Genomic DNA, 141,113 nt, shown 5'->3' with positions numbered 1-141,113 from the left:
AATTAAAATCATTATCCTAATGACAGTTATTACCAGTTCCCGATGCTCTGGGCTCCAAAGTCTGTCATCTCCTTCAGCTCACAAAGGAAGGGCTAAAAGCAACAGCACGCGGCCAGGGGCTCACAGCCCAAAGTCTAGGCCCCAGGGTGCCCAAGTGGTGGCATCAATTTCTATTTTACTATGTTGTTTTCAAAGCCCAGGAGGCTGCAGGTTCCTGTCGCTCGGGCTGGGAGCGGTAATGAGGCCTCTCTAGGGAGGATGAAAAGCTAGAAACAGGCTCTAGAAGCTGGTGGTGGCCGAGGAGGGGACAGCCGGGATCAAGGCTGGGAGGTGGGAGGCCCCCAACCTGGCCTCCCCCAGCTGCCAGTTTGCAAGTTCTGTCTGGGAGGGGCTGTGTCCCAGGGCCAGTGTGCATTTATTGAGCACCCACTGTGTGCCAGACTCTGGGAACTCAGAGGCATCTGTGACAGATATCAATGAAAGAAGTTCCCCAGTATAGATGCAGCCATAGCCAAGAGAGTTTGAAGGCGGCAGGGAACTGCAGGGGAGTGAGGGGATGGAAGGGCTAGCGTGAGAAAGTGACACTTGAGCTGAGAACAGAAGGATGGGGGGGGGTTGCCTGGCAGTGGAACAGCAGGGACAAAGGCCCTGGGGCCACATGAAACATTGACTATTTCAGAAACTGGGTGGCCCCAAACAAACCCATTTTCCTTTTGCTTCAGAGCCTCATTTACTCCATCTGTGAAATGGGAATAATCACAGAAACTCAGAGAATGTACCTCTCCAGGGGTGTCTGAGTGTGTGTGTCCACCTGTGTCCTCCCAGCTCACCCCAACATTTACTCTTTTATTAGGCTTACTCTCCCCCTCCCCTTTCAGATGTCAGCTTCCCAGAACAGGAATTTGTGCATATCTTGTTCACTGCCATAACTGCTAGGCCTGCCATGCATTAAGTACTCAATCAATACCTGTCAAATGCATACATAATAAGCATTATAGAACACTGAGAATGCACCAGGCCCTGTGTTAAGTATTTTCTAACTATTAATTTATTTAATTCTCCTGGAAGCCCCGTGGATGTGTGTGGGGAAGAGACTATTATAATCCCATTTTGCAGATGGGAAGATTGAGGCACAGAGGGATTATATGCCCACGTGTCTCACCACCATGCTACACTGCCTCTGTCTGGATCTGTGGGTTGTGGGCTTGTGTGTGCTTGAGTGTCTGTGTGAATCTTGGTGTGTTCTTTGTTCTTGGTGTCACCAAGTATATGAAGATCAAACATAGCAGAGGCTTGCATGAGCCTGGGAAGGGACTCTGAGCCTGCAGGTCGGTGGGTGCCCTAGTCCTGGAGGGAGGGCAGGCCCTCTCTGGTGAGGCAGAAGGTCCAGCCTTCAGGCCTTGTTCCCAATCCTGGAGCAGGGCTCCCTCCCACCTGCCGTGGCCTGGCCCTGGCCCAGCTGCCGACCTCAGGAACTCGAGTTCCCCCCGGGGAAGCAGGCAATCAATTAGAACTGGCAGCGTCGGCCTAAGTAAAAGGCCTGCTTTAATGAGGAGGCCAGAAGGGCTGCTTGGAGCAGCAGGCACTGGGTTGGGCCAGGCCTAGTCAGGGCTACGGGGTCCCATGGCCACCAGTGCCCACCTGCCTGCCAAGTCTGTGAGTCCCTGTGTATGCTCTTATTATGTTTATCATCACCAGGCCGGAGCTATTTATAGACCTGAGTGGAGCAGCATCCAACTCATGCAAGCTGCAAACATTTACTGGGCGCCAACTGTGTGTTAGGCTCTGTGCTAGGTGCGAGGACCCAGAAGGGGCAAGACACACCTCCTAGTGGATCTAGTGGGAGTGACAGACATCACCAGGTAACCCACATAGGGTGGTAAGGGCTGTGATGATGACACACAGGTGGCAGTGAGGACCAAAGGAGGCATCAGGGAGGGCTTCCTGGAGGAGGTGATCCATAAGCTAAGATCTGAAGGATGAATAGAAGCAAGTCCCAAAGGAGGGCAGGGAGGAGGAATATTGTGGCATGGTTAGGAATGATTCCACATGTTCTGGGTGTCTAAAGCTGTATAACCAACTGTGGTAGACAAAATAATACTCCCCAAAGGTGTCCCCGTCTAAATCCCTAGAATCTGTGAATATTTAACCTGACAGGGCAAAGGGGAATTAAGCTTGCAGATGGAATTAAGGTTGCTAATCAGTGGACAGTTGAGTTAAAGAGATTATTTTAGATTATCCGAGTGAGCTCAGTGTAATCACAGGGAACCTTATAAAAGGGAAGCCAAAGAATGAGGGTGATGTAAAGGCAGAAAGACTCCACCAGCCATTGCTGGCTGTGAAGGTGGAGGAAGGGTTCCCCCCCACCGCCACCGATGCCCCTGTTCCTTGAGTTGAGGCATGTGGGAGGCCTCGAGAAGTTGGAAAAGGCAAGGAAACAATTCTCCCCTGGAGCCTCCAGAAGGATCAGCCCTGCCCACACCAGGATTTTAGCTACAGAACTTTAAAATAATAAATTTCTGTTGTTTCAAGCCAGTAAGTTTGAGGCAACCTTGGTGTTCCTTGACTGGTAGCTGCATCACCCCAATCTCTGGGTCCATCATCACATGGCCGTCTTCCCTGTGTGTCCTAACCAGCCTGTCCTTTCTCATAAACACACTGGTCATTGGATTTAGGGCCCACCCTAAGTCCAGGATGATTTCATCTCAAGATCCTTAATTACATCTGCAAAGACCCCAGTTGCTGGTAAGGTCCCATTCCAAGGTTCCAGGTGGGCATGAGTTTGTTTGGGGGCAGCGGGGGTGGGGTGTGGGGGAGTGTTTGACTTTGGTGTGTCTCCTACTCTTGAAGGTCACCTCTTGGAGGGCAGGAATTCTGTCCATATTGGACCCCCACAGCATTCCCTATGCCTAGAATACGGCCTGGCACACAGTAGGTGCTCAATAAGTATCTATCCAGCGAATGATTATGAAGCAGCCGCTGTGTACCAGGCCTGCCCTCAAGGACCAGGTTACAGGGCCTTGGTCTCTCCACATGGAGAGGGAGTTTTTCATGCCTTGTCTGGAAAAGAGAGAAAACATTTGATTCTCCATTGTTCCAAGGGCCTGGGGCAAAGTGAGGGATGGGAGAGACCAGGCGGGAGGGAAAGTGCTGGTGGAGATGGTGCTTCTGCAGGAGGGAACCCCCCTGGGAATCAAGATGGGGAAGCAGTGAGGGAGGAAGGGGTTGGTCAGAGAGCTGGTCGGTCCAGCAGGACACTGGACCAGAGGGCAGCGTGTTCACCTGCCCCTCTCTGAAGTGAAGGCAGGGCCAAGGCGGGGAGGGGTCTCTGTGTGAACCAGAATGGGGGTGGGTAGAGAGAAGCAGAACCAGGGGTAGGGGTGACGGAGGAGGTGAGGCGAGACAGAGGGAAAGAACATTGAGAGACACACAGATAGTGACAGAGACAGAGAGACAAAGATAGAGATAAAGGGAGGCACAGAGAGACAGAGAGACTGAGATTGAGCCCCAGAGAGAGACAGGCGCAGAGAGAGGGACCCAGAGGGAGACTGAGAGAGACAGAGAGGGACAGAGACAGAGACAGAAGGAGACAGAGGGACAGAGAGAAGTGTGTAAGAGGCTCCCAGCCCGTCCTCTCACTTGTCCCCTCTGGGCCGAGGGCTCTGGTCGTGGCCTGCTTACCTGCCCCCCATTCCCCTAGCTGCTACCTGAGACCCCTCCTTGAGGGACCACAGTCCCTAACATCAGGTCTCCCCACTGCAGAGGCCATGGGCTCAGCCGTGAGACCCTCCTGATCAGAATCAGAACCCTGATCCCCACTCAGCCAGAGCTGGGTCCCAGAGACAGGGACACATTTGCTCCTAAAATGGGGGCGGTCTCCACCACCCAGGCCTGAACTGAGCTGGGGAGGCCACACTCATGATGCTCCCCCCGGGTGTGACCCCCTGGGTGTTTTCCTTCCCTTCTCTGGCACACCCCACCCTAAGCCTGCGTGGGAAGTTTTCCCTCCATTTTACAGGAGAGGAAACTCAGGCCTAAAGATGGGGAGGGGTTGTTGAGGGGTACAGGTTCATTCACCTAGAAAAGAGGTACCAAACACCTACTGTGTGCCAGGCCCCATGCTGGGGGTCCTGGGTTCACTGTGGTGGCAAAGACTGATTGGGGCCCTGTCTTCATGGGGCTTACAGTGCCATGGGAGCGACAGACTTGAAACCAAGCAATTACAACTTAGGGTGGTGAGGGTCCTGATGCAGGACATCCAGGCATTTGGGGGGGTGCAGATGAGGCACCTGGCACAATCTGGGGATCAGGGAAGGCTTCTTAGAGCAGGGGCTATTGAAGTTGAAACCTGAAGGCTGAGTAAGAGTGGGAATAGGAGAGAACGTGGTCTAGGCAGGGGGTATAGCATGTGCAAAGGGCCTGGGGTCAGAACAAGAGAAAGGATTCTTTTTAAGAACTGATGTAATAAAGGCCATATATGACAAACCCACAGCCAGCATCATCCTCAATGGTGAAAAACTGAAACCATTTCCACTAAGATCAGGAACAAGACAAGGTTGCCCACTCTCACCACTCTTATTCAACATAGTTTTGGAAGTTTTAGCCACAGCAATCAGAGAAGAAAATGAAATAAAGGAATCCAAATCGGAAAAGAAGAAGTAAAGCTGTCACTGTTTGCAGATGACATGATACTATACATAGAGAATCCTAAAGATGCTACCAGAAAACTACTAGAGCTAATCAATGAATTTGGTAAAGTTGCAGGATACAAAATTAATGCACAGAAATCTCTGGCATTCCTATATACTAATGATGAAAAATCTGAAAGTGAAATCAAGGAAACACTCCCATTTACCATTGCAACAAAAAGAATAAAATATCTAGGAATAAACCTACCCAAGGAGACAAAAGACCTGTATGCAGAAAATTATAAGACACTGATGAAAGAAATTAAAGATGATACAAATAGATGGAGAGATGTACCATGTTCTTGGATTGGAAGAATCAACATTGTGAAAATGACTCTACTACCCAAAGCAATCTACAGATTCAATGCAATCCCTATCAAACTACCACTGGCATTTTTCACAGAACTAGAGCAAAAAATTTCACAATTTGTATGGAAACACAAAAGACCCCGAATAGCCAAAGCAATCTTGAGAACGAAAAATGGAGCTGGAGGAATAAGGCTCCCTGACTTCAGACTATACTACAAAGCTACAGTAATCAAGGCAGTATGGTACTGGCACAAAAACAGAAAGATAGATCAATGGAACAGGATAGAAAGCCCAGAGATAAACCCACGGACATATGGTCACCTTATCTTTGATAAAGGAGGCAGGAATGTACAGTGGAGAAAGGACAGTCTCTTCAATAAGTGGTGTTGGGAAAACTGGACAGGGACATGTAAAAGTATGAGATTAGATCACTCCCTAACACCATACACAAAAATAAGCTCAAAATGGATTAAAGACCTAAATGTAAGGCCAGACACTATCAAACTCTTAGAGGAAAACATAGGCAGAACACTCTATGACATAAATCACAGCAAGATCCTTTTTGACCCACCTCCTAGAGAAATGGAAATAAAGACAAAAATAAACACATGGGACCTAATGAAACTTAAAAGCTTTTGCACAGCAAAGGAAACCATAAACAAGACCAAAAGACAACCCTCAGAATGGGAGAAAATATTTGCAAATGAAGCAACTGACAAAGGATTAATCTCCAAAATTTATAAGCAGCTCATGCAGCTCAATAACAAAAAAACAAACAACCCAATCCAAAAATGGGCAGAAGACCTAAATAGACATTTCTCCACAGAAGGTATACAGACTGCCAACAAACACATGAAAGGATGCTCAACATCTTTACTCATTAGAGAAATGCAAATCAAAACTACAATGAGATATCATCTCACACCACTCAGAATGGCCATCATCAAAAAATCTAGAAACAATAAATGCTGGAGAGGGTGTGGAAAAAAGGGAACACTCTTGCACTGCTGGTGGGAATGTGAATTGGTACAGCCACTATGGAGAACGGTATGGAGGTTCCTTAAAAAACTACAAATAGAACTACCATATGACCCAGCAATCCCACTACTGGGCATATACCCTGAGAAAACCATAATTAAAAAAGAGACATGTACCAAAATGTTCATAGCAGCCCTATTTACAATAGCCCAGAGATGGAAACAACCTAAGTGTCCATCATCGGATGAATGGGTAAAGAAGATGTGGCACATATATACAATGGAATACTACTCAGCCATAAAAAGAAATGAAATTGAGCTATTTGTAATGAGGTGGATGGACCTAGAGTCTGTCATACAGAGTGAAGTAAGTCAGAAAGAGAAAGACAAATACTGTATGCTGACACATATATATGGAATTTAAGAAAAAAAAATGTCATGAAGAACATAGGGGTAAGACAGGAATAAAGACACAGACCTACTAGAGAATGGACTTGAGGATATGGGGAGGGGGAAGGGGAAGGGTAAGCTGTGACAAAGTGAAAGAGCGGCATGGACATATATACCCTACCAAACGTAAGGTAGATAGCTAGTGGGAAGCAGCCGCATAGCACAGGGAGATCATCTCGGTGCTTTGTGACTGCCTGGAGGGGTGGGATATGGAGGGTGGGAGGGAGACGCAAAAGGGAGGGGATATGGGAACATATGTATATGTATAACTGATTAAATTTGTTATAAAGCAAAAAAAAAAGAACTGATAAAGGGGGGGCTTCCCTTGTGGCGCAGTGGTTAAGAATCCGCCTGCCAAAGCAGGGGACATGGGTTCAAGCCCTGGTCCAGGAAGATCCCACATGCCGCGGAACAACTACGCCCGTGTGTGCCACAACTACTGAGCCTGCGCTCCAGAGCCCGCAAGCCACAACTACTTTAGCCTGTAGGCCTAGGGCCCGTGCTCTGCAACAAGAGAAGCCACCACAATGAGAAGCCTGTGCACTGCAACGAAGAGTAGCCTGGCTCGCTGCAACTAGAGAAAGCCCGTGCACAGCAACGAAGATCCAATGCAGCCATAAATAAATAAATAAATAAATTTTTTAAAGAAAGAACTGATGAAGGGAATATGATATTACTAAGGGTCCACCCATGCAGAGGTGGAACTGGTTTATTGTTCTGAGGTCTCTTTTGAGGGGGGTTCATATTTTCCTGGTAAGTCTTTTTCTGTTCTTTGACATTTAAGCTTATCTGCATCATCCTTTTTTTTTTCTTTTAACACTTTATTATGGGACATTTGAAACATGTATAAAAGTGGAGAAAATAATACAATGAAACCCCATGTAGCCATCATCAATGTCAAAAATTTATCAATTAATTATTGATCTTGTTTCATCTCTCTTGGTATTATTTTGAAGAAAATTCCAGAATCATATAATGTATACAGACATAGATCAGTTTGTGTCTCTAAAAGATAAGAACTCATTATCTTAATGAAAGATAATTTAATTATCTTAGTTAAAAAATTAATACTTCCATAATATCATCAAATATTCCACCGGTCTTTAAATTTCCAATTATATAAAAAGTGTCATAATTCTTTCCCTACAGTTTGAAGCAGGATCCAAATAAGATCTACACACATAATTGGTTGACTTCTCTTTACGTCTTTTTCTTTTTTCCTTGCAATTTATTTGTCGATGATATATCATTCTGTTTTAGGTGTGTCCTTCAAAGAACATAGAGATGGATTTTGTTTGTTTCTGTTTATATGCATCTAACTTGAGAGTCTATGTCTTTCAAGTAGTGGGCTTAATCCATTTATATTTATTGCATTTACAGACGTATTTGGATATATTCCCATCACCTTCTTTTATTGTGTTTTCTGTTCAACATGATTTTTTCCATTGCTTCCTTTTTACCTTCTCTTTAACATTCTGCTGAATTTGTGGATTTCCTTTATTTCCTTTTTTATTCCCTCTAGTGATTTGGAAATTATTCATTCTATTTCTATCCTCTCAGTAGTCATTCTTATAATACTTTTCTTAAAAAAACATGCATACTTAGCTTATCATAGCAGAAAGTTAATTCGTGCCTCTTTGCCTCTCTCAACAAGACAAATCTTAGGGTTCATGCACACCACAGCCTTCCCCACCCTCTCCCCAACACACACACACACACACACACACACACACACACACACACACACAGCATGCACACAGCATGTCACTCTTTCTGGTATTTGAGCCCTGCCTTGGCACACCCAAGGAAGGAAGTGAGGGGGGTTTGCCCACGTGGGTCATCAATGCTTGCAGGAATGGCCAAAGAGGTGGCGATGGATTCCAGAGGCCCTAACTCTCTGTGTGACAGGTCCTGCTTTGGGCCTCAGTTTCCCCATCTGTAGGAAAGTGTTGAGTCCCTCCTGCGCTAACATCTAAGGATTTTGAGCCCCACCCCCCATCTTTGTTCCCACCACTCAGGCAAAAGACCATGCTGGGAACTAGAATGCAGGACTGAAGGGGGGCAGTGGGGGCTCCAGGAGCTCACAGGAGATGCTAATGTCATTATTTACTTCACTGAGCTAAATAATCTCGAGAATTGCTCATCAGGGCCTGATAATTCGATTGGATTTCACGCACAATTAGGCTTTCAGAGCTGAGGAATTCCGTAGTTGAGTTCAGGGAAGAAGCTAGGCTCCCTGCCAGAAAGGCTCAAGGTGAGGGGGCAGCAATGTGGGTGCCCAGCCCCAGGAAAGGGCCAAATGTGCAGGTCAGAGGGAGGCCTGGATGTCCCAGTCAGTGGGTCCAGCTGGGGCTGGAGTTGAAGACCACCAATCAAATTCAACTTGTCATTGTTCATTTATTAGTTGATGTATATTTGGAGACTTTTTTTCTCTTTTTAAACATAAAGTCCGGAGAATACCATCACATAAGACCCAACCTCAGTTGATGAACACAGTTAATGTTTTGTCGCTTTGGCCTGAGATTTTTGTTTTTCTTCTGTGGAAGAGTTCAGAATGATCGATTTAAAATCTGAGCCAGATCCATCCTACTTCTACCCACAGCCCTCCAGAGCTCCCACCTCCTTTGAGATAAAAAGCCCAAGTCTTCCCTGTGGCCTACAGGGTCCTGAACGACCTGCCTCGTCCCCTCCCTGCCCTCCCCTCCTCCCTCTCTCCCCCTCGCTCACTCTCCTTCAAACACAGGCCTCCTCACTGTTCCTCCAACACACCAGGCAGGGTCCTGCCTCAGGGCCTTTGCACATGCTGTTCTGCCATAAATACCTTTCCCCAAAGTATTTTCTTCTTAGTGATTGGTCACCTATTCACCCTTTAATGCCCCTGCTCCAAGCCCTTTTCAGTGCAGCCTTAATTCTCCCACCCAAACCAGAGCCTCCTCTCCCTGTTCCCCTCTGGCCAACATCCACCCCCAGCTCCAGCTCCCCTCCACCCCAGCCTGACCATAAGGCCTAGGGGTTGATCTGTGGGAGACCACCTGGGCTCCAGTACCTGTGCAGGTACCCAAAGATAGCTGTTAAAAAAGACAAAACAGCTGTTGAAACATTTATGATCTGAATATCCCTCTGAGTCTGAAGCTGGCCAGGTCTCTCTCCCTGATCTCTCTCCATCTCTCCTTATCCGTGTCTCTCTGATCCCTAGTGTGTCTCTGTGTGTCTGTGTCTCTCTCCCTCTATCTGTGTGGGTCTCCTTTTGTCTCTGTCCGTCCCATGAGGCACCTGCTGCATTCACTGCCTCTCTCCCTCCATCCCACAACTTCCCTCCTTCTCAGCCCCCTCCCTGCCCTCTCACTCCCTCCTTCATCCCCTACTATTGTCCACCTTTCCAGTTTCCCCCCCCCACTGCACCTCCTTCACTCTCCTCTTCTCTTTTCTCCCCTCCCCACGCCACTGGGGACCCACACCCCTTTGTCACTGGTCACAGGTGGGGAGATGGTCTGTTCTCCCCCATCTCTTTGCCTCTCCTCTGACTTTTTTTTAAAGAAATTATTAACTGTTTTTTTAAACTATTTATTTATTTTTGGCAGCATTGGGTCTTCGTTGCTGCACGCGGGCTTTCTCTAGTTGCGGTGAGCAGGGACTACTCTCTGTTGCGGTGCGCGGGCTTCTCATCGTGGTGGCTTCTCTTGTTGCTGAGCACAGGCTCCAGGCGCGTGGGCTTCAGTAGTTGCAGCACGCAGGTTCACTAGTTGTGGCTCGCGGGCTCTAGAACACAGGCTCAGTAGTTGTGGCACACAGGCTTAGTTGCTCCGTGGCATGTGGGATCTTCCCGGACCAGGGCGCGAACCCATGTCCTTTGCATTGGCAGGTGGATTCTTAACTGCTGTGCCACCAGGGAAGTCCCTCCTCTGACATTCTATTTCAGTTTTTGTTAGCAGGGATCTCAGATGTGCTGGGCACCCTCCCCCAGTGCTGCGTGTCTTTGAGCTCCCCATTCCCCTTCTCTACCAGGCTGGGCCCCCCCTCTATTTCTGGGTCCCTCCATCTGCTCCCCACCTCCCCAGGTACTCAACTGAGAGCTGAGAGGCAAAATTGAAATGTATCCTGTGACCTCACCTTCTCCCTGCCTGGCTGGGAGTGGGGGTGGGGGGACCAGAGAGGGAAAGGGGCCTCCCCAAGGTCACACAGCGCCTGGCCTGGGACCCCCTGTGGTTTCAGGTGCGAGTCCCAGCAGTCCTCACTTGCTGTGCCCCCCTTGACAGTTCAGCTTCCTCATCTGTATGGGGACCCAGTGGCACCTCGCTGGGTGATAATTAAGCAAACTGGCACAGAGAAAGTGCTTAGAACATGTGAAAGATAGAGTCGGGGGACTGCTGTGGACTTGGATGATACTAAGAGGTGGAGGGGGATGAGGGAGGGGGCCGGCTTGCTTTGGGACCCTCATCCAGAGGCCAATTTGGTTCAGAAAATGTGGCCGGGGGTTCAGGGGTTGGGTGTGGGGAGGAGGCGGGCTGGTGGGACAAGCTAGTCTACTCTACCCCAAGAAACAAGTGTGGATTGGTGGGCTGGAGGAGAGAGTGCAGAGCATTGGGTTGCTTAGCAATAAAGATGAAGCTGAGAGGGACTTCCCTGGTGGTCCAGTGGGTAAGATTCTGTGCTCCCAATGCAGGGGGCCCAGGTTCGATCCCTGATCAGGGAACTAGATCCTGCACTCATGCCACAACTGAGTCTGCATGCTGCAACTAAGGAGTCTGCATGCTGCAACTAAAGAGCCCGTGTGCCACAACTAAGACCCGGAGCAGCCAAAATAAATTAATTAATTAAATATTTTTTTAAAAAGATGAAGCTGAGAGACAGGGTCAAGACCACTGATGTTCCAGGGTCCGGGGTGGGGGATGGGGGTGGCATTTAAGAAAAAAGAGTTGATATTCAGGAGTTTTAGCAGGGTGCTGACATTAATCAAAGCATCTGTGGGGAGGGGGCACAAATTCGTTTGTTCAGTCTGTCTTTATTGAGCACCTACTGTGTGCCAGGTGATGGGAACACAGCAATGAAAAAACCAGACAGAGGTCCATGCCTTTGTGGAACTGCTATTCCAGTGGGAAATGGAGGACTAACAAGATAAATATACAAGGTCCAGTGGTGAGCTGAGCTATGGATGGAACAAAGTAGGGTTGGGGGTTTCAGGGAGGGGAACGGGGCTATTTTAGACAGAGGGTGGTCAGGGAGGTTCTCTCTCAGGAGGTGACTTTGTTTATTTATTTATTTACTTATTTATTTTTGGCTGCGTTGGGTCTTTGTTGCTGTGTACGGGCTTTCTCTAGATGTGGCGAGCGGGGGCTACTCTTCGTTGCGGTGCACGGGCTTCTCATTGCAGTGGCTTCTCTTGTTGCAGAGCACGGGCTCTAGAAGCACAAGCTTCAGTAGTTGTGGCACGTGGGCTCAGTAGTTGTGGCACATGAGCTTAGTTGCTCCACGGCATGTGGGATCTTCCCAGACCAGGGCTCGAACCTATGTCCTCTGTATTAGCAGGCGGATTCTTTATTATTATTATTATTATTTTTTATTTTTTTGCGGTACGCGGGCCTCTCGCTGTTGTGGCCTCTCCCGTTGTGGAGCACAGACTCCGGATGCGCAGGCTCAGTGGCCATGGCTCATGGGCCCAGCCACTCCGCGGCATGTGGGATCTTCCCGGACCAGGGCACGAACCCATGTCCCCTGCATCGGCAGGCGGACTCTCAACCACTGCGCCACCAGGGAAGCCCTAGCAGGCGGATTCTTAACCACTGCACCACCAGGGAAGTCCCTCAGGAGGTGATTTTGAACACAGACCTGAAGGAGGTGAGGGAAGAAGCTACGCAGGAATATGAAGGAAGAGCATTCCAGGAAGAGGGCACAGCACATGCAAAGGTCCTGAGGGATGTTTATATATATATGTATATTATATATATATATATACAAAATATAGTTTTTCAACATATATATATATATAGACATTTTTCAACAGTAACAGGATAATAGTCTAAATTAAAACTCCATAACACTTTTAACAGCTGTGTAGTATTCCACAGTGTGAGCCTAAAGTGATATCCTTAATGAAGCCCCAGCTCTAGGATGGCCCTCCAAGGATCCCCACCTCCTGCTCTATCACACCCTGTGTAATCCCCTCCAACTGGGTGTGATGGGGCCTCTGACTCACTTCTAAACAATAGAATATAGCAAGAGTGATGGGATGTTACTTCTGAGGTTAATTAATTTACATGAGATTGTAAATTCCTTTTTACTGTTCCTCTCTCTCTCTCTCTCTCTCTCTCTCTCTCTCTCTCTCCCTCTCCACAAGCTCACCCTGATGGAGAAGGCCACCTGGCAAGACACTGAACACCACCAACAGCACCTGACCAGACTGGACAGCCCAGCCTGAACTAGTTGAACCTGCAGATGAGACCGCGACCCCAGATGTCTCCCTGAACGTGGTCTCGTGAGATTCCAAAGCAAGGCACCCAGCTAAGCAGCGCTGGGTTCCTGACCCACAGAATCTATGGGTAGTGACATGTGCTGCTGGCAGTTTTTATGTTTGGGGTCATTTCTTGTGCCGCCAGAGATGACTAAGCCAGCACATGTGACTTCTTCGGGCTGGAAGGCGGTTTTTCTGGGAGGGAGCATAGTGTGGGGCGGGGAGAGAGGAGTTTGCGTTTCGCTGACAGGGCGGTGGGGAACCATGGGCGTTTGGGGGCAGCGTGGGATGGGATGAATCTGGGTTTTAGCTTGGTCGTTCTGGTTATGGCTGTGCGGGGACAGCGCTGTCAGGGGGCAGGACTGGAGGAGGTGGGGGGCCCGGGATGGGACCCCAGAAGTCTCCTATCACAGCAGCTCAGGCTCTGTAGCTGCCCTGGGAGTTTTACATCTTCCTCACCCTCCAAATCCCACCTCTCCATCTCTCCCTGCCCCACTCCCTCTGCCGCTGCCCGTGATGAAAAATGGAATTATATTTTTATAACTTCTTGTTTTTCCCGAACTGAGTTCCATGTGCACTGGGCTAAATTTAAAATCAGATGGATGTAGGGTGTTCGTGTTCACTCTCTCTCCCCTTAGAAAAAAAAAAAAAAGATGCATCTATTCAGGTGCTGTTTCTCTCAGGGATGGGGGGGGAGGGGAGGGGGAGCGGAGGGAGAGGGGCATTTTTGCTGAGGAGTGACAGGGCTGAATTGCCACCTCTGGAGTCCCCCATCACAGTCCTGGTCACCCTGTGCTGCAACCACCTGTTTATATGTTTGTCACCTCCTCAGGGCCTCCACCCTTGCTGTTCCCTCTGCCTGGCACACCTTTCCCACACATCTCTAGGGTCAGCTCACCCTTCAGGTGTCAACTTAAATGTCACCTCCTCCAAGAAGCTCTCCCTGACCAACTGGCTCCAAAAGCTGCTCAATTGTTTCCTGTCCCATCATCTTCTTGCATTTTCTTGATAGCACTTATCATCACCTGGAATTTTCTTAGGCTAATGATGGCAATTCTTTAGGTACAATTAAGGGAACTGGATCTTGGGTGCCCAACTACTCCCAAGTCCAAATGACAGGCTGGCCAAGGCCTGCCCATCCCCCTCACCTTCTCTACGACTCTCCCCAAATAATTCATTTACCACTCAGCAAACATGTATTAAGTGGCTACTGCACTGGACTGTGTATCTAATGGTTCCTGACACTGTGTGCCTATTTGAATCACCTGGGGAGCTATTAAATCCTGCCACCAACTTCCACCCTGTCCCTGCCTGCCCTGAGATTCTGAGTTAATTGGTCTGAAGTGGGGGCTGGGTACATAATTCAAATGTGCCACCAGGGTGTAGTATGGTCGTTCTAGGTTTCTTCATTTCCTGAAAAGACCAAGCTCACCCATGTTTCCAGGTCTTTGTGAAGCTGGTGCCTCTGCTGGAACGCCCTCCCACTTCCTCTGCACCTATGTAAGTCCTCCATGACTGACTTTCCCTCGTCCTTATAATCATTTATTTTTAATTTTGAGAAAAGCGAAGAAGAGAGAGGGCTTCCCTAGTGAACCGGTGGTTAAGAATCTGCCTGCCAGGGCTTCCCTGGTGGCACAGTGCTTGAGAATCTGCCTGCCAATGCAGGGGACACGGGTTCGAGCCCTGGTCTGGGAGGATCCCACATGCCGCGGAGCAACTAGGCCCGTGAGCCACAACTACTGAGCCTGCGCGTCTGAAGCCTGTGCTCCGCAACAAGAGAGGCCGCGATAGTGAGAGGCCCACGCACTGCGATGAAGAGTGGCCCCTGCTTGCTGCAACTAGAGAAAGCCCTCGCACAGAAACGAAGACCCAACACAGCCAAAATTAAATTAATTAATTAATTAATTAATTAATAATAAAAAAAAGAATCCGCCTGCCAATGCAGGGGACACAGGTTCGAGCCCCGGTCCGGGAAGATCCCACATGCCGCGGAGCAACTAAGCCCGTGCGCCACAACTACTGAGCCTGCGCTTCTAGAGCCCGCGAGCCACAACTACTGAAGCCCTCGTGCCACAACTACTGAAGCCTGTGCACCTAGAGCCCATGCTCCACAAGAGAAGCCACTGCAATGAGAAGCCCACGCACCGCAACGAAGAGTGGCCCCCACTCACTGTAACTACAGAAAGCCCGCAAGCAGCAACAAAGACCCAAAGCAGCCAAAAATAAATAGATAAATAAATAAACAAATAAAATTATTTTAAAAAGTGAAAAAGAGAGAAAAGTGCAAAGACGAATATAGCAAACACCTGTGTATCTTCCACCCAGGGTGACAATAAATGGTTAACACTTGTCATATTTGCTTCAGGTCTTTTTCATCTTTTTAAGAAACAAACAAAATGTTAGAAAGTTTATATATGTACATTCTCTCAAGCACATATATCCATGAACAGTGAATAGGATTATTTTGTGCATTAAAAAAAATACATGGAATTCCCTGGAGGTCCAGTGGTTAGGACTCCGCACTTTCACTGCTTTCATGGCCGGGGTTCAATCCCTGGTCGGGTAACTAAGATCCCACAAGTCTCGTGGTGCAGAAAAAAAAAAAAAAAAAAGACATTAGTGTATTCGTGGTATATATAATTCTGTAACTTATTTTTTTCACTCAGTGTTGTAGTTTTGACTGCCTGGGTTCGAATTCAAGCTCTGCCATGTGAAGGCTCTGTGACTTTGAGAAGTTACTTAGCTTCTCTGTGCCTCAGTTTCCTCACTATTTCAGAATAACAAAATACTCAAACTTCACAGTTTGAAAAAACAAACACTTATTATCGGGACTTCTCTGGTGGTCCACTGGTTAAGACTCCATGCTCCCAATGCAGGGGGCCCGGATTCGATCCCTGGTCAGGGAACTAGATCCTACATGCCGCAACTAAAGATCCTGCATACTGCAACTAAAAAGATCTCACATGCCGTAAGGAAGATGTTGCATGCAGCAACAAAGATCCTGCGTGCCACAACTAAGACCCGGCACAGCCAAATAAATAAATAAATAAATAAATAAATAAATTCAACAACAGCAGCAAAAACAGTTATTATCTCATTTCTAAGGGTCAGAAATCTGAGAGTGGTTTAGCCGGATGGTTCTGGCTTGGGGTCTCTCATGAAGTTGCAGTCAAGACATTGGTTGGGGGACTTCCCTTGTGGCGCAGTGGTTAAGAATCTGCCTGCCAATGCAGGGAACACGGGTTCGAGCCCTGGTCTGGGAAGATCCCACGTGCCACGGAGCAACTGGGCCTGTGAGCCACAACTACTGAGCCTGCGTGTCTGGAGCCTGTGCTCCGCAACAAGAGAGGCTGTGATAGTGAGGGGCCCGTGCACCGCGATGAAGAGTGGCCCCCGCCTGCCACAACTAGAGAAAGCCCTCGCACAGAAACGAAGACCCAACACAGCCATAAATAAATAAATTAATTAAATTTAAAAAAAATGGAATTGCTGGGTCACTGGATGGATGCACTCAGTAGCATCAATTCTTCTCCCATCGTCTCCCATCTGTCCCCCAAACAACAGCTCACCAGAGTTAATGCCTCAGGGCCTTTGCACATGCTGTTGCCTCTGCCTGTACCACTCTTTCCGCAGATATCCACACAGCTCCCTCCTCACTTCCTTTAGGTCTCTGCTCAAATGTCACCTCCTCAGAGAATCCTTCCATGAACACCCTGTCCCTCTAGCAACCTGCTTCACGTTTGGTGAGAGAACTTACCACTTGCAATTATATTATGCATTTTATTGGATTGTTTATTGTACATCTTCCCCACTAGAATGTCAGCTCCATGAGGGCAGGGATTTATGTGTTTCCTCCACTGCTGCATCCCCAGCATCCAGACCAGTGCCTGGCACGCAGTAGGCATCCAGTAAATACCAGGTGAGTGCTGATCCGATCTGGGTGGAGTTCTTAGGGGTCCTGACTTAGCCTCTCTCCCCCTTGGGTTCCATCCTGAACGCTCCTGAGCTGAAATTGAGGATCTCACTCCTTCTGGAGGCTCTAGGGAAGAACCCCTTTCCTGCCTTTTCCAGCTTCTAGAGGCTGCCGGCATTCCTTGGTCCGTGGCCTCTTTCTCCATCTTCGAAGCCAGCCAAGGCTGGTCAACTCCTTCTCAAACTGTTACTATCTTTCTCACTTTGTCTTTTTGCTTCTGTTGTCACATCTTGTTCTCAGACTCTGGCGTTTCTGCTTCCCTCTTATAATTACCCTTGGGATGACATTGAGCCCACCCGGGTAATCCTGGATCACCTCCCTTTCTCAAGATTCTTAACTTAATTGCATCTGCAAAGTCGCTTTTGTCAGGTAAGGTGACACACGCAGAGGTTCTGGGGATTAGGACATGGACATCATTTTGAGGGGGAATTATAATTCTGCCAACCACAAAGAGATGCCAACATGGATAACTTCGTTCATTCCACAAACACTTATTGAGTGCCTACTGTATGCCAAGCGGTCCTAGGTGTGGCAGGCAACAAGGCAGACAATCATTCTGGCCTTCATGAAACATAAGTTCTAGTGAGAGAGACAGAGAGGAAACACATTCAATGAAGCAGACAGAATACCTGGTGTTGGCTACCGGGGAGGGTCTGCCTGAGGGGGTGACATCTCAACACCTGGCCCTAGAATCTTGTGGCCAGTGTTGCCCAAAGCTGCATGCCCCTTGTTCACAAATAACATGACTTCGGAGGGTGCTCGGCAGGGTGTGAAATAACCTTGAACTCCAGTTGCAAAGAGACTCTTCTTAAATGTCATTTCCATCTTCCCCAAGTCTCAGCTGGGTCCTGGGGGAGGGGGTGTCTGTAACGCCTTTTCTACCCGCTAATCCCATCACAGGATCAGTGCCTCTGCAGGCAGCAGTAACCAGTGAGATTCAAATTGTTTTTTCACTTACCTTCTATCTACGATGAGAAATGCCGATTTTTCTTTCACGTTTGTGATTAAGACAAAAGGACTTCCCTGGTGGCGCAGTGGTTAAGAATCCGCCTGCCAGCGCAGGGGACACGGGTTCGAGCCCTGGTCCAGGAAGATCCCACATGCCGCAGAGCAACTAAGCCCGTGGACCACAACTCCTGAGCCTGCGCTCTAGAGCCCGCGCTCTAGATAGAGCCCGCGAGACACAACTACTAGCCCACATGCCTAGAGCCCGTGCTCCGCAACGAGAAGCCACCGCAACGAGAAGCCCGCTCACCGCAACGAAGAGTAGCCCCCCTTCACCGCAATTAGAGAAAAGCCCATGCACAGCAACAAAGACCCAATGCAGCCAAAAATAAAATAAATAAATTCATTAAAAAAAAAAACAAGAGAAAAGGACTTTCAAAAACCCCTATGGGTATTGATGCTCCAGATGTGAGCAGGTTTAAAGGAAAATATTAATTAATTACAGGTGTGGGGAAAACGGAAAATGTAAAAAATCATTGGCACAAGTTGGTGAAATGTCACCTGTCCACTTTACAGACTGAGAAACAGAGCCCCGGGAAAAAGGAAGGACTTCCCATGACCACAACCCACTGGTGGGCTGAAGGTCTTTCCCCAGGAGGGAAGCGGTGAAGGCAGCAGAAGGTGTTTCATCATTTCCATACCTTCACCCATTTGTGAGCAGGAGTCTCCCCGACCCTCCTTGCTGGCAGCTGATGAGAAGAAGCTCTATGAAGATATTCAGGAAACAGCATCCCAGGCAGAGGGAAAGGCCTGTGCAAAGACCCTGGGGCACAGGACTGTGCCTGGCATGTTGGAGGAACAGCGAGGAGGCCCCTGTGTCTGAAGCAGAGTGATCAAGGGGGAGAGAGGGAGGAGGGGAGGGCAGGGGGAAGACATGGGCTTTTATCCCTAGGGAGGTGGGAACCCTGGAGGGCTGTGGGCAGGGGAGAGGCCAGACCTGACTCAGGTGCTCACTGACGCCCTCTAGCCGCCACAGGGAGAATGCATTGAAGAGGGAGTGCAATGGCCGAGGGGAGACCAGTCCCAGCTCTGTCTCTCACTCGCTGTGTGTCCCTGGGCAAGTGAATTCCCTCTCTGAGATCAGTTTCCTTACCTGCTAAAGATGGACCTTAACAACTCCTTCTTCCTGGGGCTGCAGCAGGGACTCTGCGATAACACGCGGATGGTGCCTGTTGCCCCATATTCTGGCTGGGTGTACTGTTACTGAGTTATTATTTTAGGGTGTCAGGGCTCTGCTAACACACTGTCCCCAAGGTGGGAGGATGAGGTCAGCAGCACCCCCTGCTCAGGCCCCGATGAAGTCAGCAAGACAGACAGGTGGGTGTGAGGACAGCCGTGGAAATAGATTTCCCACCTGCGCTTTGTGCCTCTGGGAGAGGTGAGGATGAGCAAACCAACGGGAACATCACACTTCACAGGCTGTGAGACGCAACACACCTCGCTGCCTGGGAGCTCCCTCCTGCAGGAAGCCCTCCCAGATTGCCTTGACTCTCTGGGGTCCTGCAGGAAGCTGTTGGGGGGAGGGGGAAGATCTCAGGGAAACTGTAGGGACCCCAGAGAGGCTGGTCAGATGGAGGGAAGGATAGTCAGAGAGGACCACGGAAGTGCCCAAAATGTGTGAGAAAGTGCTGAGCAGGATGGGAAGTCAGGCAGGTGTGGGTTAGAATCCTGGCTCAAACTCACTTGCTCTGTGACTCTCTCTAGATGACTCCTTTCTGCTTTCTCAGCCACCAAGTGGAGAGAAAAGTCTACTTTTTTTTTTTTTTTTTTTTTTTTACCAGGGATCCAAGCCGTGCCCCCTGCAGTGGAAGTGTGGAGTCCTAACCACTGGACCGCCAGGGAAGTCCCAAGAAAGATCTCCTTAAGTTGCTTAGCAAATATTTAGTAAGCACCTACAGTGTGCCAAGCCCTGTTTTGGGCACCAGGGACACAGCAGTGAACAAGGAAGACCCAGCTCTGCCCTCCCAGGGCTCTCAGACCTGTGGGGAAGGCAGATGTTTAGCTGGGCTGCTAAAATACAGGGGGACCATAGGTGTGATGGGGGGCACCTAGGGCTTTGTGAACCCCAGAGGGGGACCAGATTCAGCCTGGGGAGGGGGGTCAGGGAAAAGCTCCTTCTGAGATGACCCCTGGGGAGTGAATAGTTCTCCAGGCAAAGGGGTGAGGAAGAACGGTGCCTGGAAGCAGGCTCAGTATGGGCAAAGGTCTGGAGATGAGAGAAGTTCTGGGTGATGTGGTGATGTGAATGCAGGGCCTGCCTGGAGGAGAACGTTGGATGTGATTGTGCCTGGTCATGGGGCAGATTAAACAAGAAAATCATCATAAAGTGCCCGGCTCACAGCAGCAGCCCGTTTCTAGGCTGTGACCTTGTCAAGGGCAGAAACTGTCCCCAGCTCTGTCCCCAGAGACTGTACCTCCAGCCAATACTGGACCTAACACACAATAGTTGCTCACTGTACAGATGACACAGTTGAGGCTCAGAGAGTGCAAATCATTTGTCTGGAGTCACACAGCAGGTAGCTGGCAGAGCAGGGATTTGAACCCATCTGGTGAAGGTTTGTTCAATGAATAAATGATCATGGGTTCACGGTAGGGCCCTACTTCCACTGGAACTCCTTTGTGGCTCCCTTTTGTGTTAGGATTAAGTCTCAGGTCCTGATTTTCATGATCCCTGTGGATCCTTCAACTCAAATCCCATCCTCCCCTGCCTACCCAGCTCCAACTGACTCAATCATTGTGAGTTAATTGCTGGTTTCATACCTCTAAGCCTTTGCCTGGGATGTTCCCTCTTCCTTAAACACTTTCCTCTGCTTCTGTTTTCTCCTGGAAAACCCCTATTCAGCCATCAAAACCCCAGTGCCAATGCCCCATATTCCATGCAGCCCACTAGGACCTTCACAGGCAAACTCTTTCTCCCTTCTGCTGCCTGAGCTCTGAGACCTCCCTTTGCTAGGAGGGTCTAGGTAGAGCTCTGTTTTCCCCAAGACTGGGAGCTCTTTGAGGCCCAGGTCTGGTGAATGAGGTCACTCTGGATCTCTGATCTCCCAGCACAAGGCTGGACACACAAAGGGATGGGAGGTTTATGGTGTGAACATGAAATGAATAAATACAATTTTAAGGTTTTTATTCTGGAGGTCTATGGCAATATGAAACTTTCTTCCTGACTCACAGCTCCTGCCCTCCACATACACAACCCCTGCATACATCCTATGAAGTGCTAGGAAGGAGATGTCCTTGGCTGGATCCACAGGCTCTATAAATTTATTTTATATTTATTTGTTTATTATTTTTGACTGTGTTGGGTCTTCGTTGCTGCACGCAGGCTTTCTCTAGTAGCTCCCTCACTCTTGGGGAGGAACAACTGTGTGGTATAGTCTACACTGTTGTCTCCCAGAAGTCCTCAGCATGACTGAACCTCAACTGGCTTGTGACACACCCTATGTCGGCTGCCTTCCCTTACTTATCTAATTTTCTGCTCTCTTACTGATGCTAAGCAGACCCCAAGACAAGATTCTGGCTGCAGATAGTTTATCTGGGAGGTTGTGGTGATTTTTAAATATGCCCATAAATTCTTTGACATGCTTACCTTCAAAAAGTGAAGCCTGGGCTTCCCTGGTGGCACAGTGGTTGAGAGTCTGCCTGCCGATGCAGGGGACACGGGTTCGTGCCCCAGTCCGGGAAGATTCCACATGCCGCAGTGCGGCTGGGCCCGTGAGCCATGGCCGCTGAGCCTGTATGTCCGGAGTCTGTGCTCCGCAACGGGAGAGGCCGCGGCAGTGAGAGGCCCGCTTACTGCAAAAAAAAAAAAAAGAAAAAAAAAGTGAAGCCTAATTCCCCTCCTCTTGAGTGTAGGCTGTACTGAGTGATTCACTTCTAAAAAATAGAATACGGCAGAAGTCACAGTGTGACTTCTGAAATGAAGTCATACACACGAGGCATGTGGCTTTCTCTTTGCTCATTCTCTCTCTCTCTCTGATCATCCATTCTGGGGAAAGCCAGCTGCCATGTTGAGAGGACACTCAAGCAGCCCCTGGTGATGCCGAAGTGGCAAAGAACCGAGGCCTCCCGCCAACAGCCATGTGTTGGAGCCAGCTTGGAAGCACAGCACAGACATGGGTACATACACACCAGCCATGTGGCACGCCCTCGTGTGTGCACACAGGCCACTTGCTGCCTCACATACACCCCACACCAGAGATGTGTCAGATACTTAACAACCAAAGTGGCCCCGGCATTGACTACTCAGATCAGAGGGTATGGGAAGGTCTGGAGGTCCCAGGGGAGCAGCTGGCATTGAAACTGAGGGTGTGCCAGGGACAGGACTGGGGACAGAATAGTATCCTCTCCCTGAGCTTCAAGAGAGACTTTTCTATCCCACTCTGGTGCCACTTCTCTGGCCTTCCTCACACAGGCCACTGTCCCTCTGCAGGCACCCCCCTCTGCCGTGCCACGGGCTCCTGACACTTCCTCCTTACTTCCACTGGACCCTGGCACAAGCCGTGGTTCTTTCTGCTTCCCCTCACCTCACCCTAGCCTGCACATTTGATGAATCTCAGAGTCACACCTACCTCCCCACCCCAGCTGTACCAGTGTTCCCTGCTAAAAGCACTCACAATCCCCTGCTCTTTGCCTTTCTTTTCCTCTTTTGGCAGTATTTTATTTTATTTATTTATTTTAAAATATTTATTATTTATGTATTTATTGTGGCTACTCTGGGTCTTCGTTGGGGCACGCGGGCTCAGTAGTTGCGGTATGTGGGATCTTAGTTCCCTGACCAGGGATCGAACCCAGGCCCCCTGCACTGGGAGCTCGGAATCTTAACCACTGGACCACCAGGGAAGTCCCCATAAGTTTAGATGTACTGAAAAGTCGCAAAGAGAGTACAAAGAGTTTCTACTCTTCACCCTACTTCCCTTAATGTTAAAAAATAGAACTACCATATGACCCAGCAATCCCACTACTGGGCATATATCCTGAGAAAACCATAATACAAAAAGAGACATGTACCACAATGTTCATTGTAGCACTATTTACAATAGCCAGGACACGGAAGCAACCTAAATGTCAATCGACTGATGAATGGATAAAGAAGATGTGGCACACATATACAATGGAATATTACTCAGCCATAAAAAGAAACGAAATTGAGTTATTTGTAGTGAGGTGGATGAACCTAGAGTCTGTCATAGAGTGAAGTAAGTCAGAAAGAGAAAAACAAATACTGTATGCTAATGCATATATATGGAATCTAAAAAAAAATGGTACTGATGAACCTAGTTGCAGGGCAGGAATAAAGAGGTAGACATAGAGAGTGGACTTGAGGACACAGGGTGGGAGGGGGAAGCTGGGGCGAAATGAGAGAAGCATCGACGTATATACACTACTGAATGTAAATAGTTAGCTAGTGGGAAGCATCTGCATAGCACAGGGAGATCAGCTCTGTGCTTTGTGACCACCTAGAGGGTGGGAGGTAGGGAGACACAAGAGGGAAGAGATATGGGGATATTTGTATATGTATAGCTGATTTACCTTGTTGTACAACAGAAACTAACATAGCACTGTGAAGCAATTATACTCCAATAAAGATTAAAAAAAAAAAACACCTTACATAACCTCAGCACATCTGTCCAAATGAACAAACCAGCGTGGGCACGTTAAGATGATCAGACACAGGACTTCCCTGGTGGCGCAGTGGTTAAGAATCTGCCTGCCAATGCAGGGAACACGGGTTCGAGCCCTGGTCCAGGAAGATCCCATAACTAGTGAGCCCGAATGCCACAACTACTGAAGCCCCTGCGCCTAGAGCCCGAGCTCCGCAGCAAGAGAAGTCATCGCAATGAGAAACCTGCGCACCGCAAGGAAAGGTAGCCCTCGCTGGCTGCAAGTGGACCCAACGCAGCCAAAAATAAATAAATAAAATTAATAAATTTATTTTAAAAAAAAGATGATGGGACACTCCAGACTTCCTCTGGATGCCTCCCATTTTTCCACGAATGCGCCTTTTTTCTGTTCCACGGTCCAATCCAGGATCCCACATTGCACTGAGTGTCCACTGCCTTTTAGAACTGCATGACTGCAATTTTAAAATTATTTGCATCATTCCTGTTTCACGCTTTTCTGGAAGTTAGCTCCGTGAAGGCGGCAGATAAAAGAAACTGAGGCTGGGGACTTCCCTGGAGGTCCAGTGGTTAAGACTCTGCACTTCCACTGCAGGGGAGCACGGGTTTGATCCCTGGTGGGGGAACTAAGATCCCACATGCCACATGCTGCAGTCAAAAAAAGAAAAAAAAAAAGAAGGAAGCTGAGGCTGATCCACCGATAGGAAGTTACTTGGGTCTGAGCCGGAAACAGCCGGGTCTGTGTGATAAAGGGGCTAGACCTACTCCCTTGTAGAGCTGTCTCACCGACTGAGTAGAGGGGTGCTAGGAGGGTTCTAAGGGTGGAGGGATGGCACGAGCACTGGTGTGGCAGTGCGTCCTCGAGAAACTAGGTGAATGCTGTCAGGAGGGAGGGTGATGGGGGTGGTAGGTGGGGGGAGGGGGAGGTGATGCGCGGGGAGCTCCAGGATAAGGTCTGGCAGAGCCTGTTAGAGCCGCTGCAGGTTTTGGAGCAGGTGATGATGTGAGCAAGCGCGGGGGACCTTGGGAGTTTCTTAGCCTCTCACTGAGCAGGACCAGTCTCTCTGGGCCCTGGGGAAAAGAAGGCAGCTTCTTCTTTTTTTTTTTTTTGGGCGCGCCGCAGGCATGCAGGATCTTAGTTCCCCGACCAGGGATGGAACCTGCGTCCATTGCATCCCTGCACTGGAAGCACAGAGTCCCAACCAGGGAAGTCCCAGAAGGCAGCTTGTTTGGATGTGGGGTTGACACAGCCCCAGAGGGAAGCAGATGGCCCGCGGGGATCCGGAAGAGATGCATCCCCCAGGAGAGACTGGAGGCTGTGGGCTCTGGGATCCCTGGAGCCTGGGGCCAGGAGGGGGTGCGGATGTCACAGAGGAAACAGGCTCAGCACGAAACTCTGCCCTTGACTCTCCCTTTGCCTTTACCTTGTCCTCAACTCCAGCCACGTCCCCAAGCACCTGGATTCCGAATCTTGCCAACGAACCCCCCCAACTGCCCTCACCCCCACTACCTCCCCCAGGAAAGACAGCTCAGCCAGGTCCTCTGCACTCTGGCTCTGCCTGACCCTCTACCCTCCTCAAGATCTCCAACAGCTTCTCTTCTGCCCCTTGGGGGTGCAACTGGGGCAGGGCAGGGCATGGCAGGGCACCTCCTCTCCTTTCCCACAGCCTCCTCCTCCCTGGCCTCCCAACTCCAGCCTTGCTCACTACTGTCCACCCCACACTGGCCACTAGAGAGATATTCCAGTACATACTCTAATCTCGTCCAGGCTCTAACACCCTGACGCTCCCCATTGCCCTCAGGATAAATTCTGGATTTTTATATACAACGTTTGATGTCCTGAGGGTCCCTGTGGTCTGATCGGGGCACACAGTCCCCTGTCGGCCCCCAGAACTTCCCAACCTCTGCACCCTTGCTCACACCTGGGGTGCCTTTCCTTCATCAGCACTTCAACCCTTTCTAATGTCCTTATTTCTCCATAGCCTGGGAGCTCCTGGGGGCAGGGAACACAACTCCACAAATAATAATAATGCATCCTCGTACTGGGTTAAGCACTTCCTGTATCCTCTCAGTCAGTCTTTGCAACTGCCCTGCAAGGCGAGTGTCATGAGTCTGATTAACAGATGAGGAAACAGAGGCTCAGAGTGGACCTATGATTTGCCCAAGGTCAGTCAGTAAGCCAAGAATAATAGGGACCCTCCTTCCTGCTTCTTCCCATGGCCGACTCCTGCTCTTTCTTTAAGTCTCAGCTCAGCTGTCATCTCACCCTGGGCTCCCAGGTGGGGTCAGGTGCCTAGTCTGGGCCCCCAAAGCTGGAGGTGATTACTACATGACTTATGTGCCAGGCCTCTGCTGAGCATCAGCACTGTGCCCCTGAAGTCTTAACAAATCTCTGAATCTGGTGCTGTGACTGCCTGCACCCATCTTCCAGATGAAGCAACTGAGACTCCAAGAAGTGAAGTTTCCTACTGCTGGGAATGTGTGTGTGTGTGTGTGTGTGTGTGTGTGTGTGTGCTCACTACCCTCAGAAGCAGCAGCAGATCCAGCCATCCCCTCCCCAGCCACACGCGCCCGCACATACACCCGAGCACACACAGGCCCACACCTGGCCGTTTATCCCCGCAGACTCCCGCCTCCCACACGCAGGCGGCCGGCTGGCGTCTGCGCGGCTGGCGCTTGTAAATACATCCTCCCGCTGGGGCCGACTTGCTTCTCCGCTCTTTCGCTGGCCACCGGGAGGGAGATGGTGGGCGACGGAGGCACAGGACTGAAATTGTTCTTAGGACCTTCCGGCCCCACTTTCCTTCTGCCTCCCTGATGATGGGCGAGAGGGGGGTCGCCCGGGCCCTGGGTCCCCACTCCAGGCTGAGCCCGTGATCCCGGGATGAAGACAGCCCCTCACGCTCAGTGCCTTTGGAAAAGTTCCACGGGACCTCGTGGCCTGGCCCGCGGTAGAGGCTCAAGCAAGTTTCGCCCCCCTCTCCCGTCCCCCGTCTGGGCCCGAACACCCACTCCCTTTCTTAAGTGGCCTTGGCAAGTGTCTTGCGGGGATAGACAGATGGGCTGGGGACAGACGGATCGCGGCACGTGGGAGTTACGCCTGGGCCTGGGGCGTGGGAGGATGGTGCTCTGGCCACCGCCACCATCGGTCCCCAAAGAGCTCCGGCTGCGGGGAAGCCGCCAGGCGGGGGAGAAGGGGGTCCCGGAGGTTCCCGGAGAACAGGCTTTCCTACCATCTCCCCCGCCGCCTCCACCACTGTGGTCCCATTGCGCAGGCGCGAGGAAGACGCGCAGAGAAGGGGGTCGCTCGCTCCGAGTCACACAGCCCCGCCGGTGCAAGGTCTGATCTCGGGGTGCAGGTGACGCTGGATGGGTCTAGGGCCTGGGGTGACTTGGACTTGGGGGCCCTGTCCCGCACTGCATCTCCCGCCCACCCGGGCGACCCATTCCCGGGAAAGCTAGGGCGCCGCGGGCCCCGGCTGTGGGCAGAGCACGCCCCCTGCCGGCCATGGCAGGAATCGACGGAGCTACGAACCCCGGGACCTTAGATGGAGCCCCCAACTCCGAATAGAGCACCCACCCAGCTCCCCGCTCCCCGGCCGAAACCGACCCCTGATAGAGCTCCCGACGCTGCGCTCAGCCCCAGCTCTGAGCTAAGCTCCAGACCCCGAGCCCCTGGTCTCAGGCTAAGCACCCAATTCCAAGTTGAGCCTCCGACCCTGGATAGAGCCCCTGGTCTGTTTTTCAGACCCCTGCTCCCTAGCGAGACCCCCAAGGATGTCCGACCACCTAGAGGAGCTGTACACATTGCTTCCGACTCAGAATGTTACAGGTTCTAATCCCATCTCTTCCACGACCTGGCTGAGTGGCCTCAGACAGGTCAGTTGCTTCCTCTGAGCCTCACTTTCGTCATCTGTGAAATGGGACGCTTGTACCCCATCGCAGGGTTGCTGTGAGAATTTGGTGAGTTAATGTACGTAAAGTGCTAACAGCCACTGGCACGCAGTAGACGATCAGTAAATCTTAACTACAGTATTGTTATTATTATTACCAGATGTGCTGCTAGGCACTTTAAAAGAAAAACAGCTTTGGAACTTCCCTGGTGGTCCAGTGGTTAAGAATCCGCCTTCCAATGCAGGGGACTCGGACTTAATCCCTGATCGGGGAACTAAGATCCCACATGCCACGGGGCAACTAAGCCCACTCGCCACAACTACTGAGCCTGTGCGCTCTAGAGCCCACGCGCCACAACTAGAGAGAAGCCCGCAAGCCACAGCGAAAGATCCTGCATGCCGCAACTAAGACTCGACGCAGCCAAATAAATGAATATATATTAGTTAAAAAATAAAAGAAGGGCTTCCCTGGTGGCGCAGTGGTTAAGAATCTGCCTGCCAGTGCAGGGGACACGGGCTTAAGCCCTGGTCTGGGAAGATCCCACATGCCGCGGAGCAACTAAGCCTGTGCGCCACAACTACTGAGCCTGCGCTCTAGAGCCCGTGAGCCACAACTACTGAAGCCCGCAGCCTAGAGCCTGTGGAACAAGAGAAGCCACCGCAATGAGAAGCCCGCGCACAGCAACAAAGAGTAGCCCCCACTCGCTGCAAGGGGAGAAAGCCCGCGGGCAGCAACAAAGACCCAACGCAGCCAAAAATAAATTAAGAAAATAAATTTATTTTTTAAAAAAGTTCTAAAAAAAAAAAAAGAAAAACAGCTCTTCATCAAGACATAATTTATATACCATACAATTCACCCACTTAAAGCATACAATCCAGTGGTTTGGTATGTTACATTATTCATTTTCAAAATTATGGTAAATATATAATAAAATTTACCATTGTAACCATTTTTAAGTGTACAGTTCAGCGGCATTAAGTGCATTCACAATGTTGTGCAACCATCACCACCATCCATCTCCAGAACTTTTCCATCAACCCCAACACAAACTCTGTCCCCATTAAACACTAACTCTCCATTCCTGTCCCCCCCCTCCACCAGCCTCTGGTCATCTCTATTGTACTTTCTGTCTGTGGATTCGTGCATTCGAGGTCCCTTATATAAGTAGATTATACAATATTTATCATCTTATGATTGGCATCTTAAACCTATATTTTCAAGGTTCATCTATGTTATAGCATGAATAACTTCCTTCCTTTTATGGCTGAATTATCTTCCACTGTATGGATGGATCACATTTTGTTTACCCATTCCTCTGTTGATGGACATTTGGATTGTTTCCCTCTTTTGGCTATTGTGAATCATGCTGCTATCAACACTGTTGTACAAATATCTCTCTGAGTCCCTGCTTTCAACTCTTTTGGGTATACATCTAGGAATGGAATTGCTGGATCATATGGTAATTCTATGTTTAGTTTTTTTGAGGAACAACCAAGCTATTTTTCCACAGAAGCGGCACCATTTTGCATTCCCACCAACAAAGTACGAAGGTTCTAATTTCTTCACATCCTCCTGGACACTTCTTATTAGTTCTTTTATTTTTCTCATTTTTATTTTTACTTTTTTTGGCTTGTGGGATCTTAGTTCCCCAACCAGGGATTGAACCTGCACCCTCGGCAGTGAAAGTGTGGAGTTCTAACCACTGGACCACCAGGGAACTCCCCTTATCCATTCTTATTTGTGGACCTGTAGGTTTTATTATTCCCATGTCACAGTGCATAGGAATTATCGACCCCAAATGCCAATACATAGTGCCCGGGATGAGAAACCCTGAACTCAGGAGAGGGTAGTACCTGGCTGTGGATGGGAGGAGGTGGGACAAACATTCCTGGGTTTGAATCCTGGCCCTGCCACTTGCGCCTGCATGTCTTCAGGCAAGTCACTTCCACTCTCTGGGCTTCAGTACCCTGTCCAAAAAGAAAAGGGGGGGGGGATGAGATAAAGAGACATTTCATTCATTTTTGCCTCATGAGGTCTGTGCCAGGGTTGTGTATCCCCCACGTGCAGGGCAGGACTCGACATACATTGGTTGTCCAGACTGCTCCGGCCCCCCTGGTCCTATCGCCGCAACTGGGACCCAGGGTTGGGATGCAGGGAGGAAATGGAGCAGCAGGGGAGCTGGGAGCTGCTACTGGGCCCGGTTCCCAGGACTCACAGCTGCATCCTCCGGGGGCCCCAGCTGTCCCCACTGCCCCACCCGCTGGCGGCCTGGAGGCTCTTGAGTATCTCGCTGGCTTATTCCCACGGACACCGAGGCTGGATCTGGGAAGTCCCCTGGTGGGGTCTCCAGGGTCCGTCCACGTAGCAACTGCCACAAACCTCACCCGCAACCCAGAAAGATTTATCTTCAACCTTGGGTCAGATTCAGCCCGTCTGGGAGGTATAGCAATCTACATGTTTAAGGGGCTCCCAAGTCCTTCTGCTGTAAAGTGTTCCCCAGGGCCGTACTTTAAACGGAGTCCCAGGGGTAGAAAGGGGCCTTCCCAGAGCCACGCGTTTGTTCTGTTTTTCTTTTTGGCTCTCTTTCTCTCCCCGGTCCCCATCTCTCTCTGTTTTTGACTCTAAGTCTCCTTCCTCTCATTTCTTGGACGGGGCCCGGGGTTGGCCTCTCCCCCTGCATCCGGCCCCTTTCGTGATTCCGGAGGAATCTCCCGGAGCTGCCTGGCCCCGCCCCAGGTCCCACCCCCCCCACGGGGCGACCTGCTCCCATTGGACTCTTCGTACACCGCCCGCGCTGCCATTGGCTGAGCCTACGTCCTCCCCCGCCTCTACCCTCCCCACCCACAGGTCCCTGAAGGCCCTTTGCCCGCGGGCGGGGGAGGGGGCGGGGCCGAACAGAGGGGCGGGGCAGTTAGAGGGCGGGGTCGAACTTCCTGCCCCGCCCCGCCGGGTCCCAGTCCTCAGGCACGAGTCTCGCGGCCACAGCAAAGCCCCCTCGGAGGCGGCCGGACAGAGCCCTGACCATCGGACCGACGACGGAGTCCCAGAGAGCAGGTGAGCGAGCGGTGCCGGGGCGCCCCCCCAGTCTCGGCTCAATCTCGGGGGCCACCTGGCCTCTCTGTTTCTCTCGCCCCCTATGTCCCTGACTCCCCTTCTGTCTGTTTCCCTCTCCCTCTCCGTTTCTCCCTTTCACTCTGTCTTCCTGTCACTCTCTTGATGTGTGGGTTATGGGGAGGCATCCTGGGTCTGAACTGCCCACCCTGGCTTGGGGTGGTGCTCTGGGACCAGCACCCCCCTCCCCCCAACAAGAGGACTCTGATGGACTCTGCCCCCTTTCACAGTGCAGGGCACTAGGTGCCAGGGTCAGATTCCAGAGCTAGGAGGGCATTCCAGGTGGTGGGCAGCCAGGCCAAAGGCATGGAGGTGGGAATGAGTGAGACTTCTGGCTGGTCCAGGCAGCCGAGACAGTCAGAGCCAGGCCCACCCAGACTGGCCACCTGGGAGCTCCCCAGTGGCCTCAGTTTTGCCAGCTATGAATTGGGACTTTCGTCGCTGAGGTAACTGGCAGTTGACCTGACCCAGATCTGCATGCATCACTACCTCCTCTGTCCTGGGGGGCTCTCCTGGAGGAGGAGCAGCCCCAGCTGTAAACAGGCCACTGAGGTTACTTCCTGAGCAGGTCTGAGCCCAGCTGGGGGAGGTGAACGCCCTGGGTGGGGGGGGTGCCATAGCAGGGTGAGGGCAGTTCAGCCCAGTGGTTGGGTTGGTTCAGCCCAAGCTCAGACCTTGGAACAGACAAACCTGGGCTCCCGCTCTGCCACTCATCACTGGTACCTTGAACTAGTGATTCAATTCTCCAAGCCTCAGTTTCCTGTCTGAGGGACATAACTCCCTGGGGGTGAGGGCAGCTTCCAGAATTAAATGCAGGAATGTGGGCCCAGCAAGTCTCTACCTGGCCTCCACCTCATCCCTCTCTCCCCCTCACTCACTCTGCTCCAGCCACACAGCCTCCACATTCCACCAACGTGCCAGGCACCATCCTGCCTCAGGGCCTTTGCACGGGCTGTTCCCTGTACCTCCATGACAGGTGCAGAGGCGCCAACTTTAAAACATAACAAGTTGCCTAGATGGGCTGGGCCAAGGGACTGCCAGGCCAGGGCTGGGCGGCTGGGTGGCTGGGAGGGGCAGAGGAGGAGCCGGCCCAGGGACGCTGTACCTATGGAAACCGGAACAAAGAACTGTCGTTCCAGCCACACGAACACCTGGGCTGAGCTTCTCCCACTTGGCAGGCTTGGTGGCCTGGGACGCAGGTGGTGGGTGAGTGCCCAGACCTCTTGGAGGGGGGCGAGTCAGGGACTCACACCCCACTCTGATGGGGGGCAGGGGTCCCTAAGTGAAGAAACCAGTCAGGCAGGTGCAGATTGGAGGCTCTGTAGTATCCCCTTCTGCTGTGTGGCCTTGGGCAGGTCAGGTGCCCCCTGAGCCTCAGTTTCCTCATCTGAGGCCTGGATAGGGGAGGGGCCTTTTGGTTGCTTGGTGATCTGATGTGATGGGTTCAGGAGGCCTCAGTGTCCCTGTCTGTCAAATGGGGCCACCAGAGGGTGCCTAGGACAAAACTCCATCTGTTGTCATGGAAACAGCCCCAGAGGCAGATGCTGAAGAAACGACACATGCTTGTGCAGGTTCAGCCCCAGGTGTTACAGACTGAGATGAGGACCTAGAGACAGGCAGGACTTGGCCCACTTACAGAGAACTTGGGCTTTTACCCCAGAATCCCCCACATACACCCCTCCATGAGACAACTTCCCCTGGAATCCCACCACCTGAGGGATTCACAGAGGCACCTCTGGCCCAAGAGTCCTTGGGATCTTCTAAGGCCCCGTCTTCCAGGCCTCACTTTTCCCTTTTGTCCAATGGGGCAGTGGAGGTTGGGGAGTGTCCACGGGGGGGGAGCCCCTTCCAGAAGGGTTCGTGCTGTGCTGCTGTGTGACCTTGGGATATCTGTTTTTCTCGGGGCCTCAGTTTCCCTGGCTGGACAATGGGGCCCTTGGACGAGATATCTGACTCTGTGCCCCTCTGGTGCTGGGAGGTCATCTATTCATTCAACGACTGGTTCTGAGTCCCTGCTGTAAGCCAAGCCTGGTGCAGGGCGCCAAGGACCTGGCAATGACCAAGGCCCATCTGGTGTCCCCCACCCCCCACTCAGTTCACAGACTGGGGTTGGGAGAGATGGACATTCATCCAGAAAAGTCATTAGGGTTAGCTGTAATTGCATGAAGGAGTGGAGAGACAGATTGATGGGGAAATTAGTTTAGATGGGGGATCTGGGAGGGCCTCCTAAGGAGGTGACATTTGAGCTGAAGCTCAATGGCAAGAAAGAACTAGCCATGTGGAGACCTGGGGGGAAGAGCAATCCAGGCAGACGGCACAGCTTGTGCAAAGGCCCTGGGGCAGCACCATGCCTGGTGTGTTAGAGGAACAGCCAGGAGACCCGTGTGGATGGAGCAGAGTGAGCGAGGGGGAGAAAGGGAGGAGGGGAGGGCAGGGAGGGAACGGGGCAGGTCGTGCAGGGTCTTGTGAGCCATGGGGAGGACTTGGGCTTTTACCCCAAGGGAGGAGGGATCCCTGAAGGGCTGTGGGCAGAAGAGGGGGAGGACCTGACTCGGGTGCTCACTGGCGCCCTCTGGTGGCTGCTACGGAGAGGACAGACTGTAGGGTGCAAAGGCAGGAGCCAGGGGACCAAGATGGAGGCTGTGGGGCGGTGTGAAGTGGATGGAGCCCGGACTCATGTGGGGGCTGCATCCACATTCCTGCCAGGTGACCCTCCAGCCTCCTCCACTTGCTGTTAAAAATCTTCTACTTGGGAATTCCCTGGCGGTCCAGTGGTTAGGATTCCATGCTTTCACTGCTGTGGGCCTGGGTTTGATCCCTGGTTGGGGAACTAAGATCCTGCAAGGCGTGCAGCGCGGCCAAAAAAAAAAAAAACTTTTACTCAGCTTGAGCCTCAGCCTGTCCTGTCTTTCTCTGTAGAGGGGTGGGATATGGTCTCCCAACATTCATTTTTGCCCACTGGTGTCCCCCACCCCCATCCCAGCTCTTCCTTCAGTGGAGATCTGACCACAGTTGAAAGTGTCCCAACTCCCACCGCAGCCTGGCAGGCAGCCAGACCCTGCCCATCCTTGGGGTGGCCCCTGAGGGCTCTGGGGAAACCGGTTTGAAAACCACTGGTATCTGCCCCCCCACCTCAGAAAAGCAGGTCCCCCCTTTTGCCATATCAAAATGGGCACTGACTGTGAGGTCTGAGTGATGGTTGATAAAGGGCTGGAAGCAGTGGGTGCCCTCATGCTGGCAGAGGGTAATAGTGTAGGAACCAGGACCGTGGGGGCATTTGCCACGGTGGGCGGAGATCTGGAGCCCCTGAGGCCACCCTGGGCTGCTGCAGCAGGGGCTGAGGGAGGAGGCCCCGCTGAGGGGGCCCATCAATTATTGACGCCCTTTGTTGTGACATAAAGAATTCATGTGGAGAGAGGGCTGCTCCATGGACCAGTGGAATGCTGAAGCCAGCATCCACCCTCCCCACCCCCGCTCATGAGGGCCACTTGCTGTATTGTCAGGAATTTCGCGACGCCTTAACATCACCATTGTTAAAAAGGACAGACCATCAATAAAACTGGAAGAAAAAATAAATTAAAAAAAAAATGACATACTATGAACTTACAGTCAAATACATTATATGTAAAACAAAGGTATGAATGGGAATTCCCTGGCGGTCCAGTGGTTAGGACTCGGCGCTTTCACTGCCGAGGGGTGCAGGTTGAATCCCTGGTCTGGGAACTAAGATCCCACAAGCCGCTTGGCAGGGCCAAAAAAAAAAAAAAAGAAAACCCCCCCCAAAGATATGGAATATTATTCAGCCATAAAAAGGAGTGAAGCCCTGGGACTTCCCTGGTGGTGCAGTGGTTAAGAATCCGCCTGCTGATCCAGGGGACACGGGTTCAACCCCTGGTCGGGGAAGATCCCACATGCCACGGGGCAACCAAGCCCCGTGAGCCACTACTACTGAGGCCTGCGCGCCTAGAGCCTGTGCTCCACAACAAAAAGAAGCCACCGCAATGAGAAGCCCGCGCACCGCAACAAAGAGTAGCCCCCGCTTGCCGCAACTAGAGAAAGCCCGCATGCAGCAACGAAGACCCAACACAGCCAAAAATAAATTAATAAAAAAAAGAAAACCCCTTTAAAAAAAAAAAGGATTTAAGCCCTGAGCCTTGAAAACATGACACTCAGTGACAGAAGCCAGACACATAAGACCACATAGTGGGTGATTCTTTTTATAAGAAAAATAGGCAAGTCCGTAGAGGCAGAAAGTAAATTAGTGGCTGCCAAAGGGCTGGGGGAGGGGGATGGGGAGTGACTGCTAATGGGGAGGGGGTTTCTTTTTCCAGTGGTGAGAATGTTCCAGAATTAAATAGCTGTGATGGTTACCCAGCTCTGTGAATATATAAAAACACTGAATTGTACACTTTAAAGGGTGAATTTTATGGTACGTGACATATACTTCAGCGCCACTTATAAAAAAAAGCAAAGGTCAAAAATCCTAATTTCTAATTATTTTACTGCACTTTGCAGGGATCTGTGCTCTTGAGGTTATTTTCGTCTAGTGTATCTGCCTGGTGGAGATGGTGAGCAGTTCTGCCCAACTCCATGTTCAAGTTGGAAGCTTGAAATTGGCCGTGGTGAGAGAATTTACACCATGGAAATTGGCAAATGCTACAAATCAGGGTTTGATATATTGTTCTGTCATCGTCTAACCCAGAGGTTGGCCAACCTTTTAAAAAATTCTATTTATTTATTTATTTATTTTTGGCTGGGGTGGGTCTTCGTTGCTGTGTGCGGGCTTTCTCTAGTTGCGGTGAGGGGGGGTTACTCTTCCTTGTGGTGCGTGGGCTTCTCATTGTGGAGCATGGGCTCTAGGCGCGTGGGCTTCAGTAATTGTGGCACGCAGGCATCAGTAGTTGTGGCTCGCGGGCTCTAGAGCACAGGCTCTGTAGTTGTGGTGCACAGGCTTAGTTGCTCCGTGGCATGTGGGTTCTTCCCGGACCAGGGCTTGAACCTGTGTCCCCTGCATTGGCAGGTGGATTCTTAACCACTGCGCCACCAGGGAAGTACCCAAGCTTTTTCTATAAAGGGTCAGATAGTAAATATTATTGGCTTTGCCAGCTGTTCTGCCTCTGTTGCCTCTTTTCAAGGCTGCGTTCCAATAGGACATGAATGGGTGTGGCATGTGCCAATAAAACTTTATTTATTTATTTACAAAAACAGGCAGCAGGCCAGAATTTGCCACCCCTGATCTAACTTCAGGAAATGTCAATAATGAAAATTAAATTTTAAAGGGTGGCATGTCTCTAGCTGCTTCCTTGCGAATAGCACAAAAGCACCGAGGGAATATTCTCTCACTATTCAAAAACTGCCATCGGATTCGGCAAAGAAGTCGCTCACTTGGCTGATAAGTGAGTAAAATCCAAATTCTCCTTGTTCGTGTGAAAGAGACCCTCCAGCGACATCAGTGTCAGACTGTTCTCCTTTCTCCATAGCAACTATAGATTGGCTACTGGTACCAGTTTGGCAAAACTCACCAAGAACACATAGTGAGCCTCGGCTGGGTGTGAAATTCACCCGTGCAAAATCCTTTCTTATGTCTGTAAGTTGCATGGGGCACATCCTTTATGTCAGGAACATTTATGGTAAACATATGTATGTACCTACATGCCTACATTTATTTTTCCTGGAAAGCTGGTGGCTAAGAATTTTCCAGTGCTTAGTGAATGGAGTGGGACGCAGCATTCACGGTGCACCCGGGGGGTGCACCTGGGAAGCAGGATCTTCTGCCCTGTGGAATCCCCATCACCCCCACACCTAGCATCCAGGACTGGGAATGTGTGGGTTGAGGGGCCACCCCAGCACACCTGTGACCTGGGTTGGATGGGGGGCCATGGGAGGAGTCTCCCCACCTGGGCCTCCCAGCTGGCAGGGCCTGGCAGAGGCCCTGAGACTGGACCATGCCTAGCCGTCCACCATCTGTGGCCAGTTTGGGAGCTGGAGTGTCCAAAATGGGGACGGGAACAAAGGTCAGAGTCAAAAAGACAAAGTGCGGTTGGCAGAGGGTGAAAGTCTGAGTGTGGACAGAGGGCTGAGGTTCCGGGAAGAATGTGGGGTGCAGGGCAGCAATCAGCAGAGCCAGGGACTCAGTGGCTAGACACCCATTTCACAGATGGGAAAGTGCCTCCAGGGGCTGGGGCTTGTCTGAGGTCATGGAGGGGAGACATCAGAGCTGTGGGAGGGCCTGGACAGTGGCCTCCTCGGGGGCTGTGGACCAGCCTCCGGTCTCCTCCCTGGCACTGTCCTGCCCCAGGGCCTGTGCACCAGCCATTCCCTCTGCCTGGCTCACCCTCCCCCAGACCCTGTCCTTCCAGTCCCAGCTCCAGGGGCTCCACCTCAGAGGGGCCCTCCTGACCACCCAGCCTAGGTCACCTGCCGTCCCTGGCTGTCACTGCCCTCCCACCCCCGGGCCTTATCTGTCCCTGAAATTATCCTGTTTATTTCCACATTCACTGCTTCCTGGTGCCTCCCCCTTCCAGCAGGGGCAACACCTCTTAGGGGGCTGTTTTGGAAATTCAGAGGGCTTTTTTTTCCCTCCCACTTATGATAATAACAGGATATGCTACCATTTGGGGGGCAGGGACCAAGGCACTAGGCGTCTGGCCATGCTCAGGGCAGCCCCTGGCCCTTACAACGTCCTAATGTCCTGCCAGAAACAGAAACCGATGACTAGGGGTTTCAGTATTCAGTGAATTTTCCTGAAATGCAACTCCTGGGTAAATCAAGGGAAGATGGAGCTCTTTTTTGATAGAAATTTGTAGCTACGTGTTCCCTGCCATGCCCTGTATGGGGCAAACCTCTGACAGATGCACTCCATCATTGAGTGCAGTGGGCCTGACCTTTTAAGGAGGAAAAAAAAATTTTAATACTTCTTTGTGTATTTATTTGGCTGCACCAGGTCTTAGTTGAGGCCCAAGGGATCTTCATTGCTGCATGTGGGATCTTTAGTTGTGGTATGTGGGATCTAGTTCCCTGGCCAGGGATTGAACCTGGGCCCCCTGCATTGGTAGTACGGAGTCCCAACCACTGGACCACTGGGGAAGTCCCAGGAAAATTCTTTTTTAATCAAACATGTATTGAGCATGTACCATGTGCCTGGCCAGGTGGAAGTGACTTGCAAATCTCCACTTGTGTAATACTTTTCTTTTTTTAAAATTAATTAATTAATTAATTTATTTATTTATTTTTGGCTGCATTGTGTCTTCATTGCTGCGTGAGGGCTTTCTCTAGTTTCAGCGAGTGGGGGCTTCTCTTGTTGCGGAGCACGGGCTCTAGGTCCATGGGCTTCAGTAGTTGTGGCTCACGGGCTCAGCAGTTGTGGCACATGGGCTTAGTTGCTCCATGGCATGTGGGATCTTCCCGGACCAGGGCTTGAACCCGTATCCCCTGCATTGGCAGGCCGCTGCGCCACCAGGGAAGTCCCTGTAATCCTTTTATTTCTGTTTGTATTACTGCTTGGGCCAAATCCTGATTTTTACATTTTTAAATTTATTTAACTTTTTTTTTTTTTTGGCCGTGCTGCGCGGCATGTGGGATCTTAGTTCCCCGACCAGGGATCCAACCCGCACCCCCTGTGGTGGAAGCGGGGAGTCTTAACCAGTGGACTGTCAGGGAAGTCCCAATTTATTTAACGTTTTTAAAATGAGGCATATGGGGCTTCCCTGGTGGCACAGTGGTTGAGAGTCCGCCTGCCGATGCAGGGGATGCGGGTTCGTGCCCCGGTCCGGGAAGATCCCACATGCCGCGGAGCGGCTGGGCCCGTGAGTCATGGCCTCTGAGCCTGCGCGTCTGGAGTCTATGCTCCGCAACGGGGGAGGCCACAACAGTGAGAGGCCCGCGTACAGGGAAAAAAAAAAAAAAAAAAGAGGCATAAAATAGAGAGAGAGTAAGGGGCACAAAGGTATAAACTATATACACTTGATATATATACAGTAAGTGTTCAGCTTGATGACACAGAATTCACATATTATAAAATTCACTAAAGTGCTCACATTCCAGAACATTCTGCCACCCCCAAAAGAAATCCCATCCCCATTAGCAGTCACTGTCCATTCTCTGCTCCCCAGCCCCTGGAAACCACTAATTCACTTTCTGTCTGTGTGAATTTGCCTGTTCTGGACGGTTCCCATCAATGGAATCACACACAGTGGGTCCTTCTGTGTCTGGCTTCTCTCACTGAGCATTGTGTTCTCAAGATCCATCCACATTGTAGTTAGTGTCGGTGCTTCACTCATTTTTATGATTGAATAACATCGCAGTGTGTGGATGGACGACAATTCGTTTGTCCATTTATCTGTTGGTGGGCATTTGGGTTTTTTCCACTTTTTGGCTATTATGAACCATGCTGCTATGCCCATGTGTGTATACGTTTTTATGTGTACATATGTTTTCATCTCTTTGGGGTAGGTACTTAGGAGTATAACTGCTGGGTCATGTGGTAACTCTGTGTTTGTTTGAGGAACTGCCAAAAAGCTGTTTTCCACGGCGGCTGCACCACTTTCTATTCCTACCAGCCATGGATGAGGGGCTCCAGTTTCTCCCATCCTTGCCAGCCCTTTTGTCTGTCTTTTTGAAACGGCCATCCTAGTGGGGGTGAGGTGATATATCATGATGATTTTGACTTCTGTTTTCCTAGTAGCCAGTGATGTTGAGCATCTTTTCACTTGCTTATTGGCCATTTATATATCTTCCTTGGAGAAATGTTAGATTTTTAAAAAATCAAGATATAACTCACATACCATAAAATTTACCCTTTGAAAGTTTACAGTTTTCTGGGTTTTTGTGTATTCACCTTCCTTTGTAACCATCCAGCTCGATGACTTTTTACATTGTGTAGACCCAGATGGAGACACAGAACATGAAACATTCCAGGGACTTCCCTGGTGGTCCAGTGGTTAAGACTCTGTGCTTCCACTGACAGGGGGCATGGGTTTGAAAAAAAAATTTTTTTTAATTAAAAAATTAGGGGGCTTCCCTGGTGGCGCAGTGGTTAAGAGTCCGCCTGCCGATGCAGGGGATACGGGTTCGTGCCCCGGTCCGGGAAGATCCCACATACCGCAGAGCAGCTGGGCCCGTAAGCCATGGCCGCTGAGCCTGCGCGTCCGGAGCCTGTGCTCCGCAACGGGAGAGGCCACAACAGTGAGAGGCCCGCGTACGGCAAAAAAAAAAAAAAAAAAATTAGGGACTTCCTTGGAGGTCCGGTGGTTAAGACTTCACCTTCCAATGCAGGAGGTGCGGGTTCGATCCCTGGTCGGGGAGCTAAGATCCCACATGCCTTGTGGCTAAAAAACCAAAACAGAAGCAATATTGTAACAAATTCAATAAAGACTTTAAAAATGGTCCACATCAAAACAAAAAAATCTTTAAAAAAATTTTTTTTAATTAAAAAAAAAAAATTCCAGAGCTCTTCCCTGTACAATCCCCCTCACCTTTATCACCACATATTAATTTAATTTAATTAAATTAATTTATTTATTTATCTATTTTGCAGTACGCGGGCCTCTCACTGTTGTGGCCTCTCCCGTTGCGGAGCACAGGCTCCGGACGCGCAGGCTCAGCGGCCATGGCTCACGGGCCCAGCCGCTCTGCGGAATGTGGGATCTTCCCGGACCGGGGCACGAACCCGTGTCCCCTGCATCAGCAGGCGGACTCTCAACCACTGCGCCACCAGGGAAGCCCTTAATTTTATTTTTATACCAGCGGGTGGAGACAAACGGTACTGCCTGTGGATTCCATTTCAGGGAAATGGGGGCACCCAAATTCTTTTGTAATAAGGAGGTGGCATGGTGTCTAGAAGGCTGGGATCCCTTGGAAGGCAGGGACGGGATCTCTTTTGGTCACTGCTATGTCCCCAGTGCCTGGGACACAACTGGTGCTCCATAAATGCTCACTGAGCAACTGAATGAGTGTTCCAGCCAAGCCCTTGAAGCTTTATTGGGCTTTTCTGGCTTGTGATGATAGTGGGGTGATCTGGCATTTGGTGGGCAGGGGCCAGGGACACTGGCCGCTGAGCCCCTCTGCTGTCCCTGGGAAGGGCCTGCCCCAGAAAGGCTGCCGTGGTGCAGCCGGGACCCTGCTGGCTTGTCTGCCCTTGGACTTGGATGAGCGCAGCTGGCAGGAAGGAAGGCTGGGGTTTATTTTGGTCCCCAGCATGCTCCCCGGGGAGAGCAGTCACCTCCCTGTCTGGCTGCTTGGATGGAGGCGTTTCTGTTAGAACAATGGGTCAGCGGTGGGGGCGGGCGGGGGGGACTGCTGACCCATTGCAGCTGGGCTGGTCCAGGTGTCACAGGTCTGGGGACTGCCCCAAGGGGAGTAGGGGCAAGGAGTGTGGAGGCCAAGCGGGAAGGCTGCAGCTGCCCCCGCCCCCCGCCCCTTTTCCTCTGTGCTTGGCAGGGTGGGTGTGGGGCAGTACTGCTGCTGAGGGCCCAGGCTCTTCCTGAAGCTGGTAAACAGGACAGGCTTCCCCTCTGAACCAACACGCCTGACCTCAGGACTTGCAGAGGGGAAGGTCAAGGCCCAGAAAGAGGCAGAACCCTGCCCGGGGTCACACAGCAACCAAAGAGGCAGAAAGACCTGGGCACCAGAGTCCTTGGGATTCAGGGAAAGGCCTTCTCCTCTCTGAGTCTCAATTTGTCCATCTGTAAACTGGGGAGCTGGACCCAGGGAGTTGGGAGTTCCCCTCCGGGTTCCAATGTTTGCAGACATCCTTTCCCTCATACATTCAACAAACACTTACTGGGTGTCTGCTGGGTACCAGGCCCTGGGTTCGGGTTAGGAGACATGGCGTGAACAAGAAAGATGCAGGGGAATTCCCTGGCAGTCCAGTGGTTAGCACTCTGTGCTTCCACTGCAGGGGCCAGAGGTTTGATCCCTGGGTGGGGAACTAAGATCCCGCATGACCTGAGACGCGGCCAAAAAAAAGATGCAGCCCCTACCCACACTTTCAGGCCCGGGAGATGGATACTGAAACCAAGGTACTCGGGGCCGTGACGGAGGATGCCCCGGGCACCAAGGGAGCCAAGGGGGCACCTGGCCCAGCCTGGGGCATCCAGAAGTCTTCCAGGAGGAGGTGACAGTAACTCTGAGACGTGAATGAGTTTACGGGATGAGTGATGGGTGGGGGAGGGGTCTAGGTAGAGGGAATGGAATAGAACGTTCTAGAGAAACAGAGGTGAGAGGGCATCCTGGAGGCATAGTTATTCCTTGCTGCTGCTCTTTTCTTTCCAGAGAACATCACAGAGAAATAGGTCTCTACATTCAGGGAGCTGAATGGCATAGAGCTTGAAGGTCAGAAGTCCAGGCAGTGGCGTCCAGCCTCTTGCCTGGGGAAACCTCACAGCCCGGGGGACACTCAGGTTGGCCACAAGCTTCTGCCCTAGGATGGAGGTAGTTCTCCCTCCTTACAGCCACCATCCTCCATTTTACAGATGGGGAAATTGAGGCACGGGGCAGTTATGTTGCTTGACCAAGAGGTTAGAGCCAGGAGCAGGCCCTAAATTTCAGGGCTGGTTTTGTCATGGGGGACAGCCCCCCAAGACTCAGGGCAACTCGCAGGAGTCAGCTGGGGAAGGCAGAGAGCGTAGGGGTGCAGAGGTGGTGGGGGCAGGCAGTCCCTGTGTTGCTGTGTGGCCTTGGGGAAATGGCTCAGCCTCTCTGAGCCTGTGTAATTTCTTCTGCAACCGGGCAACCAGCTGAATACAACACCAGGCTTAAGTGATGAAATGGGCACACACCGCTGCTCAGGGCCTGCCATGCGGTGCTGAGTCACCCGCACCCCAGCTCTGCCCCAGCCTGTGTACAGGGTCTGGGGCTGGTGTGGGAGCAGGGAAGACTGGGTCATTCATCTCCAGGCCCGTCCTGACCTCTGACCTCTGTGGGCAGGGAGAGGGCGGCCGAGGCTTGGGACTTCTCCTGGGGTCTGAGCTCACACACAGATGGGCTTTGTCGGGGTTCCTGTGGCTGAGTGGGCACCCACGTGGCATTCCTGGTCTGGCTGGCCTGAGGCTGGGGTCGGGGTGGATTCCCACCAGAGCCTGGGGCAGCAGCGGGTCAGGGCTGGGGGTGGGTCTCAGGCTCCCTCATTCATTTGGCAGATGTTTCCGGAGCCTCCAAAAACACAACAGTTAAAGAATCAGGCCCATTACCTCCTCCGTGGCCTGCGGTGAGGCAGACCACGGAAGAAGCAAAGCCAGCAGGGCAGAGCAGTGATGAGGGATGCCTGGGGTGCTCTGTGGCTCAGAGAAGGTGCCTCACTGTCAGTTTGGCTGTTTGGGGGTGGCTTCCTAGAGGAGGGGGTGTCCAGGCTGAGCTGAGGGATGAACCTGCGAGGGCGAGAGGCAGGGGCTTAGGGGCCAGGGCTTTTTGGGGGATGTATATGCGTCCACCAGAGAAGAGGCAGGGGTTTGGGGGCCAAGGTGTTGGGGGATGTATAGGAGCTCACCAGGGAAGATGCAGGGGCCGGAATGAGGTGTGGGCTTTGGTCCTGAGAGCCATGAGGAGCTGCCAGCTGGTTCTTACAAGGAAAGGGCTAAGCCCAGATGTGCAATGTAGGAAGAATTCTGGCACTGCAGGAAGGAGGTGGTGGGAAGGGGAGCCTCCAGAGCCTGGGGGATCTGGAAGACTGCCATGCAGGAAGGACAAAAGGAGACAGACATAAGGGACAGACAGAGGTCCAGGCTTCTGCGGCTGGAGGCCTGGTCAGTGTTCTCCCAGAGAGCCAGCCTGCCATTCACCTTGGCCACCTCCCTGGCCCTTTCCTGGGCGGAAGCTGATGCAAGTCAATATTTCTGTATCAGAGCAATCAGCAGAGTGATACGTTTCTAGAAACCCCACAAATGGCCCTGGGGAACCCCCACCCAGGTCACTGCCCCCCTGACTCATTCAGGGCCTGACTAAGGTCTCAGGATGTCCGTTGTAAACTCAAGGGGGTGAGGAGGCCAGGAGGATTGGTACCTAGGCTTCTCCACCCTGAACAGCCCAGGGGCTGGGCTGGGACCCTGTCTCATGGAGCTGCAGGATGAAGGGAATGATAAGCTGGACCCTCCCTGTGATAACTCACCTTGAGCCCCTTCTCAACTCAGAGCAAGGATACAGTGGGTTTGCAGGGCTGGTACCAGGGACCACAAGTAGTGGGATTCAGAAGGCCCTGCCCATTAATTTCCAAAATATACAAACAGTACATACAACTCAATAACCGAAAAACAACCCAATCAAAAACTGGGTAGAAGACTACATAGACATTTCTCCAAAGAAAACACAGAGATGGCCAGCAGGTAACATGAAAAGATGCTCATCATTGCTAATTATTAGAGAAACGCAAATCAAAACTACAATGGTAGAATGGGCATTATTAAAAAGTCTACAAATAACAAATGCTGGAGAGGGTGTGGAGAAAAGAGAACCCTCCTACACTATTAGTGGGAATGTAAATTGTTGCAGCCACTATGGAGAACAGTATAGAGGTTCCTCAAAAACTAAAAATAGTGTTGCCATATGATCCAGCAATCCCACTCCTGGGCATATATCCAGACAAAACTCTAATTCGAAAAGATACATACACCCCAATGTTCACAGCAGCACTATTTACAATAGCCAAGATATAGAAACAACCTAAATGTCCATCGACGGATGAATGGATAAATAAGATGTGGTACACATACACAATGGAATATTACTCAGCCATGAAAAAGAATGAAATAATGCCATTTGCAGCAACATGGATGGACCTAGAGATTCTCATACTAAGAGGAGTAAGTCAAAAAGAAAGACAAATACCATATGATAAAACCTGTATGTGGAATCTAAAACAGGACACCAATGAAGTTATCTACCAAACAGAAGCAGATTCACAGACATAGAGAACAGACTTGTGTTTGCCAAGGGGGAGGGTGGGTAGGGGAAGGAAGGATTGGGAGTTTGGGATTAGCAGATGCAAATGAGTATATACAGAATGGATAAACAACAAGGTCCTATGGTATAGCACAGGGAACTAGATTCAGTATCCTGTAATAAACCATAACAGAAGGCCCTGTCCAGATTTCAACATTACACATTAATTCCTTTGACTTTTTTTTAGAAACAAATTCCCTTAGGGTCCCTTGGGTCATCATCTCTTCAGTGTGAATGCTATATTTTAAACGAGCTTTTCCTAAAAATAGCTTTTGCTATTTTTTTCACAAGTTTCTGCCGTTCTGTGCTCTTTCTACTTGGAATTTCCCTCCTCTAGGCCTTGGAGCATGGGGATCTTTCCCGCCTGGGATGCCCTCCCCATTTTCTCACCTGTCCCTTCCTCCAGGAGGTCAGCCTCGGCCCTCTTGATCTGCTGGGGTTCCCGTGCTATGTGGGCTCTTGCAGCTTCCCGGATGGCAGCACTTGCTGTGTTCCCGGGGGCTCGCTGGCCGGCTCTGTACACCCAGTCCTGGCACACACAGTAGGTCTGTGGAATGGGCACGCAGGCTCCCCTGGAGATAGGCTGGTGGCGTGTGCCCATTTCCCGGATTGGGAAGACGGTGGTCGTCAACGTTAGCGGCCCGCCCAGGCAAGCCCCTGGCAGCCAGGCCGTGCGGGCTGACGGCGGGTCTGTGTCCCCACCCCCACGCAGGGCGGATGGACACCTTCAGCACCAAAAGCCTGGCCCTCCAGGCCCAGAAGAAGCTCCTGAGCAAGATGGCATCCAGGGCGGTGGCGGCCGCGTTCATCGACGACACCAGCAGCGAGGTGCTGGACGAGCTGTACCGCGCCACCAAGGAGTTCACCCGCAGCCGCAAGGAGGCCCAGAAGGTGGTCAAGAACCTGGTCAAGGTGGCCGTGAAGCTGGGCGTCCTGCTCCGCAGCGGGCAGCTGGGCGGCGAGGAGCTGGCGCGGCTGCAGCGCTTCCGGCAGCAGGCGCGCCGCCTGGCCATGACCGCCGTCAGCTTCCACCAGGTGGACTTCACCTTTGACCGGCGCGTCCTGGCCGCCGCCCTGCTCGAGTGCCGGGACCTGCTGCACCAGGCGGCGGGCGCGCACCTGACCGCCAAGTCCCACGGCCGCATCAACCACGTGTTCGGCCACTTGGCTGACTGCGACTTCCTCGCCGCGCTCTACGGCCCGGCTGAGCCCTACCGCTCCCACCTGCGCAGGATCTGCGAGGGTCTCACCCGGCTGCTGGACGAGGAGAGCATATGACCTCCGACCTGACCTCCGACCTCCTCGTTCCGGCTTCCCGCTGGGGGCGGGGCTTGCGAGGGGGTTTTTAACCTCTTTTCTCCCAGTCTGACTCTGGCCAAAACCAGCGCCCCCAACGCACACACAGACACACAGACACACACACGCGCGCGCACCCGTCTCTGCAGCTCTAAGGACCCAGGGCACCTCTCCTCCGGCCCAGTCTCCGTGGGGAGAGGAACTCAGCGTGGAGCCCAGCACGGCCTGCGCCAGCGGCCTCCCGGGGCACCTGGAGACCACTGCCTGCTCCGGCGCACCGTCTGCACAATAACCCTTGAGCCACCGGTCTGAACCCCTCAAATCACTTGGTGTCTCTGACAGCTGGCGGCTTCCCACTTCATCATGTTGCCTGGGCTTTTGCATTCCCGCAGAGAGGGTCGTGGGGAACCAGGAGAAAGGGAGTGTTACACAGTGAGCTCTTCCCCCGCCCCAAGTTCCTCGAAGTCCTAAGCCCCAGGGCCTCTGAATATGACCTTATTTAGAAATAGGGTGATTGCAGATGTAATTAGTTGAGTTCATACTGGAGCGAGGGTGGCTAATCCACTCTGAGTGGCGTGCTTATGAGAAGGGGACATTTGGACACAGACTCAGAGGACAATGCTATATGAAGGTGGCGGTAGAGACTGGGGGGAGGTGTCTGCACGACAAGGAACACCAAAGACTGCCAGCCACCCCCAGAAGCTGGGAGAGAGCCTGGAGCAGCCCTCAGAGGGAACGCCCCGCCGACCCCTTGATCTCAGGCCTCCAGAGGTGAGAGCGAACAAGCTTCTGTTGTTTCAGCCTCCCAGGCTGGGGTACTTTGTTCCGCAGACCAGGAAATGGGCCCTGGGAGCCACGCGAGGGCCGCGGTGGGTGCAGGTGTGTCAGTGAGGACGCCTCCTCCCTCTGGTTGGCATCGTGGCCCAGACTCCCACGTGGGAGAGGAACGGAGTGTGCCCCCCATGCAGGGCGTCAGGGGAAAGCTGTCTGAGATGCGTGCATGTTTTTAAATGATGATTTCATATTTGGAAAACAAACACACAATTGTTTTTATAAGACAGGCCTCAGAAACAAAGCTCAACAACTCTTGGCTTTGGCGACGCTGGTGCGGCGATTCTTAACTTGGGGCGTGGATGGACACGTTGGGGTGTGGGAGTGTATTTGTGATTTGTCAGAAGTGGGCATGGGTTTTAAAAGACTGCGAAACCCGGCTGCAGGCCTGGCCATGTCAGGGCTGGGAAGGTTATTTTGGGCACTCGGGGGAGGGGGGGAACGATGTCTATTTTTGCAGAACCTGGTCTGTTTAGGGAAAAGACTGCCAACAGGAGGCCTGCAGGCCTTATTAGGCAAGAAGATGGGTTTGCTTAGCCCCCTCCAGTGTTTGAGACATTTGGAATTAGTTGCCAACACTTAAAACCAAGGAAATTGCACGTCCCGATCTTGATCTTGGCGTTTCTCTAGAAAACGCGCCTGCACTGCCCAGTGGTGAAGGTGCATAGAGGTTGCCCGTCTTTGCTTTGCCACAGTCCCCACCACTCCCTTTTGCCTCTCCATGGCATGCGGGGCTGGCTGATAGATTAGGACCCCAGATTCAGGGCAGCGTTTCTCTGTTTGGTTTCTGCTGCTCTGAAAAAGTCAAAGGCTTTCACTCAGGAGCCAGCTGTTCCTACCTCTGCCCTCCACTTCCAAGGCAAACTTTCCCTCTTATCTTGGGTCAAAAGACATCTTCAAATGAACACTCGTGCATTTTGATTACGCTGAGAAGCCCCACATGAAATCCTTTGCCCTCTGCTCTGCAGGCATATATCCATGTGATAAGGCTTTGTACCTGTCTGGACTCTTTTCATACACTTGAGATTTAATTTTAAAAAACCAAAGAGCGCTACAAAACTATGTAAATAAAAGCATCTGACAGTTTGCTCTCACCCACCTAGGGTTTTTGCTTTTTGAATCAAGGTTGCACATAAACGTCACACACCCACAGCCTGCTGGCAGGTTTGATTCCCGCTGCGTTGGATGACAGACTAGCAGACTAGCAGGGGTGGCAGAGCTTGGCTTCTGCAGCCCAAGCAGGGCTCAGTCCAGCTCCTCATCATGACCAAAGGTCCTGGGGCCGGGTGGCTTCGCTCACCAGAAAGCTCCATAAAGGCACACGCACACATCACATGGAGTAAAGGGGAAGCTTCTCTGTGTCCAGAGGTGCCCTACTGTGTCCCAGCACATTGCACCTACCGCTCTGCATCCCTGCTGGTGCCCAGTACTTGGAAGTGGTAAGTGACTCCAGGCTGACCACAGGAGAATCACTATCCCTCTCAGCCAGGGTCTGGCCCTCACACACCTCAGGGCCCAGGGTGCACCATCGTCTCCGCCTGTGTCCAGCTGCCTGGTTTTTGCAGGAGGCCCTGGGCAATCATCTCCTGGGCCCTGTTGAGAACTGCAGGTCGCCGTGCTCGGTGGAGCGAGCCTCCCCGAGGACGTGTGTGCCTCCAGAGCTGCTCACGAGGTGTGGTGCAGATCGTGTGTGCTTGACCAGTGAGGCTGCTGGTGCCCCGCCCCTGCCCCGAGTACCGTGGGCCCAAGGTCCCCCTCAGTGATTCTGAGAACAGCTGTTCATCTTGCTTGCGCCTCTCTCTGGAGCCATTCCTACACCAGCACCACTGAGGCCCCAGGGCAGGTGGGGTCACAGCAGCACCGGGCTCCTGGGTGGCAATGAGGGAGGGCCAGGTGAGTGACAGGGACAGAGAGGCCTCAGTCGACCCGACTTGGTGATTCTGATCAAGGACCCGCTTCATGGCCACATGGTTTCTTTCCTCAGTCAGAGGTCAGGGTGACAATCCAGTGGGGGTCAGACTCCCAGGCCCTGCTGTTGGGAGACCAGGCTCCCCTGAGTGGCTGAGGCCTTTGGGGATATCGTTTATTTATTTTGGTTTGCTTGCGGGTTTTTGTTTCTTTTTTAAAGTCACCGAGCTGCAATCCGACCTCAAAAAAAAAAATAAGCAGAGCCAACCACAGGATGCAGAAGAGCAGGTCTGCCCTGGAGCGCTCACCCTCTGCTGGGCGTGGCCCCATGGGCTCGGCGAGGTCCAGCTGCCTCAGGACCCGCACGTCTGTGCCTGCAGAAAAGTCCCTGTGCCCAGGGTGATGCAGCTAACCCGTCTCCAGCAGCGAAGGGAAGTAGGGGCCCCCAGCCCCACGTGCCCAGCCAGGTGGGCACCAGCGCCAGATGCCAAGACTGTGTGGTTACTTTTTAATTGTCTTATTTATTTAAATATGAAAGAACATTTCACTTCTGCCCAGTTAGTCTGAAAGTTGGTCCCCTAGGGGATGACAAGAAAACAGTTGGCTTAGGGTCAGAGAGCAGCAGGATGGCTCTCCCCAGGAGCATCCCGGAGCCTGGCCTGATCCAGGGGAGACGTTGCTGGCTTCAGAAAAGCTGTGACCCCCGTGAGCCCCACCTTGTGCCCTGACGCCTCTTCTGATAAGAAGAGCAGTGGGTCTCAGAGCCACACTCCTCATGGGGAGGGGAAGGTGGGAGCCAGGAGAGTCCTGGCCCTCCGGACTCTGCCTTGGGGCCTCAGCTGCCCTGCGAAGCCCTCTGAACGGGGCAACATCAGCCTGGGCAGAAAATTAACAGCCCCCACCCCCCGAGAAAACAAGTACTGGGCCCTCATGGGGCCCAGCTCCTTCAGCGGAGATGAGGAAAAGCCGCCCTCAAAGGGGCTCCTGGTCACAGCTCACTGCGTATCGCCTTGGCCACGATCACCAGCTTGGACAGCTCAGCCTTGAAGGCCCCGGGCCTGTGGGACACTGCAAAAGAAGAAACCCTTGGTCAGCCCTTGCCTCCGCAAATCCTCCGGGTCCTGAGCCGGGTGTGGGCAACGATGGGAGCAGGGCAAGGCAGGGGAGCAGTCTCCAAGTGGACTCCACAGGGAAAGGCCCCTGGCCCTGGATGTCTTACGGGTGAGGGGTAGGAGAAAGGCAGGGAGGCTGTGGGCCTGTCCTGAGAGCAGTGGGAGGCCGTGGGAGATGTCGACGTGGGAAGAGCCGTGGTCATTTTTGCCATACTGAGAATGGCTGGGGTTTGGAGGTTTGCACTGGCAAACTTGTCTGACGCTCTTCAGGCAGGGTCAGGGAACCTGGCTGCCCCCCGCTCTGCACACCCAGCCTGCCCCCCACTCCCTGTCCATCCTCACCATCTATGGTCCCTGGGGCTCAGGGTCTGCAGCAACCCCATCCCCTCTGTCCTTGATCTCCACTCTAAATGGGCCCCTGCCCCCACCTGGAGGACCTGCGGGCAGGTCGGGCCTCCTTCCAGGCCCTCCTAAAAGCCCCGCTCGTGCCACCCACTCCCCTCCCTTCCCCTCCCCTCCCCTCTGGTGCCTGGTGACGTCCACGGCCACATGGGTTCCTCACCTCATCTCTCTCCCGTCCTTCAGGACCCTCGGGGCCCCCCGACTCGGCTCAGCCCCGCGTTCACTGTCTCACTCACTCGTCCCCCCACTTGCTCTCACACCCTGAGCCCCAACTCGGGTGCCTACCGCCCCTCTTTCTGCTCGGCATCTGGCCTGCATGGCTACAGCTGAATGGGGTCAGAGGCCATGGGGGTCTCGGGGCCCCAGGAGGTGACCCCCGCCTCCTGTGTCATGCATGCACAAGGTCCCGACCGTGCTGCCTGAAGCTGTCACGGAGCCCAGGACGGCCAGGCTGTGTCGGCGTCAGACCCCGCGGCCCCCTGCTCCCTGGCCTCCTATGGAGCTGAGTGTCCCAGGACGCAGCTCTCCGAGGACCGACTCTCATGCTCTCCGTTCTCTGCTAGGGATTGGGCAAGTGTGCCTGCCACCTGTGAGCGAAGGGTGGTTTCTACATTTTCAAATAGCTTTAAGAAAAATCAAAGGAAAAATGGCATCCTGTGAGATGGGAAAGTGCTATGACATTCACAGTTCAGTGTTCACGAAATAAAGTTTTATTAGAAGGCAGCCACTCCCATTCACCGACTAGTGGCTTATGGCTGACTTTGCCTTATGGGGACTGGGTCGAGTTGTTTCAAAGGGGACCCCAAAGCTGAAAATATTTACTAGGTGGCCCTTTGCGGAAGCTGTTTAGGGATGGCAGCCTCCCCTCACCACAGGGCCCCTGGATCGCCCTCTAGCGGGGGTCTTGTCCCCTCTCTCACCCCCTCCCTGCTTGAGAACCTAGATTCCAGCTCCACAAACCCCTCTACGTACCTGCTGTTTTGGTCACTTCAAATTCCTCGTCTTTCAGGGGCACATCACTCTCTCTTTCAAAAGCAGCTTTCGACTGAAAGGGAACAAGTGGAAACTTTTCTAATCGGGAAGGAACACGGCTCGCTTTGCTTTGCAGAGCAGCAGAGACTAAAGCTGCATGCTTCTGCTGGAGCCGCGAGATGCTTTTTTAAGCACATAAAAGAGAATCCAGCGGAAGCAGTGGGTTAATCCACTTAAGAGATTGTCAACTAGCCTAAAACTTCATGCCTTCCCTGCAAATCGAAGGGAATTTTTTTTAGTTAATTTATGGAAATAACACTAGCATGGCAGTCTCTTGCATGTAATTTTTAAACAGCAGAATTGTGTCTTTTTCAAATCAGTAAAAATTTAGAGTTTCAAAGTAAGAAGGGACCCCAGAGAGCGATTAGTTAACAGTCTGATGGACAGTCTGATGTGTCACTGGAGCGGCCACAGTCCCCGTTATACAATCAGACCCTTGCTGGGGTTGCTGGGAGGGAACTTTGTAGATGTGACAGAGGCTCACCCTGAGGCGACTCTAAGTAAAAGAGATTATCCTCGGGGATCTGGGTGGGCCTGAGTCAATCAGGGGGAGGGCCTTCAGGGTAGAGCTGAGGCTTCCCTGGAGGAAACCCCCAAAGCCAGGCTCCCACAGTGGAAGCCAACTCCTGGCAGTGAATCTCTTAAGGCCTGTCTCCTACTGGTTCTGCTTCTTGGACTGAAAAGGTGATTTTCAAACTGTTTCTAACCCAGATGGAGAAGCAGGGGTGGGCTCTGCAGAGTGGCTGGGCTCTGGAGGGGCCGTGGGGGTCAGGAGCACAGCAGAAGGTGCTGGCTGGGCTGTGAACCACAGGTCACTGGAGCAAGGGGCGTGGGGCCCTCCCGACACCAATGAGCCGCCCACCTGCCCCCTGGGCCAACTTCCGCCCTTGCTGCCCCTGTCCCAGGGCTGAGCCCCCTTGCCCCCGACTTCCTGTTGGCTTTGCCAGCAGGGGGCACTGGTGGGAGGCCGGCGGGCCTTACAGGAGGGAGGCCAGGTGTCTCTGGGGGTCAGCCGGGTTTCCCTCTGGGCACCGTAACCCCGGCCCCCCGCGCCTCCAGGCCTCCCTCTAAGGGCTTGGTGTCCACCTCCTCATTCCCCACCCCCGCTCCCCCGGGGTCTCCAAGTTGCAGTCCATGGTGGCCCAGCCAGGCGGCCACCCCATGTGCAGGTGACACTCACGTAGGCCATGCCGTACTCGATCTCAGCACCCCGCACCTCCACCTTGAACTGCGTAAAGTACAGGTAGGACTTGCCTTGGGGCCTGCGAAGAAAGGTCGGGCGACGGGGTCAGCCCAGGGCTGCGTGCCCCCCCGCTCTCCAAGGTGGGATCTGCTGCCAGGCATTTCTGGGAAGGACGGATGGGGCGCCCTCAATATGATCCACTCTTTCCTCTTTGCCAGGATGCTCTTCCGGCTCGTTGATGGACAAGCCTCTTTCCCCTTCTGGGTAGGAGCTGTTCTAGAACAGGGCCTCTCACATCCACTCACAGAACACTTCTCATCCAGTGGACAACATCCCAGGTGTGCACTAGGGGTGAGGCCGGGCCACACCCCGGGGGTGGGAAGTATGGGGGTCAACTAGGAACAGCAGGGTGTCTGGGGCTGAGCGTGTCCTTGGGGGGCCGCTGGGTGGTCAGCTAAGAGGCTGCGCGGGCTGAGGACCCCGCTTTGAGCCAGTGAGGCCTGGGTCTGTCTGTGCCCAGGTGGAGGGCTGGTGCTCACGAGTCTGTGTGAGACAGTGGTCTACGGCGGGGGGATGCAGCCCTGATTACTAACCTGTAATTAGGGAGCCCCCTACCCCGGCTCCTTGCCTCTGGGATGCTTCTCTCTGAGGCTGGGAAGGGGCACAGACAGGGTCTCCCCTCTCAGCGGGGCTGGCAGTAGCATGTTGAGGACGCAGGGCTTCTGCCCCCACGAGAAGCTCCCCAACAATACTTGGTACTAAAGTGCCTGCGGTTTGTACCGCATCGAGCAGGAGACGGGGATTCTGCGCCAACGCCTGCAAGCGTGTTCTTTAACTAAATGCTGCTGTCGCTGCTCTCTAACGTGTCCCGCTTCTTGATCCGTCGTCCCCTATGATCTGTCCCCATCTGACCCCGGTCCCATAAGGGTGAGGACGCGGCTGGGACTTCTATGTTAGGCGCGTGGCAAATGCTTGAGAAATCTGTTCTGCTCGGGCGACACATTCCAGGCCGTGAGGCCCAGGGGAGAAGGGCCAGGAATTGGTGAAGCTCCATCACCCTCCTCCCCGTCAGAGGGCCCAGCACCCCGTTCTCGGGCTCATGGAGCTGGGCTCCAGGAAGTGGGATTACGAGAAGGGTGGGCACGGCGGGAGATGAAGCCCTTGAGCAAGGAATGTGACTGAGGTGACCATGAAGGGGGTGGCGTCTGGGGAGCCCGGCCCCGCTCCCGGGGCTGTGGCCACTGCCTACACGCCACCTCCCAGTTCCCCACCCCGCCCCCTCTCAGCCTCAGTGTCAACGTGCTTCCCTGGGAAGCCCTCTTTGCCCTCAAGTCCCACACAGGACGGCACCCCCTCTCCCGCCTGCGACCCTCCAGGGGCGCAGGACGCTGTCAGTATGGGTACCGCCCAGAGCGAAGGTGTCTCGTCCGGGAGGAGATCCCACCACCGCACTCTCGCTCACCTCCAGATGGTGCAGGTGAAGTGCTGGTGGTCTTCGCTGGTCCCCAGACTCATCTGCCACTTCTGGGGAGAGAGGACAGGCAGGTCAGTCCAGGACACACAGCCTCGCCATCATTATATGTCTGTCCAAGCCCACGGCACACACCACACCAGGAGTGAACCCTGATGGCAACTCTGGACTTGGGGTGATGACGTGTCCGTGTAGGTTCATCAATGACTGTCACAAAAGTCCCACTCTGGTGGGCGATGGTTGGGGGGCAGGGGTATACAGGGAATCTCTGTGCCTTCCGCTCCATTTTGCTGTAAAAATAAAGTCTATTGGGAAAGATAAAAACAAAAATAAAAGAAGGAAAGACAATACACCCATGCTTGCTTGCATAAGCATAGAGCAGTCCTCAGAGAAGATGCAAGATTTTAATAACCCCGGTTACATGTAGGACGTGGGTGGGAACTGGGCCGACAGAAGGCGCTGGAGAGCTTTTTATGTTTTTTTCTTTTTGAATGACGTGTGTTAACTTTTTTATTTTTATTTTTTTTAGCCACACAGCATGCAGGATGTTAGTTCCCCAACCAGGGATCGAATCCATGCCCCTGCAGTGGAAGCGTGGAGTCCTAACCACTGGACCGCCAGGGAAATCCCTGTGTTAGCTTTTTAAAAACATTATATTAAAAAAAAAATTGTTTTTTGGGGCTTCCCTGGTGGCGCAGTGGTTGAGAGTCCGCCTGCCGATGCAAGGGACACGGGTTCGTGCCCCAGTCCGGGAAGATCCCACATGCCGCGGAGCAGCTGGGCCCGTGAGCCATGGCCGCTGAGCCTGCGCTCCGCAGCGGGAGGGGCCCCAACAGTGAGAGGCCCACGTTACCGCTAAAAAAAAAAAAAAAAAAAAATTTTTTTTTAATGGTTCCAAAACACACCACTACCAGTTTATTCTCATTTTCAGGGCCTCTGAAAACCCGGCCAAACGCAAGGTCTGGTGACCTACGGCGTTTTTGCATTTTGCTAGGAAAATGAGTGTCCCGTCCTCTCCTGAGAGTAAAGGTGGACTCCGATTGCTGATCATCTGGTTAAATGCCAGAGCTTTTCCATTAATAGAAATAAGGCCATTTGTATGTTAATTATAATGGGAGTAAACGGTGACTTGGAAGTCTTTTGCCTGCAGCATGAAGGTAGAAGCCAATTACTCAGGGCAGGCATGGCAAGGGGACCTGCCCAACACATTTATTTTCTATTTAAAAACTCCTGCCCAAGGCTCCAGGCCTCTGAGCACCTGGAAACAGTTTTACGCTGTGAAATATATCTGGGATGGTTTTCCATAGCTCTTAAAAGATTCATGAAAATGAGGCTTCTTTTTAAAAAAAATATATTATTTATTTATTTGTTTGTTGTTTGTTTGGCTGTGCTGGGTCTTAGTTGGCATGCATGCGGGATCTAGTTCCTCGACCAGGGATCGGACCTGGACCCCCCGGCATTGGGAGCTTGAAGTCTTAACCACTGGACCGCCAGGCAAACATTTAAACATTTTTTTTTATTATGAAAGCAAACAAAATTAAAACCAAGAGCTTCTAAGCAATAGGGTCAATATCCCTCTGAGTGGTCTTGTTATATGAACTTGACCTTGGTCTCGAGGCCGCAGGCTGGGGTGGCGCCCTTGGTAAGGCTCAGGTTTTGGCATTAGACACTCACACGAGGGTGTGTTCTGGGGCAGCCTGTTCAGCCCGAGCCTCTGTGACCTTCTCTGGGAGGCTAGGGAGCTCAGGATCTAAGTGGCCGGGTGTAATCGAGGACAGGTAATTGGTAACCACTATTATTTATTATTAGGAGACAAGTAACAGATGGTGAAATGGACCCATTTCAGTGTCTGTTCTATGAGTTTTGACAAATGCACACACTGTGTATCCACCGCCCAATCAAGATACAGATCAGTTCCATCTTCCCAGTTACCTCTCCTCCATCCCCCCAGAGTCAACCCCTTCCTGCAAATTCCCGGTAACCACTGATCTGCTCTGTCCCCATAGTTGTGCCTTTGCAAAATGCCACCTGAGTGGAATCACACAGGACATGGTCTCCTGTGGCCGGTCAGTCTCACTCAGCCTAATGCATATCAGATTCACCCATGTGGCTACATGTATATCAATAATTCACTTACCTTTAACAGCTTTATTGAGAAAGAGTTTACATAACATACAATATGGGGCTTCCCTGGTGGCACAGTGGTTAAGAATCCTCCTGCCAATGCAGGGGACGTGGGTGGGTTCAAGCCCTGGTCTGGGAAGATCCCACGTGCCACGGAGCAACTAAGCCCGCGTGCCACAACTACTGAGCCCGCACGCCTAGAGCCTGTGCTCCACAACAATGAGAAGCCTGCGCACCACAATGAAGAGTAGGCCCCGCCTGCCACAACTAGAGAAAGCCCGCGCGCAGCAACGAAGACCCAACGCAGCCAAAAATAAATAAATAAATTTATATTAAAAAATAAAACATGTATAGATGATATGCTCTTTTAAAGTGCATGCTTTAATGCTTCCTAGTGTATTCAGAGCTGTGCAACCATCACCTGTATCTAGTTCTCATCACCCCCCAAAGAAGTCCCGTCCCCATGAGCAGGCACACCCCCATCTCCCCCAGCCCAACAACCATGAACCCACTCTCTGTGTCTGTGGATTTGCCTGTTCTGGACGTTTCCCATCAATGGAATCACACACTCTGGGTCCTTCTGTGTCTGGCTTCTCTCACTGAGCATCGTGTTCTCAGGGTCTATCCACGTTGTAGCGAGTCTCAGTGCTTCTCTCCTTTTTATGGCTGAGTGATGCGCCCGTGTGTGAAGGGACCACATTGTGTTTATCCATCATCAGCTGGGGGACACTTGGGTTGTTTCCACTTTTTGGCTATTATGAATCAGGCTGCTATGAACATTCACATACAAGCTTAGTGTGGACATAGTTTTCATTTCTAACAGGGAGATACTGAGGATCGCAAGCATGGGGTCGTATGTTTAACTTGATGAGAAAGGGCCAGTCTTCCCAAGGGGCCGCATTCCCACCAACCTTGGACGAGCTCTCTGGCTGCTCAGGATCCTGGCCGGCGCTGAGATGATGAATAACCCTGTGCCTGCTGTCACCCGGCACCAGCCAGCCTCTCAGGTGACCCTCTGGAGAAACGAACCACTGTCAAAGCAGCCTGGCCTCCGGCTCTCCCCAAGCCCAGCCTGCATCCCGGGCCCCCTGGGAGCCCAGACCACAGACCCATTTCCCCTCTGTTGACGATGGCTCTAGAGAAGCGCCACTTGGGCCTCTGGGGCTTCCGTTCCAGCTGCTCCGATGGGCATCTTGGCAGGGCCCCCAAGTATGGCCAAGCACATCCCGGAGAACATCTTGGACGGCCCCTGCACGTTTGCTGAGAATCCGGCCGGCTGTTTGCTCCTAAGCGGGCGGCAGGCCAGCAGCCAGAGAGCCCATGGGTCACACCGTTGGGTTCATGCAGCTCTGCAGTCGGCCCGTGGTGTCTGATGATCACAGTTCTAGGCTGGCGCTGCCGGAACAAGTCAGTGCTGGACATGTCTGCTGTGCTCTTAGGTGTTTCTTGAGGATGAATCAATCCCCTCATCCGAAACGGGAGAATCAAGCCCCATACTGGTTTTAGAATCTGTGACCCAGCCACCTTTCCAAGAGTGAGCCTAGCTCTCTCCCCCCACGCTGCAGTGGACTGTCCATCCCAAGGGTCCCGTTAGGGAGGCGCGGGCGTTCTTTTCCGAGCTGCTGGTGATGCGGGGCGTGTCCTGGTTCAGGGCGGCGGTCAGGGGCCTGCGCCTTGGGGACCTTGGTCACGTCCCAGCTGGGGGAGCCAGGGCAGTCTTCAGCCTCTGGGCCACCGTGTCCTCGTGTGTGAGGCGGGGGTAAGGACAGCCTCCTGGAGTTCTGAAGAGGAAACGAGACGTGTATCTGTCTCAGCACATTGCGGGCCGCCCGACAAACACCAAGGCGATGGTGCTATCACAATTTTATTGTCTAATGAATTGACCATCTACACAACAAAGGAGGCATGGAAAGGGCTGACTGGGGGAGGAAGGCGCTTTGGGATGGATCTGGAGCTCGTGGCAGGGCACGGCTGGACCAAGGGGCCTGGACCAAGGGAGAATGTTCCACCACTTGTCACCATCCCACAGTGGAGTGGACCACCTGGAGAAGCAGCAAGGCCTGGAGGTGGCCAAGGAAGGGGCGGATGATCGCAGGACGCCTGCTGTCCTGGAGGCAGGGGGAAGGGCGGCGATGCTTCCCAGCAGAGCTGCCACCCCCTGGTGACACTGCTGGGAAGGGTGTCACCAGGCGTTTGCTACATTTTGTTAAAATACTGTTGCTGGGGGACTTCCCTGGCGGTCCAGTGGTTAGGACTCCGCACTTCCAATGCAGGGGGTGCCGGTTCAATCCCTGGTCGGGGAACTAAGGTCCCACATGCTACGTGGTGTGGCCAAAAAAATAAATAAATGAAATAAAATACTGTTGCTCAGAATCATTTACTTTTACTTACAAACTGGAAATATCCAAAATAAGGAGTGCATTTCATGTCACTCTTGCCCAGTGGTTTTCACTTGGGGACCCTTTTGTCCCCCAGCGCACACTGGGTGGGGTGGCTGCTGGCATCGAGTGGGTGGGGGCCAGGGAGGCTGCCCAGGACGGCCCCCCACAGAGAGCGACCCCGCCTCTAAAGTCAGCAGTGCCCAGTGGAGCGGGCGGACTCACTCTCACCCTTTTTTGTTTTTTTTTTGTTTTCAGCCGCACTGCCCAGCTTGCAGGATCTTAGTTCCCTGACCAGGGATCGAACCTGGGGCCACGGCAGTGACAGCGCCGAGTCCTAACCACTGGACCCAGGGAACTCCCACTCTTGCCCATTTTAATGTGCTGCCCTGAGTCGGGGAGTGGAGGGGGGAAGAGATGGACTCAGAACCAGGATGCTGGGAGGGGCAGGCACGTGGCAGGCAAACAGGGAGCGGTCCCCAGGCAGCCTCCATCTCTGGGACTCTCTGTTGTTAGGGGACACAGTGCCATAGACTCTTCTGGAAGGACAGCAGTGTTCCCTACAGTCTGAGGGTTGGGGAGGAAAGCACAATTTAGGGGTACAAAAGATGCTTTACACTGACTTTCGCAGTGACAATTAATTCTTCCTTTTCAATTATCTTTCATTCTTTTTAACAGTCACGAGGAGAAAGTCTGTTTTGTGTCTCTTCTCAAACACGTGTGCTGCCCTCCCTTCAGACAGAACCAAGCGGCGGTGTCTAGCCAAAATTTAACAACAGTATTTTATCCTCAGAGTATTTATCTGTAATGGTGCATTACTGGCCGTAACAGTAATCTATTGCTGTGTGTATTCGTTTCCTGGGGCTGCTGGAACAAATCACCACAAATTTGGTAGCTTACAGCTGAAATCTGTTCTCTCACAGTCTGGAGGCCAGCAGTCCAAAATCAAGGTGTGGGCAAGGGCCGTGTTCCCTCTGGAGACCCCAGGGGAGAATCCTTCCTACATCTTCCAGTTTCTGGTGGCTCCAGGTGTCCCGTGGCTTGTGGCCACATCACTCCACCTCTGCCTCCATCTTCACATGGCCTTTTCCTCTGTGTGTCTTCTTTTTATCAAATCTCCCATGTGTGTCTCTTATAAGGATGTGTGCCACTGGATTTAGGGCTCACCCGGGTAATCCAGGATAATCTATTCATCTCAAGATCTTTAACTTAATTTTATCTACAAAGACTTTTTCTAAAAAGTCACAGGTTCAAGGCATTAGGATGTGGACATATATTTATGGGGAGGCCTCATTCAACTCACTACACTGTGTGGAAAATTACCACAAATTTAGTAGCATTAAAAGCTGTGCCGGACTTCCCTGGTGGCGCAGTGGTTAAGAACCCACCTGCCAATGCAGGGGACAAGGGTTCAAGCCCTGGTCCGGGAAGATCCAACGTGCCACAGAGCAACTCAGCTCATGTGTCACAACTGCTGAGCCTGCGCTCTAGAGCCCACAAGCCACAACTACTGAGCCCACGTGCCACAAATCCTGAAGTCCGCGCCTAGAGCCCGTGCTCCTCAAGAGAAGCCACCGCAATGAGAAGTCTGCGTACGCAATGAAGAGTAGCCCCTGCCCGCCGCAACTAGAGAAAGCCCGTGCGTGGCAACAAAGACCCGACGCAGCCAAATATATATATATATATAAATCAATCAATCAATCAATCAATCCCATTCATTAGCTCACAATTCTGTAGGTTAGAAGTCCAGGTGTGGTGGGGCTGGGTCCTTTGCTCAGTCTCATAAGCTGACATCAAAGTGTCAGCCAGATTGCGTTCCCACCTGGAGCTCTGGGTCCTCTTCCAACTCATGTGGTTGCAGCAGAATTCATTCCTTGCAGTTGGAGGACTGAAGCCCTCGTTTCCTTGCTGCCAGCTGGGGGCCGCTCTCAGCTCCTGGAGGCCACATCCTCCCTCCCACGTGGTCCCTCAAAGCCAGCTGTGGTGCACTAAGTCCTTCTCATGCTTCGAATCTCTCTTACCTCCTCTTCTGCCTCCAGCTAGAGAAAGCAGCCAGCAAGGAACTAGGGACCTCAGTTTCACACCGAAAGGGACTGAATTCTGCTAACAACTGGAATGTGTCTGGACGAGGGTTCTCCCCAGAGCCTGCAGGTGAACACCCAGCCCAGCTGACACCTTGATTGTCACTTTGTGAAGCATCCAGCTGAGCTGACCGGGACTTCTGACCTCCAGAACCGTGGGATAATAAATGGGTGTTGTTTTAAGCTGCTCAGTCTGTGATAATTTGTTACTCAGCACAGAAAATGAACACAAGACCCTTAATAGAGACTAATGGGAATGGCAGAGTCACATCTCATGTCCCTCCTTCTGTCCAGACATTTGTTCACTCCGTGGAATTATGAATGGAATCTGCCGTCATTATGTAACTTAAGCACTGTCTTTTATGGGTTAAGAATAGTCTGATGTCCAGTGTCCCCTAGAGAGCACCTCTGTATGACAATGGATATTGTCATACTAAACCACGTAGAATTTTTTTTTTTTTGCGGTACGCGGGTCTCTCACTGTTGTGGCCTCCCCCGTTGCGGAGCACAGGCTCTGGACACGCAGGCTCAGCGGCCATGGCCCACGGGCCCAGCCGCTCCGCGGCATGTGGGATCCTCCCGGACCGGGGCACGAACCCGTGTCCCCTGCATCGGCAGGCGGACTCTCAACCACTGCGCCACCAGGGAAGCCCAACCACGTAGAATTTTGAACAACTCACCTCATTGGTCCCTCCTTGAGATGCGTAGGTGAACACACAGGTATATTTGTCCTAGAGAATGGAAGGAAAAAAAGTCTCGGTAGGAGATAATCGTTAGTCCTTGAAGTACAGGGTCTCAGGATGTCCTTCTGAGATCCAGAATCAAGAAAATCCTGCTTTTGAGTATCTGCACTCAGAGAAAGGAGGTGGAGCCAGATCCCTCTGGCCGATGGCCCTGGAGGCCAGCCCTGCAAGGCCTTCCAGTGTCTGCAGATCTGGAACTCCCGCACCTGTCTCCCTACTTGGGAGATCCTGGGTAAGGACAAACAACCCAGATGGCTTCAGGGGGATGAAGAACAGGAAGGGGGAGGTCACACCCCCCTCCAGCACCCACCCGTCTAGGAACATGAACTTTGGAAGCAGGGGCACCTAGAGGCCCATCTCTGCTCCGCTGTGGACCTTGGACAAGTGCAAAGCTTTCTGAGCTTCTGTTTCTTCATCTGTAAAATGGGCCTCACATAAAGAATTTGGCACAATATCCTTTGGTTATAAGGAAGTACTCAACAAATACTGATGATTGATATCGTTGTTACAGGCAGGGAAAAGGAAACTGGGAGAGGAAGCAACTTCTCCAATAAGCTAGGGACGGGCTAGAGTAGACCCAGGCCTGCTACCTCCAGGTAAGGAGGGCCTGGCCCCACATTTCAATGAAAAAGACGGGGGTACTTTGTGCAATGGAAGGAAAGAGCAACGCCTGTCCACTTCCTCCCTGGTCAGAGCTACAGCGGGACGACCTTCTGCAGGCCCTGGAGGCATATGCCCATCAGCCTCCAGCTCCCCTCTCCCCATCTCTGGGCCCGTCCTGCCCTCCAAAAGCGAGGGAGTCACCTGGGTCTGGGGGATAGGGCTGCTTGGGCACGCTGGGCATGAGACAGGAATTAGGGACGAGGCTAGTGACCCAGCCTTCCCAAAGCCACCAGTCCCCAGGAGCCCCGCCCCCGTTCTTAGTTCTGTCAGGCCTCGCTACCAAGTCCCGCCCTCCATCCTCAGGCCCTACCCACGCCGGTCCGCGCCCCCTCAGGCCCCGCCCCCTCCGGTTCGTTTTCCCCCCCTCCCCCAAGACCCCGCCCCGCCGGTCCGCGCCCCCTCCCCAGGCCCTGCCCCCGCCTGCACCATTGCTCAAGTCCCCGGGGTGGCTGAGGCACATACCCCAGGGCCCACGTTCTGGGAGAAGGAGTGCACCACGCCGCCGGGCCGCACGTCAAAGGCCACCGTCGTGGGCTCAGACACCGTCCGTGCCGGCCTCAGCGCCACGGCCACCAGGAGCAGCGCGGCCCAGAAGCTCACGGCGCCGCCGCCGCCATTCCTTCTTCTGCTGGGCGCCGCCATCTTGGGATCAGGTTCGCTGGGAAGGGACGACAGACGGAATGCAGCGAGGGACAAGTGGGGCCTCCGCCGGAGGCGCCGTCGGCGTCGACACGACCACGTGATCCGGAGCGCCCCGCCCCTCCGGCCCGGGCCGCCATCTTGGGGCGGGGCTTGGAAGTACAGCGAGGGTCTTGCGGTGCGTGAAATTGGAACAGGTTCCTTGGTTTAGGGTCTATTCGTCCCTCACTAGGCAAGTGATTGACCCTTCAGCTCCCCCAGTTCGTACATGTAGAAGGAGTGAAGGAAATAAAAGATCACCACTAATATTCAGATTAATACATGTAGGCAGAATGAGGGAAATCACAGATCACCGCTGAGCAAACACCTCATGAGTGTTACAGCCAAGATCCGTGGATCGCTGCTAAAAACTGGTGGGGGAAACGTATGGTGAGAAACAGGATATTTGCGTTGTCTCAAAGTATTTCCCCCCACCAAGATACATATTAGTTACAAAGGGAAAGTAGTAATTTTACAGTGGTGACACCATCTTTAGCCTAGTGATCAAGTCAACGTCGCGAAAAATGAGACAGTGACACCATGGAGCCGCCAACGGGATGCAGAGAAGGACATTCTCAGTGGCACCTCCGTGGAATTCCTGTCCAAAATGGACCTCAGTTTAATCAAAGCAAATACCAAATGAACCCAAGTTGAGAGACATTCTACCAGGATAACTGGCAGTACTCTTTAAAAGTGTCAGGAAAGACAAAGACTGAGGAACCATCACAGAGTGAGGAGACCAAAACATGGAAAGGAAATGTGGGATCCTGGATTGGATCCTTGCCTTAGTCTGGGCTGTTATAACAAAGCCCCACAGACTGGCTGGCTTAAACAACACACATTTACTTCTCACAGATCTGGAGGCTGGAAATTCAAGATCAAGGATCTGGCAGAATTGGTGTCTGGTGAGAGCCCATTTCCTGGTTCACAGACTCCATCTTGCTATGTCCTTACATTATGGAGGGAGAGAGGGAGCTCTCTGGGGTCCCTTTATGAGGACACTAATCCCATTCATGAGGGCTCCACCCTCATGACTTAATCATTTCCCAAAGACCCCCACCTCCTCATACCATCACACTGGGTGTTAGGGTTCAACATGAATTTGGGGGCAGAGGACACAAACAATCCAGGACCAGAAAAATGACATTAGAGGGAGAAATGGTGAAATCCAAATAAGGACTGTATATTAGATAATAGGATTGTATTGATGTTAATTTCCTGGCTTCAGTAACCTGGCTTGTACCATAGTGATGTAAGATGTTCACATTAGGGGAAGCTGGGTGAAGGGCATTAGGGAACTCCACTATTTCTGCAGAAATAGCTCCCTCTTTGCAGCTGGCTGCTGTGGACCCGTTAGGAGTTGGCTCCATAAGTTGGAGGCCGGCAGAGCTATTCTGTGTTAAACAAGCAGGATTCCATTATATCTCCATATCCTCAGCGCTGTGTTTGACCAGCCTGTCGCTATGAAGGATTCAATTAGTGGCCAAGCGCTTTCGCTAACAAGGTATTTCAGTTGTGAGTGGTCTTGAGTTTCCTTCTCAAAGAGGGGTAGGTGTGTGTGTGTGTGTGTGTGTGTGTTTTCAGAAAGACTAAGCCCCAAGCCTCTTGTTTCTCCATTTTCCTTTTTGCCTCCAAAAAACAAACAAAAAACTGAAGGGATTAAAAGAAAAAAACCCATCATTCCCAAGATCCTGCTTTTTGATCATGATATGAAATCTAGCAGTTATAAAGGAAGAAAAGATTTGATAACACAGGTATCACGACTTTTCTCTCCATGGTCAGGACACCATAAACACGGTGGGTGAGGACATAATAAAGAGGATGCATGAAGGAGCTCCCTCTTGGCCAATAAACAGCTCTGTATTTTTTTTTTTTTTTTTTTTTGAACGCAGGGCATGTGAGATCCTAGTTCCCTGACCAGGGATCAAACCTGGGTGCCCTGAAGTGGAAGCACAAGTCTTAACCACCTGACCCACCGGGGAAGTCCCCAACAGCTCTGTATTTTGACTGTGGTGGTGGTTCTAGGAATCTGTACAGGTGACAGCGTGGACTAGAACTACACACACATAAATGAGTGCATGTGAAAGCTGATAAAATCTGAATAAGGTCTAGAGTCTAGTTAATTGCGTCGTATTCACATGTTTCCTGGTGTGACAGAGTGCTAGGGTTAGGTAAGATGTAAGCTGGGTGAATGAAGGGTACACGGGACTCTGCACTGTTTTTGCAACTTCTCATGTGTCTATAGTTGATTAAAAAACAAAACAAAACAGAGGCTTCCCTGGTGGTCCAGTGGTTGGGACTCCATGCTTCTGCTGAGGGGGGCATGGGTTCGGTCCCTGGTTGCGGACCTAGGATCCAGCATGCCTCGAGGTGAGGCCAACAAAACAAAACAAAACACCATACAGCATTATAAATCAACTATACTTCAATTAAAAAAAATAGAGAATTTAAAAAATACCATAAACATGTTTGAAAGGCAAATGACAAACTGGGAAAGTATCTGCAAACGATATGAAACGGGTTTTTATGTCCATCGCTTATGGGTTCTTGTCAGTTAGGGAAGAGCTGAACACTTCCACCAAGAGGGCTCGAGCATGTACACGGGTGACCTGAAACAGAGTGGGAACCCTCCCTCAGATGGAAATCCCACCAGTGGTGGAGAAAACAAGTGGCCCTGTATCAACCATGAAGAAAACAAAGGTCTCTTAACCTGCCACCTCCAAGACCAAGACCTTCTGCCAACAGACACTTGTCTTTTTGTAGCTGCCCGTCACCCATCCCCCCATGTCCCTCCCCAGGCCTTGTTGTCCGGGCAGGAATACAACTGACTGAAGTTTGGCCGATGGATGCTGAGTACTGACTGAGGGAGGTAGGGGTAGTAAGTTCCGATGAAGAGCTCCTGCTTGAGGGGCTTCCCTGGCAGTCCAATGGTTAAGACGCCACGCTTCCCCTGCAGGGAGGAGTGTGGGTTCGATCCCTGGTTGGGGAACCAAGATCCCAAATGCTGTGAGGCACGCCCCGCCCCACCCCACCCCCAAAAAGTTCCTGCTTGAGACGATTGCAGGGCGCGGGCTGCCAAGCCTCGGGGGGGGCAACCCCAGTGCCCCCTTTCTCACCAGCTTCTGTCATTCTGTGACTTGTGACTAGTTGCTTCTCCACTTTCTTTCACAGCGGATTAAGGGCAAGACATCTTCTTGTTCCTGAGATGATTTTAAACATTCACTGGCTGAGATTCCTACCCATAAAACTGTTTGAGATCAGCAACACAGTTCAATTTGCAACATGTATGACCATGGACTGATTTCCTTCATATATAGAGTGTCTACAAATCAGTGAGGTCAATAGATCAAAAGAAAGGTGGGCAAATGATTACTCCTAAACAAGTGTCTTAAAGCATGAAAATATTCATACACAAAAGAAGTGTGCATTTGAATTACAGTGAGATGCCATGTGTCACTCCTAAGACTGGCAAAAATAACACGTAGTAATGAAGGAATGGAGAAGCAAGCACACTTCACCAAGAAGTGTGTACACTGAGACATTCTTTAGAAGGTAATTTGCAATATTCTTCAAAATTAAAAATGAATATGCCTTTTTATAATTCTAGGAATTTACCCTATACACTCATATGCCCCAACCATGTACAAGGCTGTTTGTTGTAGGATCCTTTACACCCAGGGGTTGATCAGTTACAGCCCGTGGGCCAAATCTGGCCGGCTGTGTGGCTTTGTAAATAAAGTTTTATTGGCACACAGCCACGCCCACTCATTCACACATCACCGTGGCTGCTTTTGAACTGCAAGGGCCAGAGTTGTGCGGTTGCAACAGAGACTGCCTGGCCTACAAAGCCTGAAATATTTACTATCTGGCCTTTGACAAAGTCTGTTGATTTATACGAAAAGCCCAGAATAATCTATGTTATCCCTTGATAGGTGCCTGGCAAAATAAATTATGGCACATTCACAGGGCAGAATAGAAGGCAGGTATTAAAAAGAGATACTGGGGAGGGGTTACCTCTCGGGAAGGAGGGCGTATTTTTCCTCTCTATATCCTTTTGTACTGGTTTGTTTTATTCTTTAAGCCATTAAAAAAAACCTGGACTTTCCGAAAGGATGGAGCGGCTGATGGCACAGGGCGAGGCCACCGTACTGTTAGAAACTCAAGTACCAAGAGTGCCCTCTGCGCAGGCATGGTCTCCGGTCTCCTAGCCTCTCAGCTGTTAGGACAGACATGAAGAGGGGCACGGCCTGCCCTCCCTTGTCGGTGTGTCCTGACCTCCAACCGCTGAGTCAAGTCTCTGGACAAGGAGAGGTGCAAAAGGAAGTAAGGGCCAGGCCACCCGTGACACCCTGGGCTGGGCACCTCCGAGGCACCCACGGACTGCCTCAGGACCTCTGGGACTGTCCTTACTGGGCCAGTTGGCTGAGGGGTGGCACCCCACCCCCCCACTTCGTGCCAGGGCAGCACCGCTGAGCAAGCAGCGCCCCCATCCTTCGACTGCAAGGACTGCCGTGCCCTTGGCTCAGCCACCTCCCAGGGCCCCCGCCCACTCAAGGAGCCCCTGTCACCAGCCCCAGGGGTTCAGAAGGAACCTCAGGCAGGTGGCGACACTTCCATCTGGAATCGTTTAATCAGTCTACTTCTTACACTCATAATTATAAAAGAATAAGAATCGACAAAAATATTTTCTTTTCATAATGTGTAGAGGTGGTTCGTCTCTGGTGGGGTTTTTTTTTGTTTTGTTTTTTTTCCTACCCGCCCCTGGCAGAACTCTTGGCGGGAGGGAAAGGAAGGAGCAAGGATAACCCTGAGGCGGGGAGGGTTCCACTCCCAGCCCTGGAACCCCGATCTGGGTGGGCGGGCGGGCCAGGCAGAAACGTGTGGCCGGAGGGCTGGGCTGGGGAGGGGCGGCAGCCGCTGAGCAGCAAAGAACGGGGCTGGGCGTGCTTCAGAGCCGGCCTGAAAGCCGGGCTGGACGACTGCCCTGCTTCCGGCTGCCCCGCTTCCCTGTGCACCACTCACGGCCTGCCGGCACGACTCCCGCTGTGGGCTTCGGGTGCTGGCTGGGGTGAACCCTGTGGCCCGGCGGCAGACCCGGAATCTAGATTTAGGCACCCCTTGCTTTCTTTTAAATAATTAAGAAAAATGCCCACCCCCGAAAAGAAAAACAAAACGAAACACAAATATGAAGTGGGTGGGTGGGGAGGAAAGGCAACCGCATGCTTCTGCGCCGGTGGCCAGGCTGGGCCTGGGGGTCCTCGGGGCAAAGGCCGGCTCCTCCGAGTCTCTTCTGGCCTCCAGTGCCCAGCGGAGTTGAGGCTCCCGCTCCTGGACGACAGGGAGAGGAGGGATGGCTTGAGGAAGTGCCTTGTGGACGTTGGCCTCATCTCTCCATCCTGGCCACGAAAGAAGCAGCAGGCAGAAACCCCAGGAGCATTAACGAAAACAGTAAAAGGCGTTGGGGCGAAGGCGGCAGCTCCCGGGGCAGGCGGTCTGGGGGGGGCCGGTGGGAGGAGGCGCTGCACAGGGCCTGCGGGGCCGCTCGGTCCCTCCTGCCTCGTCCCCCACCCCACTCCTGCAACGGAGGCGGGGAAGCCACTTGTGCTGACTGTGCAGGCCCCGCATGTGGCGGCCCGTGGGCTCAGAGGTATTCCTGTAGAAAGTGCAGCAGTGTGACTTCATAGTGCTCGCCGGACTCGGGGCAGCGGATACTGTGTCTCTCGTTGGGGTAGATCTGGGTGGACAGAGAAAGCAAGGCTGGTGTCACCGAGGCACCCCTGCACCCTGTGCCCCGCTACCCCCGAACCCCTCCATCCCCGGGCTCAGAGCGTCTCTCCTCAGGGCCTCGGTCCCGCCCCCGCCCCCCCACGCCCCCCGGGGAGGGTGCAGAAAGGGAAGAGGTCTTGCTCCGGCACTGAGGGACCCAGGTTCGAATCCCCCCTCCACGGCCAGCTTGCTGTGTTAATTCTGGGCAAGTGACAGCCTGCCTGACAGCAGCCCCCCATGAAAGCTGAGCGAAGAATTCAGACCCTGTAGGGTCTTTGTGGCCTGGGCAAGCTAAGGTCTCAAACACAGAGAACTTGCGCATACGAAAGCCTTAAGAAACTGTGCTGCTGCTCTATCCCCCAAACCCAGAGAGCTGCAAGGAACCCAGCTCCGTGGAGTGGCTGGGGCTTCATGTCTCACAGACGTTTGGTGCCTCCACCTGAGCCACGTTCATTTCACCAACAGGCCCCATTGGGGGTTATACATGCTAAGGCCCCAGGACAGCCTCTCCACCCCAGGCTGTGCCAGGTGTTTTCCTGGGTCTGCTCACCACCTGCTCATCCCCAGAGAGAAACGGCAGCACGCTGGTGCCAAGGGCCATGCCGAAAGAATCACCCAGTCCCTGAGACCTGGCTGAGCGCATGTCCAGGCCCTTGGGTAGATGGTGACAGGGATGCAAGTCTTGCTTCTGGCTGTGAAATGAGGGCTTCTGCACCCCAACAGTTCTCGAAGGAGCCCTAAGGGCTCATGGGGTAGGCATGAAACCTGCTCCAGACTCTAGGAATGCATTACCCTAGGAATGCATCAAACTGCCCAGAGATCTCCCCTCCTCCACCCTTGCCTTGAGGAATCCATCCTGGATGAATCACAAGTCTGATCATACGGTCCCCAGCTCAGAGGTCCGCAAGGACCTGCCAGCTTGAGATCAAGACCTGGACTCCTGGGTCCTGCTGCCCCTAAGGCCTCACGGGCCCCACTCCCTCCGGGCCTGGGGCAGCGGCACTGACTGGGACAGACCCCGCTGCACCCACCCCTTCATGCCACCCTGGGTCCCGGGTGTCTGGTCACTTCTTCCTCCTTCTGGGCTGTGAGGGCAGGGAGAGGGTCCATCTGGCTCCCCACTGTGCTCCCAGCCCCCAGTCCCAGGCCTGACATCCGACAACAAACGTGATGCACCAACAAGCTGGGGCTGTCAGCCTCCAGGCCAACTGGTGCCCGGTGTCTGAAGAGGAAGGTGGGTGTGCTCCATCTCCCCCACTCACAGCCCCCAAGGGAGCGTCTTGTCGCACCTTCAATTTCCCCTGGGGAGGCAGGGGCACAAGCCTCTGGGCCCCCCTTGTGTGCCAAACGCTTCTCCCGAGAGAACTCATTTGACGCTCACAACCTCTGGGAGGCAGGGGTTATCACGCCCATTTCACAGATGAGGAGACAAGGCCCAAGGTTAAAGGACCTGCCACCAATGGCCACACGGGAAGGGAGAGGATATCCCAGCCGCGAGGCTCAGGGCTTCAGGCTCAGAAGGGACAGGTGAGGATCCATCCTGGCCCTGCCTGACTCCTTTGCTCTGATGTGCAGCTGCCTCTGGCCTGTGTTTGGAGAGCATGTGCAGCTGGGGCGGGGGGGACTGCCAAGCGGCGCCCAACCCAGCTCTTCACCCACAGGGAGCCCCGCCTCCCTCCTGCCCTGTCTGGCAAGCGCATGCCCAGCCACAGGTCCCTGCGGCCTGTCCCTCCTGCCCGGTGACCGTCAGTTTCCCCATTTGTTGAATGGCAACATGTCTTCCCCTGACAGCTTGGAGCGCATGGAGGCGTCCAGGAAGCGGAAAGCCTGCGTGGCAGCAGCAGGTAATAAAATCTGTCCATCTCGCCTCCAGCACACCACCCCCCTCCTCCGAATCCACCAGGCCTCTCGCTCCCCACTCCCGCCCCCTTTCCTGCCGGGACAGCTGACTGTGGCTCATGTCCCACTGGCCCCCATGGGCCTCTGTCTACAGGGCTGCCAGAGGGGAGGCCTGACACCTCGCCTCGCCCTTCGGAACAAAACACAGCCCTCCCCTGAGGCCCACCCCTTACCACGGAAGCCCCGCCCTCTCACGAGGTCCCGCCCCTTACTGCTGAAGCCCCGCCCACCAGAGGCGGTGTCAGGCGGCTTGCCATGCCGGTCACCACACCCCGCTCCCCAGCTGTCCTCCTGCTGGCTCCAGCCACCCTGGTCTCCGGTCCTGAAGCTGCTCCCTCCTACTAATTTCCTGTCTGGTGTCTTCCACAGCCGCCCCCCAGGCCTAGATGAGTCCCCACTTACTCTTTAGCACCCTTAAATGTCACCTCTTCGGGGAATTATTTTCTGACCCCCGTCAAGGGACACCCCCCGCCCCGGCCCCAGATGCTTTCAGCGTTCTGTACAGTTCCTTCAAAGCAAGGTGCCTGGCGCGCATGCGCAATCATTTCGGTACCATCAGCCTCCCTCCACCGGGCTCAGTTCCCAGGTGCCGCCAGCAGAGGGCGGCGCGGACCCGGAGCGATCAGCGCACGACTGCTGAATGGTGGTTGGGACCCAGGGAGCCGGCTAAGTGTGGAGCCAGACAGTCAGGTGTGAGGATGGGGGCGGGGCCACGGGTGCCCCGACCCACTGCTAACCACCCTGCGGGCTCCTGGGAGGAGCCACCCACCTGGAGCTGGTAAGGCTTTCCTGCTCGGATCAGCTGGGAGACGAGGAAGTTCGTGTGGAAAAAGTGCACGTTCTCATCCAGGAAGCCGTGCAGGATGAGCAGGCGGTTGGGCCTGGAAGACAAGGAGGGCGTGAGGGTCTGGGGCGAGACCCCCTTCTCCTGCCCATAGGCAGTCGCACCACAGTCCACGCTCAGCCAGGGCTGGGGGCCCAGGGTCCCGCCCCAGCCCCAGGACAGTGAGGGCGGCAGTGGCAGCTCAGCAGCAGAACGTGGAGGAACTCAAAGCCCGTGCACAGTGCACAGCTGGCGGCTCTGGGAGACCCCTCACTTCCTTCCAGGCGAGGAGGGGAGGGGTGTGCACAGAGGCTGTGCTTGGAATGCCCTGAGCTCGGGGAAGCTTCTGGAGCAGTGTTGCCCACGGGCACTCCGAGACGATGGAACGTTCTAGACCTGTGCCACCCATCACCTCCAGGTGGCTACTGAGTGCCTGACATGTGGTAAGGGTGGTGGAGGAACCTTACTTTTTAAAATTTTGATTTATAAATAAAAATAACTTATTGAAGTGACACTCACACAACCTAAAATTTACTAATTTTAAAGGGATTTAGGGGCATTTGGTGCATTCACAGTGTCGTGCAGCCATCACATCTATCCTGAGTTCCACACCACTTCCATCACTCTGGAGCAAACCCCCGTGCCCATGAGCAGGCACTCCCCACCCCGGGCAACGACTGGTCATCTGTCTCCATGGGTTTACTGTTCTAGTGAATTGGGATGAATGTGAACGTAAATCGGAGTGGCCGTGGACCAGTGGGTTCTGAGCTTGGCTGCACAATAGCACACCACCGTGGAGCCCAGGCCACCCTCCAGACTAGAGAGCAGCCTTGCGGGGAGAGGGGCCCTGGCGGGGTCAGCCTGTGACGAGAACCCTGGCACTAAAGATGGGGCCCAGGTTCACCAGACAGAGCCACACCAGACCTGGCCACACCAGTTTCTTTTTGATCGGCGAATCAGAAGCCAATGCCCAAAGCGTGACATGGGACATCAGAGCTGGTCCAACACACCTACACGTTAGAACCACTGTGGACCTGTGTTCTGAACCACGGTGTCAAAACCCACAAGACAGAGGCCGTTCAGGTTCAAAACTGACTCAGGGGGTCCATGGTGGGCTGCGTGTTTGGGCGGTGAGGGGAGCCAGCACGTGCAAGGTGCGACTCTAGACCTTCCCTTCTATCTTTCTGGGGGCAGGGCTGGGGGGCTTCCCTCCCTCCTTGCTCCAAGAGAACCCAGGCACCTGCTTGCGGTGAGGAGCGGTGAGGAGGGAGGGCTGCGGGAGCAGAGGGGACCAAGGGGCAGGCACAGTGGGAGGTGCGGAAGCCACGCCCAGCCAGCCACAGGCGGGCCAGCTTCATGGACGGCCAGCCCTGGCAACCCTGAAGTCAGGGCGGGTGGGGGCCTTACTCATTGGGCAGCTTCTCCACGTGCAGGGCCACGGAACCCGCCTCGTAGCCAAGCTGGTTGTTTTCTGGGACATCCATGTAGCGTTCTGTGTACCCTGTGTCGTAGGCCATCCAGACTGTGACCGGAGCACCTGCGATGGCCACCTGAGGGCCACAGTGGATGGAGCGGGGGGGGAGAGAGAGAGAGAAAGAGAGAGACACATACACACAAAGGTCAGGTCCTGGGAGCCTGCACTTGGCCGGCTGTCCCGGGGCCTCCCCCGGAGGACGTGAGGAGCGGGCATGCAGACGGGGGTTGGCAGGGGAGGGGCCCTCAGACGTGTCTCCCCCGTGGACCGTGCATTGTCTCAGGAGGGTGGGTGAGCTGAACGAGCGCGCCGGGGCCGGGATCGGCCCCTCCCTGGGCCCACTGCCTTCCTGCCGCCTCCGCCTCCTCATCGCCGCCCCGCGGTGCCCTGACAGTGCCGCCGGCCTGGGGGCCCCTCCCCCGACGCTCTTCACACCATGCCCCACCTCTGCCCATCCGAGGCCGGGGTCCCGGGCTCAGCCTCCCACAGAGAGCTGCTGGCGGGGTTTTGTGCAGCCGGACGCCATCCTGGGGTCAGCAGTGGCGGGCAATGAGGAGGGGGGCTCGGCCCCATGGGGCTGCTGCGGGGAGAAACAGCCACGTGGCAAGGCCCCTGCCAAGATGCCTCCCCCGGGGGGGTGGGCTCCAAGGGGCATGGGTGGGCGCTGGCAGACAGGAGGGAGGAGGCGGGGGCAGGACCCACCTTGAACACCTGGGGCTTGTGGATCAGCCCCATGAGCGAGAGGAAGCCTCCGTAGGACCAGCCGTGGATGGCAACCCGGCTCAGGTCAATGAAGCCGTACTTCTCGGCCACGAAGTGCAAGCCCTCCACCTGGTCCTCGATCTCCACCTGGCCCTGGGGGATGAGGCCAGGCACCTCTCAGTGGCCTCCTCCCAGGCACGCACCCTGCTGTCCCACCTCTTCCCTTGCAGGGAGCCCTCTTCCTCTTGGATCAAAAGCAGCTCTCTGGAAGCTAGCCCTCCCTCCAGGCCCCATGCAAATCTGCTGTCTGGGGTGGCGGTCAGACAGGCCTGGCACCAACCCTGCCCTGCCATCCCCTGGCTGACTCTGAGAAAGTCATGTCCCTTCTCTGGGCCTTAGTTTCCTCATCCCCCAAACGAGGACGTTAACATGAATAGGACCGAGTCTACAGCAGGTGTGAGGATGAAACGAGATGCTGAGTGTCCTGTACTCTGTCTGAGGCCTGGCGCATGCTGAGACTTGATGAACAGCTGGTGTCATCACCGTCATCACCACCACCAGCATCACCACCGCCATCATCATCCTCATCACAGTCATCATCCTTATCACCACCATCTCCATCTTCATCACCATTATCATCAGCATCACCACCACCATCACTATCATTATCAGCCTCATCACCATCGTCACCATCAACATCCGCATCACGATCACTATCGTTATTATCACCATCACCATCACCACCATCAGCACCACTTCCACAGCCACCAGTGCCTGTCTTGCCCAACCCTCGGGACTTCCTGCTGATCAGGCCTATACTGACGTGTCGGGCTGCATCTGGGTTTTAGGCACCAGGCGTGGTGTGTGTCTACCTGTCTCCCCACAGGCCCAGCTCAGAGCTGAGCAACAGAGTGGATGTTCCCTCTGGTTCCAAAGGCCGCCCCACTTATGACTGACATCCTGGCCAGGACCGTCCTTGATGAAGGTGCCCCAGGGCCGCCCCCAAGCCCCAGGTCCCCCTTCACCACACAGGAAGGGACTGGGAAGAGATGTTACCATTTGGTTTTTCAGGGCCCCTTCAAATCGGAGCCCTCGCTGACAGGAGCCCCTGCCGTCAATCACGACCACGGCGTAGCCCAGAGATGCCAGAGTGTTAAGCCGCAAATACTTGATTCCTTTGAAGGAGTTATTGACCAGCTGCACCTGTGGGGAAGGTGAGACGAGGCGAGTGTGAGAAATACAAGTACAACACCGGCAGGATGGGCTAGACGGGCAAGATGCCAGAGGGACGGGACGGGGGCTTACAGCCTGAAGATGGGGCCTGTGCTCTATCGTGAAGGCTATGGATGGCCCTGGGCAGGTTGCGGATGTGGGGGGGAGGGGAAGGTCAGACGGGGGCCCACTGTGCACCAGGCCTTGTGCTTGGGATGTGCTACAGAGAGGAAGGCCCCGGCCAGGCTCCCTTCTCGGCCAGGGCCTCTGCCCCAGGCCCTCCATGGAATTACTCCCTTATTTCTTCAGCCTCTTTCTTTTCTACCCTTCAGTTATCACTAAAAACAGACACAAAAACTGCTGGGGGTGGCGGGCACTGTGTTCCCCAAGTGACGTCACTTACGCTAGTCCCTTGTTTAGCACGATGAATGTTCGGGGCCTTACTGTCCTCTGGGGGTAGGGGCATCCCGCTGACTGTAGGGTGTTGACAGCATCCGAGGCCTCTACCCACTAGATGCCAGGAGCATCCCCCACCCCAGCTGCGACAACTACAAATGTCCCCAGACATCGCCAAGTACCACCTGGGGGACAGACCACCTCCAGCAGAGAACCGCTCTCTTAGATGGACCTGCTTGCCAACCTGCCTGCCTGGCCTGTCCCCTTCTCAGAGCGCTGGGCCCAGGGCCCTTGGCCACCTCTGTCCCCAAGCTGTCCCACTGCTGGGCAGGTGGCCCAGACACACACACCGGGTTTAGGGGGGCTTCCCAGAGGGACACGGGAGTATCAGCAGGTGAAAGGGTGGCTGTGCCGGAGGGTGCTGTGTGTGGAGAGCCAGGGGCCCCAAGGACCCTGCGTGGTCAGTGGGGATGGGGAGGGGCACTGGTGGAGGGAGGAGGGTGTGGGGAGCAGGGCAGCGCCCACCTGCGGGCCTCCGTACACGAAGAGGACGGTGGGGTGCTTCTTCCCTGGCTGCACAGCGTGTGGCTTGTAGATCATGCCGTAGAGCTGCACGTCCGAGCGCGTGTGGAAATGGAAGATTTCCGGGGGCACGTAATCCGGGGGGCAGCCTGCGGAGACAGAGCGGCTGTGGCTCCGAGGGCCGGGCTGGGCCAGGGCGGGCCTGGGAAGCCCACCTCGAAGCGGGGCCCACGTCTGGCCGACGCCCACACTCCCCCAGCCCCGGAGGGTGGACCGGAGGCACCCCATCTCCTGCGCTGCCAGACAGGTAAAATCAGAGGCTGAGGGCAGAAGTGACCTTGCACCCTGTGAGCCAGCTCGGGCCAGGCCACAGTCTGGCCGGGACCAACTCCAGAGCCCCGACACTGGCTAGTCTAGTACGGAGGTGATGACAGTGCCGGGATCTGATTAACGGCCAGTTTTACGGCGGGGAGGGGGCTCTCTCTGATTTTCATGGTTACCTGTATCTTTGCAAAGCAACACTGGTTTTCCAATCCAGTGGTGAGGACAACTCTTCCTTTAAGTTCATTTAGGTTAAACAGTGTGTCGATTTAAGAGGAAAATAAGTAAATAGTCATGTAGGTCAGGGGTCTGCAAATATTTACTGTAAAAGGCTAAGTAGTTAAGTATTTTTGGTTTTACACACAGAAGAGCCATCGTGTGTCTCTGGGTTGTAACCACACTCGTCCCTCTGTGTCCTCGGGGGATTGGTTCTAGGGCGCTCCTCAGATACCCAAACCTGCCGATGCTCAAGCCCCTCATGTGAAATAGCATAGTATTTGCATATAACCTAGGCACACCCTCCCGCGTGCTTTAGCTTTAAGTCACCTCTAGGTTACTTATAATACCTGATACGAAATGTTATGTAAATAGTTGTAAATACGATGCAAGTGCTACGTAAATAGTTGGCACGCACAACTCAAGCTTTTCTTTTTGGAATGCTCTGCGGTTGGCTGCATCCATGGATGCGGAACCTATGGCTAGGGAGGGGCTGACTGCACTTGACTCTGCTGCTGCTGCAGCTCCGAAGCCACCACGGGTGATGCCAAAATGACTGGATGTGGCCGGAGCTGGCCCACGGGCCAGCTTGCCAGCTTCTCACAGATGTGGCCCACAAATACGGCGAGACGGGCCTTTTGGGGCAGCGGTGTCCCCGCCTGCCTGCCTGCCTGCATGCCCGGGGCTGGGGATCGGGACACCCGCGCCCCCATTGCTGCCCCACTGGCGCCTTGGCAGGCCCCTCCCTTCCCGCAGTTTCCTCTTCTGTGAACCAGGGCCAGAGTTCCCACGCTGTCACACCCACGGTGACACGGGGAGAGTCAGGGACTGAGCTGTCAGATGGAGGGGGCTGCTTACTTACTCAGCTTTCGGGGGCGGTGATGTGACAAACAGTTTTCCAGCCCATAAAACCCCCCCCAAACTCCAGGGATTCCTATTTCCTACAATGTTCTAGAAATCTGCAAGTGGCAGGGCTGGGTTCAGGGAAGGGCGTCCTCTTTAGTGAGCGCTTCCTATGAGCTGGGCGCTACGTGAGCGCTTGGTTTACATCCCACGGGCTGCCACTGGACCGTTCCGTAGATAAGGAAACCTTTCAGCGAGATGAGCTGACTTGCCTCTGCTTCCGCAGCCAGAATTGGAACACGGGGTCAGCCGGGCAGAGTCCTGGCACCCTGGAGGCTCCTGGGCAAACTGACAAGCTGCCTTGTGCTCCCCGAGACCCCTCGTGACCTACCCCCGGCTCCTTCCACAAACGAAGGCTTTGGAGCGTCTGCTCTACACAGGCGCCCTTGGAGATGGCCGCCCCTGAGGACGAGGATGGCCCGTGTAGGGACCCCATCCGTCTGGCAGAGTCGGCCCCTGCACTGAGTATGTGCTCCATCCATAACAGCAGCACAGAAACCAGAGACTGTCTCGGGTGGCCCACAGGACAGTTTGGGGCCTGTGGTTACGCTCAACCCACTCCCGGGGCTGCGCCGCTCAATGCCTTGCGCTCGCCCAGATGGCCCCCTCTCACCTGCCTTATTTACCAGGCCTGCGACGAGCAAGCTGGGGCTCCCAAGGGAAAGGACTTGCTCAAGGGCCTGGGAGCCTGGGGCTACTCACTGGCCGCCTCCATCATGCTGGCCCAGAACCGGGGCTGCTTGTGCAGGGGGTCGTCATCGGGGCCGCTCAGCTTGTAGACGTGCACGCAGGGTGGTGTGCCCACGCTGCTGTAGTGGCTGATGAACATGTCGAAGTTCTGCAGGTGGGACGGGGTGCTGAGACCGTGGGGCGCCTCCCCCTCCCCCTCCCTGCTCGCCCGCCACCTGCATCAACCACATGCCATCTTCACCCCGTGTGGTGTGTTCCCCTATCTAACTCTGCTGCTGTTACCACCAGCCCGGCCTTGCAGATAAGCAGACTGAGGCGAGAGGAGCCTGTCCCCTGGCCAGGGGACCCCAGGCGGAGGCTGCTGGACCCAGCGGGGGTGGGAGTCAGAGCCAGACCTGCCCGATGCCAGAGCGTGCCCATCTTGCTTGTTCTGCAGCCAGCAAACGGCCACCGGCTGCTTGCCCGGGATGGGGGCAGCCCTGTGCTCATGTTCCAGAATGCTGCCTGATGTTCCAGAATGTTCCAAGGGAGGGAGCATCAGGGAGGTGCCCACCTGGCTCATGGAGCAGCTGTGGGAGAAGCCGGGCGTGGTGAGGCGCACGATCTCGCCGGCCGACTCGTAGCTGACCACGTAGAGGTGGTGCTCCAGGGGCGTGTCCTTCGTGCCTTGGAAGTACACCAGCTTCGTCTCCTCGTTGACCCAGATCTGCGGGGGCACGGGGGCTCTTGGTGACAGGGCCGCCCTCCCCACCCCCAGGGAGGGTCCAGCGTTCTGTGGACAGGGGACCCGTTCTCCCCGAGCTGGCTTGAGCCCGCCGGCTGGACAGCTGTCTGGGAGACTTCACAGACCCCACTAGGGCTGGGCTAACTGCGTGTTCTCCAGTCTGACTTGCAATCAGAACTCCAGGTCCAGACAGCTCCTTCCAGGCAGACCCAGAGCAGCCGCTGAGGGGGGCTGAGGCCCCGGTGCTGGGACAGAGGCTGAGGGAGGGCCTGTCCTGGGCCTGCCAGTCCCCGGCCCTGGTCCCCAGTGGGGACAGCCCACCTCTCTGACCCAGGTGCTCAGGGTTAAGAAGTGGTAACTCCCTGCCCCACCGGTTTCCTGGGGGAACGCCCATCAGACCCCTGGCATGGTTCTTAGGCACTGTCCTCAGGAGAAGCAGGAAGGAACCTTGCTCTGGGGCCGGGAACAGGCACTGCCTTGCTGGGGCTGACCGTGCAGCACAGACGCTTAAAGAGGCATTTCAAAAAGGCACATCCTCCGAACCGGCAATTACACCCCTGGGAATTGCTCCTGAGGACTCCACCAGAGAGGTGAGCTCAAAACGAAGGCACAAAGATGCTCCAAGTGTTCTTCAGACTAAAGACAGGTGACGCCCCGAATGCCCAAAAGACGGACTGGCTCCATAATTATGGCACAGGTCTCCGTGGCCACATAAAGCTGTACTGTCTAAAAAAACCCTATAAATCCTCTAAAATTATGATGCTCCTGTGGAGGTGTGTGAAAATAGGAAAGATTTGCAGTGATTTCCCCCCGTGGTCACCTCTGAGGCGGAGTCGGGAGGTCACAGGGGTCTGGGGTGAGAATGGAAGGGGATTATTTAGAACGATTCAATTTTTACAACAAACACTGATGTGTTTGCTGCCACTGTACTTGAAAAATAAACGCAGGTTTTCTAGAAATGGAGGATGTCGTGGGAAAACCCCATACCACAGGTAGTTAAGTCGTGTGCTGCTGTTGTCACAAGGACCACGTGAGAAGATATGCAGGCGGGAAGGAGGATCTCCAGGCGGGGGACCCACCGAGGCCCGGGGCCATGGCACAGGCCACATGGAGCACACGGCCGTGGTGGCCGTGGCGGCGGCAGAGGGCTCTCTTTCCCTTTTTAATTCTTAAAATGTTTTTTTTTTTAAAGAAAATTTCTGGGTAAAAAGATAAGGCATGCAGAAGGTAAAACTTTCACGTTAAAGAAAGGTTTTGGGTTTTTTTTTTTTGGCCGCACTACAAGGCTTGTGGGATCTTAGTTCCCTGAGCAGGGACAGAACCCAGGCCCTCAGCAGTGAAAGCGCCGAGTCCTAACTACTGGACCACCAGGGAAGTCCTTAGAGAAAGGTTATAATACTGTCTTATGTGTCTGCCAGATGCTACGCTGAGGGCGTCGAAGTATTTTAAAGCAGGGTCCTCACCCAGGGATGTTCTGCCCCCCAGGGACGTTTGGCAGCCTCTGGACACATCTGTGCTTGTCACCCCCAGGGTGGGGGCCAGGGAGGCTGTTCCACACCCACAGTGCCCATCTCTGGCCCCGAGTGTCCACGGCGCCGAGGGATTAACTGCTGTGGAGAGGACCAGCGCTATCTGATGGTCCCATCTCACAGGTGAGGAAACTGAGTCTAAGCACCCAGCTAGCGAGGGGCCGAGCGAGGCTATGAGCACAGGGGCCCCCACTGAGGTTCAACTACAGCAGAGCGACTGAGTAGGGCCAGGTGTGGTCATACGGGAACGGACACGGTTACCTACAGAACCGGAACTCAGCAATGATAACTTTCTCTTGCTCGAATGTTTTCTAACCACTATTTCCCACTATGAAGAGCACAGCAATGTACACTTGCATGTTAACCTCTCGAGTATGCCCTGGGGTGGCCTCGTAAGGTCCACGCCTAGACCTGGGGCTGCCGGGTCAGATGAGACGTGGGTTGACGCTGCAATAGATGCCGCCTCTGCACCCCAGAAAGGCCGAGCCACGTCCCCTGGCCGCGCTACCCAGGGGTGCCTGGCCCCCTTCTCTTGGCTTGGCAGCCCTGAACAGCACACGGGCGGCCCACCTCTCAACTTTAAAAGGGTTGGCCACATCTCCTCCTGGTTATTTGTATGGTTTAGTTTTTTCTGTCTAAGTCTTTGGTCCAGGAAGCCTTTATGCTGGTGTGAGGTAGGGATCCAGGAGGTCTGATTAAGGGGTCTCTTTGTAAAATCTGGAATTCTGTAGATCTGGACCCCGGTGAAGATACTCTGGTCACGTTTTTATGATGGAGCATCTGGGTCGGGGAGTGGAAGGAACACCTCTCAGCCCTGCAGCTGCATCTTTTGTTCCCGAACCTCCCAGGGCAGGCATGGGGGTGGGCCCCTGTTGGAAGCTGCAGGACAGTTCTACGGTGGGCACCACCAGTGTCCCACAGACTCACAGACTGCTGCCCTGGGGACAGGTGGCTTCATGGAGTGGATGGAGGCTAAGTGAATGCTCCAGGTGGCACTGAGAATGGGGCTGGGCCTCACCCACCAGGATCCAACAAAGGATGCTTAGGACAGCCTGCTTCCTGGACCCAGGGTCTCCAGCTGGTGGGAAGCACAGCCCCCGTGGCCCTCAGCGTGCAGAGCACGAGGGGGTGGCCGGGTGGGGGGGGTGGGGGGCAGAGAGAGAAGCCACAGGCCTGGGGGGTCTGGAGGGGGCGGGAGCGAGTGTGCATTGTGTCTGTGCACATATGCGTGTACAAGCATTCATGGAGGCTCGGGTACCTTGGAGCCGTGCCTTGCCAAAACCTCCCATTCGCCGCTGGTCAGTGTGATCTCCTCCTTGATGGGGCATTTAAATTCATCTGGAAGAAAGGAAAAGAGGTGAAGGGGGCCCGGGAAGCTATGATGGGGACTCAAAGCACACAACGAATTCTCCACGGAGCCCAGGCAGCCAGGTGACGGGTGGGTACACCGGCTGGGCCCCAGGGATGGTACAGGGACCCGCCACACCACGGCCCAAGGAGCGAGGTGCGGGGTTCCCACCATGTGGATGGGGCGCCAGCATTTCCCCAGAAAAACCAGGGATCTGCATTTTTATCAAAAGCACCCAATTTTCAGGACTTCCCTGGTGGTCCAGTGGTAAAGACTCCGCCCTTCCTCTGCAGGGGGCGCGGGTTCAATGGCTGGTTGGGGAACTAAAATCCCGTATGCCATGCAGCCAAAAAAAAAAAAAAAAAAAAGCACCCAATTTTAGAATCTTGCAGGTCAAACCGCCACCTTCCATGCCCTGGACCTGTGACCGCTTAGGCCACGTAACCAGATCTTGATTAAACTCTGGGGCTGAGCAAAGGCTCAGTGGAGTTACAGGAGGTTTTTTGGTGGGTAGGTCTTGCTTTTGAATTTTTACCAGGTAAATAACAATACGGAATGTGTCTTGCCACATATTAGAAATTATTAAGACAGTTTATGAGCACTGGCTAAAATTGTTTTCTTTCCTTATCTTTTTTTAAAAAAAATATTTATTTATTTATTTATTGGCTACGTTGGGTCTTCGTTGCTGCACATGGGCTTTCTCTAGTTGCGGTGAGCAGGGGCTACTCTTCGTTGCGGTGTGCGGGCTTCTCATTGCGGTGGCTTCTCTTTGTCGCGGAGCATGCGCTGTAGGTGCGCGGGCTCAGTAGTTGTGGTGCATGGACTTAGCTGCTCTGCGGCACGTGGGACCTTCCCAGACCAGGGCTCGAACCTGTGTCCCCTGCATTGGCAGGCAGATTCTTAACCACTGCGCCACGAGGGAAGTCCCTAAAATTGTTTTCTATCCTCTTGGATTTGAAGCAAACTACTGCCCACGTCACCTAGGGAGGGACAGATGTCCCCGCACAGATCCACAGGGCTGCATAGTTAGGAACTTCCAGTGCAGAGACCTGGGCCGAGTGACTTGTCACAAGAAGACCCGGGAGGGAGGGCTGTTCCTCCGCCCCTCACTCACCGGGGGCCAGACGCGCCACTTCCTGCCCACTCACACCTTTGCTGACACCCACTCTGCTGGGCCCAGGCAGGGAGCCCAGTCGCACAGGCCTCCTCTGGGGCCGGCCCTGCCGACACGCCTGCTCCCGGTCCACAGTCGCTGTGCCCTCAATTCTCCTACTGCTCCCAGGAGGCCCCCAGGAGGCCTGGGCAATGGCTCAAGCTGCTGGCTCCCCCGCCTTGCTCCCACTCGCTCTGACAGTCCTCAGTTGTCTTCTGGGCTCAAGCCCACACTGCTCACGGCCCAGAGGGTCCTGCCGACCATGCCAGGCCCCTCCCTCCTCCCTTCCTGGCCCCTCGCTGGGGAGCCACCTGTGTCACCTGGACACACTCCTCCTGACCGCCCTCCCACTCGGCTGGGACGCCCTTAAGGAACCCACTCCTTTGGCCTCGCCTTCTGGACCGTTCAGTCGCCTGCAGCAGGTGGAGGCCTTGAGGCAGGGCGGGGGAGAGGATGCCGTCGGGGCGCCACAGGGCGGAGGGGAAACCAGCAGGGCCCACCTCAAAGGCAGGGGTCCCCTGGGGGCACCTGCCGTGAGCTCCACTCAACAACCACCAGGCAGAACGAGAGCTCTTGGCTGCCCATTTCAAGAGGGAGGATGAGGATTTCTCCAGTGAAATCTCCAAGGCGAGGGGGTTTCCAAACAGAAAAGCAAACGCTGACGAGCATCTCTGAGATGGCTCAGCTGGCCTATGACAGCCGTGCTCAACCCTGAAGGACCACAACGCCCAGACAGTGGTCACTCCTTGGTCCCCATCTCACCTGACGCCCCGGCAGCTTGTGGCTTCATCTGTTCCTGACCCTCGAGCTCCTGCGGCGCCTGAGTCCCTCGGATAGCCCCTCCCTCGGGTGACCATCTCCACACTGTGGCGGCCTCAGGCTCCTTAGCGGGCATGGCCTCGAAGCCCTGTGGCTCATCCAGGACAGTCCCACCCCCAGGGGACACTGGGTGGTGTCTGGGGTCATCTGTGGTTGTCACGACGGGGGCGCTCCTGGCATCGAGTGGGTGGTGGCAGGGATGCTGTTCCACACCCCACAGGGCCCAGGACACCCCCCCGAGAGTGACCCGGCCCTGATGTCCGCAGTGACGGGGAGACCCTGCTCCAAGCTCTGAGAGCCCTGGCTTGGCACTCAGACCACAGCCTCCCTACCCAGGCTCCGCCCTTGGTGCCCCAGCCTGTCCCCAGGCTGAGATGCCATCCGTGTGTGAGGACGCCCACGTTCCCACCGCAGATTCACCCTGGTACCCGGAACCTGCACGGAGCTTCAACTTGAACACGTCCAAAACCCAACTCAATAGTTCTCTCCTAAACTGTCCCCTCAGAGTCTTTCCGTCTCAGACTGGAACTCCAAAACCCTTTCAGACATCCACGCCGTCCCTCTCTCTCTCTCTCAGACCCCAGTGCAATCCACCATGTCAGCTCAGCAGTCAAGTACTTTCAGAATAGGGCCCACCTGGATCTACAGCAGAGTCAGCTCAGCCCCACTGCCTGACCCCAACTTTGTCACCTCCCCCTTCCCTCAGGCTCTGCTCCATGAACAGCCACAAGAATCATTCTAAACCAGCCAAAGGTCAATGGTAAAAGCCCTAGTCCTCCCCGCGGCCCACGAGGGCCTGTGCCACCTGCCCCGTCCCCTCCCCTCCCTCCCCTCCTCCTTCCCTCCCCATCGCTCACTCTGCTCCAGCCACACGGACCTCCTGGCTGTCCCTCCAATAAGCCAGGCCCAGCCCTGCCCTGCTGCAGGGCCTTTGCACGGGCTGTCCCTTGGCCTGGAGCGCCGTGTTGTGGCTGCTTCTGCCTCCACCCAGTCTCTGCTCTGTGGCACGTTATCCACTGCTGTGCCCCTGGCCTCCTGGCCTCTTTCACTGTATTTGGATGATGCCTGCCTCCTCCACCAGAGCAGAGATCTTTTTCTCTTCCTACAGTGATACCCACCCCCCACACCTAGGGCGGGGCAGCTTTTCCTATAAAGAGCCAGACAGCACAGACTTGGTGTGCAAAGGGCCTGGCATGTAGTCGGTGCTCAAGAAATATTGCCGCCTGAATAAGCCGGGAGCTGGCTGTGATAACCCTGCCAGGCCAGGAATGGCACTGGGAAGGGCCAGCCTCTTAGTCATTGGCACCCACTCCCTCTGGGGCGGGACCAGGGAACAAACCACAGGCTTGAACCACAGGCGATGAGCAAGGTGTTAGTCAGGGTCGCTCACCTTCCCCGGGGCTGAAGGGCTGGGTCCAGTCGTAGCCTCGGGGCTTCAAAACAGCAGTGACTTTGTACAAGTGGCAGAAGCCGGTCTTGCACTCGTTGGCGCGGATGAAGCAGAGTTCGTCCTCTCCCTCTGGTTGGGGGAAGGGATAGAAGATGTCGTGAACCTGTCCAGGCAGAGAGAGAGAGAGAGAGAGAGAGAGAGAGAGAGAGAGAGAGAAAGAGAGAGAGAGAGGACGTGTCAGAGGCGGGGGCTGGGGTGGGGGGGGACACATCCCTTTGAGAAAGGGGAGGCTCTGACACATCCTGGCTAGAGGTCACACACCACCGACTCTCCCTCCGGAGCTGGCTTCTCCACATCGCCAGCCTCCGCCCAGCTGGGGACCTGGGGGCGGGGACGCGGACCCCGGGGCCCGGGCTGGGCACACACGCCCTTACATTGATCCACACGTCGGTGACCTCCTCGTACACCACGTGCGGCTGGGCGCTCCTGGGCACAGCTCTGGCGAAGGCTGCCCGCTGCTCCTCGTTCTCGGTGGTGGGGATGAACAGGGCCGGGGGCAGGAGGACGAGCTGAAGCCGCTGCTGCGGCCGGTCCAGGAACATGGCCCAGGCACTGGGGGGCAAGGCAAGAGAGGACCGCACCTCAGGGGCCAGCGGAGGCCAGCCAGGGCCCGACGGCCCCCTTTCCACACTTGTGTTTGATCAGAACGGCGCCTCCTCTTCCGACCTCACCGACACCTGAGCAGGTGACCCTGCAGCACGCAAAGGGTCCCCGGCCGGCACGCCCGCTCAGGGGGAGACGGGGGTGCTGGCAGAACTGTGCAATCCAGCTTGCTCTGAAAACACCTCACATCATTTGTAAACGTGGCCGACTTCTGCCAAATCCTCAGCCTTTATTTATCCTTTGTTTCATATTTTACTCAAAGTGGACAGTTTCTTTTTCTTTTTTTTTGTTTCCCCCAGTCGTGCTGCGTGGCCTGTGGGACCTTAGTTCCCCAACCAGAGATCGAACCCACACCCCCTGCAGTGGAAGCACAGAGCCCTCACCACTGCACCACCAGGGAAGTCCCCAAAATACTCTTCTTTGGATCTCTCCCCCTGCATCACTGAAAAACAGACAAGCCATCCTTGGTTTGTGGGCTGTATGGTAACGGGCAGCGGGCTGGATTCGGCCCCCGGGTGGTGGTTTGGGGCCCTGGTTTAGAGGTGTCTGCCCCAACTTGGGCAGAAGGGTTAGAAAATGACTGCGAAGGGACACCTTCTACCTTGTGAGGGAGACACTCACTATTTGCCGTCGCGCGTCCAGCCGGCCCTGGCGATGTACTCCACCTTCGGGAAGAGCGTGCTGAAGGGCTGCACCAGCTCCTTCTCTTGCGTCGACACAATCTAAAGGCAAAGCAGACTCGGGTCACAGTCCGGCCTGCCCATGTGCTGCCCAGGAGGAGAGAGCACATGTGCTGGGGGGCACTGTGTCCCCCCCGGCTCCACATGTTGGAGCCCTAACTCCTGGTACCTCAGAAGGGGGCCTTATTTGGAAATGGGGTGGTCGCAGGTGTGACCAGTACAGGTGAGGTCTTACTGGGGTGGGGGGGCCCCAACCTAACAGGACGGGTTTCCTTATAAAAAGAGACAGAGGCACCACACAGGCAGAGAACGTCTTGTGACGAGACACAGGGAGCAGGCGGCTGTCTCCAAGCCAAGGGAGGCTGCCTGGAACAGATCTTCCCTCAAGGCCTCAGAAGGAGGCAGCCCTGTCGACACCTTGATTTTGGACCTTCAGCCTCCAGAACTGGGAGATGATGAACTTCAGTGGCTTAAACCTCCCAGTGGTACTCTGCTATGACAGCCTGTTGCCTGGAAACCAAGGGCTCTGGCCTGGGCTGTCACTGAAGAGCCGGGTGGCCTTGGGTAAGGCACAGCCTCTGGCGGCTGCAGCTTCCTGGAGGTGACACGGGGCTGGCAGGGCATCTCCCCGGGAGGGGCGACAGGAGAGAGGCGGGCAGGGCCTCAGCCTGGCCCACACCCAGGCTCGCCACCAACCCCCGCCTGCCCCAGCTGCCTGTTCAGTGGGCAAAACCCACACCCGCCTCGGGACCTTGTCCATCCGACAAGGCCAGGAACCATTTACAACAGCTGGTGGGGGCTCGGCAAAGCCACTTAGGACAGATTCCTGCAGAATCTGCCGTAATGCTCTGGTCAAGAGTGCAGAAGGGGTTTGGTTAGGGCCTAATCATGCCCAAACCAAAAACCACCCCCCAAATCATGAAAATAGGTGTATTTAATCTCACGCCTTTTTTATGAAACATTACATGAGAAGCCATTTCGGCAAAAATACGCAGGGGCTTCCCGGCTCGTGTGCCTGCTCCAACCTCTGCCGCGAGGGGCGTCGCCCTCTGACATCCCCACGTGGGGTGGGCATCCCTACAGCCCTCCTACCCCTAGCCTCCTCTGCCCTCCTGGCTGTGGGGTCCTGAGGAACGACTCCCTGGGCGATGAGGACCCTTGTCTGTGACGATGACCAGCTGACAGAGGGAAGGATGCAGAACAGATGGGGCCAGTGAAGTGATATGTGAGGAGCTGCCCAGAGGCTGGGGTGGGGCACCCCTGGCCTGAGGTCGGGGTGCCCCAGGCAACTGCTCCCCACCCCTCTGAGCTCCCTGTTCTGGAAGCTCTGTGAGCCACCGCCCTCGCGCACACGGGCGTCCCCACCCCACGCCTCGGGGCCACCTGGAGGCAGGTGGGGCCAGGCTCACCACTCCCCGTCTCGGGGTCCAGGTTCAGAGTGACCCCGCCCGGAATCCGGGGCTCCGGGCAGAACCTCTTCGGGTTCAGTTGGCCAAGAGAAGCACCTGCCATGCAATGGGGGCGAGCGGCCTCCGGACCCGTCTCCCAGCGCACACCCTGGCCCTCCTCTCCTCATCCAGAAGCTTCTCCCGGGCGCCCAGGCCCCTCTTACCTTTCCCTGACTGTCTGTCTGAAACTCAGCCAGTTTCAAGGCGATCTTGGGATTCTTGCTGCCTGCAGAAACGAAAGCGAGGTGCATCTGGCAGGTGTCGCCAAGAGGGCTGAGAGTAGGTGTTGGGGGCAGCGGCTGGGGGGTGATCCTCACAGGCAGTGACACAGCCGGCGTGGGGGGGAGGGGAGGAGGCGCCAGGTGGCCAAAGGTCTCTCTGTAGGTGCGTCACCCTCTCTGGCCCAGGCACAAAGTCCCCCAGGCAGGACTGTCTGACTTTGGGCCTGGACCTTAGTCCCGACAGTGATGTGGCAACGTCTCTGCTGTTTAAGAACATAGGTCAGGCCTGGGCTGGTGCGAGGGCCCTGAGGGGGACACAAACCCGAGGAAGATGCCTCCCTGCCTCTGGAGAGCTTGAATGCTGGCTGCAAAGACAGCACACGCCCGTAACAAAAGCACCAATGATGCAGAAAGGTGGCCCATGTCCCAGTGACACAGTCAGTCTTCAGCTGTCGGGAGGCAGGTGGCCTATAGGCTGGGGTGACCAAGACATGCCCTCCAGGGTGGGATTTGGTTCAGGCCCCTGTTATTCCTACGACGGATCTCAACTCTGGCCCCCGTGGCTCTAGCACCCCAGCAGGTAATGTCTCGGTGCCTCTGTTTCCTCGTCTCTCCGACAGGGGAAGGGAAGGACCGACTCCCCCATTCACACCAGGGACTGGAAGTTTCCCTAGGAAGGCTCTGCCTAGCATGGCCCACAGTTAGCAAGAACGAGTCTGTCGTAGGCTTCCACGGAGGTCCCAAAGATGCTGAACTTGACCTGCACGTGTATTTTGTGTGGCTAAATCTTTTTTTTTTTTTTTAATTGGCCGTGCCACGTGCGGCATGCGGGATCTTAGTTCCCCGACCAGAGATCGAACCCGTGCTCCCTGCAGTGCAAGCGTGGAGTCTCAAGCACTGTGCCGCCGGGGAAGCCCTGCTAAGTATTTTTAAATGATTCGAGCCACGTTTAAGAATTGGTAGATTTCTGGGACTTCCCTGTATTTCTGGGCAAACCCTGTATTCTCATAAGGCAGTGAGTGTCTGATGTGCCCCCGGAGGGGGCCCACACCTCCCACTGGGATCCCCAGGGCTCCTACTGTCTCCTGGGCCCCGAGGCAGGACACCAGTCACCACTGACGGTGGTGCTGGCCTGGCTGTTGTTCCCGAGTGCAGCCTGCTTCTCCAGGCCCATCCCTGTCTGGGTCTTGTGGGCCCATCCTGGTTGGTGCCTCACCGTGTTCTATGAGGCTTCAGAGCACTGCCGAGCCGCCCTCATGTGTCCTGGGCGCTCACCTGTCCTGGGCCCTCACCTGTCCTGGGGTACCGGTAGGAGTCCGTCTTCCTCTCCTCTAGAGCGGGAGAGGGCACGTGAATGATCTCCACCTCGGACTCGTCCACTTCCTCGTACAGGATCCGCAGCGTCTTGCAGCCTTCTGAACCTGGGAGGGGGCAGGGCAGCTGCTCAGGGTGCTGGGTGTCTCCTCTGCCGCCCCGCACCCCCCTGCCCACACGGGGACTCTTCTCTACCATGGCAGGGCCCAGACAAGAATGGTCCCTGGGGCCGGAAACCCAGCTCTGCCGTGTACTAGGCCTGAAGCCAGTCACATGTCCTCCTGGGGCCTCGATTTCCTTCCCTGTAAAACCGGAGGAAGAACGGAGCTCTTCCCAGCACAGGAAGGCAAGGGAGATGGCCACGTGGGGACTTACGGGCTGAACCACACGCCCACCCAATTCCTACATTCATGTCTCAACCCTGGACCTCAAATCGGGACTGTATTTGGAGATGGAGGTCTTTAAAGAGGTGATTCGGTTAAAATGTGGCCCTGAGGGTGGCCCTGATACGGTATGACTGCTGTTCCTATAGAAAGAGGTTAGGACACAGACACGCAGAGGGGAGACCACGTGAGGACAGGGGGGAGACGCAGCCGTCTGTAAGCTGAGGAGAGAGGCCTCGGAAGAAGCCAAACCTGCCGACACCTCCATCTCAGATGTCCAGCCTCCAGGCTGTGACGTCTGAGCTGCCCCATCTGTGGGACGTGGTCACGGCCGCCCGAACAGACTAGCACTTGGGGCAGGGCTCAAGAAGGGGTACAGGGAAAGCTGTCATGAGAAGTAAGCGAATCACCGGGAGCTGACAGCCTAGCAAGGGGCGTGGGAACTGGCAATGCCAACATCAAGGGGACGGAGCCCACGGCTGCTCCTTTCTCGGCTGCCGAGAAGGGTCCCCACCTGCTTCCTGTACCCTCGCCTGACTCACTAGGACGGACCAATGAGATCCGCCGACCTCGGCCGAGCCCACCCTGCCTTCAGGTCTCCACATCTGCTCTATGGGGCGCTGGTGGCCACAGGGCTGAGGCCGCGGAAGTGCTGCAGCTCAGACTCAGTGCTAAGGGCTCCTATGTCTGTCCACAGGGCATGGGTCGTTCCGGGGCCCTGAGTTTCCTGGCCAGGAAAGACCCTCTTGGGTTGCTATGGTCACGTAGCTCCACGGGCGCATGCCATGAGTGGGGCTACGGCAAGCGGGGTAAACGTCCCTTGGCCTCAGCATTCAGGGGCTCTATCTGAGGGGTTCTGAGCTGTTAAGAATAGCAGAGTGAGTATCTTGATGTCACTGAGACCAGTGGATGGCAACCAGGGGCCATTCTGTGTCCCCAGGGGCCATGTGGCAATGTCTGGGGACATTTGTGGCTGTCACAACTCAGGTGACACACTGAGTCACCACGGCCCCCCACAGAGAATGACCCAGCCTCCGTGTCCACAGGGCCGAGGGGGAGAGACCTCATTTTACAGGCCGGAAGTTGAAGGGTGGATGGTCACCTGCTTCAGGCGCACGGAGTCACAAGCTGAGTGACCTGACCCAGGACCCTGACTCCTGACCTAGAGCCCTTTTCCCCAGAGACACGGACCACGGGCACACACAGCGCTGCGGTGGTGAAAGACCCCGGCCCAGACGAAGGGGGAGCGCGTGCGGCATCCTCCCCAGGAACGTGCCGATCCCGGCCCCATCTCGGCAGCACCAGCAGCCCTTAGGCGCCTGACGCTGGCAAGTCACCCTTTTCCTGAGCGCCGGCTAGAATGTTCGGCGCTGGTTCTCTCCATTGCACGGTTTTCATGCCTAGCTTCTATTCATGGTTGGACCATGACGTTTTCTTTTCAAATCGATTTAAGGAGAAGGCACGCTGACGTAAAGGCAGGGGTGACTAGCAGATGAGATGGCACTCGGCTGCAGCGGTGGATGGCCAGTGCCTGGTCCCCGGGATCCTGGCTTGCGTGGCCACTCGCCCACTGACGCACACAGAGGCGCTAAGGCCAGGGAGGACTCTATGCGCAGCGGAGGCCTGGCCCACTCCTGCTCGTGCAGCAGAGGGTGTGATGGTAGTCACGCACCCCAAGAAATGACTCTCCCCGCGCTCAGGAAACAGACTTTGGTCCACTGAACAGGGGAGATAAGACACCCTTGCCTCACGCACAGCACAGAAAAACAGATACAAAGTGGCCAGCTGATCTGGCTTCTTTCCAACTTGTTGGCAAAATCCGTCAAGATTTAAGATGCGTGTAGCTTCAATTCATCTCTCTTACAGCTGGGAATGTTCTCTAAGGCAGGATTTTCGATACTTGGCGCTGCGGACATTAGGGCCGGGTCATTCTCTGCGGGGGGCCACCCTGGGGTGGGGTGTGGAGCAGCACCACTGGCCCCCACCCCCTCGATGCCGGGAGCACCTCAAGTCGTGACAACCACAGACGTCCCCAGACACCGCCCAGTGTCCCCTGGGCGTGCGGGGTGGGGCAGAACCACCCCTGGCTGAGGACCACTAACACACTCCCAGGAGGTCACGAGGATCAATGTACGAAGATTTCGCTGCAGTATTGTTTACAACACCAAAGCAAAACCAAACCCGGAAACTGGCAACAGCCAAAGTGCCCGTCAGTGTGGGCTTCTTCAATAAACTGTGGTACATCCACGCCCCCAGGACATCCACAGTTAAAGGATTCTCTGAGTGCTGACTGCAGTGGACTGAGTGTCTGTGTCCCCACGGAATTCAAATGTTAGACCCTACCCCCCAGTGTGATGTATCGGGAGGCGATTAGGCCGCGAGGGTGGAGCCCTCATGAAGGGGATCAGTGCCCCTATGGAAAGGAACCCCAGCGAGCGCCCTGCCCCTTGACCCTGTGAGGACAGGGTGACAGGACAGCATCCATGAACCAGGAACCTCACCAGACGCCGAACCTGCCTGGGACTTGGACTCCCAGCCCTGACAACAGTGAGAAGTAACCGCCTGGCGTTTATAAGCCGCCCTGGCTGCGGTTCTCTGTCACAGCAGCCGCCCAGGAGTGAGACAGGGGTGTTGACGGGAAGGTTGCTGAGGTCTATCTTAAACGAAAAGAGCAAAGAGCAGACTAGCGCGTACACTTTGCTCCTGCTAACAGAAGAAGTGTTTCTAAACATGGAAAGGCGCTTACCCTCCCAGGAGGCCGTGGGACACCACCAGTAGCCAGTGAAGCGGTCAAATTCTTCCTGGATGACGAAGGTGGCTACACCCGCGGATCTGGGGTCGTCAAGGACACTGGACAAGCCTGGAGGGGGAGGGGGCCGGGCGAGAGATGAGGAGTCTGGTTTAGAGCAGGGCTTCTCCCCTGGCACGGCTGACATCAGGGGCAGACCGTTCTCTGTGGGGGCATCCTGGGCGTTGTGGGGTGTGCAGCAGTCTCCCTGGCCGCACCCACTCGATGCCAGGAGCATCCTCACCTCGCTGTGACAGCTGACAATGTCTCGGCACATGGCCAGTACCCTAGTCGCCCCTGGCTGAGAAGCTCAGGTTTAGTGAGAGGGCACCAGGGCCGTGGGGCAGGACAGGAGGCAGGGATCGGGGTCAGAGGCCACAACCCATGCCGTCCCGCAGATATATCTGCACAGGGGGGATGTCACTGTCGGCAAGCAGGGGCCTGAGGGGAAGGCTGGGTCTGGTGAGTTCTGGGCTGGAAGCGTGGCATGGGGACAGGAGAGCGGACGCAGGAGGGGCTGAGGGGTGCAGAGGCGCACAGGTGTCCGGCGTGGAGGTCAGGCCCCACTGGCCGGGGCGATTCACGCGGAGGGAGACCCTGAGCCAGGCAGCTGGACTCTCTGTGGGGCCAGGGGGGGAGCCACGGGAGGGGGGCCGTGGGATCACGGTCTGGGAAGGTGCCTGGCGGTCCGGCCGGGAGCACGGTGACGGGGGCGGGAGTCTTTCTAGAAGCTGGACGGGTGGCTGTGACGACAGACCACACCAGGGGTGCCGGTGGTTCCCGTCCGCCCCGCCCTCCTCCCCTCCGCCCCGCCCTCCGCCGGGCCTCACCCTTGTGGCAGAAGGTCAGCCGCTGCTCCTCGCCCGTCTCGATGTTGGCCACCCACAGGTCGCTGTTGTTGATGAAGGAGAAGAAGGCAGGGTCGGCGGGGCAGATCTTGGGGTCCATCCGGGGCCCGGAACACTGGGTCTTGATTTCCAGGGGCTTCATGGGGGACACCTGGGGACACACGGAGACCCAGCTCAGGGGGTCAGGAGGCCGCCACCTGCCCCGCCCCCCCCCCACCAGTGAGCGGGGCTCACCATGAAGCCGTTCTTGCCGCCGTCGCGGCAGTGAAAGAGACTGTTGCTGGCCTGGAAGAGGAAGAGGCCGCTCTCGCTGTGGAAGTCGTAGGAGGTGATGCCGAAGACGCCCAGGCGCTTCCGCTCCCGCAGGAGCTCCTCTTCCCGGGAGTAGACCCCGTGGTGGGGTGTGGCCTGGGGACACATTGGGTGGGGCCGGGGGGCGGGGCGGAACACCGGCATCAGCAGCTGGAGGCCCCAGCACCCTGGCCACAGAGCGGCCCAGACTGGCAGGGCTGCGGGGCTCACCTGTAGTTCCAACCTCCTCATCCCCCACCAAATCGCTCCAAGACAGACGAGGCCCTCCTCCGCCCCCAGGGCCACCCTACACCCTACAGACCCCGGCCCTCCCTCCCTGGTCACAGCCCCTTCCTGCGAGACCACTGGAGCTGAAGCCACCCACCACCAGCCAGTTCCTGCTCTTGGCATGGGTAGGGGTGGGGCAGATTCCAGGCCTGACCACCCTAACGCCTGACCTTGGGCAGGGCGGGCAGGTAAACTATGGTAGACACCATGCAGCTGCCCCAAAAAGAATTCTGAAGATGATGTGGAAATTCAGAGGAATGTTAAAGGGAAGAAATACATTTTTATATTTATTTTTTTTATTTATTAATTTTTTTTTTTTGGCTGTGCTGCGTGGCATGCATGATCTTAGTTCTCCGACCAGCGATCGAACCTGCGCCCCCTGCAGTAGAAGCGTGGAGTCCTAACCACTGGACCGCCAGGGAATTCCCAGAAATGCATTTTTAAAGAGCAGAATCCAAAGCAAAATGAGCCCCACGCTGCGAGGAAAGCCGTGGTAAATAGGAGTTGGTCAGCTTGGGACAGGGGACAGGCAAAAGAGAGAGGGGCTGCACGGGTCCCCTCCCCTGCGTACTGTCACATTTTATTTTTGATCAAAAATAAATCAACATATACCAGTGCACAAAGAACTCTCGCCGCTCACCGGCCATCTCCCCCCTCTGGAAGCGAGGTGACTTTGGGCGACATCCATTATTAGCTAAATTTCTATAAAAGGGTCTCGGCCCAAGTTACTTGCACGTGAGGCATTTAAGAGGAAGACGTGCTTCTGAAGGGAGGGGGAGGGCGTGGCACAGGTGTCCAGGGCCAGGTGCTCCTCTCCGAGGGGCTGCCGTTAAGCAGGGGATGGGCTGGGACCCCCTCAGGGGGCGGGTGGGGTGGGTGCAGGGCCCAAGGAAGCTGAGTGAGGCCGAAGAAGGGGCTGCCGTGCACCTGCCTGCCTTGCCCACCAGGAGGGCCCGACTCCCATGGCTCACCTGGAAGTGATCCAGCATCTGCTTCCAGGACAGGAGCAGCAGCGCTTCCTTCCGGACCTTCCTGGGGATCTCGGAGTAGAGGAGGGAGTTCTCTCGGCTGCCGTAGGGCATCCCTTGGGAGGAAGAGAGGAAAACCAGAATGGGTGCCCTTGCCAGGGTTGGGGCAAGGGACTCGGGCGGGACCGGCCTCGGGCCCTGACTCCCCGTGGCTGGGCCCGGCTGGTTCCTCCTGCTTCTACAGCACCCTGACGGCGCACCCCTCCCCAGAGAAGCCATGGACCCTGGGTTACACCCGCCAGCAGGGGCAGCAGGCAATTCCACCTGAGATGTTAGTGCTGAATACCTCAGCCTCAGTTACTGCAGAAATAGTGCACAATGGGACTTCCCTGGCGGTCCAGTGTGTGAGACTCCATGCTCCCAATGCAGGGGGCCCGGGTTGGATCCCTGCTTGGGGAACTAGATCCCATATGCATGCCACAACTAAGAAGTCCGCATGTCGCAACTAAAGATCCCGTGTGCCGCAACTAAGACCTGGCGCAGCCAAAATAAATAAATTAATTAATAAATTAATTAATTAATTTTTAAAAAATAGCACACAAGAGGATGAAAAACGGGGGCTTGGTCAGTGATTCCCAACTCTCCACAGATTGGGGCAGGAATTCTGGTACAGGAATTAATCGAGGGTCAGAGAACGGGCAAAGCTTCAGAAGGACTGGGAAACATGTATCCAATCCAGCCTCTCTCATTCGGTGCTGCTGACGCCGGGACCGGTCATCCTCTGGAGGGCCGTCCCAGGCACTGGGGGGTGTGAAGCAGCCTCCCTGGCCCCACCCACTGGATGCCAAGAGCAGCCCCAGTGTGACAGCCACAGATGTCCCCAGACACCGTGGAGCATCATCCCCTGGGGCAGGAGCACCCCGACTGAGAACCGCTGAGCTAATCTAACCTTATCTGTAAAATACAGTAGCTGCCTAGTGAGACCTACCTCTGTGTGGATTAAGTGAGGTAAGAGATAAAAAGCACTCAGCACAAACAGTGGCAAATAAAACAAGGACGTATCTTCTAACCAGGCTGCTTTTGGCCACGCCACACCGTGTGTGGGATCCTAGTTCCCTGACCAGGGATCAAACCCATGCCCCCTGCAGCGGAAGCCTGAAGTCCTAACCACTGGACCGCCAGGGAAGTCCCGACTGGAAGTGCCTTTGCCTCGATAGATGATGGTACCACGGCTGTTAAAGTCAACGGCGGGAGCAGAATGGTCCTCTTGGGAAGCTTCGGGTTCCCCCCTCTCCGGGCAATGAGGTGAGGGACCGGGGCAGAGCCCCCCGGCAGCAGACGGGATGCTCGGCGGTGGCCCAGGAATGCGCTGTGGGCAACAGCGGGTCACAGAAAGCAGGCACCCCGCTTTGGCCCTTCTCAATCCCAAATTTCTCCAGGAGGAAGGCTCAGTTTGGTGCTGGCCTCTCTTCCTCGTAGGCGCTCTCACTTCTAAGGGTGGGAGAACAGGCGGGCCACCCCCCAAGCTTGGCACCTCCAGAGCTACACAGAGCTTCATAAATAATACCTATTCCACCACAGTAACTCTTATGGGTAGCTTCTCAATATGGCAAGTGACTCGCGTCTTCCACTCATGACAAAGTTTCCTCGTGAAATATAGTTAGTAAAAAAAGAGTGAAAACGCAAAGCTACAAGTGGGAAGCATTCCAATTCGACTTCTAAGGACTCTCTAAGCTGCCATAGCTGGAATCATTCCCAGCTAGAAGCACAGATGTGACGCCACCCGTCCCAGCTGCTGTCGGGGCCATCTTCCTAAGTTCGTTCACAAGACAAGCTGGGACGAGAATCCTGCGGTGCAGGATTCCATTTCTTTTTTGGCCACACGGCTTGTGGGATCTTAGTTCCCAGACCAGGGATGGAACCCGCGCCCCCTGCAGTGGAGGCGTGGAGTTTTAACGACTGGACCACCAGGGAAGTCCCTGTGATTCCATTTCTGTGAAACGTCCAGAACAGGCAAATCCAGAGACAGGAAGCAAGTCAGTGGGTCGCTACGGGCTGGGGGAGGGGTATAGGGAGTGACTGCTAATGGGCACAGGGTTGCTTTCTGGGGTGATGGAATGTTCTGGAATTTGACTGTGGTGACGGTTGCACAATACTGTGACTGTACCCAAAACCACCGAGCTCTCCACCTTTAAGAGAGGGAATTTTACAGGATGTGAATTACATCTTAATTTTTAAAAAAGCAAACACCACGCAGCGTGGTGGCTGCGAGGGCCAGCGTGGAAAGCTGGGAGGGAGCAGGTGGCTGCTCTCGGCCGAGCGCCGTGGGCTCTGGACAGCCCCTGTCCGCAGGCTCTCTGGGAGCTGAGCCTTCCAAACAGGAAATCAACGGTGCGGCCTTGCCAAGGACATCAGAGCTGCCTCCTCCCACCAACAATTCGTAAGCAGTGACACGAAACAGCCCATTCCAGCACATTCCCTGGAGGAGCTGCCCTCGGCAGGCAGCTGTGACGGTGCGCACGGCGAGGGTTTGGGACGGCTGACCACGGCCGCTGACTCCTGCTGTCACGGTCCCTCCTGTGCCTCCTCTTACCAGCTCCACTCCATCTCTGGGGACAGCACCCCACCCCAAAGCCCACCAGCACGGCAGGTGGCCCAGGCCTGGGCAAACACCGCGTGGCCTGGATGAGGGGCCACGTGGGGCATATCACCCTGGACCTGGACACAGGACACGAGGGGCTCCCTAAGGGACCCCCAGTGCTGTCTGGGGCCCCGTGCCCTCCTCCACCGAACGCAGGACACCCGTTTGCAGCGGGGAGGAGCCGACCCACTAGAAGCAGCTGAGCCCTGGAACCATCTTCCGGGGATGTGCCCGAGCAGCAGGCATGTTCCCTTTTCTGCTCCATCCCACGTGCACTGGGCTCCCAATGAGCCTTCCCAGAGGACGGTGACTGGCAAGCCTGGGGTCCGCCCAGGAGGCAGGGGTACCAGGGGAGCAGGGGGCGGGCTGGGCATCGCCCCTAGAGGTCCTTTCTGTTCAATCCATAAATGCTTCTGGCTGCCAGATTCCCCCGGCGCCAGGCTAGTGCAGACTGGTTATAAATACATGGGGGTTCTGGGGAGACCTGCCCCAGGAACTTGGACACGGAGTGAGGTCAAGGATACCCCGAGGGTGTTGAGTGATGCAGGCTGGATCAGCTCAAGGGTGAGCAATGTCACCCCAAGAGAAGCAGGATGGCTTTGGGCTGTTCTAGGCACTTTTTGGAGCCGCAGTGGGTCCACAGTCCTTGTCTGGAGCTGCCCCCTACAAGAGTGGGCCCTCAGCACCTGCTACAGACGGCAGGGACTGCCCACCCCAGGCCAAGGATGACTGGATGTCTGAGCCAATCATACTCGCTGTCCCAGAAATTCAGAGAAAGCTGGCCCGTTTCTGCTGGTGGCTGGAACCAGACGTGCAATCCCGGGAGTGTTGCAGTGGAAGGTAGGTGGACAGTGAGGGTGGATCCACGGAGAGAAACATATGAGGGCAGATGCCTGGACTCCATATGGTTGGGCTTCTCAGTGCTGGTCATGAGGCTGGGGGGTTCCCTGACACACCCGTGTCCTTACTATGAGGGGCCCTTGGTGGCTCAAAGTAGCTCGGAGCATTTCTGTCCCTTTCGGCAGTTCTGTGGTTGGCTTAACGATGGCTATGCTCATGTCCTAATCCCTGGAAACCGTATGTTACCTTCCTGGCAAAATGGCCTTTGCAGATGGGATTACGTTAAAGACCTCTAGCTAGGGAGATTAGTCTGGATTATCTCAGTGGGCCCTAAATGTAATCTCATGCCTTATCAGAGGGAGAGAGAGAGATTACAGACACACAGGAGAGGAGGAGGCGATGAGACCATGGACTGGACGCAAAGACTGCAGCGACCCATGGACTGGACGCAAAGACTGCAGTGACACAGCCACAAGCCAAGGAATGCCGGTGGCTGCCAGAAGCCTCAAGAGGCAAAGAACGGATTCTCCCCTAGAGCCTCCGGAAGAAGACTGGCCCTGTGGACACCTTGACTGGCGCAGAGAAACTGATTTCAGACTTCTGCCTTCCAGAACTGAGAGAGAATATGTTTCTGTTGTTTTAAACCACTGAGTCGGTGGGCATTTGTTTCAGTAGCAGCCCCAGGAAACTCATATAAGTACCGTGACCAGGACGGCACCTTGAACTTGAGAGAGCGAGAGGCCCAAGAGAGACTGCGTTGGGAGAAAGGGATTGGGGGCCACAGAACCAGAGGAAAAAAAAAGAGAGAGGCAACAGCTCACCACTGTCCCAGAGCCTTGGCCACTTTCGGTCCTAACAGCCAACTCTCCCTTGGGTAAATGATACTTGAAGCATGCCCTAATCTCTCCTAGGCTAGAGATGGCAAACATTTTTCTGCAAGGGGCCAGACACAGTAAGTATTTTTGGCTTTGAGGACCATATGACCTCTGTGGCAATTATGCTCGAAAGCAGCCATAGACGGTCTGTAAACCAGTGGGCATGACTGTGCACCGGCCAAACTAGATTTCTAAAAACAAACAGCCGTCGCTTGCCGACCCTTCTAGACCATTCCCCTCTCTGCCTCTGCTTGCCAAACCGCCATCTGGTTTCCACATGGGCCTCTAGGAGGAGAGACGGCATGGACTGTGGGAAAGGGAGAGCCATCTGGCGTCCACCTCAGTCGCTCTCATGGTCCTCGGCGTGGGGTCAGCCTCAGGCAGGGCATGACCTTCCCTCATTCATTCACTCCGTCACTCGCTTCCAGTACTGACTGAGGGCTGACTGGAGGCAGGCTGAGGATACACAGGGAAAGCGCTGGCCTCAAATGTCCAGCGCTGAGGTTAAAAACCTGCCCTGGACCAACAATAACGTGTCAGGCTACTTACAAAGGGACATGCTTGGCACTGTTCCTTTCTGCCTGGAAGACCTTTAGGCAAAATTCATTTGCTCAACAGATATTTGCTGTCCCCCTACCAGGAGCCAGGCCCTGGCCCAGCTGCTGAGGCCACAGGTGTACACGAGGCCTCATCTGTGCCCCAAAGGCCGGCAGGGAACACAAACACATAAATAATTGCCAATGACGTAGAAAGTGCTGCTCTCAAGGCACATACCAGGAGGCAGACATGATTAGCCGTTAACGTGCTTAGCCGCCAGGGATCTCGGGCAGGGGGAGCAAACCCCAACTGTCAGCCCACGATGCACACGGTTATGCCACCGTGGCGCCTTTCCTTGAGCCTCAGGTTCCTTCTTAACGCGTTGCTATAGCCGGCAAGCATCTACTGGAGTTACTTTCAACTCCCACTGCGGGGAAGTCAAGTTATTCACTAGCCAGGCCCAGCCCAGCCTAGGTGGCGGGGAAGTGACTCAGGGGGCAGGCCCCGCTGACGAGGGCTGGAAACAATCTCAGGGCCTCAGACCCACAGGCCAGGCCCGAACCATGGTGCTGCTGTAACACAGATGGGGTAGGACCGCCCTCTGCTCTGGTCACATACACATCTGAGCCCCGTGGGGGACACTTGCCCCAGACTTTCACTGTAAACAGATGTCATCCACGGGTGGCATCACAACATGGGCAGCATTACGTCTTTCATGGGACAGTTTGCCCAGGGCCAGGCCCTCTATTGGGACCTTCTAACTAATTGGAGTGGCCAACATCTGGAGACTAGAGGACTTAGTAACAGCTGTCCCAGAAATGCTGCCCGGCTCGAGGGCAGCCTCGGGGATCCGAGGGGAGCCCGGGGGCTTACCCAGGTAGTAGAGGCGGTGGGAGTGGGGGCCCGACTCGTCCGTCTTCTGCACAAACTGGAAGTCGTGCGGAGCTTTGTTGACAATGAGGCCCGAGTTCTTGCGGCTGCCGTGGATGATGCTCCGGAGCCCGTCCCACGAGTGCTTCTGCACCTGGAAGCGGGAGGCTGGGTCCTCCATCTCGACTGTGTCGCCCCGGTCGGATGTCGGCGCCCCGGTGGCCATCCTCTCCGCCCCCTCGGAATTCAGCGAGAAGCTAAGAGGAGGGAGGGACGGGTGGGAAGACAATGAGAAGGTTGGGGGGGCAGTACCTAGGTTCCACTTACAAGCTGCCTCCCATTAGACTCTCCGACTCCCCTGGCAGGGCCCCAGCCCCGTGCAACCTTCCCCGCCCCCCTAAGTATTTCTCAAATCGTTCCTCTTCTCTCCATCCACGAATCCTGAGATCCAGGCCACCATCACCTCTCAGCTGAATGACCGCAACCGTCTCTCAGCTTGACTGCACATGCACTGCAAATCTGATCCCCTGACTTAAAGCCCTTCCTTGGTTTTCCACACCCTCCAGAGTTAAAAACCAGCGCTCACCACGGCCTTCGATGGTTTCTGCCCTCTGACCTCTGCCAGGCCCTCACACCTCACCCCCCTTCATTACTAGGCCTCAGGCAAACTGGCCTTCTCTCAGTTGCCCAAACAGGCCAGACTGCTTCCTGCCCCAGGGCCTTTGCATGTGCTATCCTTTCTGCCTGGAACACTTTTTTCCCTCTTTCTACTGGACTAACTTCTAATCAGATCTCAGCTTAAGTATCTGTCAGGTCCCCAGATGAACTTCTGTACCAAAACCTGTCTCTCCGTTCACCTTTCACCTGCCACCTGGTTGCCCTGCCCTCCTAGCATTCGTCACAGTGGCTGTTCACGGGTCCCCTTCCTGTCTCCCTGCGTCTGTCCCGTTCACAGCAGCGTCCCAGCACCTCACACGGCCCCGGCACACAGGAGGTATTCCTCGGAGAGCCACAGAATCACGGTCTCCCCTACAGCCCAGTGGGAGACACGCTCGCTCCCGCACCAAGAACTGAGCATAAGCAGTGGGTCTGCAAACCTCCTCACCGGTGCTGTCAGCTTGCTGGCCAGCGGGGGAACCTCTCGTGCCTCACCAGAGGTGCTCAGAGGCCCAGGCAGATATTCACTGGACATCGGGGGAGCTCCACGTGAGAGGATGGATGTGCAACCCTCCCCCAGAGGCCGTCCCACTCTCTCCTCCCCCTCCAGGGGCAGCAGCTGCCATGCAACGGCTCCCCCCTACCCCCACCCCTGCTGCTCAGTACACTTCTTGACTGAACAGGGCTGGCCAGACAAATATTTGTTTTAGGGAAATCTAAACATGGCCACGGTGACCCGGTTCTGGAAGAGCCAGGGTCGTCTAGCGAGGCCAGCCAATGTGAGCGGGCCAGGCCCAATTTCCTGCGAGGGCACCGACTGGCTGAAGGCCTCGCCAGACGCTGGGATTCCTCATCCTCTGGGATTAGCGGCTTTGTGGGCACAAGTCTGTGTTCCCTTGTAGGAAGGGACGGCTTTAGAGAAGTCATGGACAGAGCTGGTGCTCCCCCTTCCAGTGGGAGCCTTAAGACTCCCAGAAGGCTTTGCCCCTTGCCAATACGAGACCCTGAAGTGACCACCACAGGACAAAGGACCCCTGCCCGCTCTGAGAGGCAAGGGGAGAAAGAGACACGAGGCAGTTCCCATGGCTCCTGAGCACCCACTGCGGGCTGATTATCAGAGTGCCCTTTCCAACCGCGGCCCCCGCTCAGTCCTCCCTGACCCAGCCGGGCTGGGGAAGAGCGGTGGCGGGGCAACAAGCTGGCGTGTCCTGTCCCCCAGACACTTCAGCTCCTCCCACGGCGGCTTTGAAGACACGGACCTCAGGCCATCAGAGGCTTCGGGGCCCTCGGGTCAAATAAAGCAAACCCTGGAAGGACGGAAGCCTTGCCGAGGGGCACGCGTGGCCCATCCCGGCCTGCCACAGAGCTGCGGTTCACCTCGAGGGCGGCAGGGGCCACGGGCAGTGCTGGGCAAGGGCCGGGCCAGGACCGGCTGAGCGCTGCGGAGCCCACACGGCCCCAAGCGCTGCTGGCACCAAGCCCAGAAAACCAAGGCAGTGGACGTCCTCTAAGCCGCCAAGCCCCCCCACCGACTCGGCTGCCACAATTCAAGCCCCGCTCACGGCACAAGAACAGACCGTGGCCTCCAGGGCTCCCACGGGGAACCCCAGAAGCGGAGACGCTGGCGGAAGCACTGCCGGAATCTCATGGCTTCTTTCCACAGCAAAGAACGATAAAAATGATCTTGCCTCCGATCCACGCAGAGAGCCGAGGAAGCAAAAACACGATCCAGGAGATGAGAAATGAGATGAAACATCGGGAGAAAGTTCTAGGAATCTTCTAGATGTGGCCAGGCAGCCTGAGCTCCCAGGCTAAGGCTTGCTGCTACACCCTGGCCCTCCACTCGCCTCTCTCCTCCCCAGATGCAGAGGGAGCCTCGGAGGGGGAACAGGTGAATGCAATGCAGCCCATAGGAAGCAAGCCTGTGCCGGCCCCGTCTCATTCAGTGCCAGCTGGGGCTCGGCTTCTTGACTCAAGAGTTTACACAGCTGGGGAAATGAAAATGGATTCTAAGCCACTTAGGCCAGGTCCACCTACGCTCTCCTTCTGCCAATCAGTAGGACGCCTCGCAGCCCACGATGCCGACAGTGCACAGCTCGGGGCCCGCTGGTGCGGTCACAGTCGAGGCCCGATGGCATTCTGTGATCTGTCTGAGCCAGTGCTTCACGGGCTGGGACCACCCGCTCACAGGGGCACCTGGTGGAGACCCAGGCGGGGCCAATGATGAGGGAAGCAGATTCTCATAAGGCACAAGGGGAGGGGAGGGGCGGGGCCCGCCACACTCCGGAAATGCCTCAGAGTGGCCCTCAGGGAACTCGCGCATGCCTGCGGGTGCGGGTTCCCTGGAAGCAGCAGGCCATCCTCTGCCCTGTGAAGGCCATGCCCTGGCACTGCCCGGGCCTTCAGCTTCTTTAAGTCAGTGTGCAGCCCAGCCCGTGCCCACGTGGTACCTAGCGCACATGAGAGACGAGATTCGGGGTCCCATCACTAACCGACACCCGAAGGCACGCACACCACCCGTTTTCAGAGCCCACATCCGGGAAACGAGTGACTGTGCTTATCGTCAGCCCTGTCTTCCAGAACCATCTTGTGTTCCCTTCCTGCCTCCCCGATCCTTGTGCTCCCTAAAAGCAAATGAGCCTGAGGATCAGAAAACTGATAGTGAGAGAGGTCGGCTAGGTTGCCGAATTCCTGTGGTCCCTTCATCCCGTGCCGGGCCCCACACGTGGAACTTACAAGCGCTCGGGCCTTGTGTGGATGATAACATTGAATCCTCACTGCAACCCTGGTTAGTGAGTTCTGGGCTCATCCTCATTTGGACTGGAAAGTAGGCTCAGAGGTCACGTGGCCCAAAGTCATCCACGAGGAGGGGCAGGAGCCCAAGTCTGTTGGACCCCAAACCCACATCCTGACCATCTGGCCAGCGGTTCTCACCTGGGGCTGATCCCGTCCACAGGGGACACGGGGTGATGTCTGGGGACATCTGTGGTTGTCGTGACGGGTGGGTGATGCTCCACACCCTACAATGCCAGTGCGGGCACTGAATGACCCAGCCCCAGCGTCAAAAATGCCAAGGCTGGGGCTTCCCTGGTGGTGCAGTGGTTGAGAGTCCGCCTGCCGATGCAGGGGACACAGGTTCGTGCCCCGGTCCGGGAAGATCCCACATGCTGTGGAGCAGCTGGCCCGTGAGCCATGGCCGCTGAGACTGTGCGTCCGGAGCCTATGCTCCGCAACGGGAGAGGGCACAACAGTGAGAGGCCCACGTACCGCAAAAAACAAAAACAAAACCAAAAAATGCCAAGGCTGAACAACCCCTCCCTAGCCCACGCTGCCACCCACGCAGAACAGCCAGATGTGCACCCTGGGGAAATGCAGAAACGTCGGGGTGGCCAAGGTGCCTCCCCAGACCTAAGACTCCGGTGGAAACTCGGGAACCTCTACCGCGTCCCCACCGACCAGGCTCGCATGGCACGCCCCTTACCTTCTCCAACGTCCTGTGTTTGTGTTGTCCAGCCGCACCTTCTTAACCTTCCGCATTAACCACTCGGCTGACCTCAGGGTGGGTGAGCCTGCAAGGGGGCAGACCAAGGGGCTGCAACTCTGGCAGTGTGGGGTTGTGGGCCCCCCTCCCCGCTCCCATTCCTCGAGGGCGCCCTCCTGTCTGTGGGGAACACCCAATGCCAAGGGCCTCCTCATGAGGCAGATGGTGCAGGCCCTGTCCTGAAATTCGAAATTCAAACACCTGGCCGGGCATTTGCCAGAAACCAGGAGGTTCTCCCAAGATGAAAGTCCCTGAGAAGATGAGAGTTTCAAATGATTCAGGGGCCGCCACCCACAGCACTTGCTGGAAATCAAGTAAACCCAAATTCCCCACCGTGGTTGCTCCCTGATGGCCTTCCTGACTCCACCTCCTTGACCATGATCTCCAGACACGCTGGCCTTAATCTCCCCTAAACACGCTGACTCAGTCCTACCTCAGGACCTTTGCACTTACCGTTCCCTCTGCCTAGAACACCCTTGCCCTGCTTTTTGTATGATGTGCTCCCTCTTATCCTTTGGGTCCCAGTATCACCTCTTCAGGGGTCTTTCCTGGCACCAAGTCCAAAGTTGTTGCCTTGTTATCCCCATCTCAACACCTGGGCCTTCCTGCAAGCACTCATTCTAAAATGGTAGTTCCCAATGGGGGTGATTTTCCCCCTCTCCCCGGCCCCCTGCCCAGGGGACCCTTGGTGATGTCTGTAGACATTTTTGGCTGTTACCACTGACTGGGGGAGTAGTGCCACGGCATCCAGTGGGTGGGGCCGGGGATGCCACTCATCACCCTACTGTGGCCATGATGGCCCACCCCAGAGAATGATAGAATGACCTGGTCCCAATGTCCACAGTGCCCAGGGGGAGAAACTCTGTATTCATTGTTTGGGGGAAAGAAATGGAGTTAGATCCTTAGGCTCACACTAGACACCAAAATAAATCCCTAATGGTTCAGACGGTATAAATCAGGGTGGCCCCCAGCGTCTGTGAGTCGCCTCCTGTCCCTCCCTCTTGGTTTGTGTGTTTAAATGTGTGCAGCATCCTAGGACCTCTGAGGGTCAGATGGTCATGGAGCGCAGAGTCTCTTGGGGGGGGCGGTCAGCGAATCCCCTAAGCCAGGGGGTCTTGACAATGGCTGGTATTCCCAGGACACGTTTTTGGTTGTCACGCCTGGGAGGCATGCTGCTGGCATCTGGTTGGTGGAGACCAGGGATGCTGCTAAGTCCCCCACAATTAGCAGGATGCCCTTCCCCCACCAGAAAGAATAATCTGGCCCCAAATATCGCTAGTGCTGAGGCTGAGAAGCCCTCTCTGGGTGGGTGAGCACCCTGCACCAGGATGTCAGCTCCATGGAGGCAGGCACCCATCTGTCCTGTTCCTGCTGTGGCCCCGGCAAAAAGGAAGCACTCAATACAGCAGACGTCTCAGGTTGAATGAACGAGTCCCTGTCCTCACTTGAACACTGAACAAAGTCAAAGGGACCCCTTTGGTGGGCACCCCACCCCCTTCTTGACGAAACAGATGCCCTGATGGTTAAAGGAAAAGAAAGCAGCGCCTGGTCCCAGGACAGAGATCCGATGGAAGAAGTGAAGCAAAATGTCACCATAAAGAAGCACTGATTTCACCTCAGTCCAGTAGTGAGAACTGTGGGCTCTGGTGTCAGAGAGGTTTGGGTTCAAATCGTGACTCTGCCACTACTGGGTTATGTGACCTTGGAGAAGCCGCCTAACCTCTCTGTGCTTCAATTTCCCCACCTACAAAATGCGACTGCAGGGCTTCCCTGGTGGCGCAATGGTTAAGAATCCGCCTGTCAACGCAGGGGACACGGGTTCGAGTCCTGGTCCGGGAAGATCCCACATGCCGCTAGAGCAACTGAGCCCGTGCGCCACAACTACTGAGCCTGCACTCTGGAGCCCGTGAGCCACAGCTGCTGAGCCCGCGTGCCTAGAGCCCGTGCTCCACAACAAGAGAAGCCACTGCAACGAGAAGCAGCCCCTGCTCACCGCAACTAGAGAAAGCTCGCGTGCAGCAACAAAGAGCCAACTCAGCCAAAAATAAACAAATAAATAAATAAATTTATTTTTTTAAAAAAAGTGGGACTGCAGTGCCTACACCTAGGACTACTGTGAGGATTAAGTGAGATTGCACGGGTAAAGTAGCTGACACAGCAGAAACTACGGGCCAGCTAATATTGTCATCTAACCAAGTTACTTAAAATTACACCAAGGGGAAAATTGGACTCAAGTTCCTTTCAGAGCCAGAATCCACACCATTCACAGACTGAGCGCCAGGCGCCGTATAAGGTGTGTGTGTGGTGGGGGAGGGGGAGATGCAGCCACACATCCACCAAATCCAGCTGGAATCAGTGCTCCCTCCTTTTTCTCCCCCAGTCCTTCCAGGGCTTCTGTCCGTGGACATCTAGCATACGATGCTGGATAGAAAGAAGTCTCCAGAAAGAGCACACGAAGCTGCAGCCCCTGGCCTGGGGCCTGGCTAACTGTCCCCAAGACCAGTGACCCCAGGGCTGCAGAAAACCACTTCCTGCCAAATTCTGTATCCAGGAGCAGGCAAATGAATCCCACCAGCACACACCCAGCCTTCCCGGCCACCCCAGCCCAGCACCACTGACCTTCTAAAGGGTCCAGAGAGCCTCCATTCCAGCTGCGGACGTGGGACACAGACCTTGACAGAGCAAATGTCTTATTAACGCGGTGATTTAATGGAGGGACCGGCTAACTACTCATTTTCCTGCCACTGGGGGAGTTCCTGATGCTCGGGCCCGATTTTCTGTACCCAGTAGTTCCTAAGGATGCCTCACAGCCCTGAAGCGCTGTCTGAAGCACAACAGGGAGGCAAGTCCTGCCACGGGGCCCAATTCTCCCAGGATCCAGCAAGGGACGACAGGGATTGGTGGCCACAGGGCACCCCTCCTGGGCTCTAGTCCCAGCTCCTGGAAAGGTTTGTTCTTGCCGCTGAGGCAAGTGACTTCCTCGCGGTGGCGGGGAGGGGGGACAGGGATGGGCTCAAAGGGAACGGGCCACTTCTGAAGGCTCAGCTGCCGCATGGATGGGGAAGTGTCAAGGCTGGTCGGAGCCTCTGTGCGAAGAAGGTGGGTGGCTGGACTGGCCTGGGAGCGAAGCTGAGGGAAGGGGCTGGACCTGTGGGGATGTGGGTGGCGGGGAAGCCGAGCGCTGGGGAGGGGTGAAGGGGTGGGAGCAGGTGAAGGAAGTGGTCTCTGGTCTCATATAGATAGCGTGGGTTTGGATGGGGAGGGGGAGAAGGTGGGGACCTCCAGAGCCGACAGGGAAGGGAAGGCGTTACTGGGTGAGGCCACCCCCGGAAGGGGTCAGAGCCAGGTGGTCTGGGCAGCAACGGGATGGGAGAGGAGGTCGGGACAGGCCGGGCGTTGGACAGGCTGAGAGGTGGCCCTGCCGGCGGAGGGGACGGGCGGGGAAGGAGTGAGGAGAGGCCGGGGCGGAGGGGAAACGGAGGCGGGGACTGGAGGAACCGCGAGTCTAGGCAATGGCGGGGCCGGGGTGCGCGGAGGCCGGGACGGAGGACACCGGGGAGGCCGGTCAGTGGAGGATCCAGAGTCGGGACTGAGGTGGGGCCGGTCAATGGCGGGTTCAGGGTCGCGGCCGAGGCCGGACGGGGCGCGCGGGCACTGCTCACCGGGGCTCGGGGCCGGCGCGGGGCGAGGGCCGGGCTGGGCAGGGCGTCCCGGGGCCAGCAGCGCCTCAAGCTCGCGGCTCCATGCCCGGGACTGCGGCCCAGGAAGTGGCGGGTGCAGGGGACAGCAGCGGGAGCGGACACGGGATACCCGGCAGCTCAGGGCCCTTTGACCCGGAAGTCGAGCGGCCCAGGCGGCGGCCCGGGATTGGCCACCTCCCGGCCGGCACCAAGGAGTCCGGGGCGCTGGGGGTGGAGGAACGCGCCAGCACGGCCGCCGCGGCAAGTGGGGTGAAACGTCCCAAACGTGGCGTCTTCCTGTGCGAGCAGGGACGTTGGGAGAGACACCCCCGGTAACTTGGTATCGCCCGGCCTAACCGATAATACTTCTACTAAAGGCTCTTAGAAAAAAAATATGTTCGTCCGTGCGTTGGTGGTATAGTGGTTAGCATAGCTGCCTTCCAAGCAGTTGACCCGGGTTCGATTCCCGGCCAGCGCAGATACGTTTTATGGCTTTTTCTTAGTTCTACCGTCCACTTAAAACTTTCTCGTCAAACATCTACCTACAGTTTGTGTTACTTTGCAATAACTTTTTAAATTCCATAATATCTAAAAAAGACCAGAGAAATAAGAAAAAAGAAAAAGGCACCGACGCTGAATTTCAACTGAAATTACTTTGAAGCAAATTTTAAAATTCTACAGTAAAGATGTAGAAATGTTTCCACTGGGGATCGAACCGGGGACCTTTCTCTTGTGAGGAGAACGTGATACCGCAGCACTAGGGAAACATGTTAGGGTCGCCCTTCTTAAGCTTATCATAAAAAATGTTACGGAGATTGTTACATTGTAGCTCTTGCAATGAACATTATTTGTTTCCTTCCTTCACGGTGATTTCCGCTCTTCCTGAATATCCATCACTCTGCTTGACGCAATGGAAGCTGGAAGGAGGAAAATACGGAATAAAAAAAGTCCAATAACCTCCTTCGCGACACGCACAAACACACTATTAAAACAATCCAAGAGAGAAACTGCTCTCAAACCCACCCCGAAGCCCAACAATGTTTCATTAGTTCGTCTCACAGATAGATTTTAAACTCTTGCCTGTCTACAAATGTTGACGTTGTTGCTTCAGCCCAAACCACTTTCTACAAGAACTTTCTGTAAGACCGCTGAAGGACGCCAGGTGCAGCAAATTGCGAAGGGAAAAGAAAAAAAACAAAACAAGCCGGACATGGAAAGAAGATAATTTAAATGACTTCTCATCTTATAACCCAGAGTTAACTCATTTTGGACCAATCTTTTTTCTTTTTTTTTTTAAGAGAGATAGTAGAAGGAAGGGAGGTAATGGTAAGGAGTTAGGATCAGATTGCTGTAAAATCTGTTTTGTTTGTTTTTTCCCCTTACAGGGCCAGGATTAGAAGGAGAGTGAGGCAATGACCTCAAGTGCAAAAATTAAGGTGGCTTTAAAAAACTCAATAATCAAGATAAATAATATTTTAATGCATTATTCTAAAATATCAAAATAATGGCAAAAAGCAACCCCATGGTGAACAAAATATCAAAATCTTAAAGCAAGACAGGTTCTGACAGTGTCTTACCAAGCCATATTGGAGTCTGAGGCCGGAGAAAAAATGTGTGCCCCTCTACGTCTGTTTTTTTGTTTTGTTTTGTTTTTTTAATTTATTTACTTGGCTGCATCCGGTCTTAGTTGCGTTGCACTGGGCTTAGTTGCCCTGCAGCAAGTAAGATCTGCCTTTTAATAAGAGACCATGATTTAGGCGTAATTCCCCAAAGGAGAAAATGTCTGTGACACTTTTCTGGAGAAGTTCTGATACAACAGTGGAACTTTTCTATAGTTAGATGTGAAATAACAATGGTAAACATTTCAAAGGAAACCTTAAAAGTCCACGACTATTTAAAGAAAGTAGGATCTTTTTGCGGGGAGGTGTCTGACCACAGAGCAGGAATCACTGCGGAAGGACAGACATACAGACACAGGACAGGCCCCGCCCCACAGAAGGCAGCATCTTAGTTCCCTAACCAGGTATCGAACCCGTGTTGCCTCTATTGGCAGGCGGATTCTTAACCATTGCATCACCAGGGAAGGCTGGAGGGTGGGGGGTCTTAACCACTGGGCCACAAGGGAAGTCCCATATGTCTGTTTTTACGCATTTTTAATGGTTATTTTCCCCCAGGACATCGTTGAAAATATTGAAACTTAAAAATAGGTATATTAGAATTCACAACATTAAGAACTTATAATTTTACTTTTCTTTTTTTTATAATTTTACTTTTCTGTGTTTAATGGAAGCAAACATATCGATAATATTCTCAACATATGCTTTTGGGGGGAGGAATTAACTACTAAAAATCACATAAAACATACCAAGAAGCACACAGTTTTCCTTTTGCCTCAGATCCCAATATGGCTCAGCAGGGCACTGTGACACAGTAATATATCTTGAAGATCTTCTGTTTTAGTTTTCTACTGCTGCTGCAACAAATTACCATAAACACTGGCTGAAAACAACACAAATTTATCATCTGACAGTTCTGGAAGTCAGAGGTCCAAAAAGAGCTCCAAAGGGGCTAAAATCAAGGTGTCCACAGGGCTGCATTCCTTCTGGAGGTGCTGTTCCTTGAGAATCCAGGAGAATCCATTCCTTGCCTTTTCCAGCTTCTACAGGCTGCCCACACTTCTGGGTTCATGGTCCCACATCACTCCAACTTCTGGTTCTGTTGTCACATTTCCTTCTTTGATTTTGACTCTCTTGTCTCCTTCTTACAAAGACCACTTTGTTACATCAGACCCACCCAGATAATGCAAAATAATCTCCCCATCTCAAGATCTTTAACTTAATCCCACCTGCAAAGTCCCTTGTGCTATGGAAGGGAGCATCTTCACAGGTTCTGGGGAGTAGGATGTGGACATTGTGGGGGGCATTATTCTGGCGACCACACCTTCCCCCCGTCATTAAACATTCTTCTGTGACATCCTTTTTGACGGCTGCATAGTATTCCATCTATTCATTCATGCATGCATTCATTCATTCAACAAGTGTTTACTGACACGTACTATGTGAACTGGGGAAAGTGGAGTGGGTAAGGCAGAAGTCACGCTGACCCAGAGCTGGTGATGAGTGGACTGATCTGACAGATTTTTTGGTTTTTTTGGCTGCACCGCGGGGCATGCAGGGTCTTAGTTCCCTGACCAGGGATCAAACCCAGTCCCCTGCAGTGGAACTGCGGAGTCCTAACCACTGGACTGCCAGGGAATTCCTTCTTCTTTTTTTTTTTTTTTCTGAGGGATATCTGGAACCTAATGTTGACCAGACTTACCAATTCACCCCTACTAAGAGGGCTGTAATCAAGAAAAACAATAACAGGGAATTCTGTGGCGGTCCACTGGTTAGCACTCTGAGCTTTCACTGCGAGGGCGCGGGTTCAATTCCCTGGCCAGAAATACATACATACATACATATGTACATAGAGGAAAAAGAAAAACAATAATAAGTGTTGCTGAGGATGTGGAGAAACCGGACCCCTTGGACTTTGCTGGTGGGAGTGAAAAATGGGGCAGCTGCTGTGGGAAATGGTCTGGCAGTTCCTCAAAATGTTAAACAATTATCATCTGAGCCAGCAATCCCACTCCTAGGTATCTACCCAAGAGAAGTGAAAACACATCCATGTAAAAACCTGTACACACATGTTCATAGCAGCATGATTCACAATAGCCAAAACGTGGAAACAACCCAAGGGTCTATCAATGGATGAATGGATACCCAAAATGTGGTCCATCACACGGTGGAAATATTATTCAGCCATTAAAGAGGGGAAATGTATTGGTGACTTCATGTTAAGTTCAGCATCTGATCCAACCGCCCCCTCCTCCTGGGAAGTACTCAGGGACCCTCCTCTCCTCAATGGCCCCATTGATTTCCTTCTCTCTCCCTCGTTGGCCCAGGGCTGGGTCCTCAGGTCTTTCCCCTCCCCTGTGGCAGCCTTCTCCTCCTCCACTTCTAGGACGTTAACCCCTTCTATACCCCAATGACATCGAGGCCTCCCCTGAGCTCCAGACTCGGGATCCGACTGCCCCGGATGTCTGCGCTTGGAGGGCTCATGGGGGACTCACACTTACCATGGCCCTAACTGAGCTCCTATCTTCCCCAACCTGCTTGCTAAGGACTTAATGTTTGTGACCCCCTAAAGTTCATATGTTAAACCTAACCCCCTATGTGATGTCTGAGGAGGTGGGGCCTTTGGGAGGTGATTTGCTCATGAGGGTGGAGTTCTCATGAATGGGATTAGTGCCCTTATAAAAGAGACCCCAGGGAGCTCCCTCACCCCTTCCTCCAATGAGGACACAGCAAGAAGACATCGTGTGTGAACCAGGAAGAATACCCTCACCAGACACTGAATCTGCTATCACCTTGATCTTGGACTTCCAGCAATTCAGAATTGTGAGAAATAAATGTCTCCTGTGTATAAGCCACCCAGCCTATGATGGTTTGTAACAGTAGCCCAGACGAACTACGAAACTGCTTCTCCCTCCATCTCCTGCCCCAGTGGAGGACAGCTCCTTCCTTCCAGGCACTCAGCCAGAACCTGCTCTTCCACCCCCACCCAATCCCTTAGCAAATCCAATTGGCACTGCTTTCAAAATATACCCAGAATCTGATCACTTCTTCCCTCTTTGATGGCCATCTCCCTGGTCCTCCCTATCATGGCCCACCTGGACAAGTGCAGTCACCTGTTGTTTCCCGCCCACAGCCTGCTGTTTCCCACAGCAGCCACTGCACCTGTGAGCACCGGACTCAGGTTTCCTCCCCTCCTCTGCCCACAGCCCTCCAGGGCTCCCACCTCCTTCGAGGTAAAAGCCCAAGTCCTCCCCGAAGCCCACAAGGCTCTGCACGACCTGCCCTCCCCTCCTCCCTCTCTCCCCTCACTCACTCTGCTCCAGACACACAGGCCTCCTGGCTGTTCCTCCAACACACCAGGCATGGTCCTGCTCCAGGGCCTTTGCACATGCTGTGCCTGCTGGCTTTTCCCAGTCATTTCCAGGGCTCACTCCCTCTCCTCCAAGTCTTGGTTTGAATGTTACCTCCTCAGAGGTGACTTCCCTGAGCCCTGCTAACTTTAATCTTCTCCCCCAACCTTGGCACCCATAAATTCAGTGCCTATCAGTTCATTGTTCTTTCAATGACTTATCAGTCTCTGAAATAATCCCATTTGTAGATTTGTTTACTTGTTTCTCCTTTGCCTACTCCACTGGGCTGTGAGCTCTACCAGCTCAGGGTTTTTGTTGGTTGTTTGAATGTATTTTGTTCTCTACGTGTCACTACGGGCTCAGTAAACATTTGTTGAAATTATGAACAAATGAACAGCTGGCCAGTGGAGAGAAAATGCCTGGGAGTGGGGATGGAGTAATACAGGTGGGCTTCCTGGTGGAGGGGGAGAACCTCCAAAAACATGTTCTCTCCCCCATGAGCCCCATCGAGGCCTGAGAGCTCACTTACCTGCAAAACAACACAAAAAAAACCTTCCTTTAAAATTATCTCTTGTGTCCTTCAAACCCACTCAAGGCAGCCAGTGAGCTGTGTGATGCCCAGAAAGTCGCTCCCTTTCTCTGAGCCTGTGTTTGCCTGATTGAGGTCGGGTACATCTTCCTGGGGAGACTACAAACTCAGGTTCCTTGGATAAAATAGAAGATAATTCTGGCATTCCACTAGGTGGCAGCAGGAGCCCAGACCCCGGGCATCCCACAGTATCTCCGCCACCCCCCCAACATTACCCCCTGACTGCCATCCACCCCATCTTCCCTTCCAGCGCCACTCTAAGCCCCAGACCTCAGCATCTCAGAGTCAGACACCCCTAATATCCGCCCCCCCCCGCCCAGTATTTGCAGAAGTGTCCTTGTCCCGAAGCAGGTGGCCTCAGCAGGCAGGGTTGCTGGCCTGTCCTACCAAAGTGTCTAGCTTTCCAGGAGCCTTCAGGAAGGTTGGGGGGAAGAAAAGGAAGAGGAAAGAAAGAAGGGAAGGGGCTAAGGATTTAATGTTTCCAGTCTGGGAAACATTTCTTGCAAATGCTGGCTGCAACAGATCCCTTTGTATGTCTGGGAATAGCATGCATAGAATAATGGAAATGTGAGACAATGTCACATTTTAAACTCATTTAGTCCTCCCAACAACCCCATGATACTGGCGCTATCATCAGCAGCAGCCCCCTTTTAATGGGTGAAGAGACCCAGGCATGGAGAAGTTAGTAACACGTTCAAGGAGACACAGAGAGGTTAAATAACTTGCCCAAGGTCACACAGCTTATAAGTAGCAGACTAGAGATTCAAAGCCAGATGGTCTTGCTCCAAAGTCCATGGCACAAGACTAGACTGTGTACTACATAGTTGAAGTTCAAGGTAATCAAGATAACTAAAAATAAAATAAAAGTCATGGAATCAGAACCAGCCATCGGAACATTCAGCCTGGGCCATACCAGGGTCATTCTTGAGTATATTAAGACAGTGTAGCCCAAGAGCTTTCTGGGCAAAAGAACAGAAACAGCTCAATTGTCCACTCACAGCCATAAAATGAATTAGGAGGCCCTTTGTGTTCTGAGCTGGGACAGTTTGGGGAGGTGTATGTCCTACACCACCATTTATCAGAATAATCACGATCCAGAAAGGATACAAATGTCTATGAACACAGTTGGGTGTATCCACGGAATACCCCTGGAAGGAATCCATGAAATGGGCAGCAGGGGTGGCTGGCCATGACCTTTGGGTGAGGCTCCTGGAGGCTGGGGGCTGGGAGCTTGGGCAAGACTGACTTTCTACTCCTCAACTTGTATACAAATTGAGATTCCGTTGTGGAAACCATTCCAAACATACAGAAAAGCTTGCGGGACAGTAGAATCACGGCTCTTATGCAAAAACCTCTTTTCTTCAACAGCTCATTTAAAGAATGGCACCACCCTACCCCGCCCCGGGGAATTCCCAGGCCGTCCAGTGCTTGGGACTCCCGCGCTTTCACTGCCCAGGGCATGAGTTGGATCCCTGGTCGGGAACTAGGATCCCGCAAGCCGCACAGCGCGGCCAAATGAATAAATAAAATAAAATATAGAGTGGTACCCCGCCCCCTCCCCGGCGCCCCCGATTTCAGTGGAGTTAGGGAAGGAGCTGAGGGCATGTGCTGATGTAGAAAGACACCCCCTCTCCCCCAGCAACCTCGAGACATTTACAGTTAAAAAGAGCAAACAACAGATGGGTCTCCCCTTTGCATGGGCAGACGCGTGAAAATAGACGTGCTTTGGAAATTGCTAGAATCCAATAGGAGACAACGAGGAAAGTAATTTCTGGCAGTAACTAGACTAGACGGCCTTCTATATAGATAAAATTCAAGGTCATCAAGATAACGAAAAATAAAATAAAAGGCCATCGAATCTTTTTCACAAGGTGGGAGAGAGCCTCGTTTTTCATGGCACACCCTTATGCACTGTTGAATTTTGATGAGCCACGTGTCATAATTAAAACCCATTAAAATGGTAAGAATATAGGATATTTGCTTTGAGTCTTTTAAAAACAATAAATAAGTCATTTCTGATACAGTTGATGTCCTCTGTGAGCTGGGATCACCTTTTTAATTAATAAAATCACGGGCTTCCCTGGTGGCGCAGTGGTTGAGAGTCCGCCTGCCGATGCAGGGGACACGGGTTCGTGCCCCGGTCCAGGGAAGATCCCACGTGCCGCGGAGCGGCTGGGCCCGTGAGCCATGGCCGCTGAGCCTGCGCGTCCAGAGCCTGTGCTCCGCAACGGGAGAGGCCACAGCAGTGAGAGGCCCGCGTACCGCAAAAAAAAAAAAAAAAAAGAAAGAAAGAAAATCATGATGGTTAACTCCTAGCTAATGAACTGGTTAACTAGTAGCTAAATAATGATAGTTAAGGTGCAAGGTCCTGAACTAGTTGTTTTAATCACTTCCTTATCAGAACCCACATTTATGGGGGGGGTGGGACTCTCATTATGCCCATTTTACAGATGGGGGAACTGAGTCTTGGCAATTTAAGTTACACAAAAAGCAGTGTATGGGGGGGAAGGGGAGGAAGGGACGGAGGGAGAGGGGGAGAGAGAGAGAGAGAGATTAATTTCATAAACAACCTCACTCACTCCTTTTTTGCTGTTGAGAAATACTTCTAAACTATTTGTTCCCTGGGTGTTGGAACCACAATGATCATGTTTGAATGAATCAATTCTTTGACTGATTACCTGGGGAGGTTTGTAGTAGCTGGGAACTCCACTGCTCACCTTATCTTTGCAATTTTCATCGATTTATAAAATGATGCCTTTTCCTCCGCAGCCCATGTGGAGTCCCCCCGCCAACACACAATCCCTGGTGTTTGAGGGTCCTTAAATTCTATCTCACACACCACCATCACCACAACCATAACTGCAGATAACATTAATCAAAGACCTCGTGGTGCCCTTCTAACGTATTTCATCCTCCAGCGACGCTGTGAAGTGTGAGCATTAATACCTTTTTTTTTTTTTTTTTCTTTTTGCTGTACGCGGGCCTCTCACTGCTGTGGCCTCTCCCGTTGCGGAGCACAGGCTCTGGACGCGCAGGCTCAGCGGCCATGGCCCACGGGCCCAGCGGCTCTGCGGCACGTGGGATCTTCCCGGACCGGGGCACGAACCCGTGTCCCCTGCATCGGCAGTCGGACTCTCAACCACTGCGCCACCAGGGAAGCCCTAATACCATTTTATACATAGGGAAACTGAGGTTGAAAGAGATGAAGTCACCTGTCAGCCAGCCGGGGTGTGGCGATTCTAACCCTGGCATTCTGACTCCGGAACGCAAGTCTCGAAACCTGTCCGCAGCTAGCCCAGTATCTATAAATATAGAAAGGGCCCTCCTAATCAAGAGACATGACAAAGTCGGCTTGTTATTTTTTTTATGGGGCTGCAGGAATGGTAGATAAGAGAAGAAGCAGCCCTGGGCTGTTGACAGAAGCTACAGATCAGGGAGTCTGGGCACGGGGGTGGGGGCCATACATGGATGAGACTTGCCTCCCTGCCTACTTCCTTCCCCCCATCTCTGCCTCTCACCTCCCTGCATCTCCAGGGCACTTTGCTGTTGAGGGTTATTCTTAGCTCCGCACAATCAAACCGTCACTGTCTGAAGGCCAAATGTGGGGGGAGATGGGATGCAGAGTGGGGGGGAGGGGGTGTGGTGATGGAGGGACGTGAGAAAGCTTTTCTATCCCCCATATCTGTCTCCCCCACCCCGACACACACATGCACACACACACACACACACCACTGGAATTTCCCCAGGACTGCGTTTCTGTCTCACTCACTCTTGGGTATCCTGGTGAACTCAGCCTCACTGTGTGACACTGGGCAGGTAGCTTTCCTTCTCTGAGCCTCAACTTCTTCATCTGTGAAATGGGGGTGATAGTAATAACACTCTCTCGTGGAGGGTGATGGGAGAATTAAATAAAATAAAGGCTAACTATGGGGTTGGCACAAAGTAGGTCCTTGATACAGAGCATCCATGGCGATTTTTATTTGGCCCCAGGGCCCCTCCGGGTGGGGACACTGGTATGAAGCCTGCTATTGACTGGGAGTGTCATCACACAGACACTTGTCAGTGCCTCAGATCCAACATAGGGATCCTCATCCCTGACGCCGTCTGGAGCCCACGACGAGAAAGAATCCGCCACCCCATCCGTCGACCGGGCTGGACCATCACGTGACAACTCTCACCGTGAATCTTCAGCTGAATTTTCCAGCTCCTTTACTGCCCTCTCTGTGTGCACCAGGCCTACTCCTCAGCCCCACCCCTGACACAGGTGGAGAGGCTAAAGCACGGATGTGCCAGTGAGCGCAGCTGTTGCTTGCTGGGCCCCGCCTGTGATGCTGGGCAAGGAGGGTCCTGTGACGACCTCAGTGTTCTCATCTGAAAAATGGGGGTGACCATAGCACCTGCCCCCTGGGGTTGTCGCAAGCACTGAACGGCTCACGGCAATGACACACAGGAAGGGTTTCCCACCGCAGGCCCCCGGTCCCCAGGGAGTCAGTGGTGCCTTTTCCCCTGCTGCTCAGCCCAGCCCCCTCCCCAGTTGTGCCCTGACCTGTCCCCACTCAGGCAGGGAAACACCGCGGTCTCCAGATTGTCCCTTCAGATGTCTTCTTGCCGTTTCTGCTTTTCCCCAAGCCATGCCCACCTGTCTTAGCCACTGCTCTGTCCACAGTACACAGCCTGTTGTGTTCAGGAAAGACATTGTGTGAATGAATGAATGAATGTTTCCTGTCTTCCTTCTAGAAATCTCTTTCCTTTGTTTGAGGAAGTAAGGCCAACTTGCCCATGAGTCTACTACATTCAAAGTTCATCCCCTAAATTAATTCATACCCTAAACTAAGTTCATCCCCTAAGCTACTATATCTTAGTGGTTAGGAACACAGGCACTGGACCCCTGAAGCCTTGGTTCAAATCTCAACCTTGCCTCAGCCATTTTTTTTGGCCATGCTGCACGGCTTGCAGGATCTTAGCTCCCAACCAGGGATCGAATCCATGCCCCTTGCCATGGGAGCATGGAATCCTAACCACTGGACACTGGACCACCAGAGAATTCCCTCAACCTTGCCCCTTAATTGCTGTGTGACATCAGATATGCTACTGACCCTCTCGGTGCTTCAAGCCACCATCACGAGTGGTTTTATGGGACTTCCCTGGTGGCGCAGTGGTTAAGAATCCACCTGCTTGGGCTTCCCTGGTGGCGCAGCAGTTGAGAGTCTGCCTGCTGATGCAGGGGACACAGGTTCATGCCCCGGTCCGGGAAGATCCCACATGCCGCGGAGCGGGTTAGGCCCGTGATCCATGGCCGCTGAGCCTGCGCGTCTGGAGCCTGTGCTCTGCAACGGGAGAGGCCACAACCGTGAGAGGCCCACGTACCGCAAAAAAAAAAAAAAAAAAAAAAAGAATCCACCTGCTAATGCAGGGGTCACAGCTTCGAGCCCTGGTCCAGGAAGATCCCACATGCCGCGGAGCAACTAAGCCCGTGTGCCACAACTACTGAGCCCACGTGACACAACTACTGAAGCCCGCATGCCTAGAGCCCGTGCTCGGCAACAAGAGAATCCACCACAATGAGAAGCCCACGCAACACAACGAAGAGTAGCCCCTGCTCACCACAACTAGAGAAAGCCCGAGCGCAACAACGAAGATCCAACACAGCCAAAAAAAAAAAGAGTGGCTTTATGTCAGGGTTAATCTATGTGAGGGGAGGTGTGCCCAGTCTGGTGGGCCCAGAGCCCTTTGCTAGATTCACAAACCATGACCTTGAATTTGGGGGGTGGAGTAAGAGACATTCCATTAAGGAATGGGGCCCACTGGTGTCTCCAGGACATGGGGGAGGGTTGCCCGATCTGAGCAGGCTGCTGCCCCCACCTCCAAGTTGCGGCAGAGACAGGTGGGCAACAGCTCCTGGGGACCAATGCTATAACCATTTCCTAGATGGCAAAACTGAGGCTTGGAGCCTTTCTGTTTTTTCTGAAACAGCCTTTCTGGAAACAGCCTTTCTGTTTTCCGGCCCTCTCCTGGCTGCGGGAGGGGGGAGGAGCTGGGCCGCTGGGGGAGGATGGAAGCAGGGCCGGGGGTGCGGGTGAGACAAAGCAGGGTTGGGGTCCGTTTATTAGCTCTAATCGCTGTCTCCCTGGCTGAATTAGACCAAATTACAGCAGCCCGCCCTTAAGGACAGCGGGCTCCCAGCATTGTCTGTGGGAGCGAGCAGGCGGCGGTGGGGAGCGGGGGGGGGGTGCTGGGGGGGCCTCCTCTCGATAATGAAGCCCCCCAATTACCCAGGCAAGGAGGCGGGAGAGCTGCAGCCCAGCCCCACCTCACAGGGCTGTGCAGTCCCAATGAATTCAGCTCCACGAAAGCCAATTAAAGTCGGCAGGGGGCCCAGTGGGCTGAGGAAGGAGGAGGGAAGAAAGGTGGGGAGGGAAGGGGACCACGTGATCCAGGGTCGGGGCACCTAGGCTGGGGCTCCCAGGCCCATGGGGACCTGTACCAGTGGGGGCAGCTGAAACCCCACAAAGCACAGAAGGGGCTGAGCTCTGTCCATCGCCATGTCTGTTCCCCCCAGACCTCATTAGGAAGATAGAGATTCACACACACACACACACACACACACACACACACACACACACACACACACACACGCCCCTGTGCCACTCAGAACCTGAACTGGCAGCCAGCTTTCCTTGGTAAACCAGGGTCAGCTGGTCAGTCCCTTTGGCCATCTACTCGTGGGGTCCAGGGTCCGCCCCTCCAGGTTGGGAGGTGGCGGTGGGAAGGACTCTCCCAGGGGGAAGCAGGCCAGGCCTCCTGGAAGCCCTCCAGGATTGCTGCAGGCCCTCTCTGGGGAGTCCTCAATCCCAGGTGCCCCACCCCTCTTGGAGCTTTCCCCCTCTTGGAGCCCACCCCTGAGACCCCCTCACCTTTGGAGCCCCCTCCCCTTCTCTGAGCCACTCTCTGACTTCGCTTCCTCTCTGTGAGCCCCCTTCCCCACTCCGAGCCCCCTCTCCTCCCTGAGCCCCGTCCCCCCGTTCCTCCTCCTCTTGAGCACCCCCACCCCAGCCTGCCTCCCTGGGGACCTGAGGATGGAAGTCCTCAGCTGGGCCTGGCTTGAGAGGCCCCATGATTCTTCCTTGGCCAGGTTTTTAGGGTTTGGAGGGAAGGGGGCTCCCATCTATTTCCCCTTCTCAGTGTCAGAGCAGGCTGCTTGTAGGTCTGCAGTCCACACTGGGTGGGTGAGATGGGGTGGAGGCTGCCATTTGGGACCACAAGGTGACTGTCAGCCGTGGGTGGGTCCACTTCAACGTGAATGATGGCATGCAAGGCGTCAGCCGCTGCCATGGTGACCCCACCCCCAGGAGCTGCCTTCTGTACCGACACACGCCCCTTCACCCACAGCACTGGCTGCCAGGGAGACACAGAGACAGAGACTCAATGACAAGAGACAGAGAGTCATGGGAAAAAGCTGGGAGACCCGGGATTGGGGAGAGAGACAGGGAGAGAGGATGCTAGCTTGGCCATAAGGCCAAAGAGCTGCATCCACGCAGGGCTCTCCCTCACGCTCATGTGCACACACGCTGGTGCATCGCAGCCCCCTCTCACCATGCTGCATGCCCAGGTGCCTGGGTTTGGGGTCTTGCCGCTTTCTCCCCTGCCCCCATTGACATCGGTGCCTGTCGATCTCATCAGCGGTCCCCAGCCATGCACATATAGGAAGCTCCTGCTCGGAGCATCATCTCTTCTGTTTGTCTCCAATGATTGCTTTACCTTTATGCCTATTTCTCTCCCTTTCTCTGCACTCTCTCTCCATCTCTGCTTCTTCTTGTCTCTCTCTGCCTTCGTTTGTTTGTTTTTGGCCGTGCACCACGCAGCATGCAGGATCTTAGTTCCCTGACCAGGGATCGAACCCCCTGGACCAGGGATTGAGCCCTCGCCCCCTGCAGTGAAAGCATAGAGTCCTAACCACTGGACCACCAGGGAAGTCCCTCTTTCTCTCTTTTTACTCCTACCCTATCTCTGTCTCTCCCCATCTCTGGCTTGAGCCCCTAACCCCGGACTGCTAGGTGCTAGGGGTCACAGGAGGTGACATTCAAGCACACACCTCTGTAACAAGGAGCAGCTGCGTGACCATCTGAAGGTGGGGATGGAGCCAGATGATGTGGCTTCAAATTTAGCCCAGGGCTTCCCTGGTGGTGCACTGGTTGAGAGTCCGCCTGCCGATGCAGGGGACATGGGTTCGTGCCCCGGTCCAGGAAGATCCCACATGCCGCAGAGCAGCTGGGCCCGTGAGCCATGGCCGCTGGGCCTGCGTGTCCGGAGCCTGTGCTCCGCAACGGGAGAGGCCACAACAGTGAGAGGCCCGCGTACTGCAGAAAAAAAAAAAAATGTAGCCCAAATGAATTCAACACTCCGTGCCTTATCTTCCCCATCTATAAAATGGGCATAATAAGAGTACCTGTGTCTAAAGGATGTCAGGAGGGAAAGGCAGTCCATGCAGACAAGCTCTATGGTGTAGACTGAGTGCCTGGTGTACACTGAGCACCCACCACACTGCTGGCATCATCATGATTATTGTGAGTTTGATCCTCACGGTGATGGAACTCATGGAAAGATTTTAGGTGAGGGAGAACAGGACCAGATTTACCGTTTGAAAGACTTCCTTGGAGCCCCCTCTGGGGAGCCCAGAGTGTTCCATACAAGCAGCTGGATGGTGGTTACACTGTCTACACACACGTATGATCTCAGTGTGCTGAACACACAAGATCTGTCTGCTTCACGTGTTCAGGTGATGTCTCCATCAAAAGTAGAAGAAATACCATAAAAGGTCCCTCTGGTGACTTCATACAATGACAGGTTGGGGGGCAGCAGGGAGGAGATGGGACAAGTGTCTCTAGAACCCCAATGTCCCTGCCCTGCTTGGCCACTTTTGTGTCCCCGTCCTGAGCTTGGCTGAGGGTTGGAAGTGTCAGAAACCCACAGTGCAGGGGCCTGGAAGCCTGGAGCCTCGAAGACTGGCTCCTTCCCTGGCTGTGTCACCGATGATTTGGGGCGATTGGTCCACACTCGCCATCTCGCTGCTGGCTCTGCACTCGGCCCCATCCCGGCCAGAGGACCCAGGCACAGAGCTCTTGGGGCACCAGGCTATGGAGAGTAGGTGAAGGGTCCTCCTTCCTGCCTTTTTGCGCCTAAAAAGCTAAGCTTATGTACTGGCTTCAGTGTGTCCCCCCAAAATCCACAGCCACCTGGAACCTCCAAGTGTGACCTTATTTGGAAATAGGGTCTTTGCAGATGTAATTAGTTAAGATGAGGTCATGCTGGATTTGGGGTGGCCCCTAGATCCAATGAGTGCTGTCCTTACAAGAAGAGGGGGACCTCCAGGGAGACACAGAGGAGAAGATGATGGTTAAGATGGAGACAGAGATTTGAGAGATACATCTACACACCAAGGAACACCAAGGATGTCAGGCAAGCACCAGAAGCTAGGAGAAAGGCATGGGACAGTTTCTTCCCAACACCCTCCAGAAGGAACCAACCCTGCTGACACCTTGATTTAGGACTTCTGGTCTCCGGAACTGTGAGAGGAGAAATTTCTATTGTTGTAAAGCCACCGAGTTTGGGATAATTTGTTACAGAAGCCACAGGAGATGCATACACCCTGTTTTCCCCAAAGTTGTAGATATTTGTTGTAGAATCTTTAGAAAATACAGATTCGATTTAGAAATTATAGTTGGGCACACCTGGGCTTCCAGGCTGACCCCCGTCTCTAACTAGCTGGGTGCTCCCGAGGGCAGGTCATTCCACCTCTCTGAGCCTCAGTTTCCTCATCTGCAAAATGGAATAACCAAGCCTGCTGCAGAGGGCAGCTGTCCAGATTAAATAAGATAAAACATGTTCTAAAGGACTTGGTGCTGAGGACACAGCAAATGCTCAGACAGTAAAAGCTGAAAGTCCACAGGTGACAGACACTGAAGTGAGCAAATTTTAAAAATAAATTTTAACAATCATTATTACCATCTACAACCAGAAGAAAATAGCAGCCACTCCTAATTCCTTTCCCCACTGGTAACTTTTTGGTGAATATTCTTTTAGATGAAAATAAAAATGTACTCCAGCACCACATGTGGGCTATTTGAAGAAACCAATTGTGCAAAAATGTTATGCGTCCTGACAGGCTACTTACTAGTCCATGATATTAAGCTTATTAAAGATTATTGCTAGTTTTTAAAAGAGTGGTGATGATGCTGGGATAATACTTTTTAAAAAGAGTCCATATCTTTGAGAGATCATTAAAACATTTGTGAATTCTATGTAATGTCTGGGAATGACTACAAAATTGAGACGGGGATGGGAACTCACTATTGTGTCTTCTTCCCTTTGTGTGCGTTTCAAAGTGCCCATAATCAAATGCTTTTAAGATGCCATGACCCATTCTTTCTACTCCTACGTATTTACCAAAGAGAAAAGGGAATTTATATTCATATGCAGACTTGTTGTACCTGCATGTTCACAGCAGCTTTATTTGTAATCAACTGTTGTATTATAAATAAAATATCTGGTCTTTGTCCCAGGTTCCTGAAAGATAACTTCTAAATCCTTGGATTTTCCTTGAGCAATAGGAGTGTTGGTTGCTCTGGTGGGGCGTGACCACACCTGAGTTTATGCAAATGAGATGACTCAGGATGGGGATTGATCATGCAGGAAACACCAACCTTAAGATGTCAACCTGGGCTTCCCTGGTGGCACAGTGGTTGAGAGTCCGCCTGCCGATGCAGGGGACATGGGTTCGTGCCCTGGTCCGGGAAGATCCCACATGCCGCGGAGCGGCTGGACCCGTGAGCCATGGCTGCTGAGCCTGTGTGTCCGGAGCTTGTGCTCCGCAACGGGAGAGGCCACAACAGTGAGAGGCCTGCGTACCACACACACACACACACAAAAAGACATCAACCTGACCTTAAGGGATGGGGGGGAGGGTGACTGCAGATTAAGTTCAATCTCATAGCCAATGATTTGATTAATCATACCTATATAATGAAACTCCAGTAAAAACTCTGAGCACCAAGGCTCAGCAGAGCTTGTTGGTCCGTGAATGCATCTGAAGTGAAGACAATCTTGTTGGCGACTATGCCCTTAACTTGTGGGGTCTGCCTTAACTCCAGGTGGTTATGTCAGAATTGCATTGTATTGTATCACAAAAAACCTGGAAAAGCCAGATGTCATTCCAGGTGAATGGATAGACTGTGGTACATCTACACAATGGAATACTACTCATCAAGAAAAAGGAACGAACTATACATCCACACAACAGCATGGATGAATCACATACAGTTATGCTTAGGGAAATAAGCCAGACAAAAGAGTACATATGGTTAGATTCCATTTATAGAAGACTCCAGAAAGTGCTAACTCATCTATAGTGACAGATAACAGGTCAGTGCTTGCCTGGGGATGGGGAGGGGTAGGAGGGAGGGATGACAAAGGGACAGGAGGAAAGTTTTGGGAGTGACAGATGTGTTCATTATCTTGATGGTGGTGATGGCTTCATGGATGTCAATACCTAGCAAATTGTACACTTTAAGTGCCGCTCATTCGATGTCAATTATACCACAAGATAGCTGTTTTTAAATGTATCTATCTGTTCTTTTTTGTCCATCAGTAAATATTTATCGAGCACCTACTGTGTGCCAGTCTCTCTTTTTGGAGCTAGGGGATATAGCTGTGAACAAGAGAGATCAAGACCCCTGCCCATGTGATAGTTTAGCTGGGGAATACAGGCAACAATAATGAAATTTAAATACACATTCTTTTTTTTTTTCTTTTGGCCATGCCACATGGCATGCAGGATCCCAGTTCTCTGACCAGGGATCAAACTTGTGCCCCCTGCAGTGGAAGCATGGAGTCCCAACCACTGGACTGCCAGGGAATTCCCTAAATACACATTCTTTATACAGTCAATCCTCATTATTTTCAGGTTTGGTATATGCAAAATCACCTGGTTGCTAACATTTATTTGTAACTCCAAAATGAATACGTCTGACTTTCACAGTCATTCGTGGACATGTGCAGAATGGTGAAAAAATGTGTCACCCACCACGCATTTTCCCTGCTGAGGCTGAACCAGGCAATGCCCGTCTTCTGATTTTAGCTCAGATTGTGGGCAAGTGTCCTTTTCTGGGTGATTTGAGTGTTGTGTTGTGTTTTTTGTGTTGGTGGCAGTGGTGGTGGTGATTTGGCTCTCTAAAGCAGCCCCAAGCGTCGTGCTGAAGTGCCACCCAGTGTTCTAAGCTTATGGGGAAAATACGGGGGAAAATACATGTGTTAGATGAGCTTCATTCAGGCATGAATTATAGTGCTACTGGTTGGGAATTCAATGCTAATGAATCAACAATATATATTAAATGAGGTGTCCCTAAACAGAAACACACATAAAACATGGCTATGTATTGACTGGTTGATGAAAATCTTGTGACCCAGAGGCTCAGAGGAACCTAACCTCGTACTTCCCCCAGGAGCAGTGGTCCAGCATTGGCTAGTTCCGTGTTTGTGGCAACTTTCTAGAACAGAACCCCTATGAATAAGTAGAATCAACTATAATACAACAGGAAGGAGTAAGTGAAGGAAGAAAAATTAAGTGGGGCAAGGGGGGAGGTTCTTTTTAGAAGGTTTCAGGGAAGATACATGTGTGAGGAGACCTGAGTAGAGGGGATGAGTGAATCGTGTGGGTCTCTGGGGAAAGGCAAAGGCCCTGAGGGATATATGTGTGTTTCAAACACACACCAAAAGAATCACTGTATACACTCTTTTGGAATCTGCTTCTTCCCTTAATGTAGGAGAAACATACTCTCATGTCAATATGGGACCACCGAGATTTGTTTTCAAATTTAGCTATTTGTCAAAGGAAGATTTATCACACCAAACACCTCTCGTGCTAAGTCACTGTAGACAACAGTATGGCAGTTCCTCAAAAGATTAAACTGTATGATGCAGTAATCCCACTCCTGAGTATGTACCCCCAAGGAATTGGAAAGAAGGGCTCAAACAGATATTTGCACACCCGTATTCATAGCAGTATGATTCACAATAGCCAAGAGGTGGAATCAACCCAAGTCGTCCATTGACAGATGAATGGATAAACAAAACACAGTATATACACAAGAACGGAACGTTATTCAGCTTAAAAAGGAAGGAAATTCTGACACTTGCTACAACACTGATGAACCTTGAGGACATGATGCTGAGTGAAATAAGCCAGACACAGAGGACAAATATTGTATGATTCCACTCACAGGAGGTTGGATGATAAAATGGTGGCTGTTGGTTTCATCTCAGCAGAGCTCCCGGTTCCCCTAAGGGCCCCTGAGCTTGGGCAGTCACATCAGTGGCTGGTTTTATTTTATTTTATTTTGTAAACTTTTTATTTTATCTTGGAGTGTAGTTGATTAAAAATGTTGTGGTAGTTTCAGGTGTACAGCAAAGTGATTCAGTGATACATGTACTTGTATCTATCCTTTTTCAAGTTCTTTTCCCATTTAGGTTGTTACATAATATTGAGCGGAGTGGCTGGTTTTAAATTCGGCCCAGAAAGAGTTAAGTTCTTAAAAAGAACTGTGTTTCCCAGCCCTTACCTGCCCCTCCCCACAGGGACTTAATTAGCACACAAGAGAGACCTGGAGTGGCCTAAAAGAACAGTGGTTTGGGAGGAAACCTGGAAACATTCTTCCCAATTGGAAAGCCATTCTCCCCAGGACCCAGATGTCCCCTCTAGGGACACTGTATTAACCATGACTTTTAATTTCTGATGCTTTGACATCTGGGGCCTCACAGACCCTGGAAAATGGCCCCTCCCAGGGCTAGCTAATTCCTAGAGATAGTTAACAACTTGACCATGAGTGTACTTTTCAAAAACCAACCAACCAATCCAGGGCCCACACCCTCAACCCCCTCCTCTATGGGGCTCTTATACTCTGGGTCACTATCCCCCTGCCCTAATGACCCCAGGGCCAGGAACCAGACAACCAGTTTCAGCCCCTATGCCCCAAAGCCCATTGAAATTATTCAAAGTAGCCCATCCTAAGCCTGCATACCCTGCCTTGCCTGTTCATTCTCTAGTAAACCACAATAAAGGTTCTGGCCCATACTCTCTCCCCCTCCCTCTGCTTCCTGACTGACACTGGTGCATCCCCATTTGGCCCTGATTGGCATGGAGTGACCCCTCGTCTTGGGAACTGTAACACGCTCTTTTCAATGGCAGTTGTCTCCTGATCTGTTGGCCTTAATATGCCTCAAATTTTCTGTTAATGCCATATATATAATTTTTTTTTAGCCACGCCACGCATCTTGCAGGATCTCAGTTCCCCAACCAGGGATTGAATCCGGGCCACGGCAGTGAAAGCGCTGAATCCTAACCAGTAGAACACCAGGGAACTCCCCGATGCACTATATTTTAAAAATTTATTTATTTTTACAAAATTTTGGTCAAATACGCATAACATAAAATTTATTTCTCATTGTAACCATTTTTCAGTGTATGGCCCATGGGCATTAAGTACATTCACACTGTTGTGCAACCACCACCATCATCCATCTCCAGAACTTCCTCATCTTCCCAAACTGAAACTCTGGTCCCGTGAAACACTAATTCCCCATTCCCCCCTTTCTCCAGCTAATATGATACATATATTTTTTTTCTTTTTTTTTTTTTTTTCGTCACGCGGGCCTCTCACTGTTGTGGCCTCTCCCGTTGCGGAGCACACACTCCGGACATGCAGGCTCAGCGGCCATGGCTCACGGGCCCAGCCGCTCCGCGGCATGTGGGATCCTCCCGGACCGGGGCACGAACCTGTGTTCCCTGCATCGGCAGGTGGACTCTCAACCACTGCGCCACCAGGGAAGCCCATACGCTATATTTTAAAACAAACACACCTGCAGGAGTTGTCCCACTCACGTGGGAAGCGGTGGTACCCAAGATGTAGTTACAGCAACATTCTAAAGCCACAAAAATTCCCCCTCATAGGGAACTGGCTAAATCAATTATGATAGGTCTATACGCCGGGATGCTGAAAAAAATGAAGGGGCTGTGAAATAGGAAGCAGGATGCTTTCACTAAATAGATCTGGAAAAATCTCCAAGATGGATTGCTAAGTTAAAAAAAAAAAAAAAAAAAAGCTGAGCACAGAATGTGTAGAGCGTGCTGGCTTTTATGTATTAAAGGGCTGGCAATACTGCATCAGATATTTGAAAGTTGCTATGAGAGACATCTTAAAAGCTCTCATCACAGGGAAAATATTTGTTACTATGTGAGGCGACGACGGATGTTAGCTAAACTTATGGGTTGCAGTGATCACGTGGCAATATATTCAAGTGTCAAGTCATATGTTGCATGCCTTACATTAATACAAGGTTCTATGTCAATTACACCATAATAAAACTGGGAGAAAAAAGCAAAGGGAATTATACCGCCCCCCCCTTCAAAAAAAGGATGGAAGGAGTAAGAATACGTTTTTCCAAAAGCTAAAAAAATTCCTTTCTGGGAACTGGGCAAATGCGGACAGAGTTGGGACCCTGGTCACTCATTATATCTCCCTCTCCCTCTCTCTATGTGTAGATGAATTATACATTTTATATAAAATTCTGTTATGGGCCTCCCTGGTGGCGCAGTGGTTGAGAGTCCGCCTGCCGATGCAGGGGATACGGGTTCGTGCCCCGGTCTGGGAGGATCCCATATGCCGCGGAGCGGCTGGGCCCGTGAGCCATTGCCGCTGGGCCTGCGCGTCCGGAGCCTGTGCTCCGCAACGGGAGAGGCCACAGCAGTGAGAGGCCCACATACCGCAAAAAGAAAAAAAAAAAAAAAAAAAATTCTGTTATATTTTATATAATATATTCATATATTCCACATGTATTTATATTCTATATGTATATATTATTTTATCTCTATATTACATAATATATAGGAATATACATTATATATCGAATAATACACACACCAAGAGTGAATATTTCTATGTATATTTGTCCCAATAAAACTAAAATCGCAGAAGACAAAATAAACCAGTATCAATGGTCCGTCTGGAAGAGGCATTTGGGTGACAGGGAAAGATTTGCCAACACACACTCTGGAATTTTGTCCTACAGTGTATGAATTGCTTTGCAAAAATAGATCCTATTTTTAAAAAGAGAGTGGTAGATCTATGTGTCCTGATTTGGCGTGATGTATGAGATAAGCTATATTTAAAAATCAACGAGGGAGTTCCCTGGTGGTCCAGTGGTTAAGACTGCACGCTTTCAATGCAGGGAGCGAGGGTTCGATCCCTGGTTGGGGAACTAAGACCCCACGTGCCGTGCGGTGCAGCCAAAAAATAAAAATCAATGAAATGAGGTTTTGTAAAGCAAATCTGTGGGAGAGGAAGAGACTGGGGAGAGAGAGACAGGGAGAGAGATAGATCTGAGTCCCATCAGAAAATGCCCATGACATCCTTCATTCTTTCTGAAAAGTTACTGGTGGGGATGGAGCGACCTCCTGCCCCTTAATTTAAATGCTTTAAACAAATAAGAGAATATGTTAACCTTTTGAGTAGTTTTAACACCCTCTCCCCATGTGTTTCTATACCTTGAAAACCTTTGCTAATAAACACGTGTTGCTTCTGTAAGCAAGGTTGGTAGGGTTTGTAGGGTCTGTAGAGTCCCCTTGCAAGTGTCACTGGGTCGCATGAATCATGCTGCTATGAACATATATGTATGGGTTTCTGTGTGGGCATATGTTTTCATTTTTCCTGAGTAAATAACTAGGCGTTGAACTGCTGGGTCATATGGTGATTCTATGTCAACTTTTGGAAGAAGCTCCAGACTGTTTTCCATCATTTTCTCTTCCCGCCAGCCATACACGAGGGTTCCAATTTCTCCACAGCCTCGCAGACTTGTTATTTTCTGTTTTTGTCCTCAAGCCATGCTGGTGGAGGTGCTGCAGGTTTCAACTTGCGTTTCCTTCATGACTGTCGATGTCCAGCATCTTTTCTTGTGATCCTTGGCCATCTGTATACCTTCTTTGGAGACATGTCTATTCAAATCCCTTGCTTTTTAAATTCTTTATTCTTTTCATTGTTCTTTTTTTCATTCTTTTATTTATTTTTATTTTTTTAAATTTTTATTGGAGTATAGTTGATTTACACTGTTGTGTTAGTTTCTGCTGTACAGAAAAGTGAATCATATACATACATCCATATATACATATACATATATCCACTCTTTTTAAGATTCTTTTCCCATATAGGTCTTTACAGAGTATTGAGTAGAGTTCCCTGTGCTATAGAGTAGGTCCCTATTAGTTTTCTATTTTATATATAGTAGTGTGTCTATGTCAATCCCAGTCTCCCAATTTATCCCCCCACCCCTTTCCCTCCTGGTAATTTTCATTCTTTTAATGTTCCCCATCTACCTGCCTGTTAGGGAACTCTTCTCCTCCCCACTTTACAGATGAGGAAACTGAAGCTAGGAGAAGGGCAGTGACTTGCCCACAGTCACAGAACAAGAACAAGTAGCAGCCAGAGATGGGAGCCAGGGTGGGGGTGGGGCTCTGGGATGGGGACCCCACCCAAGGAAGAGGGATAAAGGGGCCTCCATTCAAGAAGATGAAATGAAGACCCAGTTTAGGCAGAGGTGGGTCTCAGAGCAGTCCCTCCTCACCACCCATCCCTAACATGCATCCTGGGTGCACAGAGCCACACACCCATGTGTCAGCTCATGGCTCATGCTGGCTTGTGGGCAAAGGTACACAGGCAAATGCAGGCACACCAGGCACCCACACATGAGCGTGCATGTGCATGCACGCACACACACACACACACACACACATATTCTTCTTCAGATTCTTCAAAATCAAAGCCCCTGTGAGAACCTAACTCAGCCCAGTGGCCTCCCTGCCTTTTCCTGGCTGGGCTCCAGGCCACTCGTGTGAATACGTGTGTGCATGTGACGGAAAGACAGAGAAGGGGTAAGACCCACCAGAGGAGCAGAGGCAGACAGACGCGGGGAGATGAAGGGGGCAGGAGGCCCTCCCTCTGTCCCCTGGCTGAGTTGGCATCATGCCGCGGTCCTCACAACAGGCCCTGGAGAGGAGGACCGTTATGATGGAATTTTCCAGAAGACAAGGTAGAGGCTCAGAGCGGCCTAGGGGTTGCCCAGCTATTCATGGTGCGACTAGGGGCCCTTTTGCAAAATGGAGGCTGAGGTCTAGAGCATCAGTTCTCCCGGTTTGGGCTGCACACTCTTTATCTTCTTTTTAAGTGGTTTCACATAAAAATCCAGATCTCCAGCTTCTCTGAGGAAAAAAATGGGCGGATCAGGCCAGATTGGGCTTGCTTTTCTGCCTGGCGACACGTGGCCGTGAGCAGAGGCTGGGATGGACCAACGTGGCTGGCTGTGGTTGTGTGTGTCCTTTGTCACCGATGTCGCTGTTGCTGCATGTGCTCGTGTATTTGTGAATCCGTGGATCTTTTTTTTTTTTTGACCACGGCGTGAGGGTGTGTGAAGGGGAATTCGTGGCCCGTGTGTATTTGATGTGGTCGCTCTGTCCCATCTGTGCATCTGTAGCCTGTAAGCGTGTGCCTGGCTGTGTGCGAGACACCTACTTGAGTGCGTGTCCTTTTCAGTTCTCCGTGCGTCTCAATGCTGTGTGTGAGTGTGTGAGCGTGAGTGTGTGAGTGTGCACGTGATCTGTTCATTTGTGTCCATTGGTGAGGGTCTGTGCCTGTGTCCTGGTGCGTGTTTGTGCTAATGACATCTGTGATCATGGGGGTTGGGGAGAGGGGCCATGGGGTGTCCCTGAGTGGAAACCCTTGGGTGGTGCTCTCTGGGGTGTGCGACTGTGTGTACAAGGGGGGCCCTGCTCCTGGGGCCCAGGGTCCCGCCTCCCTGCCCCTCCCAGCCAGCCCAGTGCATTTTCCCAGGACATCCCAGGCCTGAAACGGAGAGGCATCCTCCTCCCACTTTTCTTCCCTCCCCTCTCCTCCCTCCCCATTCTCACTTCCTTCCCCTTTCTTTCCCTCCCATCCCCTTCCCTCTCCCCACCTCTCACCCCTCACTCCGCTCTCCCAGCTCTGCTTGAAAGCAGCAGGGGAGAAGTGGCCACAGGCTGCCATCAGCTCCAATAGGCTTAAGTGGCCCATTTCCTGGGCCAGCTGTGCGCCCACTGCAGATACCATTAGAGTAATGAGCCCACAGCCCCTCCCCGGCCCCAGCACCCTGGCAACCAAGGAGGGAGTGTCCCCAGATCCACGTGGCTGCTGGTCCCTGCCTTGTGCACTTAAAGGGGATGGGGGCAGGGAGGTAGGAGGGAGAACCCCAGAGAGAGGCAGAGACAGAGGTGGAGAGGAAGAGAGAAGGAGAACCAGAGACACAGAAGGTCAGAGACAGAGAGATAGAAGGAGACAGAGGGGAAGAGATGGAGATAAAGACAGACCAGGGGCTTCCCTGGTGGCGCAGTGGTTGGGAGTCCGCCTGCCGGTACAGGGGACGCGGGTTCGTGCCCTGGTCCGGGAGGATCCCACATGCCGCAGAGCGGCTGGGCCCGTGAGCCATGGCCGCTGAGCCTGCGCGTCCGGAGCCTGTGCTCCGCAACGGGAGAGGCCACAACAGTGAGAGGCCCACGTACCACAAAAAAAAAAAAAAAAAAGACAGACCAAAAGTCCAGCAGGCAGGGAGAGAGGGAAATGAGAAAAAGGGGGAAGAAACCGACAGACAAAGACAGACACACAGAGTCTCCAAGGGGTAGAGTCCCAGAGGACCAGGAGAGAAAGGGCAGAGAGAGGGAGGGGGCGGGCGAGGAGAGAGATACTAGAAAGAGAGGGAAACAGAGAGAGTGGCAGAGAGGAGAAAGATGCAAACGACTAGACATAAAAAGAGAAAGTGGTCCAGGCCCGTGAAAGCCATCAGAAGGGAGATGGGGAGGACAAGAGAGAAAGCCTGGGGGAATCCTCCCAGGAAAGGAGGCAGGAGTGGTGACTGGGGAGGAGACCAAAAACAGACTCAGGCAGGGACACAAATGACAGAACCGGCCTAGGACCCGCCGCCCCGCCCCCAAGTTATTTTGGCAGTAAAACCAGTAGCTACAGGTACCCTGTGTTCACTGTGTACCAGGCCCCGCGCTAAGCTCCGGATGGGACTCATTGTGATCTTTAACTTATTTACCCAGCACCTGCTACATGCCAGGCACTGTGCTAGGCCCTAGGGACACCTTGGCAGCGAAAAAACAGAGGGAAATCTCTGTCCTGGTGGTGCTGATCTTCCAGTGGAAGAGGCAAACCAATGATTCCATAAGAAACAGATAATCAGAGACAGCAGTTACAGTTGCCCAGCCTGGGGGCTTGGAGCATCCCCTCCCTCAATAAGTTGCCACATGATCTGGCACTTCCACTCCTGTGTATACCCAAGACAAATTACAACATACATCTATGTGAAAATGTATACAGCAGGGTTCATAACAGCATTATTCATAATAGCCAAAAAGTGCAAGCAATCCACACGTCCATCAATGGATGAATGGATACACGAAATGTGGTGCACGCGTACAATAGAATATTATTCAGCCTTAAAAAGGAACGAAGCACTGATTCATGGGACACGTGGAAGAACCTTGAAAACATGACGTTCAGTGAAAGAAGACAGACACAGAAGGGCACACAGACACAGAAGGCCAGACACAGGACACAGAATCACACAGAAGGTGTATGATTCCATTTATAGGAAACATCGAGAACAGGCAAATCCACAGGGACCAAAAGTGGATTAGTGGTTGCCAGGGGCTGGTGGAGGGGGAATGGGGAGGGTCTGCTGATGAGGACGGGTTTTTCTTCTAGGGGAGTGAAAGTGTTCTGAATTAGATTGTGGTGATGGTTGCACAACTCTGTGAATATACTAAAAACAGACAGAATAAAAACAGTATGAATTGGGCTTCCCTGGTGGCGCAGTGGTTGAGAGTCCACCTGCCGATGCAGGGGACATGGGTTCGTGCCCCGGTCTGGGAAGAGATCCCACATGCCGCGGAGCGGCTGGGCCCATGAGCCATGGCCGCTGAGCCTGCGCGTCCGGAGCCTGTGCTCCGCACCGGGAGAGGCCACAACGGTGAGAGGCCTGCGTACTGCAAAAAAAACAAAACAAAACAAAACAAAAACCAACAAAAAACCCAGTATGAATTGTACACTTTAAAGGGGTGAATTGTATGGTGTGTGAATTATATCTTAATAAAGCTGTTAAAAAAAAAAAAAAGAGCATCCTTGAATCCAAGCTGAAGCTCATGAGAATGCCTTGAACACCAGTTTTTCACAGCCCTGGAGACAAGGTCTGGGGAGGAAGCCCCAGGAAGGGGCGAGGGAAGTGAGACGGAGCAGGGAGGGGGCGACGCAGAAGGTGTCCCTATAGGACATACCTCGGAACTGTCTCTCCCTTTATCCATCAATACCTGAGGGTCCCTTCATGGGGCAATGGCTCCCCACATGCTGACCAAGTTCAGTGCCCACCCAGAGAACACTCACAACTTACAAGGTTCAGGAACTGACAATAGGTGACGTCTGAGGTGCGCTGAGGGGATGTGGATGGGGCATCAACTATCCCTAAGTTAGAAAATTGGGAATTGTCCTGTTGGTTTGATCTTCCACCTCTATCCATACGCTAAAGTCAGTGGGCAAAAGTTTGAGGAGAAGCAGGGTATGTGCATCATCTCACTGAATCTCCCCCAAGATACTTGTGGATTACAAAGGGAAAAATGGTAACTTTCCAGTGGAGACTCCTGGCTGGCACCACTGTAACCAAGTGATCAAGGTTAACATCATCAATGATGACACACATTGACATCATGTACCTCCCTCTATCAGTTGCCCTGAGAACACATCATTTCTATGGCATCCTTCTCCCAAATGCTTAACTTCAATCTAATCATGAGCAAACATCAGACAAACCCAAACTGAGGGACATTCTACAAAAACATGTGACCAGTGCTCTTCAAAATTGTCAAGGTCCTGGAAGACAAGACTGGAGGAGATGAAATGCCATGCGGGAGCCTGGACAAGCATCCTATTAATATTTAATAAGATTAAGTTAATAATTATAGTAATAGGATGAATAATCCAATGATATTAATTCCATTAAGAGGAAAAAGTGGTGAAATTTGATTAAGATCTATAGTTCAGTTAAATAGTATTCAATAGGACAATCAGGGAAACTTGAATAAGATCTTAAATTAGTTCATTGTGTTGCATCCATGTTCATTTCCTACAGTTATCAACAATGTTAAATTAAAAGAAGATGGGTCAGGACTTCCCTGGTGGCGCAGTGGTTAAGAATCTGCCTGCCAATGCAGGGGACACGGGTTGGAGCCCTGGTCCGGGAAGATCCCACATGCTGCAGAGCAACTAAGCCCGTGCGTCACAACTACTGAGCCTGCGCTCTAGAACCCGTGAGCCACAACTGCTGAGCCCATGTGCCACAACTACTGAAGCCCATGCACCTAAAGCCTGTGCTCTGCAACAAGAGAAGCCACTGCAATGAGAAGCCCGTGCACCTCAACAAAGAGTAGCCCCCACTCGCTGCAACTAGAGAAAGCCCACGTGCAGCAATGAAGACCCAATGCAGCCAAAATTCTTAAAAATAAATAAATAAATAAAAGAAGATGGGTCAAAGGTAGATGGGACTTCTGTGTACTATTTTTGCAACATTTTGTAAGTCTAAAATTACTTCCAAGTAAAATAAACTAAAAGGAAACAAAATGAAACAAAATCTGACTAGACTCCAGCCTCCTGCCAACAGCTGTGTGAGTAATCTCAGAAGCAGCTCCTCTAGCCTTAGTCAAGCCTTCAGATGATGCAGCTCTGGCCAAGAATCTGACTGTAACATCACGAGGGATACTGAGCCAGAACCACCCAGCTAAGAGGCTCTGGACTCCTGGCCCACAGAAGCTGTGAGATAATACATGTTCATTGTTTTAAATGTCTACACTTTGGGGTAATTTGTTATGCAGCAATAGCTGACTGATACAGTAGGCAATGGACCAATACATAGGAAGTGTTTCAAAGGCATCCTCTAAGAGTTTGGGGACACTTAAATATCCATTTGTTTGTGGTGGTCCATCTAGAACATGCCTGTGGGCAGCTTCAGATCTCAGAGAGAGATCCACTCACTCATTTAACCAACATTTGTTGAGTGCCTACTGTGTACCAGGCACCGTTATAGGAACAGGGACACAGCATGCACAAAGCAAGTAAAAAAAATCACTGCCCTGGTGGAGTTCACACTGTAGTGGGGGAGATAGTTAAGAAACAGTATCAGTACATAAACTATATCATATTAGATGGTGTTAAATGCTAAGGAGAAAAATAAATCAGGGGAAAGGGATGGGGAATATAAGATGGGGTTGTGTGAAAAATCTTAGATAAGGTGCCCAAAGAAGGCCTCACTGAGAAGCCAACATTTGAGCAGAGGCTTAAAGAAGTGAGGGAATGAGGGATTTTAAGCAGAGCAAATAGCCAGCGTAAAGACTCTAAACAGAAACATATTTCACACACATGCACATACACACGTGATCAATTGGTAACAAACCATTATGCACTTTGCTTTATTCATTTAATAATAACATCCTGAGGTATTTCTCTCTCTGTAAATAAAGAGCTTTCTTGTTGCTTTTACTCACTGTATAATATTTCATTGCGTGGATTTCTCATAATTGATTTAACCAGCTCCCAGTTGATGGGCATTTATGTGGTTTTCACTCTTTTTTTTCTATAAACACACAGTGCTGGGAGAAAGAGTCTTCTACGTGTGTCATGTAGCACACGTGTGGTTCCACCTGGAGTGTAAATTCTCAGCAGTGGCGTTATACAGTCCAAGGGCATGTTTATTTTTAATTTTGGTAGATGTCATCAGACTGCCCTCAGGGGAAGTTGTCATCATTTTTAAACAGCTTTCTTTCAACTGGCGATTACAAATAAAGCTATTGTAAACGTGTATGGACACATCTTCATATGGACATATGTTTTTATTTCTCTTGGGTAAATATCAAGGAGTGGAATGGCTCTTATGGGACGTATATGTTTAACATTTCTAAAAGCTGCCAAATGGTTTTTCTGAGAGGTTGTACCATTTTCTGTTCTCACGGGAAGCTTTTATACAGGAGAGTGACTTTCTCAGGCTGATGTTTCCAAGAGCTCCCTGGGGGCGTGGGAGTGGGGAGGTGGAAGTGTCATAGGGAACCAAGAGGAGATGGAGGCCTCATCCAAACAAGTGATGATGTCAGCCTGAACCACAGCCGTGGTGGGAGGATGGAGAAGCATTGGGAGGGGGAAGGAGAACCCTTGGCAACTGATGAGAAACGTGACTCAGGGTTCTGCTGAAGGTCTAGAGCAGAGATGTGGGGGACTCCTTGACCCCCTTGGGTACCCTGGAAGGAGCTAGATGAGAAGAGGGGAGCCAGGTCCTTCCCAGGCTCTTAGGGGCAGTTGGAGCAGCTGGGCTGGGTAGCTGAGCAGCGGGCCATCCCTTCAAGGACTACCCTATGTGCAGCCACCATCATTTCAAGGTGGAACATTTTGGATGGCACAGGCAGGTTGGACTGGCCTTCCCTGAGATTCAAAGATGGTGCCCCACAAGTCCAGCTTGACCTTCCTGACGCCCATCTCCCCTGCACCAGCTGGACCTGACTCCCAAACTCACTTGCCAGTCCTGCAATTCAGCCCATGTGGAACCCATTCCCTTCCCCAGTATATTAGCTATCTATGGCTGTGTAACAAATTACCCCCAAACGTAGAAGCTTCAAAAAAATATTTATGATCTTGTTGTTTCTGAGGGTCAGGAGTCCAGGACAGATTCATGGGATGATTCTGGCTAAGAGTTTCTCGTGGGGTTGCAGTCAGATTGTCAGAGAGGAAAGAGTTGACTGGGGTTGGAGAATGGTTCCCTTGCATGGCTGTTGGTAGGAGGCCTCAGTTCCTCGCCACATAGGCCTCTCCAAGGGGCTGCCTGAGTGTCCTCATGACATGAAAGCTGGCTTTCCCCAGAATGCTTGATCAGAGAGAGAAAGAGAGAGAGAGAGAGAGCGAGCTCTATTGGTCACACAGACCAACCTTGGTATAGTGAGGGAGAAGCCCGCCCAAAGGTGTAAATACCAAAATGTGGGGGTCACTGGGGATCATATTGGAGATTGGCTACCACACCTATCAAATTGGAGGGTTTGACTTCCCTCTTCTGAGGCATAGGCTCGTCAACATCTATGACATATTAGAGATACACTCATTTTCCAGGGTGCTAGGGTCTCCTCATTTTGAGCCAGTTTCCTGGGGGCCTGCAAAAGGATACCTGCCCTCTTTAGGAATCCTTTGGTTATAAGTAAAAGGAACTCAACTCAAACTGTATTGAGGAAAAGAATATATAATAAAGGGAATTTGCTGTTTGTGAAACTAGGAAGAACAAGATTAACTCACCTCAGACACGGATAGATCCAGGGGCTCAAACACCAACATCTCTGTCTTTGAACTCTCCATGCTATCATCCACTCCCCAGACACACACTCTTCTCTCCTAGCAACTCCAGTGGACAAAGAGAATCTTTAACATTAGATCTAGCATGAAAGTCCCAGGGAAGGATCTGATTGGCTCAGCTTGGATCATCTGCCCATCCCTGAACCAATCACTGCAGCCATGTGGATAGGATATTGGCCAGACTGGGTCACATATCCCACCTGTGGTCCTGAGAGGGAGGAGCATCTCCAGTGATGCCCCCCCCCAACCATGTGCCATTTACAAAAAGAAAATATACCCCAGTCAAGCTTTGAACTGCTACTGATCATAAGGCATGCCCTACCTTCACAGATGTTAAAAAATGCATGGCTTAGAATCAATGAAATGTGTTTTATTACCCCCATTTTACAGGTGAGAAAGCTGAGGCACAGAAAGGGTAAGTTGCTGACCCGAGGTCACACAGCTAGGAGGCAGACAAGCCAGGTTTTGAGTCTAGGCTGCATGGTCCAGAGCCCCTGCATCTAACCACAGTCCCATATTCAAAGCTCTCTTGATCCATGGCCTCTACACAAGTGTCTTCCACATATTAGGTGAACACAGACATCTCTTCACAGCTTTCCTGTGGCTGCACTGCTCAGAAATGCTTCAGTGTTCCCAAAGCTTGTTCTAACATTCTCAAGTGTGATTCCCTTGTCATTGGAGTGGTTGTCACTTTGAGAGTCCTTAGGGGCTCCCATGTGGTCCAGCAGCCACTGACATTCTTGGCCTCTTTTTTTTTTTGCCTAAAAGCTTCTCTGGATTTGAGGCATTATAGTGTAGTGTTTAAAAGCACCAGCTTTAGAGTCACACTGCCTGGTTCAAATCCCTACCTCTGCTACTTCAGAGCTTGGGTTCTTGGAAAAACTATCTAACCTCTCTGGGCTCAGTTTCCTTATTTGTCAAATGGAGTTGTTGTGAGGATTAAATTAGTTAAGTCATATCAAATGCTTAGAATAGTGCCAGTATCCATTAGCATTAGACATAGTTTGTCTTTGCTAGTATGCCATTATTTTCTTTTTTAAAAAATTGGTGGGTCTTCCCTGGTGGCACAGTGGTTGAGAATCTGCCCGTCAATGCAGGGGACAAGGGTTGGAGCCCTGGTCCGGGAAGATCCCACATGCCGTGGAGCAACTAAGCCCGTGCGTCACAACTACTGAGCCTGTGCTCTAGAGCCCACGAGACGCAACTACTGAATCCGGCATGCCTAGAGCCCATGCTCCGCAACAAGAGAAGCCACCACAATGAGAAGCCCACGCACAGCAATGAAGAGTAGCCCCTGCTCGCTGCAACTAGAGAAAGCCCGCACGCAGCAGCAAAGACCCAATGCAGCCAAAAATTAATTAATTATTTAAAATTTAAAAACCTGGTATGAGTGTCTCATTTCTAGAGAACATTCCCTCCCCCATCTCCCATGTTAGCCATTAATGCTGTCCTCCTAAAATGTCCAGTGTTCTCCCAGGCAGAATTGCACTCCCCTGCCCCCCATGAAGTCAGCTGGGAGCCATGAGATTTGCCCTGGACCAATTAAATGTAAGCTTAAGTGACATGTGCCCTTTCTAGGTGGAAACTTTAATAGCCAGGGCACTACTCATCACTTTGTCTCTTTCCTTCAGCTACAGTGACCAGTAAAGTTTGAGATGGTTGTGACTCCATCAGCCTGTATCCTGGAGGAGTACACATACAGTCCTCTGCCAAATCCCAGCAGAGGGGCTAGCACAAGCAGGAAATACATCTTGGGGTTTTGAACCACTGAGATTTGGGGGATGTTTGTTACTGCAGCATAACCTGTCTTCCCTTACTGGTACACCCTTGGTTTCTGAAATCTCATTATTTCCACCACAGAGACAAGCAGAGATTTTGTAGTACCTGATTCAATATGCCATGCCGTAACTGTTGGTATGCCCATACCTAGGACAATAGAGGTAATATTGCACCCCGAGACCCTGGCAACATCAGCTACTGTGCACTTCTTCATCCAGAAATTGAGATCAAATTGAGGGCTTGAAAAAATTGTTATCTATGCCACAATCTCCCCTGATGTCTGTACATCTCTCCATCCTTTCTCAGAGCTGGCCCTTCCCAGACCAGTGACATTTTAAGGCTCTATCTCTCAACCATCTTGCTGATGACTCATTTTTTATTCCTGTTCTAGAAGCAATTCTGCACACAGAGAAATTTTCTCCCATTCCCTCCCCACACCTTTCCTCCGCACCCCACCCCGCCCCCCGCCCAGCCACCAGAGGGAAAAGAGCTTCATCTGGCATCACTGTGTGATCCTGGGCAAGCCCTTCTGTCCCTGCTGGACTCA

At 53.2% G+C, this 141,113-nt stretch overlaps 3 protein-coding genes and 1 pseudogene across 6 annotated transcripts; 1 reads left to right on the top strand and 3 right to left on the bottom strand.

Annotated features, from left to right (window-relative positions):
- The first annotated feature begins 30,331 nt into the window (after window positions 1–30,331).
- TNFAIP8L1 (TNF alpha induced protein 8 like 1) lies at window positions 30,332–48,840 on the top strand. Its single transcript, XM_081230731.1, has 2 exons — window positions 30,332–30,416; window positions 45,118–48,840. The coding sequence occupies exon 2, from the start codon at window positions 45,123–45,125 to the stop codon at window positions 45,681–45,683; it is 561 nt and encodes a 186-aa protein (XP_081086857.1). The 5' UTR covers window positions 30,332–30,416; window positions 45,118–45,122; the 3' UTR covers window positions 45,684–48,840.
- A 101-nt stretch (window positions 48,841–48,941) lies between these two features.
- Window positions 48,942–62,359, bottom strand: MYDGF (myeloid derived growth factor). Of its 2 annotated transcripts, XM_081230732.1 has the most exons (6): window positions 62,092–62,345; window positions 60,904–60,954; window positions 53,632–53,693; window positions 52,167–52,248; window positions 50,927–50,999; window positions 48,942–49,508 (listed from the first exon to the last, which is right to left on the bottom strand). In XM_081230732.1, exons 1-6 carry the CDS (start codon window positions 62,269–62,271, stop codon window positions 49,429–49,431), a joined length of 528 nt encoding a protein of 175 aa, XP_081086858.1. In that variant the 5' UTR covers window positions 62,272–62,345; the 3' UTR covers window positions 48,942–49,428. The 2 variants fall into 2 exon arrangements, with proteins under 2 accessions (XP_081086858.1, XP_081086859.1); XM_081230733.1 differs by lacking the exons at window positions 48,942–49,508; window positions 50,927–50,999; window positions 52,167–52,248; window positions 53,632–53,693 and adding an exon at window positions 56,213–57,545 and having other exon boundaries at window positions 62,092–62,359.
- Window positions 62,360–66,913: 4,554 nt separating this feature from the next.
- Window positions 66,914–107,857, bottom strand: DPP9 (dipeptidyl peptidase 9). Of its 2 annotated transcripts, XM_081231479.1 has the most exons (22): window positions 107,710–107,856; window positions 106,667–106,719; window positions 103,988–104,075; window positions 99,853–100,106; window positions 94,090–94,202; window positions 92,774–92,947; window positions 92,522–92,690; window positions 91,650–91,763; window positions 88,499–88,627; window positions 87,150–87,211; window positions 85,479–85,579; window positions 84,629–84,806; window positions 84,195–84,357; window positions 80,743–80,822; window positions 77,785–77,937; window positions 77,244–77,379; window positions 75,105–75,250; window positions 74,028–74,174; window positions 72,972–73,124; window positions 72,203–72,345; window positions 70,742–70,853; window positions 66,914–68,041 (listed from the first exon to the last, which is right to left on the bottom strand). In XM_081231479.1, exons 3-22 carry the CDS (start codon window positions 104,041–104,043, stop codon window positions 67,949–67,951), a joined length of 2,676 nt encoding a protein of 891 aa, XP_081087605.1. In that variant the 5' UTR covers window positions 104,044–104,075; window positions 106,667–106,719; window positions 107,710–107,856; the 3' UTR covers window positions 66,914–67,948. The 2 variants fall into 2 exon arrangements, with proteins under 2 accessions (XP_081087605.1, XP_081087606.1); XM_081231480.1 differs by lacking the exons at window positions 66,914–68,041; window positions 70,742–70,853 and adding an exon at window positions 72,715–72,849 and having other exon boundaries at window positions 72,214–72,345; window positions 107,710–107,857.
- LOC308616422 lies at window positions 107,706–108,207 on the bottom strand (annotated as a pseudogene). The gene has a single exon. The product of its transcript is annotated as an uncharacterized misc_RNA (transcript).
- Window positions 108,208–141,113: the final 32,906 nt, after the last annotated feature.

This window comes from Mesoplodon bidens (genome assembly GCF_964165515.1).
Source record: "Mesoplodon bidens genome assembly, chromosome: 4".
NCBI lineage: Eukaryota > Metazoa > Chordata > Mammalia > Artiodactyla > Ziphiidae > Mesoplodon > Mesoplodon bidens.
Note: the sequence above shows the minus strand (reverse complement) of the source record. Positions and strands in the feature narration are given on the sequence as shown.

Bases quoted from the DNA above. Each gene is read 5' to 3' on its own strand.
- DPP9 (XM_081231479.1), bottom strand. From the start codon at position 104,043: ATGCGGAAGGTTAAGAAGGTGCGGCTGGACAACACAAACACAGGACGT. The intron at 88,628-91,649 runs GTAAGCGCCTTT...GCCCCCTCCCAG, and splicing joins TCCCACGGCCTCCTGGGAGG to GTTCAGAAGGCTGCAAGACG. The intron at 87,212-88,498 runs GTGAGGGCCCAG...TCGTTTCTGCAG, and splicing joins CTACCGGTACCCCAGGACAG to GCAGCAAGAATCCCAAGATC.
- TNFAIP8L1 (XM_081230731.1), top strand. From the start codon at position 45,123: ATGGACACCTTCAGCACCAAAAGCCTGGCCCTCCAGGCCCAGAAGAAG.
- MYDGF (XM_081230732.1), bottom strand. From the start codon at position 62,271: ATGGCGGCGCCCAGCAGAAGAAGGAATGGCGGCGGCGGCGCCGTGAGC. The intron at 53,694-60,903 runs GTGAGTTGTTCA...CTCTCTCCCCAG, and splicing joins CTCAAGGAGGGACCAATGAG to AAGTGGCAGATGAGTCTGGG. The intron at 51,000-52,166 runs GTGAGTGTCACC...GTTCCCTTTCAG, and splicing joins TCGAGTACGGCATGGCCTAC to TCGAAAGCTGCTTTTGAAAG.